Genomic DNA, 134,685 nt, shown 5'->3' on the forward strand with positions numbered 1-134,685 from the left:
CTAAAACACTGCTGGGGCTCTGGGTTTCTGGTGAGCTGCAGTACACGAGTCACACACACATGCCCAGTGTGAGTGAATGAGGTGGAGCCCAGCAGAGATGCATGTGGCAAAGCTGATTGCAGAGCTCCCAGCATTGGCTCTGACAGGAATGTCCCTGCCACCCAGATCTGGCAGTCTGTTCCCAGCAGCTGTGACTGGCACCACAGCCTCAGTAGAGACCCGCTTTCCGTATGTGGGGATTCTTGAAGACTTTGACTGGGATGCCGGTCAAGTGGCATAAGCAGAGGGCAGGGTGCCAGTTGTGAAATTCCAGCCTTCTCGCTTACAGAGCTGTGGCAGGATTACTGTGGCAAGTCTTGGGCCTAAGCAAGTGGGCAGGGCAGTAGCAGAAGTGGGGCTTGCCACCCAGGACAGGAGGCTGGAGGAGTTGCTGCTCTCCTGCACCCTGGTGCTTTTCCGTTCCAGGCCCTGGAGGACTAAGTGTGGCTGTCAGGTTTGCTCTGGGGGCAAGGGGCACTGTCATGGCTGGGATGTATGTTTCCAGCACTGGCAGTGTAGGGAGGAGATATGATGTACCCTCCTCAGGAGGCTGTGATTCAAGGTTGACACGCCTGGATGGTCTTAGGCAGGGGACAGCTGACTTTGCAGCCTTCCCCTGTACTAAATATAAGGGGGACTGGGGGAAAGGAGCAGCAGGCTTCCCTGGGAACTCTAGGGACAGTGTGGTGGTGGATTGCAAAGAGCAAACTGAATCTGAAAGCTCTCCAGTTTAGGGGGAGGAGGTTTTGCTTGGTCTGCTGCTCAGGTAAGCAGTCTTGTCTGGCCTTACTCTGCATTGTCCGGGTTGTGTTTTAAGCCGTGTAAACCTAATGCTGCCTAGGGCTTTCCTGGGCTTCCTCCTCTGAGCTGATTGGAGTGTGTTGGAAGAGGCATCCCAGAACAGCCTGATTGGCATGCAAAATGCAGCAGTGTGGCTACACTTTATCCACTGATGAAAAGCAAAATGTGCTGTGAGAGGCTTCTGCCTCATCTGTAGTGTGTAGCACATGTCTTTCCATGACATAATCTAAAAAACAAATGTTAGGAAGCCTCCATTATGCGTTAATGGAGTTTGTCTCTGCCATTGGTGTCTGTTGGTTGCCTACCCCAGTAAGAGTGCAGGAAATTCTAGATCATAGAGCTGCTTGGGATTACTCTGAGGGAGCTTGAGTGCTTCAGTGCAGAGAACTTTTTGAAATCCCCTGTAAGTCAATGGAGGTAAGAAAGGTGTTGTGTGTTTGCGTTTGCCAAGAGCTGATTGGCAAACTGATTGATGGTCATGATCCACAGTGAGTCTGGTAACAAGGTTTGGGTTATGGAAAAATGGCACAACTAGGATGTTTTAATGTTTGTTGGTATAAATGGGAAAACTGAAGTACTCCTTGTAGCAGTTGACCCTTATCAAAATACTGTGTTTGTTTAATTTATTTTTTTTAATAAAAGATAAAAAACAAAACAAACCTTACTGTGGCCTCCCTCTGTGGTCAGTTTGGGCACCATGGGAGGCAGCTGTGCCGGAAGGGAACGGGAAGTGAGAGGACCAGCTAGGATGACAGAGTACTGGGATATATGTATATTTGGCCACAATGTGACTGAAAGAGAACCCTTTGGCCTGTCAGGCTAAGAATGGAAAGGAGTTGGGTTGCAGAGCAAGGAGGCTGCAGTACCACTCTCCCTCTGGCTCCAGCTGTATCTATGCTTGGGGTGTTTGGGCACAATACATGTAGAAAGATGCTGAACACACAGAGAGACATCAGCTGTGGGAAAGGTGTGCTTGGAAAATGACAGGTGTACAGACTTCAGCTTGAGCAAAATGGAGGCAGATAAGAGATGTCTTCTGTCAGCAAGGGATCTTCAGTCCCCTTGCTGAGAAGGGAGAACAGTATTTTTGAAGCAGAAGTATTTGAGAAGCAGAAGTAATGAAATCTGGAAGCAGAATCAGGAGAAGTGGCATGCTTTTCAAGCCTGCCAAAACCATTTCCCCAGGAAGAGAAGAAAGCTTTCTGGTCTAGGATCATTTATTTAGCTGGTTGCTATGAAGTGTATTGCAAGAACCTATTTGTCATCATTAAAGAAAAATTCTACTTAAACTTCTTGGTCTTTGCTGCCTCTACCCTGAGGCACCCAACTGGGGCTAGCTTGGTAACTGCTGCACATAGTCAGAGTCCAGAGAACGGTCTTGGAAAACATCTGGTGCTTGAAGCAGAGCACAGTACTCAAGTCTGTCCCTTTTTGGGTAAACACTTTAAGTTAGCCATGTACTTATGATGACTTCAATAAAAGTGTTTCAAGATAAGTATGTACTTTGGAGCTTTCCTCATTTCTTTGCATGAAGATCATTGAAGAAATATCTTAACAAGCATTGTCCTGTACAGTTGCCAGAGATTTGCATTAGGAGAAATACTAAGCGGTAATCTCATCTGGGTTATTAATTAGTAATTCATCTCAGTATGCCATAGGCTACTAATCAGGGTTTTTTCCTCCTGCTCTTGTGATGTGTTTGGGAAGGCCAGGCAAACTTCATGCCTATAAAGAAAATCCCTCAGCCACTGCTTTGGATAGTTTCTTTCCATGCAATACATGTGGTCTGTTGTCCCCATTCAGAAATGAAGTATAGAGCAGCATGTTCACCCCTGTGAACCAGCAAAGGACAGGGGTTTTGTCTCTAGTACCTGAATCTTTGGAGTCCACTGGCTCCTTTTTCATTTGGGTGACGGCCCCTCCTGCCCCCCTCTGTGATGCTGTGCTTCACATCAGTCCAGCCAGCCAGATGCCCCTTCCATAGAAGGTGAACAGTTGGGAATGTGATTTCTTGGTAGAAGCCCATGGCATGTTTTAGTGCATCCTGGCAGTGTTGTGCTGTGTGCTGGTAACTGTGCCCAGCAGAGGGTTAGGGTTGTACGGGGTTTGACCATCAAACTTCAAGACTTCACATAAGGATGGAGACACAAAGTCAGAGACAGATGTCACCTGAGGTTTGGGGCACCTGGACCCACCACACTGTTTTCTTTTGACATTAGAAGTCATCTGTGGAAGCACAGAGTTTGAAAGGCTTTAGGAGGGAAAGGTGGTCTCAGGAAATATGGCCAGAATAAGGATTGAGGTGGAAGGGCTTAGCAGGGCAGCAGATGTGGTGGGATGGAAATAGCACAGCTCTTCTGAGCATGTCTCTTTCAGAACTAACTGCTACAGCTCCCATTAGGCTGTTCACCATTGATTTGTGCTGGTTTTAGGCAGTGCTTTCCATGGAAAGTGGCCTCCAGGTGTGCAAGCTGCCTTACAGCAGCTCCAGGTTATGATGCTTAGCCGCTCCTGGGTGTTCTCCAAACCCAAGCCCATGGAATGCACCCATGTCTGTTTTCCTTTCAGCACCACTGCCTGGAGCAGCAGAGCCCAGGAAAGTCTGGCATGCCTGAGGGGGTTGTCAGGTGTCTGGTCATAGTCTTTCTGTGTAATACTGTTCCATCTGGGCTGGAGGGCCATTCCTGCCTTCACCTCCAGCAGAGAGGTGAAGGCAGGAATGCCTTAGTCCAGTGTTTGGTGTGCTTCACATTGTTTTTTGAGGTGAGCTCAAAGCCATTTTCTTCATATCAAGTTAGAATTTTGGTGGTCTTAGTAGATGTGAGCACCCTGGCTTGAGCTGAGGCTGTGGGCAAGAGGAATCCAGTTTACTAAACTGCGGTCTTCAGAGGACTCTGATAGGCTTGATATTTGCTTGTGTGGAGCTGTGTTCCATGGATAAACAGTGACTCAGAGCAGCCTCATCCAGTTAAAGTGCTATTTCTTTGTTTGCCCTAACATTGAGATAGAGCCTGGATGACATGAGGCTCTCACTGCTGTATCTTACCAAAAACTCGGTGCCCTCCTCCGAGCCCAAACAGCCACTTTATCTCGCACGCCTTTATCAGTGGGTCTGGGAGCCAGGCTGCTTACCTTGAAGTACCACTTCAGTGTTCCTTGGTCTCTGCTGGATCTCAGTGCCCAGCGACCAACTGGCGCTTTGTTCCTGTGTTCCCAAGCCAGGCCCAGCTCCTCTTGCCAAGCCCAGTGGGGTGGAGCAAAACCATTGAAAAGAAGAGCCCGATCAGCATCTCTCAAGTGCTAGTGGCTGGCTGTGGGCCCAGCCTGGTGCACGCCACTGACTCCTGCCTGCAGACCCCAGTCCCAGCAGTCAAAAGCAGGCAGAGCCGCCCTGAAAACTCAAGAGGTAGATGTTCAATAACCCTCATTTTTCCCAGCAGGTAAAGGTTATTGGGCACCTGTCTCCAGATTAGATCTCTTTGGCAGCATCAGAGAAAATATCACATACAGGAGGAATTGGGACATCTCTGGGTCCTGATGTGCTGAGTGAGGTCCAATAGATCTCTCAGGCTTTGGAGCAAGGACAGTCTCAATGTTCTGTTTAATGTCCATCTACCTCTGCTGTGACCTTTGCTATTTATTCAGGGCCCAGCAGGAGGTCAAAATTGGTCTCTTATAACATCTGTCTCTCTTACTGGAGTTCAGTAGCTGCTGGGACAGATTGCAAAAGGGGAAATGTGTGCTGTAGGGCCTCAAAGTTTTTTCAGTGGCACAGTTGTCCTATTTCGGACATGTTTGCAGCCAAGGTTGCCCTGCTGCACTTGGTTGTACGGTGGCTGCCACGCCAACCCTGTGTAGTGCCCTGGTGCCATGGGTTGGGCTGTGCTGCTGTTGCTGGAACTCTGACTCTGTTGAGATTTCCCCAGTAGATGCAGAAAGTGAATTCCTAGATGGTCTCCTGTGACTGTCCTGGCTTGCTGGCCACATCCAGACCTCTTGCTGTGAGAGCCCTTTGCTGATATCTGCTGTTGTTGAGGAATAATTGAAGACTTTTCTCCTTCTGCTGTGGCTGCCAAATCTCTTTACAACTCAGCATGAAGTCATAAAGGGATCTCAATTTTGCTTGCTGCAGGGCTGCGATTACCTTGACCTTTGGTGTTCAGCTGTGCTGTGGGTCCTTTGTAGACCAACTCTGCAAGGCAAGCACTATCTTAGGAATGCTTCAAGGAAGGTGGGAAAAGGTGAGAACATCCTCAGCCTGCAAATTGTAAACACTTGAAGCTGCAATCTGCTGAAGGACCTTGGAAAAGAATCAGCCTTTATCTGTTACAGGAAGGGTGCCAGTGCCAGGATTTGAAGTGGATGTTCCTGTTTTAGGAGCAGCACTGAGGCTGCTCCTGCGGAAGCTCATGCAGTATGCTGGCAACTTGTCCCTCAGTGCCCACGAGGGAAGAGAGTTCCCTCTAGGCTTCCTGGTTTGCAGTCTGGGTGTCTGCTGTTGGTTGAGAAAGCCAGGCTGGTGAGCCCTTCCCTGCTAGTGCCAAGCTTCTTCACCAGTATGTGAAGGAAGGGTTCTTCTATGTGCCACTAAGCACCATCTCCAGGGGTGCTGCTCTAAGCACATGGATCTGTTTTGCCACTGTTCATGGTTTCAATTTGCACATGTCCCTGTGGAGCAATTGCTCAAGAAGGGTGTAGATAGGTGACACTGCCTGAATGCCAGGCACCCACCAAAGCCACTCTCTTGCTCACTTCCACAGCTGGACAGGAGAATGTAATGAAGGGCTCCTGAGCTGAGGACTGGGAGAGAGCATTCATCAAAACAGGCTCAAATTAGAGATATTACTTGATTTTCTTGCTAACAAAATCAGAGTAGGGTAATGAGCAGTAAAATAACACCTTAAAAACACATTCTACCCAAATCTACCTCCTATCCCAGTAATGCAGGAAGATGGGAAATAGGAGTTTAGGGTCAGTTCATCACCTGTTGTTTCTCCTACTGCTTAGGGAAAGGAGTCATTCCCATGGTCCACTGTGGGATCCCTCCCACAGGAGACAGTTCTCCATGAACTTCTCCAATGTGGGTCCATCTCATGAGCAACAGCTCTTTGTGAACTGCTGCTGTGTGAGTCCATCCCGCAGGCAATAGTACCCCTCAAACTGCTGCAACACGGGTCACTCTTCACAGGGTGCAGTCCTTCAAGGACAGACTGCTCCAGCATGGTTCCTCTCTCCATGTGTCTCTTGCAGGTTCTCAGGCTCCAGCGTGGGTCACCTCCATGGACTGGAAGGTGGTCTCTGCATGTGGGTCACCCTCCATGGACTGCAGGGGCACAGTTGCTTCACCATGGTCTTTACCACAGGCTACAGAGGAATCCTAGCCCTGGTGTCTGGAGGGCTCCCTCCCTACCTCATTCCCTCCCTGTCCTCCCTCGTTCTCCACTGGCCTTGGTGTCTGCATACTTGTTCCTCTCACATGTTCTCACCTCACTCTTCTGTGCCTGCAATTACAACTGCACAATAACTTTCTCTTTTTACATCTGTTATTGCAAAGGAGTTACCACCATTCCTAATTGGCCCAGCCTTGACCAGCTTTGGAGCTGCCAGGGACTGGCTCTGCTGGACATGGAGGAAGCTTCTGGCAGCTTCTCACAGAAGCCACTCCTGTAGCAGCCCTTCCCTGCCCCCCCCGCCCTCCCCACTCCCCTTCCTACCAAAGCTTGGCCTTGCAAACCCAATAGAAAGGGGCATGAAGCTTTTATGAAGTACCATCCAGGAGAGGTAATGTCTCAATCCTGTGTGATGTTGTCAGCTTAGGGCAGGAGGCCCGGGCAAGAGAGAAGTTTACCCCAATAACTGCTGGCTGCTCAAGCAGCTTTCATGCTGCAGAAAAAGGGATAGGGATGCTCTCAGGGCTGATGCACTAGGGTGTTCTGCCAGCCTCTGGTGAGGAGTCAGCTGTGAAGCCCTGAGAGGTGGCTTGGACTCCTCAGAGAGATGCTCCTTGCCACTGTTTGGTGACTTGCATCACCAAGGAGTTTCCTTGGTGGGAAGTGCTGATCATACTTCATAGACAAATGATTGTAATTGCACCCAGTGAACAGAATTCTTGTGTCTTTGAATACTGTGCTGCAAGGAGGTAAAAACTTTGGTCATGCAGAAGAGAGAAGGAAACAGTCAATGTGACCTTGTGAGACTAGATAAAAACCCAGTTTTATGAGAGACACACACATTTTTCGCTCAAGAGGAAAAGCTGGGTGTAGATGAGAATACCCAGTCTGTGACTGGAAGGAAACAGATATGAGGCCTGAGGAAAGATGAATATGTGTTACTCCCCTCTACACAAGGGGATTGAGATCAGAAGCTTTGGGATGACGTGAGGTTACTAATAAACAAAGGAAAAAAGAATGAGAGCTGCAAGAGTGCAGAGCTCCTGCTAAAAACATGCCCCTGTGCAAAAGGGACAAGATGGTTTTTAGTCACTTGAGAAATGGGAAAGATGTGGAAAAATTCAGAGTAAATATCAAATCACTAGGGAGATTGGTTTGTGTTTATGCCAAACCAGATGCCATGTGCCTGAACAGCTCTCCTTAACAGTGCTTGAAAACCAAAGTGGTATTTGTGCAGTAAAGTTCCTGTATGAATAGTGACTCTCACTTCAAAAATGAAGTATGGGAGAGCTAGCCTGGGGCAGGCCATATGCAGTTAGTGTAAATGATGATAATAGTAATGCAGGAGATAATCAAAATGGCAACCCATGAAGAACAGCAATTGTGCCAGTGGAATCCATGAACTAGAAGCTGAAAACTACTGGTGTTGTGAGGTCATGAAGTCTCCATCCTTGTCTTTGTTAAAAGTCTACTGGGAATTGGTGAAGTTGGTACTGCTGGGGTGTTGAGTGATAAGTGAGGGAGCCCTGTTATCTGGGACTTACTCCCAACCATATGATTTGGTTGCCATGTGGGCAGTGCAGCACCTCATCGGTCTTGCTGCTCTAATGCTTTATTGTGTTTACTGGATCACTATCAGTGCATGCCTACAGGAAACAAGGGACACCAAACAGTAAGTAGTACTCCTTTATAAAGTAAAATCTGGCAGACAAAGTTGATATCTTTTTGAGATTTATAGCCTAGGAACTTGAAGGGAAAGTGACAGGTAGATTTTGATTTGGTAACTAATGAAATACTCAAAATTTACTGTAAATCAGGGTGACTGTGATTCTGCAGTGCAAACAGAGAGCTGATTGATGTGGAGAGCTGTTTGATAGATTGGGCTTTCTCTTGATGGCAGAGGATGAGTCCCTTGCCATGAACTGGGACATGTGGATAGGTTCCTATGAGACACCATTGAGGGTGCCCATGTGGCATTGAGACTCCATAGTGTTTGTCAGTAAGCAGACAAGATGGGACTGGGGACCTCTCCTTCATGGTGCAGGAATTCCAGGTACTGTGGCCATGTTGTTCCTTGTAGCCAGGTGGAGGCAGTCGAGCTGCCTTGGCAGCAGAACTGCATCATGGTGTGGTGTGGGTGTCACTGTTCCACCAAACCTCTTTGGAGGGGAAGGGGCCATCATCAGCCCTTGCCTGATGGCCAGGCAGGAGCAGACACACCTTGCCCAGGAGCACCAAAGGGAGTCCAAAGGGATGTGAAAATTGAGGCAGGAAGACAGCAGTGTGGGACATGCATCATGGGAGCAAAATGCAGAGCCAGAGAGACCAAATTGCCCTTAGGCTGAGGACAGATTAGCCAGCTCTGATGTGAAGAGCATGAGCCACAGCATGCTGGGTTCCAGGCTGTGGTACAGCCCTCCTTGGCATGGTACATTATGTTCAGGGCACCATATGACTCAAAAGCACTACCATCAGATTGGAGGGAGTTCCTGTAAAAAAGAGGCATAAACAAGACCTGGCTGTTTGTAGCTCAGTCCATAGCACTTGGCAAGGTAGAGAGTTTCCAGTGGGTGAATACAGCATGAAGTGTTTTGCTGATGTTCAAAGGCAAGGCTTTTGTGATTATCCTGGGTGATTTTGAAAGGGACTTGGTTGTGAAGTGGACAGGTTCCTGACCTTCATGAAACTCAAACCTAGGTTTTACATGGATCCAAATGCTTCCCACTGTTATAGTGTGCTGCCATCTGTGCCAGGCACTGTCCCAGCTCAGGGTTGCTTTTGTGGTTTGCAGTGCTTACATTTGTGTTGGGAGCAGGACCAGGGGTTCCTGAGCATTGGGGTGAACACAGTCATCAGTGTGCAAGCCACCATAAAATGGTGCTCTGAGCAGTGTGGGGTTGGGGCTGGCTGTGACAGTGACAGAACCTGCCAACACCAGGACTGGGAGCTGATGTGCACTAAAAAAAGGTGTGATGCCCTTTAGTGATAGATGTTTGAGGCCTGGCGCAAAGCCAGTTGGGAGGACTTCGGACCCAGGGCAAAGGTGCACTTAGTTTTTGCTTTGAAGAAGCCAAGCCTGCCAGACCAAAGCTTTGTAGGCCTGGTGTCTAGTTGGCTAGTTCATAGAGGTGAAGTGTGTAGGAGCTTTGTATTGACTGGAGGAGATGAAAAGGAGACAAAGAGTTGTAGGGTTTTGGCAGGCCCTCCTCCTTTCTGCTGATACAGGACCGATCCCTGCTGTATCTTGTCAGTGCTTTGCCCAGGCTTGTTGGAAATGCACCCATAGCACATTTGCTTCTTGATGCTTTCTCCCTTGGCCTGCAAATCACGTTTCTCCTCACTGCACCCAGCATGTCAGCACTTCTCCAGCCCTCAGCTGCCTGAATGCTCTGTGCCAGGTCTGAGGCATGGTGCAGGACAGCTTTCCCACTGCTGTTTCTGCACCAAGAATGGTCTTTTTGCTGTTTAACAGTTGTACTCTGGGAAAGGCTTTGAGCTAACTTGTAAGCCCCTTTCTCCCCATCTGTCCTGAGGCTATTCCCTGCTTGATTAACAGAGTCAGACTCTTCTTCCTGTGGTCTATTTGTGGTTGTAAGCAGTTTGCTCAGAATTCTGCTGGACTTTGCCACTTAGGTGCAGGTAATGTAGGTGGTTGTTTGAGGGGATGAGAAGGCTCCCTCAACATTGGGTGCTAGCTGCTGCATGAGGGTCCCCAGGTGCCCAGTGCAGACAGGTCTGTCCTGCCCTGGCAGGCAGAGGCTCAGGATGGCACATCCTCTGGGCTCAGGTCCCTGGGGTCACAGTGTGGGTTACCTATGGTACCTAGGAGACCAAGAGTACCCCAGAGGAGCATGTCTGAAAGGTACAGGCCATGTCCACATCACCCTTCATGTCTGAGAATCAAAGGACATCTCACCTCCCTGAATGCCATTCCCAAGAGATTTAAGAAGGTTTGGGTTTCTTTTTTTTTAGTCTGGAAATTTGGTATTCTAGCCCCAGACCTGCTGGTTTCCGGTTGCCTGTCTCTGCACCTCCAGCCTGCTGTAAGACTGTCACATTTCCATAAACAAATGTGTCTCTACTAAAGCACAAACTTGATGTTCTAATTACAGATGGAGTTATTAACATTTACTGGTGAGAAAACAAATGAACGTACCTTCTGTGCTTACGTCGTTGAGTCTGTGAGCTCAAGCATCCGCTTTATTGATTTATATTTTTCTGCAGGCATTTCTCAGGTCACCTCCTCATGTCTGGCTGACATCAGTGGTGTGGCTGGAAGAACAGAGACACTTGCCTGTGTCAGTGCATCTGTCTGCTGGTTAGCCAGCTGTCCAGCTCCTGCGTCACTCCTGCCTGAGTCCCAGCACAGTGCTTCCTCTTTCTTTCTTTCCCCTGGTGCCAGGGATTTGGCAGAGGACGTGAATGCTGAGTGTGAGGGGCAGAGACTTCAGGGTGAGCTGGTGAGAATGGGAAATGCTCTATTTGGGAAGACCTGCAGTGCTGTTTCTGTTGTCAGCCCTGGCCCTACAGTGCTGCAGCAGAGTTCAGTGTGGGACAGGCAGCCTCCTCAGCAGGCATCTCCCAGCCTGCAAGTGGGACAACTCCACAGGCTTCCTGATGCACATTTTGCAGCCAGAATCATAGCTGTGAAGGACCAAGGCATGTAATCTTGGCCTTCCCAGCCTTATTCTGTGTTTTCTTCTTTCTCTTTGCAATGGATAGATGGGAGCATAGGGGCTTGCCTGGTTGCTGCCTGGGTCCTCATTTGGGTGCTGACCTGCAGGCCAGGGACAAAGACAAGAAGTAGAAGTCTTACCTCGCCCTGCTGAGGCCAGCAAGCTCTCAAGAACAGCAGTTTTCAGGGCTGTGTTTGCACAGGGCTTAAAAGGCAGAAACTGGAGCTGCAGCACCAGGTGGGATGTGCTTTAGGGACTTCAGGTAGGAAGCTGTATGCCTCTGCTCCTGACATGTGTTGGTGAAAACAGGGGACACTGTGGACATGCTGGTCCTGCTGGGGATGTAGGGGCTATGCTGTGGAGCAGGGAACAGGTTTCTCTGTGGGTGGGAGAAGCCTCTCTTCCTTCCTCCTTCATACTGTTAGTAGAGAAGGGGATGGAGTCCAGTATTGCTGAATAAGAGTGGAAAATGCCTTTTGGCAAGTCTGTCTTTGCTGTTTTGAGGAAGTCAACATTAATTATGCAGAGTGCAGGAGGGGAAGCCTCTGAGGCTTGCATGGAATCTGGTTCGATGTCCTGCTCTTAATGTGCTTTTGGCCCAACTGTATTCTGTGGTGACAAGCCATGCTTGTGATCAGGGAAGAGCTTGCATACCTTGAGCTAGTTCCCACCACTCCAGCCTCACAGCAGCTTCCTACCAACTTGGTGCACCTTGTCTCTTGATGCTCAGGAGCTCGTGCTGATGTTAGCATCTCAGCCCAGGCTGAGCCAGGCTTGCCCTCACCTACAGCCTTTAAGGGGAAGGAGGGATCAGGAAAGGCACCTTTAACCATGTTCTGGTGCAGCACAGCTTGTGTGGTCAGAGATGCTCCTTTACCTCTGGTGGCAACATAAGGTATAAGGAAACATGGTATAAGGGTCCTTCCGTAGAGGGAGACACTGGGATCAAAACAGAAAGCTTTGCAGAACTACCTCTGCCTTCAGTGTGTATTTGAGTTGGGGAGAGCAGCTGTTGCTAGAAAAATCCCCTTATCCCTCCCACACTGCTGGAAGGGATTTCCTTTCATAGTTGGGAGCTGTGCTTCTGTACTATAAGGCTGTGTGTGCTGCAAGCAGCACCTTTCCTCCCCGCCTGTACTTCAAGTGAAACACCATACCAAACATCAGCTGCCTGCAGGGCTGGCCCTGCACCTTGCAGCACAGGACACATTGGAGAGTGCCCTGCCTGGCTGAGAGTGGGGCCAGAGAGTCCCCTGGAGTGAGCATCTGAGACCAAGGTGCAAACCAAATGCAAGGAAAGAGGTATTGCCAGACCCATGGGCTGCACTGCACTGTGCCTGGGAAAACCAGCCAGTCTCCTGATTAGCTGAAAGACTCCTGGGAAGGGCCTTTGGTGAAGGGTACTAGCTAGGCACCATTGATAAAGACTGCAGAACTGGTTGCCAAAGCATTTTTCTTAGTTGCCTAAATGGTGTTGTAACCCCAGAAGAACCCTGCTAAGTCTTATCTAAACTGGTACAGTGGCAGGTCACCTCTAGCCTGCTGCCAGATGTTCTTGCAGCTGGGAAAACTAGAAGGGCACAAGTAGCACTATTGATAAAGACTGCAGAATTGGTTGCCAAAGCATTTTTTTAGTTGCCTAAATGGTGTTGTAACCCCAGAAGAACCCCGGTAAGTCTTATCTAAATTGATACAGTGGCAGGTCACTTCTAGCCTGCTGCCAGATGTTCTTGCAGCTGGGAGAACTAGAAGGGCACAAGTGCTCTGAACATTCCTGTGAGCTTTTCCCAGCTTCCCACACACCTGAAGCACCTCTGTCTCCATGGGGAGTTCCTTGTGCTTACCAGCTGGGTGGGAGGTTGCATAACTAAGGATGATGTGGACTGCTTCTGTGCCTCTTGACTCAGCTCATGAAAAGGCAGTGTAAGCCTTGGGCATATGCCACATCTTTTCCATTGCTGGGTGTTCTGGCTGCGTTACTGAAGAGGCTAGGAAGGTTTATATCCAGTCTGACCTCTAGGCTTCAGGGGAAAAGTGTATCTCTGAGACCTGTCTCTCTAAAATGTGTCTTAGATTACCTATAGGCTTGCAGAATTTGTCTTCAGTATGTAATTGTTTGTATAAATAATGTTTAGATAGGGTTGTGGGCAATCTGAGCATATGAGCCTCATTTCTTTTAAGAAAGACAACTGGAAAGATGGGGCTATAAAACATGCAAGAATGAGGTAAATATTTTGATGTGTGCAGAGGAAAATCATAGTTCCCTGATCTTTTGTGAGTCTTTCAATACTGTGGTAAAATAACAGCATCTGGCAAACTTGTGTAACTTGCTTGGATGTTCAGAAAACCTCTGAAACTTCTCACAGAAAACTTGTTTAGAAAACTGTCTACTGGAGAAGATGTAGAGTTCTGGCTCAAAAATTGGCTGAGGTTCCACAAACAAAGTCAAGGAGTGAACTAGCAATTTTAGTGTGACAAGAGCAGGGTGTCAGGTCCTTTGCTATTAATGACCTGGAAAAGGTAATGTGCAGCAAGGTTCCTAAAATCTGCCAATACCCTGGAGTTGTTCAGATTTGTCAAGAGGAAGTGACTCCAAAGTGACACCATATGTAGTGAAGTGGTGTGAGAAGTTGAGAGGCATGCAGCCAGGTGTATTGGAAGGAGTGATTTGCTCTGGGACATGGCTGGCTTCTAATTTACCTTGGCTGCTCAGGGCAGTGGGATTGCAGGCTGATGACAGAGATGCTTTTCTTCAATATGCAAAGATGCCATCAGAGAAGTAAATCGTGCTCAGCCACATGAGGAGTAGTATAAGGAGAGATGCTGAGAGCATCAGGCTGCTGTTCTGGCCATGTAGGTAATTTCCCTACCCAGGATGGAGTATGTGGTTCTGGTCACCTTTCCATAGGGTCAGAAGAGAGAATGTGTTAGGGATGTGTGGGTGAGTGGCTAGAGCTAGAAGACACCTTGTGTCCTGGGAAGGAGAGAGCACTTAGAAGTGAACTTAGTAGGTCTAGAAAAAGCAAATTATTTTCTCCTTTGTCTTTTTTCACAATAGAAGGAGAACTCAAGGCTGTGGCATTACTGTAGGATTGTAGTCTTTACTCCAAATCTGGAACTCATTGCTAAAAGTTTACAAGGTTCCCGAAAAGAGGGTTGAGAGATATTTCTTTTTTCATTCAGTTCATCTAGATTGCACTTACAGAGGGGTGTAATCATTCATACTCCAAAGTATGTGATAGTCCTTTGAGTCTCATCCCATCATTTTTTCCCATCATTCCCCTAGAGTTTCCAAGTCTCTAGTTAATTCAGCTGGGATGAGTTATTCTGTCTTCCCAATTTATTCCCAACTGTGATCTCATGTCTTGGCTTGTTTTTCTCCCGCTTTTCTGCTCCCTTGTTCTGCTCTAGGCAGCCCTGCTCCACCTCTGTACCTGTGAAATATGTCTTAACAGGCTTCTTTTTGTCTTTTCCAATTTGGCTGACCCCCTCTCAGTGCCTTTACCCAGCTGGGCTTTTGCTTGTCAGGCTGCCCTGTGTCATTGGTGCTTTAGTAGGTTTGTAGCTGTGCTCGATTTGGAGCTGAGCTGGGAGGGATCACTTTGTAGCAGAGCTCTCTGTAGGGCACCACAGAGAATCGTTTTGTGGTGGTTATCCAGCCAGCGTTGTGCTGCGATGCTGATGAATCTCTGCAGCCAGGCAGGAGATGGCCAGGATTATACCTGTGAGCTGGAGGTAAGAGCCCTGCATGCCCTCTGCTAATGTCACCAAACAGGGCAGAGCTTGAAGGGCAGTGCTGGTGGCAGCTTTCTCATCCTTTTGGCAAGCGATGGCTCTTTTGCCCAGCCCCGAGGGATGGCATTTCTATGGGGGGAAAAATCTCCAGGTATTGCCCAGAAGTGATACTGTGCTATCCATCCTTTCTGTGTGGTTCATGGTTGTAGTGAGGGATTTGGGGTGGTTTGTGGATGCTGGATTAAGAGGAGTGGTTTAGGGATCAAAAGCATGTATAGATCTTCCTGTTATCACTGTTTCTTCTGCAGCTGATGGGGTTTTCTCAGCCCTGTTCTGAAAAGTGATTGTGTTTCTGCTGTCAGCATGTCCTCCTCTGAGTTATTCAGTTTGCATTTATCCAGTGCTACCATAATAATCTCTGTTTCTTATGGAGCTGCTCTGCACAGGAGGAAGACCTCCCCATGCCCAAGCAGTGATGCTGACCTGCATGCCACTGCAGGTCTTGTAACAGTTTGGGGAAGGCATTGATATAAATAAAATATTTGACCAGCTAAATAGTAGAGCCTAAGGCTCCTTTCTACCCCGTGTGCTTACGTCTAAATGGCCTCTAAGTCAGAGGAAGGAGAGAAAACAAGCAGGGGGTGTGAGCAGCCCCTGATGGGTGCCCTGGGAGCTGGAGGCTGAGGCCCGCAGTGAAGAGAGAGGGTGATGATTCAGCCTAATAAAGGTAATGGCTTTATGCAGCCAGGCAGAGGAAATTGTGGGATCATGATGCAGCAACTGTCCTGTAGCAGTTTGTTTCTATCATCCAGACGTGACTTCATGCCCCATCCACTCCACCCTTTCGCTTTTTCCTGTACCTAAATGCTTTCCCTGCTGAGGAGGGGGAGCTGAGGCACCGTGTTCTCAGGAAGAAAAGTAGTCTGTGAGACAGCTGCACCTAAATGGTATGAGAGTGGACAAACAAGGAAGGGAGTTCTGGGATTCCATGGTGGGACAATAGCCGCTGAAGCATTCTGGCACCATTGAACTCAGCAGGCTTCTCAGATGACCTTGTCCCTGGACACTGGTCCCAGGAAAATCCTGTAGCACAGAGAAGCCTGAGCTGGCAGGCAAGGTTGGCCCCCAACTCCAGCAGGGCTACGTTGCCATCAAACTGGCGCACATCTAACCAACTCTTTCTCTCTTTTCCCCAGGGAAGACGATGAAGCTGTAGAGATGCTTCCCTACGTCATTGCCACCCTGGGCTCAGTAGGGGTCCCCTGCAAAACTCCCACATGCAACAACAACAACAGCACTACCAAGGACTACTGCTACAGCGCACGCATCCGCAGCACTGTGCTGCAGGGGCTGCCCTTTGGCGGGGTGCCCACTGTCCTAGCCCTTGACTTTATGTGCTTTCTTGTAAGTTACTTATGCTTCGACACCTTCTCCCCTAATTAACCATGAGACAAGGACAGTGGTCACATAATTAGGGTTGAGGGCCCCAAATGCTATCCCTGACTTTGCTGCTGGCTGGCATTCTGGCCCTGATCATGTCTCATAGACACTGTGGGCTTAGCCACTATTGACTTCAATAACACCACACTGAGCCCTTGGAAGGGTGTGGTGGGATGGGGGTGATGTTGGGTGAGTCTTGCATCCCAAAACTCCCACTTATGTTGCCAAGTCCCTGCAGCTTTATCCACCCAATGGCTTTGCATGTTTCTCCTTAGAAGCTGTGGGATCACAAATCATATAGTCATAATTTTGACTTATAGGAACCTCAGGGCCTTTTGATCCTGTGGGGCTACCTTAACTATTGTGTGTTGCATCCTGGACCTCTGCCTCCTACAGCTATCCAGATAGTCTGATTTAACAGTCCTGGGGAACTTGTGCTCTCAGTGGGCTCTTAACTGAGGACTCTGTCCCTTCCTACCCTCCTTGCTCCTGTGTCTCTGCATGCAGAGGACAAGGACAGAGTTGGACAATGCCTTTTCTCACAGCCTTCTCTTTTGGTCTCTTTCAGGCATTGTTATTTGTCTTTTCAATTCTGCGTAAAGTTGCTTGGGACTACGGACGCCTGGCCCTGGTGACTGATGCTGACAGGTAAGCAAAAGAATAAGGTATGAGTAGTGCCCTTCCTTGATGTGAGGCATAAGGGAAGAATCCCATTTTCTGTGCCTGAGCAGCTGCAGAGGAGAGGCAAATGTTGCAGTTGCTTCCTCTGAGCTCGAGGAATAGGAAGAAATCCCAGCTTACTGCCTTTTTTGTTACAGCATCGTTCTCCCAACACACGGAGTGGTCCCTGCTGGCTCCATATCACTTATGGTCCCTTCAGTTACAGAGATATGCAGGGTCCTTTACAGAGGAACAGCACATGGAGGGAGGAGAGGCACAAAAGGTCACAGGAAGGGTGAGGGCTGCCACAGTAAAGGCTTTGTTAAGCCTCTAAGGTGTCTTTGTGACTCTGCTGGATGCAGTTCTTGTTACGAGCACTTGACAGTAGTATGCTGCTTTTCCAGGCGTGGTACTGCTGTGCTGATGTGGATCTGGGTATGAATCCTTCCTGCCCAGTGCATTTGTGGGCTACAGTGTCTGTCAGCAAAAGCTGGGGCTCATTGGGGATGGCAGCTCCACAGTAGAGGGAGCATTCCCTGCACAGCAGTGGAAAGAGTTGTTTTTTCCTAGCATCGAACCAGGAATTCTCCTGGTTTAAATAAGTGGTCCTGGATAGGGTTAGATAAGCAGCTGTGTCCCTGTGGCTCCTCTGCCCATGATTTCCTGGTCTGGCTGGGGAAATCAACTGTACAGAGGTAGTGGAAGAGAAACAAGGAGAAGAAATAATCATAGGAGACCTCAATGGGGAGAGGGCAGCAGGGTCAAGCAGTCTGGATCCATGTGCTGTCAGAAAGCCACAGGAACTGCGCAGCTCTGTCCCTCTGGTGGGGAGGGAGGGCTGGATTTTCTCTGAGGCAGTGCTTGAGCACCTTGGGTGCAAGGGAGTGCCAGCAGTGGCTGTAGGCAGAAATGCAGAGGAGTGCCAGCTGTTTGGAGAGGGAGAGCTGGTGAGCGACAGGGTAGCTGTGGATCAAGCTGTGGATCAGTGGGACTGTGGTCTCAGGGAGGAGCCCGTGCTGCTTGACTCTCCATGGGGTAGGATGAGATTTTCAGGAGGGGGGTGCATGTGTGTTTGTGGCCTGGGTGGGGAAGGGGATATATATGGAAGGGGAGCTCAGATGGCAGCCAGGCAGTCCCTACAGTCTGTCTTACTCCCCGTCACTCAGGAGCTCCCTGCAATGTCCATCGTCTGGAGCCAGGTCACCTTCCCAGTGAAGCCAGCTTCACTTCAGCGGGCAGCAAAGCATTCTGGCCCTGGACCAGTGGGTATTTCAGATTGCTGTAACTTGAGGCATTGCTGGGCTCTGGAAGGAAGGTCTTTTCCAGTCTGACCATTGGCAGGTTTCTCTTCTTCAGGATGATGGGGAGCTGTGTTGGATACTCCCTGCAAAAGAGAACTCAGCACCTATTCCCGTGGTTGTAACCTCTCCTTTCTGTTTCTGTGCCCCCAGGCGCCGACGCTGGGAGACGGAAAGAGAGGAGCGGGAATAGTATGTTGTTTTTTCAGGGTCTCATCTCTTCTCTCTTCCTTGCTCACAACCTCTCTCTCCTTTTTTCTTGCAGCTGTCTTGCTTCTGAACTAATCTAAATGGCTGGGAGTTTGGGCATGAATTTGTGTCTCTCGGTGGATTTGTGCTCTTCTTTCCCTCCCCTTTGTGTCATCCACTACCACAGCTGAATGCACCCTGGTTTTCCCCCAGTAGCCTTTAAATGCTTCTTGAGAGCAGCAGTGCCAGGGAGCTCTCAGTCCTGACCAAGGCAGAGGGTGCTGTATCACATGCCCGGTTCTATCTGCTTGTGTCCAGCTATCCTGCCTTAGGATGGAAGTAAACAAACTTGCTTGCCTGAGCCCACAGTACACTCAGGTCACCCAGGTGCAGGGGAGACTACTTTGCCTGGTCCTTCTTCTGCCAGGTTGCCACAAGAGCTGTCCCTTCACCATCTGCAAAGGTAGGCAGATGCACAAAGAGGATGTGGCAAGAGTACTGTCTTTCCTTTTTACCCCATGAGGCTGCTGGGACCCAGGCAACCTTTGGCCCTTGTCCCTTGCCACCTAAACCCATACCCAGCAAGGCAGCACCCTTGATTTTCTCTCTTCCCCTCTGGAAGAAACCTGTTGCCTCAGTGCTGCTGAAAGCATCCCTGGTCACTGTGGCCTGGTGGTGCCCATTAAGCCCTGCCATGGACTCTCCTCCCTGTTCTTACCTCTTTCTTTCTGCTTTTGTGCTTGAGAAAAGGCCATCGCCTGTGCCTTGCTGACTGGTTGGGTGGTATGTGCTGCAGAGAGGACAATCAGCTGGCAGTGCACAGCCTGCCATGGTCACTCCAGCCACACTGATCTTTGTCTGAGGCCAGGGCAGCAAGCTGCAGCCTCCTTTTCCACTTGCAAAGCAGGGGCCTGCTATTGTCTTAAAGGGGGTGCAAGAATCTGCCTGTTTTTTGCAGCTGATCCTTGTCCTTGGGAGCAGAGTAGTTGAAGTTGTTAAAACAGAACTAGTGGTCACTGTGGTACGTGACACAGAGGGGACCTCTTGCTCATGCTTGACTGCTTCACTAGTGGTTGGCCCTGCTTCAGGTGTGTCTGGCAACTTTTCACTGCTAACATCTTGTGGGGGGAGTAAGGCAGAGGTAGTAGAGCCATCATGCTCTGAGGATTTTTTAGGCGACCACTTCATTTATCCTCACAAGTGCTTGTGTCTCTCCAGGGGGCCACTTCTTCCTCCTCCTGTTTTTCATTTGAGCTTGCTGAAGCCATCTGCTCCACACACACCACACATACCACCCCTAAAACTACTGCATGAGCTGGGACAGCGTTACCAGCCAGAAGCCTCCAAAAACCTGCAGAACTCAGTGAGGAAGTCTCATTCTGTCTGTGCTCCTTCAAGGCTAATGGCATGTTCCTCCCCAGTTCTCTGCTGGGGAGTGCAGTGACACGTGGTGGGTTAGGAACACGTACATGTCACCTGGTGCTCCCAGCCCCTGAATGTACAACACTGTGCTTTGCAAGAGAGGGCATCTTCCTCTGATGTGTTCCCTTTCCCTGAGAACCAGCAAGTGCCCTTGTCCTGCGACTTGTCAGAGCTTGCAGTAGCCATCAGCTGTCTCAGCTGGCAGCTGGGAGGTCACAGCAACCCACATGCACCTCTGCATATGAGGGAAGTGATCACAGAGCCCTGTGGGGCTTGCTACCTGTGCTACCACCTCCAGCTTTCACACCCCAGCAAGCCCTTTCCACAGCATGCCTGGCCTGCCCTCTTGGAGCCTGTGATTTCCTTTAGCCTGAGGCTAGCTGTGCCTCAGATACTGTATTTTTCCTTCCCTGGCAGGGCCTGCACCAAACCTGCATCATGCAGGATCCCACCTTAATCTTAATTTGGGGATATCTTGCTTTCACCCACTTGCACTGTCAGTGCATTGCTTTAAAAAGTCTCCGTCCAGGTGCACCTGCTGTTGGAGTTCCCTATTCAGCTTTCCATCTTTGGCAAGGTTTTGCATCCTCTGTCTTCTAAACACTTCAGGTCGTGTTTTTTGTCACTGCATCCCCCTGCATAGAGCTGAGGTATCCTGGTTATCCAAAAGCTCATGGTGTCATCATGCTGGGCTTTTCTCAGAAACTTCTCTTCAGCAGAAATTCACCCTTGCTTCCTCTGCCCAGCTGCAAGGCCTCTGTGATTATAAAGAGCTGAAGGTTTGGGAGCTGGGTCGAAGCTGCCTCTGTCCCTCCAACAGAGAAGACTGTGGGGCTGCGCAGTGGCAAGGTTGCACACCGCTGTCTAATCTACACTGCTGTAGTTCCCTGACCTTCAGCTAATCTCCTTTCCCCTGTCTCTATTATTTCCAGCTAAGAACTGGAGACTCAGCAGGTGCTACTCTGCTCTGAGAGAGGCCACGTGTCTCACCAACTTTGCTTCCGAATGTTCATGAGAATCTCTGCTTGTTCTCCTTCCCATAGTGTCATCCACATCCTCTCTAGGACTTGTCTCTCAGCAGCTGTTTCTCTGTGTTCTTGCCCATCTTACCCTCCTTGAGCCTGTACTGACTGTAGGGAGACCATATTTTCATTTGTTTTTTTCCCTTTGTTTCTAGCCTTCAGATCAGTCATCTCTGTTCTTGCACCTCCAAGATCCCAGCCTGCTATTGTCACCTTGCAAGTGCTATTTAATTTAGATCTCTGGGCCATTTTCTTGCCTCCTTTTCCAGCTGCCCTCTGCCTCTGTTAGTAGTGGGGGCTGTTGTCAGCTTTGGATGCTTCTGCTGCAGGTTCTTCATCTAGGTCCCTGCCTCTGGCTGGAGTAAAGTGGTTTCATGACATTCACCCCTTTTGCCTTCCTGTCCTTTAGCATGGAGACATTCAGTTCTAGCTGTCTGCCCTGCTCCTGCTCAAGGGATCTCCAGGCTGGAGGCTCAGCTGAGACTGGGAAGCAGGTTGCACTGAGGCTGACTCCAGGCAGCTGCATTTTTCCTCCTGCACTGAAGCACTAAGGGTGAGGAGGACTGGTGTAGCAGGATGCAGCCCACCAGACTCCTTCCTTCCTCTTCCTGAAGATAAGTGAGGTCCTTCAGGACAGGAGCTGTTTCCAGCCTCTCCAGCTATGCCAGAGTCAGAGGGGCTGTGGCAGCCTCCAGTTCTCCCTTCCTTTCTGCTGTCTAAACCCTGTGCTAAACAGACCTCACCTCTCCTCTGTGCCAGCCTCTGCCAACCTCTCCTTGCAGGGACTGCCACATAGTATTGGGTGCCTTTCAGAAGGTGCCTGGCAAGTAGCATCCATGGGCTAAGCCCATGGGCTTTGCCTGGCTCAGCATGCCATCTGAGGAGGGTTCTCTCTTTACTACTACCTCTGATCTTACCTCTCTCCATCTCGCCGGGTGCAAACTGACCTGAATTAACCTCTCGTCTCCTGGGTGCTCTTGGTTCCTGGCCAGGCTGCCTCTTCACATCTTCTAACTTTCTCCCTCACCTCCCACTTGTCATTTTAGCGTAGCCTCCGCCCTGCATTCTGACAACCATGACCGCTACGAGCGCCTCACCTCCGTCTCCAGCTCTGTGGACTTCGACCAGAGGGACAATGTGAGTAGCCACAAGAGTCAAATGCTTTGCCTTTGGGGGACCAGGAACCCACAGCTTGGCTGAACCAAGGGTTCTTCAGAAGAAACACTTTTGCCTGTTCCTGGACCTTAAGTCCCACATCCTGTAGTGTGTGAGTGTGGTATAGAGCTCAGGGAACTATGCAGCTCTTAGACATGTGCTTAAATAAATAGGCTCTATATCACTGTGGCTTAACAGACATCTGTCCAGCCTATAATCTCAGCATTACAAACAATACTTACTTGCCAGCTCTTCCTCACGCTGGGGTCTTCCTCTGCTGGCTTTTGCCTTGGTGAAGGGGAGAATAATGTGTGTGATGGATGGGGGGTGAAGCTCCCCCAGGTGTCCTTTGAGGAGCACTGCCTCGGCCCAGCCTACCTTCCCCATCCTTACAGAGTTTCTCTTGTCCAGCATGATGGCTGAAGTACCTGTATGCTGAATTTTCTGGGTGTGCCATGGCTTTGGAGAGCTTCCATATTAGCCAGGAGCCCATGGGTAGCCTTGAGGGTTGGGATGCCAGTTGGTAGGGGACAGCCACACAGCAGAGTCCAGCCTGTGTTGTGCTCCATGGAGTAGTACTGTCACCTCCTTCACTTTGGCCCATCTGTGGCTGTGCAGATCTGGATGTTTGTGGTCTGCCCTACCCCAAGCCAAGTATGTGGAGGTGCAAGGACACCAGCCTGGTCCTTGGAACCTTTGAAGGAGGGAGCTGGGATAAAGGAACACAGAGTGTTGTGAAACTGTTCCTGTTTTCTTTTTACACAGGGTTTCTGCTCCTGGCTGACAGCCATCTTCAGGATAAAGTGAGTGCCCCAGGACCTATGTGAGGGACCCACATGGGGAAGGAGGGGCAGTGCAGGGTTGTTGGGACACCCAGTGCAGTACAGCTTCATGAAGTCATTGTCCTTTCTGCAGCCCCCTCTCTGAAGAGCACAAGTGAAGTTTGTCCTCTGGAGAGGACAAGCAAAGACAGGATTATATGAGGAATCCTAAAGCCAAAATAAGGTCATAAAGTGAGTCTGTGACACAGGAGAGAACCCAGGGCCATGCCTGCTCCACCTCAGTCCCATCTCAGAAAATGTCCCTTGCTCTGCAAAGATACTCATCTCCCTGGCACTCTTGCTAGGGGCTCTGCTGTCTCAGGGATGGCTATGAGGAGGATGCAGGGAGACGCCCTCAGCTTGGTGAAGCACAGGAGTAATCTCCCAGGCACTTCTATTCAGGGTGCTGTGGGATAGCATCAGCATTTGTATCTTAGCAGGGAAAGCAAGGCCCACCTGGAGGGTATAAGGTATCCAGTTGCCTCTGCTGGGGAACAGAGAGCAGGGCAATGGGGAACAGGGCTGGGTAGTCATTGCACAGGCAGGTTTCTGCCCAGGCTGCTTCAAGGCTGAGTGCTGGGCTCCCAAATCCAGAGTCTGGCTACAGCTCTGTAGGGCAGAACAAGATGCTGTGTGTGCTGAGATCAGGAGGGCAGCTGCAACCCTGTACTTTTCCCCAGCACTTGGAAATGTAGAACATTGCCTGACAGCTTTTCTCTCCTTGGCAGGGATGATGAGATCCGGGACAAATGCGGGGTTGATGCAGTGCACTACCTGTCCTTCCAGAGGCACATCATTGGGCTACTGGTGGTCGTGGGTGTGCTTTCTGTGGGCATCGTGTTACCTGTCAACTTCTCAGGGGACCTGCTAGGTGAGAACAAGGAGCTTTTGGCTGGGCTGGGGCATCTGCTTTCAACACCATATTCCAGACCATTGGGTAGCAGTGGAGGGCAGGACAGCACTAACACAGACAAACCCTAACTGCAGTCTCGCTATGACTGTAGTGCATCCACAGGATCATCCTGTGTAACTTGGGTTTTTAGGTATTCTGCAGGTGATACTCTTGCTGTAGCTCACTCTGGTGATGCTCTGTCCCACTCAGTATAACTCAGCGTGTTTGTGTCTGCCTCTTTCTCTCTAGAAAATAATGCCTACAGTTTTGGGAGGACAACTATCGCTAACCTGAAGTCTGGGTATGTTTGGGCAGGGGTGGGATGGGTAATTGAGGCCCTCAAGGGGTGTTTTGTAAATGTTCACTTGCTGCAGAGCCTAATCTCCTTTAAGGTTGTATTTCTGCTCTTGCTATGAGGCTACTGTCCCTGCTCCAATTTCCAGCCTGAGCTCCTGGAATTTGGTTGTAGGGCATCTGTGTGCTATGCTGAATACACTCATGCCCCCGGTGCCTTCAGGGCCTGATCAGCCATACTTGTAGTGGCAACCTTGCATTGACCTTTGTGGTCTCCCTTGTGACAGGAATAACCTGCTGTGGCTGCACACCACCTTTGCTTTCCTGTACCTGCTGCTGACAGTGTACAGCATGCGCCGGCACACTTCCAAGATGCGCTACAAAGAGGATGACTTGGTGAGCAGGATCTGGCCACTTTCCCAGACATATTTTCCCATGCCCTATGGTCAAGTCAGGTAGCCTTGGAGACAATGCTGAGCACCTCAATTTCCACAGCAATTTTAGTGCTGTCATGTTTTGGCTGTTTTTATTCTGCCTGGCCAAAGGCAGATCTCCTCCAGAGCAGCAGCCATGACTGCCTGTGGGGAAACAGGAGAGGCCTGCACTGGGTAAACATGTGGAAGGACCCTATTCTTCCTTAGGGGTTGTTCCAGCTGCTTTTACCTTCTTCATTTCTGATGGGTAGCTGTGCTTCTGTTCAGGCACCTGCAGTGTAAGTCCCTAGTCTGTCAATCTGCAGTCCACCCAGGTGCAGAATGACTACAACCAGCGGAAGCAGAGCAGAAGGGGAGCCCTGGTAGCTAGAATTGATGGGGTCACCCTCTTTCATCACTGACGCAGGTCTTGGGAGGTGGTCTTGCTGCAATCTGGTCTTTTACACCATCCACACCTACCTGTCCTCTCCTTTCTCTCTTCTTTGCAGGTTAAGCGAACTCTATTCATCAATGGGATCTCAAAATATGCTGAGCCAGAGAAGATCAAAAAGCATTTTGAGTAAGTCTCACTGTATCCCTGAAGACTGCTCTGTAACAGAGATGGTTTTATTAGGGTAGTACTAGTGTTATCTGGAATGGCAGTAGTACATTGAGAGCAGAGAGCTAGCAAAATCAGTGAACACCTTTATTTTGGGTTGCTCACTGTTATTTTTTTCTGCTTCTTATCTGAATTTGAAGTATCCTTTGTTTTGTGCCTTGGTAAAGGCTCAGCCACCTCTTGCTGAGCCACTGGGGGTCAGTGTGGTAAGCAGCGAGCAGGGCATGTCTTGAGTTGTAATTAAGTTCACAGATGAGATACAGGCAGGAGGTGCTCAAGCAGTGACTGTGGGATGTTGTGGTGCTGCCCTGATCAGAGTCTTTAATGTTTAACAAGAAAATTAAATTCCTCTTCTGTCAGAACCTCACTTTCAGGACCATGTTTAGAAGCATTATGGGTAGAAAATAAATGCCTTGTACCCTTTGGGAATCCTTCTGCCTCTTTCTGACCACAAGTCTGTGAAGGCAGAGAGGGGAGTGTGGGGTCAGAGAAGCTCCTAGCTGCTATAGGGCAGAAGTCCAGAAAGGCTCCTTGTTCCAAAGCCTAAGGGATGTAGCATTTGCCTTGTATTTCACATCTGCTCTAAGGGACAGCCTGCAGGCTCCCCTGCAAACTCTTGGTATGCATCACTTGTACTCAGCCCAGGACACTCTTTTCAGGGCAGAGAGAAGTCTTGAACACTTGGAGTTTACTTGAGGGGTACCTTTGGTGCCAGTTGTGATGAACTGATGCTTCTCACCCACAGGGAGGCCTATGCCAATTGCACTGTCCTGGAGGCCCGTCCCTGCTATGATGTTGCCCGGCTGATGTTCCTCGATGCAGAGAGGTAACCTCTATTTTTGGAGAAAAGGCAGAATGGGCTGATGTTCCTGATATCCCCTCAGGTCTGGTGCCACAGAGCTTTTATGAGTCACCCTCTTTCTTTCCTTTCTTCCTTCTCTTCTGCTCTCGTGTTTCAGGAAGAAGGCTGAGCGTGGACGAATCTACTTCACCAACCTGCAGAGCAAGGACAACACCCCATCCATGATCAACCCCAAGCCCTGTGGCCACTTGTGCTGCTGTGTCATCAGGGGCTGTGAGGAGGTAGGGGAGTGCTGGAGGTGTTGGGCAGAAGTTGGGTGTCCCGTGGCTTGGGTCCCCAGACCATCTCACCTCTGTCCTGCTCAGGTGGAAGCCATTGAGTATTATACCAAACTGGAGGAGAAGCTCAAGGATGACTACAAGCGAGAGAAGGAGAAGGTTAATGAAAAGCCTCTGGGGATGGCCTTTGTCACCTTCCACAATGAGACCATCACAGCCATGTGAGTGCAGATGGTCCTGCCCTTCCCAAGAAGATGACTTGTCCCAGCCTTTGCTTTAAATCAGAAGAACAGAAGCACTAAGGCATCCCCTTGGCTTGTGCGTGCCAGCCTTTTGTGTCAGCGTGTGCCTCTTTCTCTTGTATAGAATCCTCAAAGATTTCAACGCTTGTAAGTGCCAGGGCTGTTCATGCCGTGGGGAGCCCAGAGCCTCCTCCTGCAGTGAGTCCCTCCATGTCTCCAACTGGACTGTCAGTTATGCTCCTGACCCACAGAACATCTACTGGTGAGCAGCTCTGTGGGGTTCAGTGGCCCTGCCAGTGGGAAAGGGGTGCATCCTCCCTTTCTCCCTCTCCATCTGCTCCTCCAGTAACTGAGTGAGTTGTTCTTACTGAAGCTCAGCCTGGCTGAGCTAGAGGTCTGATTTGACTAGGTGGGGGAAAGCCTTGGGCTGGCAGCCCAAGTGCTGTTCACCATATGCACACAAAGCACCAGACCTGGTATTGTACCCTCTGCAGCCATCCTGATGCCCTCTTTCTCCCTCCCAGGGAACACCTCTCCATCCGGGGCTTTATATGGTGGATCCGCTGCTTTGTGATTAATGTGGTCCTCTTCATCCTTCTCTTCTTTCTCACCACCCCTGCTATCATCATCACCACTATGGACAAGTTCAATGTCACCAAGCCTGTGGAGTACCTCAATGTAAGGACTTTGGAGACAGGTGCAGGGTGGGTAACACAGGAACCACCCCAAGGCACTATATCCCCTGCAAAGCTGGGGATGGGGAGAGAAATTGTCATTGTTCCCCGGGTCCTGTCAGCCTGACCATGAGGGAGGTGCTGAGCCTGGACAGGGTGCAGTGGCAGTCAGTGCTGGAGCCTTGGCATCGGCAGAGGCAACTGTACCTTTGGCTGGCACAAGAGCTGGTTCACCATGTAACATGTGATTTCTTTTCTGCCTTGTTGCAGAACCCAATCATCACCCAGTTCTTCCCCACCCTGCTGCTGTGGTGCTTCTCTGCTCTTCTGCCCACCATTGTATACTACTCTGCCTTCTTTGAAGCACACTGGACCAGGTAAGGACAGCCAGCACCTGTTCTTACCTTCTTAGTGAGCTGATTGGCTGCTAGACACTTCTCACTACACAAAGCTACGGGCTGGATCTTTCTGCTTGAACTTCTGTCTTCATTTCCAAGCATGGTGTTGTGTTGCACCTCTTGGGCACCTGGGGACTGCTCTGGACAGCTGTTCTGCCAGTCTTTAGCTGCTGTTGTGCGGCATGATTGTCTGAGCAGAGCTTGACAGGTCTACAGGAAGAAAAAAGCTGGGAGGAGTTGGGGCTGGTCACTATGAGAAATGCTAGTAGTGAGGGAAGTCTTGGCTCAGGTGAGCAGGCAGGGGTGGTGTGCCTGTACCATGTGTAAGATGTAGCAAGAGAAAGTTATTTCAGATCCTCTGGCTTCTGGCCACAGGGATGGCACTTGAAGGGCAGAGCACTAGAAGCCTGCTGCTTGTGAGGCACGTTCCCTGCAGGACACGCCATGTAACCTTTGTTTTCTGGTCTGTGTTGCAGGGACTGGTGGGGAGGGTGTCACCAGCTCTTGGGATTACAGGTCAGGAAAGATGATTGCAGAGCCCGTGAGACAAGGGGAAAGGGATGGAGACCCCATAATGAATTTCAGATATGCTGGAGGGAAAGGGGATGTATTTGTATATTAGGAATGGACAGAGTGGGATTTAGATTAGACATTGGGAAGTGCTTACTGATGGAAAGCCATTGGAAGCACAGCTTGTGTGGCTGGTGGGGTGAAAGGTTAACAGCCTCTCTGTCTTCAGGTCTGGAGAGAATAGAACAACCATGCTCAAGTGTTACACCTTCCTCATCTTCATGGTCTTGCTGCTGCCATCACTGGGCTTGAGCAGGTAGGGGTTGTGGGAAGGGAAGGCAAGTACAAACATATGGGGCACAGGAAGGGTTGAGGTACACGCCTGATTGTTCTCTTCTTTTTACAACATTCTTTCCTCACTGCACTGGTGCCCTGGCCACCATCCCCTTGGGAGACTGGTATTTAATTTTAGTTGAGGGAGAGCAGGCCAGACCATACATGACTGGGTCTCTAGGACGTTACTGACTCAATCTGCAGATGCATTGACATGTGCCATGATGTTACAAATAATGCAGCAAAAGTTGACTTGGTAGATGAGTGAAAAGTCTGCTTGATATCTGCTGGTGAAGGAGGCATTCTTCACCTCTGTGCTCAGTGTTCAGTCCAAATTTTGCACAAAACTAGTGAATTCCTCCTTTAAGCCAGACCTTGAATATGTTATGCTGCTTGGCTGGGTGGGATAGTTTGGTACAGAAGTGCTCATCTGTTTGGGTGTATGCCTCAAATCTTCCTGCAGAGTTTATAAATTGCCCTGTAGGAAACACTGATGCATCACCTGCCAGCCATTGGTGTGGGCTCTAGCGATGAACAGGGGCCAAGGAGGGGAACAGTCTGAGGAAGAAAAAACTGGGGAGTGGGTGGGGGACAGGGAACTTTAACTGTGCTAGTTCACTCTTTACACATTGTGGGGTCAGGGATCTTTAAGATCCCACCTAAATTCCGTATTTGAGATACAGTCCCTCAGTGGTGATGTCAGACAAGTCCTGAGAATAAGACAAACCATCTAATGGTAGTAGAAGAATAGTCCTTCATCCCACTGGGTGACTACGTGTTTGCAACATAGATTAATAACATATTGTTGCATACATGCAACATTGTTGCATGTAAACTTGCATCTTGGGCAGATGCTCTCAGAATGTTTGCATTTTGACGACAAAAGAGACCATGCTTCCTTCTGAGGAGTCAGTCCCTCTGCAGTTGCTTGTTGAGCTCTGCACTCCATCAGTGCCAGAGAATTGGATAGTTTTATATAAAAAAATCAAAACTGAGGACAATGGGATTTATTTTTTCTAAGAGATTTTTTAAAATCTCTTGTAGGTAACCAATTTCTTCTGTAGAGTCAGTCATCTGTTCTTTACATGGATGTTGTGCCCAAACAGAGGAGAGTGGAAAAATATTTATAGGATCAGAGTAAAGGGATAAAAACACACATAAATAGGATCCCTTTTTTAGTGTTGCATTGTTTAGTTCCATTTTTTTTTTCCAATGTCCAGTTTACATAATTGCTGGTGACACACTCCACTGGGAACAACACAGTCTATGGTCAGAGCTTTGGATCCTTCTAGAGCAGCTTCTGCATATGTGCATTTCTGTCTGTTGCTGCTTCTGATGGTTCATCTTTTCTCCTTGCCTTCTTCCCCCACAGCTTGGATGTATTTTTCCGCTGGTTGTTCGACAAAAAATTCCTTGCTGAAGCTACCGTACGATTTGAGTAAGTGGATTGGAGCAGAAGGGCTTTGTTTACAATGGGAGGTGGTTCTTGTTGGCACCCAGAGGTCATGGAGACTCCCAGCTGCTGCCCTGCAAGGAGGGAGCACCCCTTGCAGCCTGCTCTTGCTGCATCTCCCCAGGTGTGTGTTCCTGCCAGACAATGGGGCTTTCTTTGTCAACTACGTTATCGCCTCCGCCTTCATCGGGAACGCCATGGACCTGCTGCGCATCCCTGGTTTGCTCATGTACATGATTCGCCTCTGCCTGGCCCGCTCGGCGGCCGAGCGGAGGAACGTCAAACGAGTATGTAGCGGGGCTGAGGGATGGGTTGTGGCCTGTGCCCAGGGAGGGGAGTGCTGCAGTGGGACCCTGATGGGGCTTGCCTGGTGCTGTGCATAGAACTGGGTGTATTGCATTACCCATTCAGCTCTCAGGGTCCTCCTGCTGATGGGTCTCCATTCCCTCCTGCAGCACCAGGCCTACGAGTTCCAGTTTGGGGCTGCTTACGCCTGGATGATGTGTGTCTTCACTGTAGTCATGACATACAGCATCACCTGCCCCATCATCGTCCCTTTTGGTAAGCGATTCCCCTCTGCTTCCCTGTGCCAGAGATGGAGGGGGAGGCAAGAAGGCTGATGTGGGAGAGATATTCCTTCTCAGTCTAGCAAAGAGGCTGATGCCCCACTCGTTTGGCTTTCTTCTCCTTCTCCCAGGGCTCATGTACATGCTGCTAAAGCACCTGGTGGACCGATACAACCTGTATTATGCTTACCTGCCTGCCAAGCTGGACAAGAAGATCCATTCAGGGGCTGTGAATCAGGTAGTGGCAGCCCCCATCCTCTGCCTCTTCTGGCTTCTCTTCTTCTCCACAGTGCGCGCAGGTGAGCACTGGGCTGGGATGCCAGCCCTTAGGGTCCTACTGAGCCACTTCCCTGGTCAGGCTCTGATCCTGGCAGCCTCCAGCCACAGAGCATGGTCACGGTCCTTTTGACACTGACACTTTGGTTTTCCTTTGCCCCAGGGTTCCTGGCCCCCACTTCCATGTTCACTTTTGTGGTCCTCGTGATCACCATTGTGATCTGCCTGTGTCACGTCTGCTTTGGGCACTTCAAATACCTCAGCGCTCACAACTACAAGGTGAGGCAGAATGGCTGGGTGCAGGACCCTTCTCCTTGGTAGCACAGCTCAACCACAAAACAGCAGAGGCTCTGAGGGGTCCCAGCCTGCTCTTCAGCAGAACCTGTCAACCCTGACTTCACAAAGGGGATAGTCCTGAGGCTGTCTCTGCTGCCTGTATATTGCTGAGGTGGAACAGCAGGTATGTTGCCTTGGCAGTCTCAATTTCTCCTTTTCTCTCCAGATTGACCACACAGAAGTGGATGCCAGGGACAACAGGCAGAACGGGAGACCTGCCACCAATCTGCCGGCTCCCAAATCAGCTGTGAGTCACTATGCCCACCTCTGTGCCCTGGCACACTCCTTGCCCGAGTTTGGAAAGGGGGAGGTAACTCCCTGTCTGAGTACCTCACTCCTCACTTCTCATTTTTCTGAGTCAGCACCTGGATCCTCCCAGTGAGAGTGGGAGGCAACTGTTGGGCACTCTGCCCCTCACCTGCTCTCGGTGAAGTGTAACCCCCACACACACACCTCTTTCCCGCTGCTCCTCAGATGCTGTGCATTTACTTTCCATCTCTCTTTCGGCTGGGACAGTGAATCCAGCCGGGTCAGTCTCCCTTCTCATTCTGCCTCTTTGCACGCTTGCACGCCAGCAAAAGCTGTCACCCACCAGGCTTGTCCTAGTGCCAACATAAAGGCATCTCCATGGACATTGCCTTGAAGGCCATGGAAGCGCTCTGGGGACTCTTCTCTCCCCTGTCCAACGTTCTGAGACCCCCAGAGTCGGTTTTTGGAACTTCACCTTGGTTCAACTGGCTCACTCCAACTGCTTCCTTCCACAAGGTTTTTGTAGTGGGGATCTATGCAGGGGATGGGGTAAAGCAGAGCCTTCTGCTTCCTCAGGAGAGCAGGGCTGTGGTGTGCACATGTAATGCAGGCTCCCTCCTAGGTTCCAGACAGCTAAGAGCAGCGACATTTTGCCAAAAGGAGAATCCTTATAAGAAGCAGGCAGAGCTTTAAGACGCATCCTAACAAAAAAGGAAGTGCAGTCTTCCAGTTCATATGGGCTCCAAAGAGCCTGAGAATCCACGTTCTTTCCTAGCCCAGATGCCCTGTCCCAGACTGCTGGGGTTTGAAACACATCCAGTGTTTCAGGGCCAAGCCCCACTCTTAGACCATCCTGGTAAATTCCATGGAGTCTGGATGCTTCCTTGCCCTCCTAACATATCCCCACGCTCAGCCTCATGCATGGTGCTTAGTGTGTTGTGCTCTGCTTCCCGGAGAAGTTCCCTAGACTCACGTGTGTTTCTGCTCTCTCCCTGCCCCTGCCTGCCCTGACAGAAGTACATCGCCCAAGTGCTGCAGGACTCCTCGCCGGAGGGCGAAGCAACAGAGTCGGAGGAGCAGGGATCGCAGGATGAGGAGCTCATCAACGCAGATGGCATGAATGACACAGATTTCCAGTCGTGTGAGGACAGCCTGATAGAGAATGAGATCCACCAGTAGGGACCTCAAAGGGCGGGAGGGGAAGGAGGCCCAGGAGCAGGGCAGGCTGTGCGCACGGAGACCTGGGAAGAGGCACCTGAGGGTGCTGGCTGCTGCCCTCACCCTCCCGCCCCCAGGGCTGCTGCCTTCAGCGAGGGCAGGGGCCCTGCTGCAAGCTCTCCATCTCCCTGCCCCTCCACCCCTGCGCCAGCCCGGCTGCTCGGCAGGCATGCTCTTTACTAGCTACCTTCTTCAACGCATCCCTGGACCCCAGACTCCCAGAGGCTGGGGAGGAGGGGGACCATAACCCCCGTGGTGCTGCCCTGGACCTGCAGGGAGGAGGAACGCTGGGTGCTTTCTGGGAAGGGGCATAGGGGGAACACTTGGGGTCTTCTGAGCAGGCAACTGTATCCCCTGTCTTTCTGGTGAGAAACACTAATAATTTATTAGATTTACAGGAAGGTGATAAATGAAAAACTTCAGTCAGTTTATTGGAAACCCCACCCAGGGTAGGGTTGGCTTTTGTTGCACCTTCTCCCTGTGCCTGCGTGTGCCCTTTCTCAACTGCTTCCAGCATCCAGTTGGTGTGGCATCCCAGGAGCTGGTCCAGGCTCGGGGTGGTGACAGGCTTCCCCCTCACCACAGGATGGTGACGGTGCCCCTGACTTCCTGGTCAAAGGTGGCATCACACCAGGGAAGGGCCACTGGGTTGACATGAGCTAGACTGGCCCTCGCAAGGTGAGGGGTGCTGAGGGCATTTCTCATGAGCAGGAGGAGGCGCAGGCAGCCTCTCCCCCAGGTCCTGTTCCCTCCTCCCTCAGGGGCACAGGCAGGGGTTTGCAGCATCATTTAAAGTGGCATTTTTCTTTGCACATTTTACTCTCCTTTCAAACAAATCAACCTGACCCCCATGTGGTACTGCAGCCCCCCTTTTGCTGCCCTGTGTCTGCACAGCAGGTTCAGGCTTGGGGGTGGGGAGGCTGTGTGGGGGTCTCCTGGGTGCTAGGGAGAGGGGAGAAAGGGTCTCAGGCCACAGGCCCTCAACACCCTGCAAGATCAGCACTGCCTTGTTGCAATTAGGCCCCTGGGCTTCCTTCCCTGAACTGCTGCAGGGTCTTCCCCCAGCTGAGGTGGTGAGAGGGAGGGAGCCCTGGGAGAGCAGACCCTAGGAGCTGTCTCCAACCAAGACCACCATCTTCAGGAGCATGAAAGCCTCATGGGACTGTGCTGGCTTTGTTCACCTGCCCTGACCGGTGTAGGCTCCTCTGCCACCACCCACCCTGAGAGGGGGGTTGTTCCTCTCCTACCTCTTGCTCTTGCCCACTCCCTGTTGATAGCTGTGTCCCAGAGGCAGGCAGGGAACAGGATGGGTGGGAGAGGTGACTGGAGCCCCTGGCACATGGAAGGACTGACCCTGTTTAAAGACGTTTTGTGAGGTTGTTTCTGGTCAGTATCAGTTGCCCTCAATTGCTTCCCCCCTCCCCTTGTGTAAAATGTAAAGGAAAATAATAAATCCCTCTGCTATTTAGCTGTATTTATTTCCCTCAAACCCTGCCACCATCCTCTTTGGTGCTCATTGCAGACACTATCACCCTCCCTTTGCCTGTCATCTGTGGGTGCTGTACCCTGAGGGGCCAGGCGAAAGGGGACAGTCATTTACCTTTTCAATCACCCGTGCTGGCCCAGGAGCTCCAAGCACTTTAATCGACCAGAACAAGTGAATTGTCAGCCCTGCCCACCTCAGCTGCCAGGAATAGTGGTCACATCTTACAGCTTTTCTCCCCTGTGCCTTCCACTAGAGGAAGGGAACCAGACCCACAGAGAGCAGGTGGGGGGCTGCTCCAGGGAGGACGTAGCTGCCTTTCCTGTACAACACCTCTATAGGAATCCCAGGCCTGGAGAAAAGGGTGGATGGAGCAGAGGGTGCCTGGGTCTTCAGTGCACGGGGAGGGCAGGTCATGCCAGCTTCCAGGGCTCAGCTGGGGCTGGAGCACACATGGGTGTGAAGGGGCATGGTGAGAGTCACCCATCCCTTCCAGGTAGCGGCCAGGAATGAAATGAGCATGTGAGCTGAGAGTTCCCGGTCCACTCACAGGCTGGGACAGGGGCGATGTTGATCCTGCTTCCCTTCTTCTCACACCCACCTACTGCCCTTGCTCCTGGTCCAGCAGGTGGGCTGGGATGCTGTGGTCTCTGTAGGTACGGCCGTGCTCCGGGCTGCCTCTGTGGCTGTCGGGGCCCTACCCACAGAGAGCTGTGTGTTCTGAGTGGCACTGTCTGTGTAGAGATGTGTATAATACCCTGTATATATTTGTGTACAAAAGAAAAAAGGAAAAAAAGGAGCTATTGTTTACAGTCTTTTCTTTGTGGAGTGGGTTGGGGGCTGGGACCTGGGAGGAGAGGACCCCAGCTGCTGCAGGGCTGCGGGAGCATGCGTGGTGCAAAAGGTGGGGTGGGGAGTAGTGCGAGCACAAGCCCTGCCCTCCTGCCAGCAACTCAGCCATGGCTCACAGGCTCTCGCAGCATGAATGGCTTTCCCTCTGACTTGCAGAAGTATCAGGGACTTTGTGCCTAAAAACAGGTAGATGGGGAGCTGTGTATGCTGAGGCTGCAGTGGAAGATGGTTTGGAAATGATGTGATAGGGGAGTTTCACTGGTAGCCTCATGCCACATGTCAGCCCACCCATACTGTTCCAATAGCAAGTTACACTGCCACTCATGCAATATCCATTCCAAACCCGGACACCTGGTTTGGTGGACAGCTAAAGCCTTTGGGAACACGTGAGGGATGCTAAACGCCTGGAGCACAGAGCAGCACTTTCCCAAAACACGATGCTGCTCATATGTCAGCCATGCCCTGAGTGCTGGGACAGAGAGCAAGCAGCCAGCCCCCAGGGTGCTCCCTGCTGCTCTCCGTGCAGGCTGGATCTGGCGTGCTTCCCGGGAGCCTGCTGCGCGCTGTGCTCCTTAGGCTGTGTACAGTGGCCGTTGCTTGGGGGATGGCACAATGGAGAGGCGAGGCCTGGCGCGGGCTGCCGAGGGACAGCGAGTGAGCCCAGCTCCATCCCCGCCTCGCTGTGATCACGCTTCCTGTGCCAGCAGTGCCGCAGGGGACAAACGACCCTCCTGCCCACAGCCAAAGGACAAGGGAAGAGGCAATGCCAGAGAACAAAAAACTGAAGATAGAAAGAAGAACCGTGCTTGCTGCCAAGTCCCTGCAGCCATCAGTGCAAAAGAAAACTTGAGGGAAGGAAACAAGGAAATTGCAGAGAGATTTTGCAGGTGTTTTAGGGAAACGGTTTCCAAGCATAGGGGGAAGGACATGGGACAGCCTTTGTGATAGGATTATTCTCCTGTCCCAGGAGAGGCATCTGTGAAAGCAGCTTTGGAGGCCACTGAAGGGTAATAAGGCAGGAGCTGAAAAGGACAACAGTGTCACAAGGACAGGCACAAACCCAAAGCAGGAACAAGCCTTGGCCTCTTTGAAAGCACAGTGCTGCCTGTAGCTCCATGCAGAGCTAAATAATATCCCCCTTATGCAGGGAGCCCCTTATGCTTCCAGCCTGGGGCAAGCCTGCCTGGGAAGAAGATGTAGCAGCCCTTGCAACAACCCAGAGCAGGGCACGCCAAGGCCACCTCTGCACTAGGATGGGAACAAGCAGAACAAGCTGCCTGTAACAGAGTCCCCTGCATAGGGACAGGGCAGCTCCAGTGGGTGCTGGCCAGGACCAGACTGGTCCCTTGTGCCTGCAGCAGCAGGACCACGCTACAGCTGGTTTTAAATGTTTGGGTTGCCCTTCCCTCAGGCAAGGGACTGGCCCCACGTGCAACCTGCTCCCTGCTTTGGAAGGATTTACCCCCTGGGACAAGGTGGGGTGAGGTAGAAAGCAGGAGCCCTGTGAGGCCTGGGCTCCCGCAGGCGCGATGCCAGCTGCGGCGGTGAGTGTATGGGCACAGCCTCCCCAGCTGCAAACAGGCACCAGGGAAGGACAGGGAGCTCCAGGGCTGGTGACACCCATGATGTTCACCCTGTTCAGCCCTGGCACCAAAAGAATGGCAATACAGAGCCTCTTTTCTTTCCTGGGACGGGGCTGGCCTGAGCTGTGCTGCTGATGCCAGGCCAAGCCGTGTCAGATATGCTGGGCTAAGCCACACCAGGCCAAGCTGTGCCAATCCATGCTGAGCCATGCCATGCCAGCCAAAGCCATGTGCCATGCTGAGCCATGCCATGCCAGCCAAAGCCATGTGGAGCCACGCAGGGCTCCACCGTACGGTGCCAAGCCCTGTGTGGCCATGCCCGCTGGTGATGGCACCACCCAGCATAGCTGCACCATGAGTCACAGAGGGCACGCAGGGGCAGCCCGATGCGGCTGTGGAAAACCCCAGGGCAGTGGGAGCTGCCGGGAGAGGGCCCTGCTGGCACCCAGCTGCTGCGGGGAGAGGCCAGCAGGGGCAGGGAGGCCGGGGCAGCTGCTGGTGGCGTTGTTGGCCGTGGCCACCTGGACCACTGATTGAGGTGGTGCGGGCACAGTCCCCGCAGGCATGAGGGAAGGGAGAAGGGACACCACCGTGGGACCACCGTACTCAGCCGTGGCACCAGAAAGTCAATAAGTCCTGGGGACAAAGGTGCAGTACAGAGCTTCACCCGGCTACGCTGGGGTGCCGGCAGTGTGGAGCAGTCACCTGCAAATCCATTCCTAGAGGAAAGTTGCTTCCTCTTTTCCTTCCAGCCCCGGTTTCCGTGCGAACCCAACCCTTCCCTCAGAACAATGGTGGAAGGGGCACGCCCATCCCGGCGGTACCCCGCCATCCCAGGAGCTGGGAGAGGATGACAGCAGACAGAACCTCACCATCAGCCGGGATCAATAATCCCCTCCCAGTGTCTGTAAGCTGTCACTGCTCCTTTAATTCCCCCTCCCACTGCCCTCCCGGTTGTGCTCGTACATCCTGCCCGCCGAAACTCCACCTTCCGCGGGGCTGTACTGAGCCGGGCTGGGCTGTGCCGGGCCGAGCCGGAGCGGGCAGGGCGGTGGCGGCGGCAGCTTCCGTGAGTCCATCCCCCCATCCTCCCCTTGTCCGACCCCCAGCTTGGGTTAAGCACCGGGGGGGAGCCCGCTGCCGGGCGGGCAGGGCTTCGGGTCCCTCCGTCTCCCCCTCCCCGGCTGCTTCCTCTGTTTTCTCAGCTTATCTAGGCATGCCTACCCCTCCCATCCTCTTTCTGTCTGCGAGGATTTTTGTATTAGCTAACGCATCCGCAGAGTACCGCAGCCTCCCGGGATGCGCTGCCGACCCCAAAGCCAATCCCGCATCCCGTCAAAGGAATGCGGTAACATAAAGGGTAGCCTGTGGGATCTTTGTCATCTGGAGGGCTGGAAAGGGCCTGAGAGCTGCTTGAGCACTGTGGGATGCCATGGGCGGCTGTGACGCCTTGCCCGGAGCTGAGTGTGCGGCACGATACCGGGTGTCAGGGCTAGTTTTGAGGAAGGGAACTCCCCACTTCCGTTGATTTGCAAGAGCAGCTGGCAGCCAGAGGTCTGCAAAGATTTCTTGGCTGGACTTCAACAATGATGCTGCCCAAGGGCTTTGCAGTATGCGCTAAAGTGCACAAGGTGTCAGGGACCCTGCAGGAACCAGTGTGTCTTTTTGCTCCCACCTGGGAGGGATCAGAGGTGCCTCGAGTACTGGAAAGCATCATATTGTAGTTGGATATCACCTGTGGTGGAAAACTGCCCTGGGGGCTTGGCTTGTCTCATCACACCCCTTCCTCCTCCGTGAAGGACCTGCAGTGTCCATCAGCATAATCCTGGGAGGTGTCAGTGGCTGACCCCATTGCTTTAAAGACCCATGTGGTCCCTCTCCCATTCTGGGGTCTGAAATGCTTTCCTTTGCTCTGCGCTTGCATGACCTCCGTCTGCCACTGAGCACAGCCTTCCCGAGTATTTTGAGCCACAGAGCTAAGAATAACTCGTACGGTGCCCGTGTCTGCACAGAGCTCCCCGTGTCCGCAGCCATGTCCCGTGCTGGTAGGTAGGGTGGGAAAGGGTGCAGGGAACCTGTCAGGGGCTGTGGGTAGGGGAAGTTCCCTGGCCACTGGCAGGTTGTGGTGTAAGTGCCAGGGAGGTGGTGAGTGGGGTCTGGAGGCAGTGTGGGCAGCTGTAGTTGGGATCCCTCCTCCCTCAGGGCCCCTCTGTTCTGGGAAGTGTCTGGGACTGGAGAAGCCATCCCGCCAGCTCTGCAGGCACCAAGTGCCTTGCCGCTGGGAGAGACTGCCAGGGTGTGGCTGTGGGGCCGGGGCTGTAGGAGGAACTCCATAGATTTGGGACTGTCGTAGAGGAGAGAAGAGCTTGCGCTTCCCCCGAGAAGGGTAGTGGGTTTGGAGCATCCCAGAGCAAGCAGAGTGATGGGGAAGAGTAATTTTTTTCTTCTGAAGAGCTTCTGGCTAGGACAGCCACATGGGTTAGCAGCCAAGTTTATGCCTTACACATGTGCCAGGAGCTTGCACCCTATTCACTGTTGCCTGCCTTCCCTTTAGTTGTTACAGCACTTCAGGACAAGGAAAGCCGCCTCTTTGGAGCCAGGCTGCGCCCTGCTCCCCTGGGATAGGGTACTGGGGAGGGAGTGGGCCAGCACTGGCATTCGAGTTTGCTGCTCTGAGTGGGTTGCTGGCTCCTGGCTTATTTACCCAAGGACTACACCACTTTCTCACTTGGAGAAACCTCTGAAGTATTGGGCACCAGCCCAGCCAAGCAGGAGCTGAGATTGCTGGGGAGTGGGGCAGGATGAGCCGCAGATGCCAGTGGGCTGGGGGCGGTGGCACCTGCCCCTGCTGCTGGTGACACCTCTTGCACGGAGGCTTGGAGCAGACGGTGCCAGAGCCCCTTCCAGCCTGGGCGGTGCGGTGGGTTGAGCGCTGCCTGCCATGGTGCCCGGACAGGGCCGAGGGCAGCTGGACGCCGGGAGCCAGCTGGGACTTGCCGGGCAGGGCTGCGGGACCAGACGTGCCTGGCAACTGTGTCCAGCTGGTTCGAAGCTCCTGGCCGGGAGCTGCTGGTCGAAGCCCCGGGAGGATGGCCAGAGCAGGGAGAGCTGCGGGATGGGGGCTCTGCGGTGTCTGTCCTGCCCCGCCGAACTCCGCAATCCCTTCCCGGTGTCTCCCGGCAGGCTGCTCCACTGGCGCTCGACGAGCCTTGAGTCATCCTCCCCGTGTGTGTGTGTGCCGTCCCGCCTCTTCCTTCCCTGTCCTGCTCTGGCCCCACAGCTAGAACTATCTGCGCTCTGCTGGGCTCCTCCCTGCCCGGCCCTATTGACTCAGTGCTCAGGCAGCCGGGCCGGCTTTCGGGGAAGAGGGAAAAGGAGAGGGGGAGGCCCCTGCGGGTGGGAGAAGCTGCGGGCAGCCGCTGACGCCCTCCCGGCCGAGACGGCTGAGGAGGAGCCGGGACGAGGGAAGAACCCGGAAAGCTGCGCCGGGAGGAGGCTGACGAGGTTGGAAAGCGTCTGAAATTCCTCCGGGCTCAGCTTTTTGGCATATCGGGGACAGGACAGGACCCATGGTCTAGGTGCTGGGGGGCTGTCTTCTCCCAGCCCGCCCTCAGTGCTGCTTTGTCCCCTTGGTGTCTCCTAAAGACAGCAGGGCTGCGAAGGCCAGGCTGGAGGCCAGGGCTCAGAACGGGGCTGCTGCTGGGGATGGGGTCTGGGAGGTTCTCCTGGTGTGTGTGCCCACCCTGGGGTGCTCTGGTGTCACTGGGCTCACTGTGCCATTGCTGCTGGAGAAGGTCTCTGCTGTGGGGGTGGTGGGGAATTGCAGATTCAGCCTCCAAGCCTGGCTCTGTGTGATGGCTGACATCCCCAGGGCAGAGCCAGGTAGCGGGCCCTGCCTCAGCGTGGCCGTGGCTGCTGTGTTGCAGGGAGCGGAGCGCGAGGTAGCGGTGCTGGTGCCGAGCTATGATGCCCTTTGGCGGGATGGCTGCTCGCGTGCAGAGAGACCGCCTGAGAGCCGAGGGGCTCGGCCAGCACAACAACGCCATCAAGTACCTCAACCAGGACTACGAGGCCCTCAAGCAGCAGTGCATTGAGAGTGGCACCCTCTTCAGGGATCCCCAATTCCCAGCTGGCCCGACTGCCCTTGGATTCAAGGAGCTGGGGCCACACTCCAGCAAGACACGGGGAGTGGAGTGGAAGCGTCCGTCGGTAAGTGCTGGCCTTGCTTCTCCTCAGGCTGGGCTGGCCTCCCTGCCCTGCACGTCTGCACTGGCGTGGTGTGCTGAGCTGCAGACTGGCCCTTGCTGGCACCCCTCAGTGCTCCAAGTCCCTGGAGTGCTGCAGAGCCACTTTCCCAAGGGCTCAGGGCCGTTCCCCACGAGTGTCTGCTCAGAAGAGCATCGTGCCTAGCAGGCACTGCTTCCTCTGGGCAGCAGACTGTGGGCTTCCAGACAGGTGGGTTGTGTTCTTGCTCCTGGGTGTCATGGCATGGTGTGTCACCCTCAGTAGCTGGGGCTTTTGAGAGGGCATATCCCCTGGTGTCATGGGGCAAGGGGAATGCCATCCAGCCTTGTCCTCCCACGGATACAGCAGATCTTGCCTTGCCTTACCGTGATGGCCTTGGGGTTGCAGTCAAGCAGCCTTCCCTAGCAGAGGGCAGGTGGGGTACATCTCACAGGGACCATATACCATTTCTCTCGAGTCAGAGCTGCAGTGGGTGCCAGCCCTGCCAAGATGCAGCACCAGGATCTGATTCTGTCCTTCTGCAGGAATTAGTGGATGACCCTCAGTTCATCGTTGGCGGTGCCACCCGGACAGACATCTGCCAGGGGGCTCTGGGTGAGTGTTGAAGCTTTGTCCCTGGGCCTTGGTCCAGGCTTTAGTGACTGGGGAGGGTTGGGTGGCCCTTTCCATTCAGTGAGGTGGAAACTGCAAGTCAGGGGGCATCCTGTGCCTCCTGGTAGTTCTAGGTTAAAGCTCCACAAAAATGTGTGGATGTGTGCACAGCTTGGCCATGCTGAGATCAGTGGAGATTCTGGGTGCATCCATGCCTCACACATGCTGACAACAATGCCAGGAGCTGCTCCAAAGAGCTCCCTGCTTTGGTAAATGGTGAGGGATGGCAGCTGCATGACAATAACAAACTGAGGTGGTGGTGGTGACAAAATGCTGGTGAGCAAATGCAGTGTGGCAGAAGGGTTTTGAGAGGTGTACGAGTAGTGATTTGTCTTTTCTCCAGAGGTGTCTCCCAAGGCGAGGGCACTGAGGCAAGGAGAGATGTATTAACGGGCTGGGTAGGCTAGCAGAGCTGAACCACAACTGGAATTTTGTGGTCATCAGAAACAGATCTTGGTACCACAGACAGTGTTGTCCTGATTGGGAGCAAGTAGGGCACTTGATTGGGAGTACTGTCTACCTTAGCACATTTAGCATGCTGTTTTCAGGGCTGACTGCATTTAATATATCCAGTAATTAGGACTAACTTGAGGTGGCAACTGGAGTGCATAACAGCCCAAAGCACTGTGGTAGAGTTCACTTGGTCATTAAAAACTTGGAAATGGCATTTTGTCAAACCACAGCTCAGTTACAGATTATCCGGGCTCAAGGCTAAGGTGTGAAAGGCTTCAAAGGCAAAAAGAGAATCAAGTCAAAGAATTTAAAGCACAGTTCTGGCCTGGAGCAGCACTTGTGGTTAAGATCACTCGGAAGGAAAAGTGCGGTGGCATTGCTTGCAATTTGAGAAGCTGGGGCAGCAGCATGAAACCACTCACTTGCTAAAGTGGCTTTTATCCTGCAAAGTGTAATTCCAAAAAAAGCTGCAGAACTTGCTGTCTGTGATATGGAGGGCAGTCATATGAATGAGTTCCAGGAGGGTCCAGAAAAATGGCTGCAGGAGGGGGCTGTTGGTGCTGACTGTGTGTGGTGGTCTGGACACAGACTCCAGGTAAGGGAGGAAAGTTCCCTGTTGCCTTGAGCTATTACTTCTCTGTGTGGGCAGGCTGAGCAAGCCTGGATTCCTGAGTGCTGCTTGCTGGACCTTCTCTGGTTTTTCCATGGACTTTATGAGCTGGGTAGCCCCAAATATTTGCAAGGAGAGCACACCATGGGCTCCTAAACATCCATCACCTACCCTCCCAGCTAGGGAGGTGATGGGCACTCAAACCAGGTTCCTCTCCTTCCCCAGGTGACTGCTGGCTGCTGGCTGCCATTGGCTCCCTCACGCTCAACGAGGAGCTCCTGCACCGTGTGGTGCCCCATGGACAGAGCTTCCAGGAGGACTATGCTGGCATCTTTCACTTCCAGGTGGGCCGGGAGCTTTTGGCCCTCCAGAGCTGGTGGGCTGTGGCAGAAGCAAGGGTGGTGGGTGGAGGCCATCCCTCTGGGGTAGGGATGATGCCATGTGATGCTCTGAGCTCACCCCACTCCCTCCTCACCCCCCAGATCTGGCAGTTCGGTGAGTGGGTGGACGTGGTGGTGGACGACCAGCTGCCCACCAAGGATGGGGAACTTCTGTTTGTCCACTCGGCGGAGTGCACCGAGTTCTGGAGTGCTCTGCTGGAGAAGGCCTATGCCAAGTGGGTATCCCCGTGGCGGGCACGTGGGCGGGCACGTATGGGGTAGGGCCTGTGCCAGGTGGAGGGAAGGGAGTCTCCTCTTGTGCTGGGTGGCAGGGCAGCTGCAGCGCCCTACCCTTGTCCCCCCACGCGCCCCTCAGGCTGAACGGCTGCTACGAGTCGCTCTCGGGGGGCAGCACCACCGAGGGCTTCGAGGACTTCACGGGCGGCGTGGCAGAGATGTACGACCTGAAGCGGCCGCCACGCAACATGGCCCACATCATCCGCAAGGCGCTGGAGAGGGGCTCCCTGCTGGGCTGCTCCATCGACGTAAGTGATGTGCTGGGAGGAGCTGATGTAAGTGATGTGCTGGGATGAGCTGATGTAAGTGATGTGCCAGGAGGAGCCGGGGCTCTGCCGCAGCGCTGCCCAAAGCGAGGCCTCACAGAGCCAAGGCTGTATCAGCAGTCCCGTCACTGGCACACAGGGTGGAAGGCTACTTCTGTGCCCTCTTACCACAGCACCCTTTCCAGAGCCAGTGTGGCAGCCCTGCGGCACAACACGTGGCTCCTTTGGATGGAGCAGGATTGTTCATCTCGAGTGCAGGCCTATAACTCTGGCCATGTTTTGCATCAGCAAATTGCCTGGAGCGGGGTTTTTAAATTCTAAAGTTTGGGTGGTTCTTTGATGGATCTTTGGGATCCTCTGCTAAGGAAACTGTCTTTAAATTGTCCACAACCAGCAGTCTTTGAGCACTGGTGGGAGCTGCTGCCTGCTACTTCTCTTGGCTGGAGCAGTGCAAAGCAAGGAGAATTCACACAGTGGAGGGAAGGAGTAGGGATAAGACTACATGAATTTAGTCCTGTTTACTTAAGTATTACACATTCTCCTCAGATCACAAGCGCCTTTGATATGGAAGCAGTGACCTTCAAGAAGCTGGTGAAGGGCCATGCCTATTCTGTCACAGCCTTCAGAGATGTGAGTCACCTAGATTAGACTTTAATAGCAATAGCAGCCTGGCCAGTGGCATGGGCTCCACCTCCTGTGTCTGGTGTCTGGCAGGTGAACTACCGGGGTCAGCAGGAACAACTCATCCGCATCAGGAACCCCTGGGGTCAGGTGGAGTGGACTGGAGCCTGGAGCGATGGGTAAGCAGGACAGAAGGGATGGCAGTCTCGCTCTGTCAGGCCAGCAAGCACTGCACACACAGCAGTCAAGCACGGGGCAGTGCTGAGGGGAAGCTCACAGTGTGCAGAGTCCTTCACATCAGAAAGAGAGTTGAGGGCCAGCTCTAAATTGCTCGCAGGAGTCCTTATCTAATTGTGTCTCTCCTGCTATTCTAGTTCCTCTGAGTGGAACAACATTGACCCTGATGAGAGGGAAGAGCTGCAGCTGAAGATGGAGGATGGAGAGTTCTGGTGAGTGCTGGGGAGAAGTGCTGCTCTGTTTGAGCAGCCGGTCTGGGAAGGAGCAGAGGAGCCGGCGAGAGATCCTGCAGTCATGCTTCACCTGAAGCGTGTGACCTGCCTTTATGAGCTGGCTTCCCAGCACTGGACAGCTTGCCAGCATTTTCTCATCTGATCTAGTTAATAATTTTCCTCCCTTGAAGAAAATTCAGGCCAACTAAATGCAAAATAAACATCTAGGAAGAGTAAACATCCCTTCGTACCCAAACCCCGCACGAGGCTTTAAATAAGTTATAACTGTTTAGGGTAAAAGATTTTACTTTCATTTAATTCTCCTGAAATGTTAGCTGGGTTGTGCTCTCCTCCCTCCCCGCAGCAGTGCCCTGGCCTCAGCCCCTGCTTGCCTCCCACAGGATGTCTTTCCGGGACTTCATGAGGGAGTTCTCCAGGCTGGAGATCTGCAACCTGACCCCTGATGCCCTCACCAAGGACGAGCTCAGCAGATGGCACACACAGGTGTTTGAGGGCACGTGGCGCCGGGGGAGCACTGCCGGGGGCTGCAGGAATCACCCAGGTACCTCTGCCCTCCACACCTCTGCTCCTGGCAGCGTGACGAAAGCAGGTGTCTCATCCATACATCCCCTTGCTCCCAGCCACATTCTGGATCAACCCCCAGTTTAAGATCAAGTTGCTGGAAGAAGATGATGACCCTGGGGACGATGAGGTGGCCTGCAGCTTCCTGGTGGCTCTGATGCAGAAGCACCGGCGGCGGGAGCGGCGGGTGGGAGGTGACATGCACACCATCGGCTTTGCTGTCTACGAGGTAATCCCTGCCTGCCCCAACGCTTCTTCCTCGGTCAGGCTCAGCCCTGCCAGTCCCACCTCAACCCCAGCCCTCAAGAAAATCCTTTCCACCAGCTTTGGCCAGCTGTGGGCTAATGTCCCCCATCCTGTGCTCCCTGCAGCTGTAAGGGATGGGGCAGGTGCTGGGATTCTGATTTTTTTCCCCCTTTTCTCTCCTATCTGCAGGTTCCTGAGGAGGTACGTCCTGAGCTGTCAGAGCCTACTCCACCTTGGAGGAAAGCACAAGACTGGGCAAAAATGGGTTGATGCATCTAGTGGCATGGGAGCTCCCACAGCACTGGCTGTGGCTAGTGTGCCAGTGGGAGCTGGGCATCTCCATGTGGGAGGGAGGGATGGCTCCTACTGGATGGGCAGGGCAGGGCTGTCCTACCTGATGGAGCTGGCGCTGGTCCCACCACTCCCTGTGGATGCTTCCCATTGTGGTCCACAAGCACATTCCTTCCCCCAGGCCCAGGGCATGCAGAACGTGCACTTGAAGAAGGACTTCTTCCTGCGAAACCAGTCGCGGGCACGCTCTGAGACCTTCATCAACCTGCGGGAGGTGAGCAACCAGATCCGGCTGCCCCCCGGCGAGTACATCGTTGTGCCCTCCACCTTCGAGCCACACAAGGAGGCCGACTTCGTCCTGCGCGTCTTCACCGAGAAGCAGTCGGACACGGCGTGAGTCCTGGCCTGGGGGCAGCCCGTGGCTGTGAGCTGTGGGATGTCACCACTGCAGGTCCCGCTCATCACCATGTTTTCCCCTTTCTGCCCCAGGGAGCTGGATGAGGAGATCTCGGCAGATCTGGCAGATGAGGTAGGAGCCGCCACTTTGGATGGGCTAGTGCTGAGGCTCCTTGGGAGGGAGAGCTGCAGGCGGGGGTGGCTGCCCGAGTCTGGGATCAGTATGGCTGGAGAGGGGCTGGCAAGGCTGGGGTGGTGGGGGTGTGGGAATTAACAAAGATGATAAAAACAAAGAAGAGCTTCCTTTCCAGTTGGCGTTTATTGAGCTTGGAAGGCAGGGCAGAGCCTGGGTTTGAACACTAACCTCTTCTTTCTGGTTTGCATCACCCCAGGAGGAAATAACTGAGGATGACATAGAGGACAGCTTCAAGAACATGTTCCAACAGCTGGCAGGGGAGGTGGGTATGGCTGCACCAAGCTCTGGAAAGCCTTCTGGAGAGGGGAGGGGAGGGGACAGGACTGAACCCCTGGCCGTGGCAGTTCCAGCCCACCCCACACTCACTCAGCCCCATCCTGCAGACAAGTCCATCTTTGCTGTGGCTCAGCCCAGCTGCCCGCAGGGATGGTGTGATGACAGAGGCAGATTTGGGGAAGAGCATCCAGCTGTTACCAAAACTCTTCTGAGTGTACAAGAACTGTAATGGCATCCTCATGTTTTGTGACTGTGACTAAGGCAGAGATGTTTAGGCAGAGGGGGACAATGGCCACAAGTGGGTGGAGAGCAGGCAAGGGGTGATCCTAACTCTGCTTCTGCTCCAGGACATGGAAATCAGCGTCTTTGAGCTTCGGACTATTCTGAACAGAGTCATCTCCAGACGTAAGCACTACTCTTCCCACCCCCTGCTCCCTGCAGCCCAGGTTGCTTGGCAGGTTGGGTTTGGATGCATGTGCTAAGCCTCCTCCTTTCTCCTCAGACAAAGATCTGAAGACAGATGGGTTCAGCCTGGACTCCTGCCGCAACATGGTCAACCTGATGGATGTATCCTCTTGGTGCTGTGGGCCAGGGCTGGTTTTCATGGTGCTCAGCCTGCAAGAAACACAACTTACCTCCTGGAGCTGAGGCTTGGCTCTATGGCAATGCTCAAGCTGTTTAACTGGGGGAAGAAAGGAAGGGGTCCTTATGGCTTCAGGGCCACCTGCCCTACACTCTTCAACTAAAGCAGCAGGTTTTTTGGCAAGGGACATCACTTCCCCTGCTTGCTTGGGCCAGGCTCTGCCACCAAAAGCCCAGCACGGTCCCACCCCATGCCTTCTACTTTCACCTCCAGGAGGAAGTTCCTGTGTTTCACTTCCTACAGGCTCCCTAGCCTGATGTGCTGTTGTGCCACCCAGCCTTTGAGGCACTCCTCAAAGGAAACAAGGACTATTGGATTTCTTTCCTCCAAACCATCCTGTGCAGCTGTGGATGAGTCAAGTGACAGGAGCCATGGCCAGTGTCCTGCTTGTACAAGGACATGCATCTGGGGGGGTCAGGCAAGGAGCACCTCTGAGCCCTTCTCCAGCCTGGCCTACAACATTCTTTTATGCTGCAGACCAGCCCAGCTTTGGTCCAAGGACAGCACAGCAGTGTGCTTCCTATGGCAGCAGCACAACTGCTCCCAGGGAGTGGCACAGCTGCTAGTTCAAGTGTTACCCTGTCCTTGCTGGGTTGCAAGCTTTTTGCTGATGCTGCATAGGATAGAGGGGAAGACTGGGGGAAAAACTGGACAGGCCAAACATGTCCAGGCTTTTCACACCTCCTGTGGCTGGGATCTGGTAGCTTTGCCTTTGTACCCTCCCCCTTTTCTGGCTGCTTTGATCTCCTTGACCCTCTGCTCCCCAGAAAGATGGCAGTGCCCGCCTTGGGCTGGTGGAGTTCCAGATCCTGTGGAACAAGATCCGGAGCTGGCTGGTGAGGAGGAGAAGGGGGCGTGCTGCACTGCACAGGGGTAGCACCCCTCCTGAGGCAGCAAAGAGGGGGAACAGCCAGCCTGGAGGCCAGAGGAGAGCCTTCCCTTCATGTCCTCTGTGGTGTTTTTGCAGACAATCTTCCGCCAGTATGACCTGGATAAGTCAGGCACCATGAGCTCCTATGAGATGCGCATGGCGCTAGAGTCAGCCGGTAGGTCTGGAGAAGGATGCGACTGGGCTGGAGGCTGGGGAGGGGGCTCCTGCTGTCACAGTCCTGCCCTAAATAGCAGGAGAAGAGTGTAACCAGCCTATATTGCATGCTTGAAGCCAACCTGTTGTAATGAGATGTGGCCCCTGTACGCACCAGGCTTTCTGCATCACAGCTGTGCTGAGTGTTGGAGCCTCAGAGTCAGAGATGCATGCAGGATGTCCCAGCCTCTGTCCTCCTGTGGCCTGCAGAATCCCATCCTGGCAAAGCAGAGGCCTGGGATGGATCAGTTGCACCAGGATTTCTGCATCACAGCTGTGCCGAGTGTTGGAGCCTCAGAGTTAGAGATGCACGCAGGATGTCCCAGCCTCTGTGGCCTGCAGAATCCCATCCTGGCAAAGCAGAGGCCTGGGATGGATCAGTGAGCTAACTAGTCATATGTGGCTGCAGGGAGAGCATCCCCTCTTCCTACTGAGGCTGGACACAGTGCTCTTCCTTGGGTGGGTTGGTGGACCCTTTGCGTGGGTGCATGGACTTTCACAACTACACCCTGCCCTCCTGCCTCCCTGGGGGCTGACTGCTCTCTGCCTTGCAGGTTTCAAGCTGAACAACAAGCTGCATCAGGTGGTGGTGGCACGCTATGCAGACAGTGACATGGGCGTGGACTTTGACAACTTTGTCTGCTGCCTCCTGAAGCTGGAGACCATGTTCAGTGAGTGATGGCCCTGGGGCAGGGAGAGCAGAAACAGAGAGATGTGTTGCTCACTTTGCTTGTGTCCCTGCAGGGTTCTTCCACAGCATGGACCCTGAAGGCACTGGTACTGCTGTCATGAACCTTTCTGAGGTGAGAGTTCAGCCCAGTGAAGGCTGGGGTGGGAAACAAGGGCACATGGCATAGGGTGAACGGGGTACCTAGGGTGAGTGGTAGAAAGCCCTCCAGCCCCCTGGGTAGGGAAAGAACCCATAAAAGATCAAGGTGAGTAAACAGGACTGCTGCAGGCTCTGTGTTTCATGGAGGGCTGTTAAAATTTACTCATGAGGACATGCCAAAAATGCTCATCCTTTCTCCCTCTCCTTCCCAGTGGCTGCTGCTGACGATGTGTGGCTAGGAATTACAACAGATCTGCTGCAGCTGGGACACCCCAATGGGCCAGGCCCACTCCAAGTGCCTCCCTTGGATCTATGGATACAGGATACTCTTCCCCCCTTGCTCCATCCCATGCTGAGCCACCAGCCTGCCTCCCAGCAAGCCTCACACCATCTTCTCCAGTGGACCAGGGGTCAAGGCAGGCAGGGGATTCCCTTCTCCTCTTCTGGGCTGGGCTTCTTTCCACATCCCCTTGCTCCCTCTCACCCCAGAACAGGAGGAGGGCGAGCAGCATGGGGGACCTGTGAGTCCCTGCATGGTGGCAGGCCGGGGGCCAGCTGCAGAGCAGGGAGGGGCAGCTGCTGGGGCATGAGGGGGAGGACACTGGTATTGCTTGCTCTAGTGCTGGCCCATCCCCTCCAGCACACATTGCCTGTCTCTGCACCACACCTGGGAGCATCAGCACATACTGCCTTGCCCAGGCAGCAGGCTCCTGAGGGAGCCAGAGTGGCCCTCTGGGAGGAGGAATGGCCACACTCGATATCCTGAAGCCCTTGCACCATACTCATTGCCACCAAGCGTGACCAAAGCATGGAGCCTGCTGGCTCTTTCCTGCGTGGCCTTCAACACATGCCTTCCACCCCCATGCCCTGCCTCAGCCCAGCCCTGGGTCAAGCTCTACAACTCAAGCACTGAATGTTTTGGGCCTCCTCCATCACGTGAACACATGCAACCCTGTATTGCAGCACTGAAGCTCCTCTTGTCCACGCAGACACAGCTATGCCATCACTGTCACAGCAGCCTGGCCTCCCCTCCCGTCTCTGGGAGCTCCTGGGACATCTGCTGCCCTTGGCCCACACCAGGGCTAGGGGGTACAGCACCCGAGAGCAATGCCTTCCTCCAGGGAGCAGGGGGTGTTGGTTTATGGGGGTCTTTGGCACAAAGTTGGGGGTTTTCTCCCAATCCCTCATCCTCCCATACTGTAACACTCTCCTCGAATCTTGGGCTCCTTTGCCCAGAGCAGATGAACTCCAGTGCCAACATATTTGCACTTCTCTGTGCTACTCCATTCCCCTCACCTTCTTCTGGGGCAATGGGTGGCTCCAGCCTGGCAGTGGGGGCGGCCCGTGCCCTGCCCTGTAGAGGCAGGCAGGCAGTTTGCTCTCCCAGACCCCTGCTGTCGCTGGAGGATGCACCTGCAGCAATAACCACTGCTGCCTGCCCGGCAGCTCTGCTTCCTCACCCTGCTCACTGTGCTCTCCAGGAATAAACAGATCTGTTAGACCTGTGCTCTGGGAGGTGTCTTGGGGTCTGCGTCCTCCCTCTGCTCGCCGTGGGCTGGTGCAGAGCCAAGGTCAGGCTGCCTGCCCAGCTTGTCCAGCCTGGGGAGCAGCACCATCAGGGCAGGTCTTGCTGTGGGGCTGGAGACATCCACATTCCCTAGGACTTTATGAAACTTGCCTCTTCCTTTGCATGGGTGTCTCAACACTTACACATGGGGCAGCACCACATAAGAGAGAGGGAAGGGAGCACTGCTCCTCAGGAAAGGTGTCTTGTGGAGGCTGGGGAGGGGAAAGAGGATAGGATGGAGTTAACTATGGAGATGATGGAAATGGAGAGCAGCCTGGAACTCCGGACCCTGGAAAGGGACCAAAAGAGTTTTATTTCTTCCCTGGGTACAGGCTGTAGGAAGTGAATATTTTCCCCTGCTTCCTCTAAGGTCATGCCAGTTACAGCTAGAAGCAGAAGCCTTCCACAAAAATGAGAGTGCTGGATGGTTGCACTTTTCACAGCCTGGCTCAGAGCAGGGCTTGCTGTCAGTGCATCCTGCTCCTTGCTCACACTCCAGAAGGACATTGCAGCCTGGATGGCCCAGGGGTGCTCAGCATTTGTAAGAGGAGTGACCTTGTGTACTCTATCCATCCCAGCATCTCAATATCCCTTATGCAGGTGTCCTTTGGACCAGCCCAGCTCTCTGGGACCAGCGTCCCAAGCAGCACCCAGTTCTGGGGCAAGCCAGCCTGGCTCAGAGCACAGACAGGAGCTGAGGTGTGCCAGCAGATGGAAACAGCCCCCAGCTGCCTCACAAGGCTGCCCTCTCCTGCAGAGGCTCCTCAGGGCTGGATGGAGGTGGGCTACTTGTGCTTGTCACTTGACTACCTGTGAGCTGAGCTGCCACCCTGTGGGGTGGGAGTACCCTAGGGCTTGCCAGCCCAGCCTTCCTGCTCCTCCATGCAATCCCAAATCCCCTGCAAAACAAGGCTCAGGTGGGACAGAACAGGGGTGCAGGCAGGCAGAGCTGTCCCAGCTGCAGGGCCTCATCATGCTCACACAGGCCCAATTATAGGGCATGGTGACACCCTGGCTTTGGGATGACAGGTGTCCCTGGCGTGGCCTTACCAGAAGCCCCCTCCCTCCCTCCCTCCCTCCCTCCGGGTGCCAGCTGGCAGATCCTTCCCCTCGCCGGCCCTGGCAGCTGGCAGCCCAGTACCAGCAGGGAGTCGGGGCAGGGGCTTCCCCAGCTGCCAGCTAATGCCACTAAAAGTAGCCTGGCTCATCCCCCTCATTCCAAAGGGAACAAGGAAGGTGCCCAGCAGAGGCCTTAAATCCTGAGGTGAGGGGGGTGGAAAGGGGGCCAGGTGTGACCAAACCTGCTCTTAGCTTTGGGTTTGTCTTGGGACAGGCACTAGCCAGCACAGCCGGCCCAGCCCACGTCTGCCTTCCCCACTCCTGTCCCACAGGTCTGTGCTGGGTGGGCCTGCAGTCCCCATGGATGCACAGCACCACTGCTCCTGCTCCCCAGCATCCCAGAATTCTTGCACCTCTTGCACCCCTGTCTCCCGCAGCCCAGAGCTGCCTGCCCTTCCCGGGGGTTCCCCTCTCCCACCAGCTGCTCATGTCCATCCCCCAGGCACGGGAGGGGGCCAGGACCGCAGCCCATCCCCACCTGGCCCCACCAGCTGCCCCAGCAGCTGGGCTCTGGCATCTCCCCCTTGGCTACGCTTCACTCTGCCCCGGGCCCACGACTGCAGGAATGTCATTCCCGTGGGCACAAGGGGCCTTTGTGTGAGCAGGGACGGCTGTGGGGGCCCAGCATCTCAAGCTGGGGCTGGGGACAGCCACAGCTGAGGGAGGGCTCGTGGGTGGGCAGCAGCTGACTCCAGCATGGCCCCACAGCTCCCAGCCAGGCACGGCGGTCTCCCCACTACCGCAAGGGATATCAAGGAAGAAAGCCCCCTCCTCATCCTCCTTGTCTCTCCGGCACCAGCAGCATCCTGCAGTCACTGCTGGCTCAGGAAGCAGCGCCAACACCAGTACAGAGCCCCAGCACCTGTGCCAAGGGATGCTAAGGTCTCAGCCGCCCCACAAGGGGAGCAGCAGGGCTGGGACTTGGGGCAGGAGCGCCAGCCAGCAGCTGCTGGATTCGGCCTTTTTCAACAGCTGCCGTCTCAGCGCCAGCAGCAGGGAATGAGCATGGGCTGGGGCTTTCCAAGGCCTGGCCACAGTGCATTAAACAACCTATTTATAGCACTTGCGTCCCTCCTCAGTAGGAATGGCCTGTGCTCCTGCTGCACGGGGCTGGGTGCTTGGGTGCCACCACTGTCCCCACCACCAGCACCCTCTGGGATCCCTGCCAGAAGGGTGAGGCTTCCTAAAACAAAATACTCTTGGCCTTCCTGACTCTCATCTTCCTCCCCTGCCACTTCTGAGAGCTCCCAGTGCTGCCCAGAGCAAGACTTGCAGCAACTCTCATCTAAATCTGGTGGAGATGCCCTTCTTCCCATGATCCCTGTTGAATCCTGAATACAACAGCCTGTGCCGATGGTTGCTCTGTCCCCTGCCTCTGAGATGGCAGGAGGGTCTTGCCCTCCCACGGAGCAAAGATGCTGCTCTGGGAGCAGGCTGAGTGCTGGCACGTCACTCCTGGGGTGGCCTGTGCCAGATTTGTCGTGATCCCTGCTGAATCCTTTGGAGATGTTATCATACAACAGCCTGTGCCGATGGTTGCTCTGTCCCCTGCCTCTGAGATGGCAGGAGGGTCTTGCCCTCCCACGGAGCAAAGATGCTGCTCTGGGAGCAGGCTGAGTGCTGGCACGTCACTCCTGGGGTGGCCTGTGCCAGATTTGTCTGTTGTGTGATGGAGCACAGGACTGCTCAGAAGACATTCCCTCCACAGAAGGGCAGCAGCAACCACGGGGATTTGTAGCAGGAGGTAGCATGGCCCTCTCCTGCCCAGATGCTGGTACAGCACACACCCATGACCCTGCAGACCCATGCCTCCTCTGAGGTGGCCTCCCAATGGGTCCATCCTCCCGCAGAGGAGATGGAGGTGCCGGCTGGCTCCAGCCCCCGGATCTGCCCAGAGGATGTGTGGGCTGTGAGCTCACCCGTGCTCAGCAGCAAGAAGGAAGGGGCTGGGCTTTGGGATGGCAGGGAGGAGAAGACAAGAGGACAGCTCTGCACAGTCCTGCCACCAGTCTGAGGACAGAGCCCTGTGTGGGCTGCTTCCAGCCCTGCTATCTCACCAGCACTGCTCCATCCACAGGCTTACCAGAAGCCCACATCATCCTCGTGCTGCCTGGGGGAATCTCCTGCTCCTTGTTCGCTGATGTCCAGATGTTAACTGATTATCTGTGAGAAATAATTACTATGGAGGGGTATACAGTCCCTGGTTAGACTCAGGAAGTGGATCTCAGCCCTTCCCATCAGTTAACAGATGATATAATAAAGAAAACGGATGCCTGAAAGGAAGTGGTCTTGACACATACCCAGCAAAACATAACCGAAATATCTGGTGAGGAACTTTGAGTACCCTGGTGGAGAGGGATGAAACATAGACAAGTAAAAAGTGTTGAGAGACAGAGCAGTGATTGCAGGAGCAGAAAGTCCTTCATGGATCAGAGAAGTTACAGCAAGGCTCTATGTGCCTTGGCCTAGGAAACAGACGGGCAGGACTCTGCTGCCCTAAATCTTTAGTTCTGAAGCAGATACTGCTGCTATTTTGTTTTCTTTCAAGGTTACATTCTCTTCCCAGCTATGGGCAATACTCAACAGAGGAGCAAGTTTACATCCCTTCATCTCCCTGGGCTGTACTTTTGCCCAGTTGGACCCATAGCTTCCAGATGGGGAAAGTAACTCAGCAAGATCTCTGAATTTTTGGCGAGAGACAAAAATCTGCCTTTCTATGAGTCCCAAGGGCTTGGCAATTACGCCCTGCCCCACCTTCTTCTCAGCTGGGATGTTGCAAGCATCTGGCTCTCAAAGCAGGGTGAGAGCCTTCTGCACTCCCTCCCTGGCAAGGAACAGGTTTCTGCAAAGGCCACACACTACAGCCCCTTTGTTCCAAAAGAATTTTCCATCCACTCCCTTGTGTATCTCGGCAACATTACACTCGGATACAACCCAACACTCAGAGGCAATGCTCCCAGGAATGTGCCGCAGCATCTCTGCACCTGGTCAGCACCTCCCTTTCCCCATGGGACTGGAGGACAGGATTCCTCCAGAGTAGGGATGGCAGGAAGACTAGTTCCCTCAGCCCAGGCAGGGCTTTTCCTAGGAAAAGGCTCCCTGGGGAATAAGATGTCCACTCTCCTCCATTACTGTCATCACTAGCACTGACTGGGATGCTGCATTTTCATTCCAGTGGTCCTCAGCCTGCTCAGAGGTAGGATGCTGCAAGTGCCTTTTGCACAAGGAGAGGATATTCCCAGTGGAGCTGTACTGCTGGGGAAATCGAGGCATTAAGCGAGGCTTATCCAGGATTGGCTGCAGCACAGTGAACCCAGGGGTCTCAAGAGCAGGCCAAGCACTGCACCCGCTGCCTCCCTGATCCAAGGGGAGATGCTCCCTCCTGGGAAACACCAACCCTGACATAGCTGCAGCAAAGCTTTGGCTCCTGCTCCATCAGAGCTCTTCCCGCTCCCCTAAAGCAGCCAGCACGGAGCTGGCAGCAGCGTGCAGCAGAGCCCTGAGCCCTGCACTGCGGCCTCTGACCACGGCACACCCGGAGCCTCCAGGAGCCTCCAGGAGGCCAGGCCCAAGGGGCTGACGTCAAGCCCGGTCCTTGAAGCTCTGGGGCCATTGGGGAGCTGCTTCTGCTTTCAGCACATGGTGTCCCTGTGCTGAGGCATGGCCAGCCTGCTTTCCTCATGCATGGCTGGCTCCCTGGGAAGAATCCGTGGGGCTGGGAAAGGTCACCCTGGCTGAACTAACCACCCTTGGATGGGACTTACTGGGCTGGGGACAGCTTACAGCAGGCAGGCAGGGAAATGGAACAGTAGCTTTTGGTCCCTCGTGTCTGTTCATTCTCCTAAATTATTCTTGAGCGAGAGCCAAAAGTAGGGCCTTAGCAGGGTTTTGGAAGGAAACAAGGGGAGGAAATGAAAACACACATCCACCAGGAACAAAACAAAGCTTCAGCACAGGAGGGAAGTGGAAGGGCACAGACACGAACATGGACCTTCCTGCCTGCATGCTCAGTCTGGCTAGCTTGTGCTCCCCTGGCTGCTTGCCTCAAGCTAACTCAGCTTAGGAACACTGGAACTCAGCTGGGAAGTGCAGGACACTTGTTACTATCCTGCTCTTGAGCCACTCATGGAGCCAAATTAAAGCTCTTTCTCAGGGGAGTACCCAACTGCTCCTCAGTATATTATGCCTTGGGCATATGCCTTGCCTAGTCTCCTTGTTGGCTTACCTGGTCTGCATTCCTGGCCCTTATGGGAGCAGGGTGACAATTGCTGGCACTGGCAGGGAATGACAGGCAAGCATATTTAAGACTCAGCTGTCTGCTCAAGGGCTATAGCAAAGCCTTGCAGCGAAACAGAACCCCACCCTGCCAGCCCACATTTCTGTGGTGGGCAGATGTTGATCCTCCCTTGCCCCCCTTATCTCCCCTACACTGCCCCGACAAATGGGGCCTCGGCTGTGATGCAGTATCACTTTCAGGGAGTGTGTGTCGGGCCTGGGAGGAGGGGGCATTTAAATGAACAGCTGGGGGGTTTTTTGTTGTCCCTTGCTCTGGAGCTGTTCTGCCATTTGGGCCGGTGGCAGGTTCACGCTGGGGAAGCTGAGCAGTCCCGGCTGCTCCGGGAGAAAGAGCTGAGTGGTGTCCCGGAGCAGCGAGGATCCCAAAGAGGGTAAGAGTGACCGGGCAGGAGGCGGGAAGGAGCCCCTTCCAGTGCTTCTCCCTCGGGCCTGCCCCAAGCAGCCCCGCTCTCAGGGCCGTGCGGACCTCCAACTTCCCGCTGGGCTCAGACGTTCCCAAGCGCGAGGAGCTGCCGAACAGCCCCGCTGCTGCAGGCGAGCCGGGGCTGTGCCGCTGTGCCCGCAGCTCGGGGGCAGCATGCCCGCCGCTCCGCTGGCCGCCCCGCTGCTGCGCGCCCTGCTCGCCCGCCTGCTGCCGCTGGCCCGCCGGCGCCTGCTGCCGCCGCTCCGCCGCCTGGGGCGCCGGCTGCGCTCCCGGGAGAGCCGCCAGGCCCTGCTCACCTGCCTGCTCTGCCTCCTCAACCTGCGCAAGAAGGCGGACGACTGAAGCCGGCCGGCCCCGGGCAGGGACGGGACGGACCCGGCGGGGCGCGGCCGCTCCTCCCGCCCGTCCGTCCGTCCGCCCGGCCCGCCGCGGGAGGAGGGACCNCGCGGGGCCGCCCCGCCGCTGAGCCCCCGCCCGCCCCGGGCAAGGAGCCGGCGCTGCCCGGGCCGTCTCCATCACCCGCTCTCCCGGGCGGTGGGGGCTCCGCACTGCCGCCTCACCCCACGGTGCCCGGGCCGGGACCCCCACTGCCCGCAGCGGGCAGCGGGGAGGGCGAGGATGTCGGGCAGCACGGCGAGGAAGGTGCAGCCCTTCACCATCAGCACCAGGCTCTCGCTGCCCAAGTGTGCCGCGGACTTCCCCGGAGACGCCTGCCCCGGCATCGCCCTCGCCTCCGCGCTGGACGGCCCCCGCGGCCTCCGCCGCAGCATCAACGAGCGCATCTCGCTGTACCTGGCCCACGCCCGGGCCGCCCCCGCCGGGCAGCCCCGCAGCCCCAGCCCCGGTGAGGACGGGGGCCCCGACGAGGATCGGCTGAACCGCAGCTCCCTAGCCCGCTCCATTAAGAAGATCACGCTGTCCAACTGGTACGGGGATGCTGGCACGGGAGAGGCAGGGGGACCCGGGGACCCTGCCCGCGCCGGCGGCGAGAGGAACCACAACAACAACAACAGCAGGACAGGGAAAGCTCAGTTCAAGGTAAGCGATCCCGGTACCCTGTGCCCTGTTCTCGCTCCGTCTTCCCTGCAGTTCCCCACTCCTCGCTTCCAGTGGATGGATAGGTCCTGGGGAGGCTGCGCCCATCCCTGTTGCCTTATGCCCATGCCGTCCAGGTAGCAGTCGTTGCAGGGCTCCTGGGGTAGTTGTTTTTCCTCCCATGTGCCCCCCACGCACTTCTCTGTCCCATCAGGCTGGAGGGCAGGAAGTCTTCGCGGGTGAGCGGAGATGAGCTTTCCCCGGGGCTGAGATGAGCCAGAAAAGCCCTGCCCCAGAGCCTGGCTATGGAGGGCTCAGCTTTGGAGATGCCTGTGATGATGCAGTTGAGTGCGGGGAGCTGGGAACTTACTCTCTCGTTTACAGAGGGGAAACGGAGGCTGGGAGAAGGGAAGTGACTCATGAACGGCCACACAGCCAGGCAAAGCTGGGACAAGGCTAGGATCAGGACCCAGGGCTCTCAGCACCCCACCCTCCAAGTCTGAGTGCTAGCTGTGCCAGAGCTCAGGAGACCCCCTCTGTGGGTGGGATGGGGAGGAAGGCATCTCGGAGACGTCGCAGTGTCTGGCGAGAGCAGGCAGGAACTCCTTGGGATTTAACCCTGACCTGCAACAGCTGGTTTCCCGGCAGGACAGTGCTAGGGAGAGCCGCGCAGCCCACTGCCAAAGCCCTCATCTTCATTGCCAATAAAGGCCAGGCACAGCCTCGCAAGAGGTGCCGCTTCCTCCGGCACGCCGGAGCCTGCGCAGCCCGAAGGGCATCGGCCTCAGGGCTCCCCTCTTTCGTGCAAGGCAGGGACACGTGCTGGGCACGGCGGTGTGGGACTCTCGGGAGGCTGCCAGGATCGGCCCCTCCTCCCTGTCCAGCATGAGGAGCTGAAAGAGGTGGGCAGGCTGCAAGATGGAGCTTTGGGAGGAAAAGACGGAGCTGGGGGGCAGGGGAAAACGTGGGATGGCAGCTGGAGGAGAGGAGGGACACTGTCTCCCACACAGAGCACGGTAATGCTTTCCCAAGTGCACCCCACAGCCCTTGGATTTGCCCTTCCCTCTTGCCCCGTAGGAGTGAGGGGCTCCTCCGGGATGAGCACAGTGCTACCTAGGAGGGTCTGGCCCTGGCTCCTCCTGTTCGTGGGAAGTCACTGGCACCTATTCTGTGGGAATGTGGCGAGCATATGTGCCATGTTAATTTTGCTTTTAGAGGGGGAAAGAAGTGTTTGCAGAGGCGGCAGCTGAGGCTGCTGCGCTCATTGCACGTGTGGCTTTGCTGCTGACACGAAGCCTGGTGTCCTGCTAGGGAGCGTTTAGCACGGCCCCTCATGGATGCTGAGGCAGGCTCAGCTCCTTCTCCGGACTTCCAGTTGCTGAGAGAGTTTGTTGTTTTGCTGGATCGAGGACCCAGCTCCAGCCGGAGGGACCGAGAAGGGGGGGTAGTCCCGGTGGAGCAGCTCTGCGGGAAGGATGAAGTCATCGTTGTGCTGGCAGCCCTGCTTTCCTGCGGCTGCCGGATCGTGAGACAGGGACTTTAAATAAAGCTCCCGTGTCACCTGCAGGCTTGTCTCCCACAGCTGAGCCCTGGGAGCCAGCCTGAGACATTACTGCATAGAGCTCTCTAGGGTCTTATGCCTCACAGGCACCTCACATTTAGCTCCCTATCACTCCCTAAATATGCATCCAAACCTCTCAGCCCGTGGTCAGGCAAGGAGATGCCTTCTCCTTCTGATACCATCCTGCTGAGTTCTCACTGTGCCTGCTGGGCTGTGATTCAGCCTTGTACCCTGACTGTTCTTCCTACTTGGGATGGGATGCTATGGCACGTGGCAGTGGTCTGTCCTCTGCAGCCATGGGCCAAGCTTTGCAGGCCCTTGGAAAGGTCCAGTGGTGCTGTTCTCCTAGAGGCTGTAGAGCTGTTGGGCTGTTTGTAGGGCTCTGAGACTTTTTGGTGGCAGCAGCTCTATGCTGGGGCTGCCATTCATGTCAGGACTCTTCTGCAGTGCTGGAGAGACGGTGGGAAGCCATGTTCTGTGCAGGAAGGGAGTTCTGATTTGCCTAGGTTCATTTCCCTTGGGCAGTGTGCTCAGTTTGGAGTGGCCTGAGCAGCAGTAGGCTGGCTCTGGCTGATCCAGCACCCTGTTTGCAGTGATCTCAAGGAGGGGTTGTCAGGGCAGCACACATTGTCCACCACCCTGGTTCTGTTGCCCTGTGCCTGCTGGGATGGCTATTACAGAGACAGCAAGATGGCCCCAGGAAGGGAGTGGAAGGAGGTCCCTAAGTTAGCCTGCTATATCCAACAGTCCAAGAAAAGATCCATCTGCAGAGGATGAGGCTTCATGCCCTTGGGCATGGTCCAAACAATCCCACGCACCTCTCCTCCTGGGGCTGTGCTGCATCAAGGATAAGGTAATGTGGAGTTCATCCTGGACATCCTCTCTGTGCCTGGCTGCAGTTCCTGGGCTTCCTTCCTCCTGCCTCTCCTGCTTCCACCCTCACTCCTGTCCTTTGGAAGCCCTTTCCTGCAAGCCAGCTGCCCCCTTAACTCATCTCCCAGCTAGGCTGAGATCAAGGATCAGGAGCTGAGAGGATTCAAGTTCATGATGTTGGAGTTAATGTCGTCCTGTGCCCTCATGCCTCTGCCCTGCTGTTCTGGAGGAGGGCAGGGGAGTCTCACTCTGAACATCCTTAGATAACCAGGAGCCAGTGGTGATCGCTACATGGGTTTCTGCTGCCTTTGGAGTCAATTCAAGGAGAGAAAAGGTTGTTGGGGGTACTCGGAGCTAAACTGGAGAAGGTGATGAGCAAAACAAGCTTAGGAGCTCTTGCCACTTGCTAATCATGTGGTGGGAGCTGTGGGTGCTGTTCAGAGAAGCCTGGCCTAGATGTGTAAGGAGGGATGGGCAAGAGCGCAGCCAAGCAGCGTCTGGGTTCTGCCAGCAGCCCCCCTGGCCCAGGGCAGGGGGAGGTGGGTGAGTGCTCCTCTGTCCCCTTGGCTGCCAGCACAGTTAAGCACTACCAGGCTCACAGCTGTGCCTTCCTGCCTCTAGGTGTTCCTCAGGAAGGATGTGGATGCGGAGGACAAGCAGCAGGAGCTGGGGAGTGTTCAGGCCAGTGTTCTCTGCTCTCCAGTGGACAGATGTTCTCCCCTGTATGCGGTATGTCCCCCTGCCCTCAACAATTAGGGGGGCATGACATGCAGCTTGGAGCTGAGCAATGAGGCTGGTCACTGGTGTGCCCAGGTGTGGATGGAGCCTTGCCTCTTCCAGGGAGTGTGGGAACAAGCTGGGCATGATGGGGCAAGGAATCAGCCCCCCAGGCAGCGCCCAGAGGTTTTATTGCTTCCAAGGGAGCCAGATTATGGGCTCCTCCAGCCATGGCTGAGTCAAGAGACTAAAGGTCACAGAGTCACAGGAGGGCCTGAGAATCTGTGTTGCTATTGGAAAAAAAAAAAAAAAAAAAGAGGATTTCTGTAGTTCTTGTGGTTAAGTAGAACAGCCATTGGAAAGTGAGTCCCATGCTGTCAGCAGGGCAGCACATGCCAGAGTGCTTAGAGAGCCTGAAACAGTTGCCCATACCCCACTGCTCCACAGGCTTCTGGAAAATTGTTCCCTAGTGGGCTCAGGGACAGCTAAGACCCTGTGGGGCAGCTCGCACCCAGCCCTCTCAAGGAGAAAGGGCTGTCCCAGGCTAGCTCTAGTAGCAATTTCTGCCCGCTGAGAGGATGCAGCAAGCCTTCCATCTTTGGGTTCCTCCTGAAAATTCTCCATTTCCTGTTTGCCACCAGTTAGTGTGCAGTCAGATCCCCATCCCTGGGCAGAAGGGTGGGAAGAGTGTGCCCGGGTGATGGTGCTGTCCCCTGGGCAGCGTGCAGCTGGGCCCAGGGCTGAGTCTGGAGAAGGGCCAGCACTTTCATTGGCTGACCTTTGCTGTCACCCCTGGCAGAGCTGGAACCCTGACAGAGGGTTTCGTCAGCGTCGGCTGCCCACGAGGCCAAATCCCAAGGAGATGCTGCACTCTGTGTCCCCTCCACTACTCACCAGGGATGGGGGTCTTGGGTGCCACCAAAGGGGTGGTGGGGCTTACCTGGAACCTGCCTCATGGCCCTCCATCCCATCCCCTGGCAGCATGCCCCTGTGTGACACCAAACAGATGCTACAACCATGAATGCTGCTTGCAGGGATGCACTGCCTGAGGCTGGCGAGGCAGCAAGCACTGCATCCATCTCCAGTGTGGGTGCTGGGACCAGTCCAGGTGCTGGGTGCCATCCCAACAGCCTGGAATGACCTAAGGAGTGACCCACTTGAGGGACAACCCAGCACCCCCTGCTGGGGTTGCAAAAGCCACCAGTGTGGCCTTGGTAGAGGGAAGTGGTACCTTGGTGTGGTGGAGGAAAACGCCAAATATGTCAGTGATGGAGTGGAATTAAGAATAAGGCATGCTGACCTACTTCATTTGGATTTCTGAAATGCTCCTGGGAGGTGACAGGGAGGGCTCCCTGGGGCAGCACACTGACACTCCCCACCCCTTCTCTGCTCCCTGCAGCTGGCAGGATCCCCAGTGTCATCACCCCAGAAAGAGAGCCCTAAGGGCAAGGAGTCTGCTGCAGCACCAAGATGCAGTGGGCGGAGCGGCGTGGGAGCAGCCCCTCTCCTTGACCTGAGTCCTCTGATAGCCCAGTTCAACCGGGAGATGCTGCAGGTGAGGCCAGCTGGGGCCCTCTCCCAAGGGTCCGTGTAGGAAGTGGAATGGAGGGCCACCGGCAGCCTTTCATGTGAGCTGTGGGGTGGGGTGCGCAGCAGGGAGGGTTGAACTCCCAGCCCGAGCGAAGCCATGGTTGTGGCATGAGATCATGTTTGGCTGCCTCTCCCTGGCTGTCAGCCCCAGGGAGAGGGGGTCAGCCCACACCAGGGCCCTGCTTCCTCTCCGCGTGCGCATGCTCCTGCCGTGCCCCGTTCTCCTCCTCCTCCTCCTCGCAGCCCCTGTCCCTCCCCAGCAGCGTGGGAACCGAGATGGTGGGAGGGCTGCTTCCATGCCATGGTGGGAAGAATGCATGGATGTGTGCACGGGGGAGCAGGGTGCAGGGGGGAGAGATGCTTGGTGCAGGGATGTTCTGTGCAGACTGGCCTGCTTGGGCAAGCCCAGCTTCTCCTGCTGGGCTGAGGCAGGCGCTGGAAAGAAGTGAGGTGCTGCACACCCTCACACCCCCATTGCCACGGATGCTGTGCTGAGTGCCTGTGCTGGCCTGGTGATTCCCTGAGCAAATGGGTTGTCAGCTGAATGGGTGCACTCCAGTCCCTGTCACAGCTTTGGGAAGCTTTGGGCTCGGGTCCCCAAAGCCGTGTCCTTGAGGCTCTGGTGGAGGCCCCCAGCCACGTGGCTGTTTGTATGTTGCAGGCAGAGAGCTGGGTGCGAGGCAAGCTGCGGGACCTGAAGGATGGCTGTGACCTCCAGGACTGGGAGGACGTGGCCCAGACCTTGCAGCGGGACATGAAGGACTTTGAGAACACACTGATAAAGCTCAATCAGGTGGGGCCAGGCAGGGCATGGCGTGGCATGGCTCCCGTTACCCACAGCACATGCATCCCTGGGTTCTCTGCAGCAGAGGGTCCCTGGGAACCCCTGATGCTGAGTGGGTCCCTTGGCCCCACAGATGGGTGAGCAGCTGATGTGGAGGGCAAGCCCCAGTGCAGAGGCCGTGCGGAGGCAGCTGCTGGCCCTGCAGGACCAGTGGCAGCTCCTGAAGCAGACGGCTGCCAGCCAGAGCAAAGCCCTGGGGGGGCTGCGGAGTCTGCAGGACTTTAACAGGAAAGCTGAGCGGCTGGAGGCATGGATCAAGCACAAGGTTTGGGGGATGGGAAGCATGGTCTGGGGAAGGGGACAGCCTGGTTGTCCCCCAGCCTTCTCACACCTTTGCCTGGCCCAGGAGGAGAAGCCCTCTCTGGCAGCCCTCCTGCAGGAAAGCCTGGATAAGATCCAGCTCACTCGCCGCATCCTTGACTTGAAGCAGGTGAGAGGCTGCTGGGGGCTGCTGACCTGTCAGGGACCCCAAATACCTTGAGGCTGGGGCATGGCACAGGTCTCTGAGGAGGGATGCTGACATCTTTCCTCTCTGCTCGGGCCAGGAGGAGCAGCAGTTCCAGAGTCTGCACAAGGAGCTGAACAGCCTGGCCCAGAAGCTGGAGAAACAAGGCAAAAATGAGAGCAGAAATGTCTCAGCCCGGCGCAAGCACCTCAACAAAGCGTGAGTGGAGGACTCGTGGGCTGAGTAGGGCTGAGCCGGGCACCAGGAGCTGACCAGCTGGGAAGCAGAACCCCCAAACTTCCTGGTCTAGCTCTGCACAGCTCCCCAGACGGGCACAGGCTGCCATTCACCTTTCCCCTTCCACCTGTTCAGGTGGCTGCGGCTGCAGGGGACCCTGAAGGAGCACCATGAGGCTCTGCAGCTGGCCCTGGAGGTGGCCTCCTTCCTCCAGCAAGCAGATATCCTGCTCGGGGTCATCCATGCCAAGGTATCTGCACTGGAGCCAGGTTCACCCTGGTATGTGGGGCTGTTGTATGGCCTGAATGGAACTTGGTGGGCAGCACCTTGCTCTTGTCCCCTGCATGGAAACTCCTGTGGTCCCAGCAGTCTCAGCCTGGGCTCTGGGGAGAGAACCAGGGGATGGAGGAAGGGAGCCAGGTTGGAAGTGCAGCTTTGGGTTTCTCTCTGCTGGAGCTGGGAGCAGGGTCCTGTCCTCCTCCCACTGCTGACTGTGGCCTCTTCTTACAGCAGAGCAGCATCTGCAGTACAGGGAAGCCAGGGGAGGGCGAGCCATGCCAGGATCGGGATGTCAGGGACATAGCCAGCCAGGTGATGGTGAGTGCAAGACTGTGCCTCGTCCTCTGAGCCCTGGGGAGCATCCTGACATAGGGGACATGTGCACCTGCCCAGGCCAGCTCTGCCACCGGCAGCGCTGTGGGCTCTGTGGGCACCCCACACACCCTGCCCTTGGCCATGGTGGTTCATCACTCATGAACCCTGTCTCCATCACTTCCCAGCTGCTCTCTTTTCTCCAGATGCTGGACGTGACAGTGTCCCAGCTCCTAAACTTGCAGCCCAGCCTGGCAGCCCGAGTCACCTCAAAGCACCGAGATGTAAAGGAGAGCTGGGCACAGCTCCAGCAGGCACTGAGGTAGAGCATAGCTGGGCAGGAGCACCAGGGTCTCAACCCTGACCTCCCAGCACAGGAGCCAGAGGCTTGGGAAGGACCTGGGTCAGCCCCCAGCAGGCTGTCTCTGGGGCACCAGCTCCACTCAGGGTCTCCCGCTGCCCTGGGCTTCCCTTGCCTTCCTTTCCCAGGACAGGGAAGGCTCCAGCACGGGCAGGCAGTTCCCCGGGGGGCAAAGCTGCAGCTCCAAATGTTGAGCCTCGAGGAGACGATAGCAGTCACGGGGCTGTGGGTAAGGAAGCAGCAGCCAAATGGACAAGAGGACTCAGCAGCATGGTAAGCACTGACTTCCTCCAGGTGACTTCAGCTCCCCTGCTTTGAGAAGGCAAGGCAGCCTGTGGGAAAGGGGTTCAGGTGTTGGGCAGAGTCCAAGCTGAACACCCGTGGATCTGGTCCCACCAGTTATGGGAAGTGATAAGTGCCAGGCCTGGGGCAAAGCAGGTGTATGCTTTGTGCTGGCCAAGGAGGAATGGGAACCTTTGTGCCGCAGGTACCAAAAGATGTGCTGGAGAAGATGGCAGAGAGCAAGAAGGGAGAAGAGAGCAGCCCTGGCTCCCCAGCAGTGGGACAGCCCCCTCATGGAGGGGACAGCAAGAGGTACCAGCTTGTGGAGGTGGCTGTGGGAGCAGGACAGAGTCAAAGGGGACAGGGATGGGTTCCCCTATGCAAGGGGGAACCTTGCAGTCCTGACTGTCCCTCTCCTGTCTCTGCTGGAGGAGGAGAGAGGCAGAGGCTGAGTGGGGGATGCGGCAGCTGGAGACCCAAGTGCAGGACGTCTGCCAGGTGGTGAACATGGTAATGTCTCCCCAGTTGTCCCCTTTGCTCCCTGCCCACCCAAGAGGAGACAGTGCTGGGAAGGACTCACTTCCCTAACCTCCTCCTGCTGCCCGTGGGCATGCAGGCTTGTGCCCACACCCTGGTCTGGACACTAACCCAGCACATCTGCTCCTCAGCAGACTCTGTCCCCGTACAAGGAGAGTGTGGGTATGGGAGTCCCCCCATGTCCAGTGGCGAGCCTGGAGGCAGCACGGATGCAGCAAGAGCCCCTGGTCCCCAGCTCCAGTGCCAGGGCTGTGCTCCTGGTGAGCCTGCTTGCATGTGAGGTGGGGGGAGGACACCAGGTGGGGCCCATCCTGACTGCCCTCCCTGCCTCCCAGGAGGGGCCAGCACGAGGGAAGCCTCCTGGGAGCCCTCAGGTGGAGGCCATGCTGCGGGAACTGGGGGAGTTGTGGGAGGACCTGCAGAGGAGGCACCAGGAGAATGGCGTAGTGCTGCAAGAAATCGATAAGGTACGTGGAGTCAGGGCTAAGGTGGGCACACGGCATGCTCCAATTGGAGCAGCTTGCTGGGGATCACCAAGTGAGGCTGGCACCTATGGGGCCTGCAGCTGCAACACTGGCACTGCCATCTCTGGCTGGCCTTACAGATGGCACACTTCTCCCACTGTGCTGCCTGTGCCCCAGGTACCCCCAGCGGGATGCCAGCATGGCTCCTGCCTCCCCTTGGTGGCTCAGAGCCAGGCTGATGGCTTCCCTGCTCTCCCTGAAGGCACTGAGGCTGGTGGGGGAGCTGGACCAGGCTGAGCGGTGGCTGCAAGACGTGGCTGGGTCGCTCTTGGAACCGGCTGCCATGAGAAGCCCGGCAGAGCTGCGCCAGGACCTGGAAGAAATGAGCCGGCTGGAGAAGCAGCTCCTGCTCTGTGGCCTCAAGCTGCAGGCACTGCGGGAAGAAGCAGCAGGCGAGACGCCCACTGAGCACGAGGGAGCAAGGAAGATGCAGAGGAAAGTGGAGATGGTGGAGGAGAAGTGAGTCCTGGAGGAAGGTGCCTCTTCTCTGGTCCCCGTTGGGTGGGAGGAGGATGCTGTCCCTGAGGAGGTGCAGAAGCTGCCAGCACCTCTGATGAGCGCCTCTCCCCACAGGTTGGCACACGTGCAGGCAGCCCTGCGGCACCGGGCAGCAGATCTGCGGGACTCCCTGGTGCTGTCCGAGTTCCTGCAGGACCTGCAAGAGGAGGAGGCACGGAGCCAGCAGGGATCTGCAGCGGTGAGCAGCGTGGCCAGGCATCCCTTGGGATCACACAGCACCTGGGATTGGACCAAGGGTTGATCTGTGGTTGGCAAGGGGTCCCTGTTGGGTGCTCCCCTCCAGCCCAGCTGCCTGGGGTGTCACTCCCCACCTCTTATGTCTGGTGTTTCTGCTGGCTTCAGCCAGGGAGTGGGCGTTGTGGCTCGCAGGGGTCTTTTCCCCTGCTCTCAGCCCAGGCTGAGAAGTCTCCAAGCAGTGAGGACATGAGCCGCCCCTTGGGAGAGCTGCAGGAGGCCGTGGAGATGCTGAATGACGCGGCGAAGGAGCGGGAGAGGGTCATGGAGGTGGCAGCAGAGACGGAGAACCTGGAGCGTCTGGTAGGGAATGGAGGCTGGGGGCCTGGGCATGCAGCTGGGTGGTTCATCTGCAGCTGGACATGCCGGCTGACTGGGACAGGGCACGCACTTCAGCTGTCCTCAGTGGGACACAAGAGCATTGGGATTCATGGGGACCGCTCTGTGCGAGGCTGGCATCCTTGTCTCTCCCATGGCTGGCACCTGCCCTTTTGCAGCTGCATGGCAGGGTGTCCCCAGGCTGGGGTGGGCTGGGGCTATGTGGCAGGCACAGGGGCTTCCACCCCAGGGCTAATCTCCCTCTGTGTCCCCTCCTGCCCATCCAGGTGGCGAAGATATCCCCACAGCTGGAAGCCCTTCAGCGCAGAGCCAAGGCGCTGTCTCAAGACATTGCCTTAGCAGAGAACAGCTTCACCACGGTGAAGAGTGAGAAGGACCTGCAAGGGCTGCAGGGCTTGCTAAGCTGCCAGCAGGAGATGGAGGTGAGTCAGGGGAGCACTGCCAGGGAGGTGTCTCGGTTGGCTGGGGCTGTCCCAGTGAGGCTCTGGCCCCACTCCAGGGGCCCAGGTGTTGTAAGCCTTGGCACACTCTGGTAGGGCGGGCTGGAATTTTCCAGTGGAGCTGAGACCTGCCTGCTCTGCTCCCCTCTGATAGCATGGGCCAGGCAAAGGGACAGAGCTTGCATCAGCTCCCATGTGCCAACACCCAGCCGCCAGCACCTCGCTCCTTCCCTCTGGTGGGGAAGTGACTCATGCACACAGGGCAGGGAAGCCAGGCAGTTCTGTGCTCTTCCCATGCTCCCCGCTGAGGCTAGCTCTGCCCACTCTCTGCAGCCCATGTACCAGCATCCTCTCCTCTGTCCCTGCATCCCAGAATGCAGGCGAGTCCAGCCTGGGTTCAGAGGGGTTGGATGCATCTTGAACCTTTCCTGCCTTGTGATCTTTAGCATGCAGTGTCACAGACCCTGCAAGGGCAGCTGGAGGAGCTGGAGAGGGCAGCTGCCCGCTTGCAAGAGCTGTGCCCCGCTCGGCAGTGCCCCGTCAGCCGGGAGCTGCAGGAGACGCTGTGGGCCTGGGCAGGGCTGCGAGAGCTGCTGCGGGAGACCCGGCTCCGCGTGCAGCAGGCCAGCCAGCTCCGGCACTTCTTCAAGGATTATTTAGCCATGATGTAAGTGGCACTGAGCTGTTGGGGTTGCTTCTGTGGTGGTTGAGGGGGAGCTGGTGAGGGCATGGCATTGGCAACTATGTGGGCAGTGCTGAAGCTGCAGCCAGGCGTCACCATGGGGAGCCTGGAATGCAGGGTTGCACCACAGCTGTCTGTGTGAGGCAGCCCTGCAGCATCTCATCCTGTCCCAAAAGTCTTGCCACAACCGCAGTGAGCCGCTTCCAACTATCCCTGAGCATGGGAATGGCTTCCCTGGGGCCTGCGGGGCTGGAGAAGGGTTGGGTCATTCTTCAGCCTGTCTTTCACGTGCTCACAGCTCCTGGACTGAGGACACACGGGCTCAGATCTTCTCTGAAAGCCCAAGCAGCTCCAGTATCCCGGAGACTCCATGTGAGGAACTGGAGAGGAGAATCGAAGAGAAACTCAAGGAGTTTGAGGCACTAGCAGCAGCAGGGCAGCAGCTGGTGTCTGAGGAGCACTACCTGAGTGCAACAGTAAGGACTGGGGAAATAGGGCTGGGGGGAAATTCTCAGCACTCCCTGAAGTCCTCTGGGGACAGGACCATGATAGAAAGAGCAAGGTGTGGGTGCAGAGCCCAGTAGGTGGGATGGGGACAGCTGTGCATCCCTGGGGCTGCTCAGGGCAGGAAGAAGTTTCACCCGGTGGATTCTGAGATCTGAGTTGATGTGGCTGTGACTGTATTCCACTTGTAAAAACCTCCTAACTGCTCTGTTGTGAGATATCCTGGTAGGACTAGTGTCCCTGGGCCAGGAGTTCTTGCAGGCTGCCCAGCATCTCTCCTCCCATCAGATAAAGGAGCGCTTGGAAGAGCTGCAGAGCATGCTGGGCTGGGTGCTGGTGCGCTGGCGAGCACAGAGGCATCAGCAGCAGGATCTGGGGAGCAGACAGGAGGACAGCAGGGACCCGGAGAACCTCTCAAGCACATCCCCCACTGGTCAAGTGAGTACCCAGCCATTCTGAGACTGTCAGGGAGAATGACCAGCCTTGAGGCTGAGGGTAGCAGAGGCACTGGATGGAGTGGGTAATGCAGAAGATGAGGAGGCATGTGTGCCAATACCTCTGGGAGTCTCTGGGGTTCGGGTGGGGCAAAGGGAAGGCTATCCTGAGAAAATGCCTGGCTTCAGCAGCCCTTCTTTCATGTTCCCTCTCTGGCCTTGGTCCCCAGAAGCAGCATGCCTCATGTGTTCCACCCCACCTGGAAAGCATCCACAGCCCAGTGAAGTTCATGTCCTCCTCCGTCCTCGAGCCTGTGCAAAGATTAGAGCCAAAGCTTCCATCGAAAACCACCATCTCCCCACCTACATCACCCCTCTCAGATGCCCCATCAGGAGTGGAGCAGAGCTGGGGGGAGCCCAGCAGCAAAGCACCCCATGATGCAGAATCCCCCAAGGAGGCTGCCACCTGGGATCCTGCTGAGACCTCCACGCTGCTGCTGCCACCGCGGGGCCCCTGTGGTCTCGGGGGGACGGTCAACCTCATCCTCAGCATTGGCAAGAAGGGCGAGAAGAAGAAGGCACAGCTGCTGGCCAGCAGCGAGCGGCCAGGGGAGGAGGCACTGCCAATGGTACGGGGGAATGCTGGGCGGCTTTGGCAGAACCATGGGCCAGTGGCCACACAGCCTGGGCAGCTCTCTGGAGCTGTGCCCCATGCAGGCTGTGAGGGCTGCGGGTTGACCCCCAAGCTGAGACCCCTCTAGGGCATTTCTAAGTGAGCTGCTGGGTCTGTGTTGGTCTCAGGAGAGGGGCCTTTGGCCATGCTGATGCTGCGTGATGCCTTAGGGCTGAGGCCGGCTTGCGCCACCCACTTTGCCTGTGCTCTCCTGCTGCAGCTCCTTGCCCACTCTGTGCTCTCTGTGTGTCTCTTTCTCTCCCCTTGCTCAGCTCCCCGCCACTAAACACTCAGGCTGTAAAACCTTTTGGAAGCGTTGCCAGGGGCTTTTAGGAAACACTTGGGGTAGCTTAAAGCGAAAAAGAAAGCCACCTCGCCAGCTGGTGGAAGAGGTAACGTCCCGGGGAAGGCTGCATGCTGGGCAGAGTGGCTGCATGGTGTGAACCTGCCTGCCACCATCCCTCCTGGCCATGCCACAGTGCCCTGGTGGCAGTGGTTCATTGGGAGAGCGAAAATCCTTCTGGTGCTGTGGGGTCCAGAGAATGGATGCTGGGACATGTGAGAAGGGGACTCAGGCAGGGCTTGCTGCAGTTTGGCCCCCCATTCAAGTAACTTTGGTGGCCATGGGAGGCATGGCTAGCTGGTGGCCAGTGGGAGAGCCTCCCTGCTCCATTGCTGGGGGCAGCAGCAGTTCCTTGTGTAGCCAGCTGAAGGGGACAAGGGTGGCTGGGACTGTGTGAGGTGCACATTTTGCTGGGGTGGGGATCTCACTCCAGGTTGCTTGGCTTGTAACTCTGAGGCTGGGAGTTTGGAAATTTGTAGAGGCTCAGATGTCTTTGTTGCTCCAGAGCCTGTGCAAAAAGGTCTGTGTGTGAGGAGCCCCAAGGGCAGCCAGGCTCAGTAGCCCAAGGGAGAGGACAGGAGGACAGAGAAGCTGGAGGGTGTTGAGGCAGGGGCAGGGGCTGCTGGGCTGCCAGGAGGGTTTTGCTAATGGGCGCCATCCAGCCTAATGGATACAGAGGAATGCTGCTCCAGCTCCTGCAGACTCTTGCAGCTGTGGAATCCCAGCAGAGGGTCTGCAGAGAATGGGAGGGGAAGGGTCTGCACTCAGTCCCTGCCCTTGCATTCATTGCTTTACTGCTTGGAGCTTACAGGGCTGGCAGGCACGGACTGCAGTGCCTGCTGTCTCAGTAGCCACCCAAAAGTGATGGCTTGGAGGTCAGCAGTGCCAGGGAAAAGCTGTATGGCAGTCAGCCCCAGCTGTACCCACTCCTGGGGGACTCCATCATGGGCAGGTTCCCTTGTCTGCCTCTACCCTGCCTGCACCAGTGTGGGAGCAGCCCTCAGGGTTCTGAGGTGAAGCTCTGTCATTCTCAGCTTTCCCAGATGCAGCATGGAAAGGGGGCAGTTGGCACAGGGTGGTGGAAGCTCCAGCGATGGCGATCACGCCTCTCTCCTTCTCTGTTTCCCCAGGTGCAGCTGGAGGCCAGGAAAACCTGCACGGCGAAGCGGCCGCCGGCTGTTGTCCGCCGCCCTGCGGCATGCAGCGCTGGCATGGCGGCTGTCTCCCACACCCTGCCCAAGGCCGGCGCTGGCTGTCTCTTCAACAGCCTGCAGCGGCGGGAGCAGGCCAGGGCGGAGCAGGCCCGGCTGCTGACTCTCCGGGGCATCATGGGCGACAGCTCCCTGCGGCCCACGCCCGAGGAATGCCACGGGCCCAGCAACACGTGGCCTCAGAAGTGTGGCTGGAGGAAGGGGGGGCCAGGGGCAGCTGCTGCTGGACCTCAGCTGGGGGAGCTGCTCCTCTACGTCAGGAACCCGCTGGTGCAGGACATCGATGCCGAGTGCGGGGCAGCCCCTCAGAACCCCTGCCTCCCTAACCCCAAAATCAAATGCCCCCGTGTTTCCCTGGGCTCTGTGCTCAGTTTGGAGCTGCCAAGGGATGCAGTGGTCCTGGGGTGCCACCGAGGGGCTGAGGCACGGCAGCAGGAGGCAGAGGGGCAGGAGCAGAGGCAGGATCAAGGGGTGAGGCCTTGGAAGCCCACAGGCACGCATGGAGTTGGATGGCAGGAAGATAGGCACAGTCCCCAGGGGCCCAGCAAGAGGCTGGGGATGTCCCCCAAGAGTGAGCAAGAGGTGAGCTTTGACCCCAGCTACAGCCAGCAGAGAGGACACCGTGCTGGGAAGGAGCACTGGACCCCACAGCACCCCAGCAGCACCAGTAAAGACCTTCTGAACTTGAGGCCGAGCCGGCCGTCCCGTGTCCGTATGGGGGATGAGCCAGCCACCCACTTTGGCCAGGATGACAGCCCCACTGCCACTGGCAGGGCCAGGCATCACAGAGCCGCTTGGCTAGAGCTTGGATCATCCCCTGCCAGCCTCCCAGGCAGGGCTGGAGCCATCCCCAGCCCTGCCTGCGCACAGCAGCCAGCCTGCAGCAGCCAGCCCACAGGGTCCCCAGCTTCCCCTGCTGCCCCCACCCAGCTCTCTGTCTTTGAGTGGGCACTGGGGTCTCCACAGCCCCAGAGCCCTGCACTGGGCACTAAGGAAGTTTGCCACCCTGCCCACAGGCAGTTTGAGGAAGAGGAGGAGGAGCTGCAGGCCATCTGGGATGGGGCACACGAGCGACGGGCACAGAGCTCACCGGGAGGCAGCTGTGCCAGCCACAGGGCGAGCAGCAGGGGAGGCAGCTTGCCCAGCCCCAGCGCCACTGCTGGCAGGCCCCTCATCCTCTCATCAGCCAACAATGTACTAGTGGCCAAATTCACCCTTCCCACCGCTGCCCAGCTGCTCCACAGCCCGTCGGGAGAGAAGAGCCCCGGGGTGGTGCACGGTGGCAGTGGCAGTTCCAATGGGCTCAGGGTTTCCCCCCATGTGGAGGAGCTGGTGTCTGCAGCACCCTTGGATGCCTCCAGTGCCTGGGATCAGCAGAGGCATCGGCAAGAGGAGAGAGAGAGCAGCAAGGTGAGATCCACAGGCCAGGGACTCTCCTTCAGGATCAGGTAGGGGGCTGGGGAACAGCCAAGGCAGCAGCTGGGTTATCCACTCCGGCATATATAACCTGTATTTGGGGACTCCCTGACTCCAGTGGCCCCTTTTCTTCAGCTGGTGGGGATGGGCTACGTGTGGTATTTGGGGTCCCTGCAGCATACACAACCCCCAGCAATCCATAGCCTCAGCAAAGTGACACTTCACCCTAAAGCTTAACACAGCCCAGCCCCTGCCCGTGTGAGAAAGTTGTTCCTCATTGTCATCCCACTCCCACTTTGGCATCGCTGACCAGGGATGGGTCATATAGGCCTCATGTGCGTGGAGACTGAGCTGGCACCACCAGCCCCAGAGAAGATTTTGCCCACCCTCTGTGCCCTTGCAGGTCCTGCCTGGTAAAATGGAGTTTCAGATGATGGAGGGGACGCTGGAAAGGAAGCACGTATTGCAGACAGGAGGGAGAAAGGTACAGACATGGCTGTGGGACTCCTTTGGGACAGGGGTGCTGGAACATGTCAGGGGATGGAAGGAAGCCAGGGATGTTCCTGATCTACCACAGCAATGCTGCTGGCCATTCTGGAAGGGCAGAGCCTCAGAGGGGCTGGGCCGTCTTTTGAGCAGCATGAGACCATCTGTCTTCTTCCAAAGCTGTTGGCATCACAGCTGTCCCCTTCTTGTGTCCCACAGGCCAGCTGCCGGGCCTGGGGGCTCTTCCATGCCGTGCTGATGAGGCAGACACTGTGCTTCTACCAGGACCGCAGGGACAGCCTCAAGGTGCGCTGGAGGAGATTGGGGTGACGTGGGAGGGGGCTGGCAGCAGGGTGATGGCTCTGGGCCCCATGGCCAGGGAAGGCAGAGCTGTCCAATCCCACTGTTGCCCTTGCTTTCCCTTGTGCTGCAGAGCTCCGTGGTGGCCCTTCCCCTGAACCTCTCCGGGGCAGTCTGCACCCCAGATGCCGAGTACACCAAGAAGACCAACTGCTTCAGGCTTCAGTGAGTCCCCAGTCCAGAGCAGTAACCACAGCCCTCCCAGAGTGTGTCCCTGCTGGGCCAGACACATACCAACATCCCCAGGCAGGACCAGCTCAGTGCTTAGATGAGGATTTCCTTCCTTCTTTCTCACCTGCTTCTCTTCTTTTCTGGTCTGGTGGGGGCTGTCATGTCTGCACCCTAAAATGTTCTTCCCCTCTCCCTGCAGGCTGCAGGATGGCTCTGAATACCTCCTGAGGGCCCCCACCCAGGCTCTCATGAATGAATGGGTCTCAAAGCTGCAGCAAAACTCAGGTGAGCAGCCCTTGCAGGCAGAGCAGGGGCCCAGCTCTATGTGGTTACCATGTTTGTTCAGTCCCTGCTGAGCCCTTTGATACATGGGGGGTCAGAAGAGAAGCAGCACAACATTTTACTCTGATTTATGCATCTTCCTAGCCTGCCTTGGGAACAGCAGTTCTCTGCCAGGCAGGATTTGGAGGCTTTGTTTTCACACCACATACACAGCTATAAATCAGGAATAGCACAGCTGACGTCACTGGTGCTTCAGCAGCAAAAAGCCCGTGTCAGGAAAATTATAATTACGCCTTGGTCTTCCTCCATATCCGCTGGGCTTGGAAATGCCTTGCTTGCCCTTGAGGCAAGGAGACCTGTAATACTGAGGTCTTCCTGTTGCTCTCCCCATACCTGAGAAGTTCAAGCCCTGCTATGAAGTCCTAGGTTGGTTGTCAAGACCAAGAGCAGGTGGTACAGCAGGAGGTTAGAGGAGCCAGCCATGCAGCATGGCCAGTCTGTCACACATGGTTCTGTGTGACAATCCTGTGCACTGGAGGATGTTTGCTGTGCCCCCAGGTTTCCCCGAAGTGGATTACTTCCAGGCGGCAGCACGGCGTGTCGAGGGCACTGGTGGTACTGGCAGGTGAGTAGCCTGGAGCTGGCCAGCTGGGTTTTGTTATAACTCTATCCCACATTTCCCAGAGCATGCTGCTCCAGCAGGGCATTGGTGGGCCAGTCTGGTTTGCTAAATCTCTGCTGCTTTCAGTTTCAGCAGGGTCTCCAGCCCCGGGACCTCCCACCTGCAGGGACATCATCAGGTCACCACCACCAAGAGCCAGGAGATTGTGGTGTTACCCTGTGCAAGCCCACTACTGCAGCGGCCTCTGGGCGGCCAGGATGGCCCAGTCGATGGGACTGTGACAGCAGCAGGTGACTTTCCTGTCTGGCTGGTTATCACTGTCCCCCAGCTTCTCTCCCCAGCCCAGAGAGATACATGGGAGGCAGCTGAGGGAGGCTGAAGGCTGTCGGTCAGTCTTGAACTTGGTGATATCTGGGCTAGGAGTCCTAGAGCTTGGGACTTGGGGAAAGGAACATTTACTTCACTTCCTGGGATACTGAGATAGTCATACATTTCCCTCTTGTCCTTGGGGCTGACACAGGGGTATCCTGTGATGGCCTTGCCTTATGACATGTCTCCATTCTGCTTCAGAGAATGCTCAGGGGGCTGGGCACAAGGAGCAGCAGTGGTCATCCAGGGCATCCCCCGGGCTGTGGGACAACATCTGCCCAGAAGATGACTATGGGCTGGTGGCCAACAAGAGGAGGTCCTACTCCTTCACCTCAGGTACAGTCCTGATTTCGCTGTCACAGCCAGGAGGTGGCACCACCACCACCTTGGAGGTGCTTCTGTCCCCTCAGACCTCCAAGGACAGATGCGATGCTGCTCCAGCATGCACCTGGTCCTACATACCTGTGCCCTTGGCTGCAGCCCCTGTTTGGGGAGGGCTCTAGAGGGCTGCCAGGGTCTGCTGGCACCCTGCCCCTTCCACTGACCGCTCCTTCTTGCAGCCACCTACCAGAAGATCACGCCGCTGGCGGTGCCCAAGGAGCCGGCGGAGGCCGGGAGCAGTTACTCTGTCACACTGTACATAGGGGAGCAGGTGTCGGCCGTGCCCCGGGCACGCTGCCACTCCTTCGTGGCCCAAACGGGGAGCCCCCGGGACACACGAGAGAAGACCACCAGCCCCCCTCGCACCAAGAACAAATCTGTCTTCAAGAAGTTCTTTGGGAAAAAAGAGTGAGCCCCAGACAAAGGGAGAAAATGCCCTCACCTGCCTCTTATCCTCCTCTTGGGCCACTCTGGCATGGTCTCTACTCCCAGCACCACTTCATGGCTCGCTGTCTCCCCAGGGGCAAGAGGCTGTGCCAAGTGGCTCTGCTTCAGCCAGCCCCGGGGCTGCCCTGTGCCCCAGCCACTGCAGCCCCCAGCCTCAGCCTGGCGCTGAGCACCCCTCCTGCCCAGTGCTCTCCCTGGGTGCTGCTGGCTGCCCAGGCATCCTAATGACACACAGCACAAGCACAGGGGGTGGATGATGGTTTTTATTAAAAGATAAATAGACACTTAGTGTGGGAGCTTTTTTGTCCAGCAGCATCCGTCGGCACAGGAGGAAAGGAGCCTTCTGCAAGGTGGTCCTTGCTAAGGAGTCAGGGGAGCTTCAGATGAGGAGGGCCCTGCAGTGAGGTTCAGTCCTGCTCGGGGGGGAAGCCTGAGCTGTTTGGTGCCTTTCACAAGGATGCTTTGTCCCATGCTTCCTCTCTGCCTGCACTCAGCCCAGCTAATCCCGCAGAATGTCTGGGCCCCTTTTCCCTGCCCTGGGAACTGAGCAGGGAAGTCACTACCTACAGAGTAAATACTCCTGCCTGCACAGCCCTGCCAAGACTGCCCGGCCTTACTCTCTCACAGGATGGCTGCCAGCCTAGGTCACAGCAGGTGAATGCTGCATGACACAGATGAGGGCAGTAGTGTGTGGATAGAGCCCCATTCCTACAGCCCAGATATTTTTGCAGTAATTTCACCAGACCATGCCAGTTTCAGCTGCCCCAATTGCTGCCTGTACTGAGAAGGGGAAAAAACAGCTGGGCCAACGTGCCTTGAGCCTGTACCAGCCCTAGAGGGAGAAGGGGAACAGCCCTAGAGGGAGAAGGGGAAGTTTCCAGGGGCGTAGGTAGCAGGGCCTCTCCCTGTCAGGCTGTGAGGCTCAGCTGTGCACACCACTTGCCTCCTCAAACACATTGTGGGGCTTAAAATAGAAGTGCTGGCTGCAGCCCAGCTCTGCAGTAAGGGCTAGGAGAGCAGAAATGCTCCTGCCACCCCATCTCCCTCCTGCAGTGTTCCTGGGACTGGAGACAGGCAGTGAGGTGGAGGTGAGCACACCAGGGTCAGCAGCAGATGGACTTTCTCCAAGTTCCCAGCAAGGGGTGGGGAATGCCCCGGTGTGGGCTGGGGTGTGCTTTCTGAGCTTCTCCTGTGTCTTACCACCCCCCACTTGGCTCCATCACTCTTGGCTCTGACACCTGTTTTCCTCCAGCACCAAAGCTCAGCTGCCTGCACTTCCTTAATGGGAAAAGACAAGCAGGATGGTAAGGCTGGGAGGGGAGATGCCCTGGGCAGGGGCCAGGCTTGTCCACACCAGTGAGGAGGTCAAGGCACAGCATTCTGGCTCCGGCTGTGCATACCAGGAGAGCAGCTGGTGGGCTGGTGCCAGTTCATTCCTGAGCAGCTGCGGGGCCCGGCAGAGGGGCAGTGGGTGCAGGTTGCTTTACTAAGGGCCCCCCTGCTGGCCCCAGGGATGGATGCTGACCCATGGTGGGGCAGGAGCTCAGCAAGAGTCCCACTATGGCCCAAGTCCAGCACGGAGTGACATGTGCCACTCAAGAGGTAACACCATCCAAGGGACGATGCTGGCACCTGCAGCACCATTTTCAGTACCCCCGTTGTACAGGCTTCATTGTGCCCCCGAGGCAGCTGCCCACCCACAACCTCCCCTCTCTCCTCCCCTCTGCTGGCACTTGGCCCCACGGCAACCCGCTGACGAATCCCGCCTGTAGTTCCTATGGCAGAAGCCAGTTCCTCCCCCCCACTAATCTGCCCGTGCATGCAGCCTCCACCTGCTGAGCCAGCGGAAGCCGTGCTCAGCCAGCCCCAGCCAGCGCCAGGGCTCTAAAACCCACTCCGGCTGCAGAGCCTGTGAGGTGGTGAAGCCTTTGCACCCTGGTCCTGCTGCCGTGGGAAATCCCAACCCTGCTTGGCACCAGGCAGTGAGGAGTCTGCAGGCAGCATCATCTGGCACCAGGAGAGCTGAGCTATAAAGGTAAGGGCAGGGTGCAGGCAGGGAGGTGACCAGAGTAAGCACTGTCCCTGCTGTTCCTTGTTCTGCCAGGCACCAAGGTGAGGGTCTGGTTCCAGCCTCCTCCGCTGAGCCAAGGTCTTGTCCCCCATTTCGGCAGCTCGGCAGTCCTGCTCAAGGTCACCCCGCAGCCGGGAGCCTGTGCTGAGCTCTGGGGCCATCACACACTGAGGGACCCCAACCAGGGTCCGGAGCTTTCTAGTGCCAGAGCGGCAGGGAGGGTTCGGAGCCTGACCCCGGCGCAGGGGGGAGTGAAAGCAGGGAGCAGCAGTGGAGGGGGGCTGCCTGCCGCACCCTGCTCTCCTTGCCCAGGCAAAAGCACGCCTGTGCCCCCTCGCAGGGCAGTAGGGCCAGCCGTCTGTTCCAGGAATAGGGGAGACACTGGCGAAAAGCCCAGAGCCCTGGACATTCCTGTGCCGGAGCTGCGGTAGCGGGGCGGCCCCAGCAGCCTCCCTCCCGCTCCCAGGTGCGGCCGATGCAGCTGGGGGTGTCACCGGGTCAAAGCGAGGGGTGGGGGCACCGGGCTGCAGTCCGGCGGCCGCGGGGCCGAGGGCAGTGCCAGCCCGCCCGCGCCGTGCCCTTGGCGCGGCGGGAAGCGCTAGGACCGGCGCGCCGCGGCCGGCAGCGCTGGCACCGGGACGGGACCGTGCCCTGCAGGCGGCGGCGCCGCGGGAAGGAGCCGGCAGCCCCCGGGGAAACGTGTAAGCGACGCGGCGGTGCCCCGGCTGCCTCGGGAGCGGGTGGGTGCTGGGGCGGAGCGGAGTCCCCGGCAGAAGCAGCGGCGGCGCTGGGGAAGCCCCGGCGGCCGTGCCGCGGCCGTGCCGAGCGGCCGGGGCTGCGGCGGCGGCCCCTGTCCGACCGGACTGTCCGACCGGGCTCCGAACCGGGCGCTCGGCCCCGCTCCTGCCTGGGCTGGGTGCTGCTCCATTCCCTTCCCTTCCCTTCCCTTCCCTTCCCTTCCCTTCCCTTCCCTTCCCTCTACAGCACCGCCGCGGGGCCGGGGAGCCTGTCCCGGGAACGCAGTACCACGGGGCAAGAAACGCTGCCCCTTTCGCCGTGCCCCGAAAGAGCCAGCTGGGGACGGTGTTTGGTTACTCTGCCCACAGGGATGTCACCCGACTTACCGGCCCCGTCAGTCACCTTCCTGTGTCAGTCCCAGCTTTCTCTGAGTGCTGGCTCCCTGTCTGCCCCGCCAGTCGCACATTCCTGCATGGCCTCGGGGGTGCCTGCACCACATGGAACACCTCCAGGGAGCCCTCCCCGTTCTTGGGGTTCCTGGGGCTGTGCCACCGCTCACCTTCCTGCCAGAACAACTTCTACAACCCCATTCGCCTCTTGCAGGCCCTTTGTCCCAGTAGCTGGGCACTCTCCCATGACCCTTTCTATTTGTAGGCTGACCGCTGGGAGCTTGCCCTCCCCCCCTTGCACCATTCCCCATGCAGGTCCTTTCTCCCCAGGCACCATTCCCTGGCTGCCCTCGGTGTGATCTGGCCCAGTGCAGAGGTCCTGGCTGCATTCTGAGTCCAAGGCATGGCCCAAGATTTGTTTGCAGGAGCCTGACCTCGTGTGAAGGCAGAAGAGAGGTGAAGGTACAGACAGAGCAGGGTTTCTAGCACGGCCCTTGACCCAAATCAGTCCAAATCAGTGGTGCCTCACAAGGTCAGGGCACTGCTCTGCTGCACCAGTAAAGGTCTTACTGCAAGAGGTTAGTAAACAGGGTCCCCACTGTTGCTTTTTGTCCTTATCCCTTCAGCGCACTGGTGCTGTCCTGGGAAGAGAGCAAGCAGGTGCTGTAGGGGCTGAAATGGATCAGAAAATGTGGGGAGTGAGGGAAGCTGGCACAGCTGGATGGTAGGAGATAGTGAAATTTATCTGTCATGGTCCTCAGCCTTGTGCAGGGAAGGTGATGGAGGATTTGGTAGAGGAGCACCAGCTGTGCTGCCCTGTTTTCTGCACAGACATATAAGAAATCCTGGCATTCCCTGCCAGGAATGCCCAGAGCATCCCCGAAGGCAAGCTGGATGTCACTGGGACCAGCAGGATGGGAGAGACCAGGCAGCAGTGGAAGAGAAGCCTGTCCTTCACCAGAGCAGGCAGCCCAGCCCTGAGCTACTGCCAGCTACAAGACCCTCCAGTGCTCTCTAGAAAGCTAGGGGTTTGTGGAGCTCCCTTCCTTCTTGAGAAGCCTGCTTTTTTGCAGGGAACCCAGCACCTCCACGACTGCAGATGCAAAGCAGGGCCAGCAGCAGCCCTGCTGGGCACTGCATAGCAGCTCAACTCTGCTGTGAGGCTTCCCAGCTTTAACATCCCAGGACAGAGCACTAGTAAAAGTCAGGTGAGACTTTCCCACCTGCTTGCATGCTCTGGAGATGGCAGATCCTCTGTGGAGAGTGGAGAAAGACAGGGGGTTGGTGATGTCTGCAGCTCCTCCCCAGAAGAGGGGTCTTTGTGGGAAGCCAGACACCACTGCTGTCTTTTGTCATTTGTCTTGCCAGAAAAGAGATTTACTGGGTCTGGGCAGCAGTGTTAGAAGAGCAGGCTGTTTCCCTGGAGACTGAGTCCCTATCAGCTGAGTATGGATGTAGAGAATAAAGCCTGAGGCCCTGAGTCCCTGGGAGGGTAGTGCCAGGAGCCCCTCGTGTCCCTGAGGCACTGGGTCCCTGGCACAAGGGACCCTGGATGTCTCACAGCCCAGGACCAAGGAGAGAAGCAGGCAAGCTGCGTTTTGAGAAGTAACCTATGCCGAGGAGGTGCACTTCAAGCCTTTTCCCATCCCATCCCTGTGGAACACGGGGTTCTCAGGGGACCAGCCAGAACTCCTTCCTCTGTGGCCTGCAGCTGAGCAGCAAGCACAGCCCTGCAGGACAGCTACCGTGCTCAGGGTGACTGTCACAGTCTCATGAGATCCATCCTGACCGTGAAATCTGCTTCCTAACACTATCCCTGCTTTTTTGCACAGTGTGTGTTACCTATAGGCAAACTCTGCTTCTTTAAACCACCTTCAAACAAAAGCTCCTGTTTCTGCCCTCGGACTTCCCTGCTTGCTCCCAGATTTCCCAGCTCCACTCATCCCCAGTCCCCCCATGGGTTAGCACAGTGCGCACAAGCCCACATTTTGGGGTCCCGCTTTGTGCACTTGGCTCCTAGTGCCGTTCATTCCCCCGTCTCCCTGCTGCCCCTCACTGCCTCCTCATCCTCATGGCGGTGGGCCATGAGGGCCGTGCCTGCCGTGCCCCAGGGATGCCTTGGGATGCCTCCCCACCGTGGAATGCCAGACCCTCTCCCACCAGCCACCAGCTGGCCGCTGCTGCGCTCCCCCCACGCTGCTTCCCCAGCCCGGCTCCCGCATTCCGCGGAGCCGCTTAAGCCCGCTCCCGGCTAATTCCTTCCCCGTGCGCCCCCGGAGCTCCCGGGCGCACCCGCGCAGCGCCGCCGCCAGGGGGCAGCGCCGGCCGTGCCTGAGGGGAGCTCCGCTCCGCTCCGCTCCGCGCCGCGCCGGGCCGGGCCGGGCCGGGCCGGGGTCCCCCGAGCCCCTCGGGACGGGGCAGCGAGCGCTGCAAGGGCTGGGAAGCGCCAAGACCCTGCTCCACCCAGGGACCGGCAAGCTCTGCCGCGCTCCCCCGGCAGCACGGCCGCGGGGCGCTGTAGGCTCCCAGCCGCGTACGCAGCCCCTGGTGTGGGGGGTGCAGGACGCCCCGAGGGTTCCCTCCTGCCTGGTCCGTGCTGGAGCAGCCTCTGCCCGCTGCTGGACACTGAGCTGTGCAGAGGGGCTGAGGAAGGGGGGAGAGCAGTCCCAGTGCTGCCCTGGCAGCTGGGCTGCTGGTCATGGCTTTGGCCTGGCCTTCTTTTGATGTCCCGTGTTTGTGCTCCACTGGGTGGCCTGGGGGCCTCGTCTCAGCTTGGGAACCTGCGGAAGCATGACTGGCAAGGGGAAGGAATGATGAACGGCTGGTACTGTTGGAAGCTGTGGGAAAGGGCCCTCCTGGAGACCTCCCTGGGGGATGTTTAGGAGCATTCAGCCACAGATCCGCTGCTGATTCGCCCAAAGGGGAAAGCATGACTGGATGGACTTAGTCTCCAGACAGGATTTAGTCAGCCTTGCCAGACATTTGCACAGAGCGGAATTCCTCCACGCCAGCCAGCAAATGTTGGGCCAGGCACAGACCCGGGCTGGCACGGCGGTGAGAGCTCCTGGACCTGTGTTTGGAGCCCTCATCTCTGCAGGTGGCTGTGTGCCATGGTCCCCCTGGTGCCAGTGACCACAGAGACTGCAGGGAGCAGGCTGGCAGGGAGAACAGGTAGGCACCTGGGCTCTGCTCTGCCATGCAGGGTGGGCAGACTCTGGCTTCAGCAGCATTCCCAGAGAGCTGGAGCATGGCTCTGTCTGCTGCCACCAAGGTGCCTCGGGAAGGCTGATGGGGAGCCATTGCTTCAGGCTATCCTCCAGAGCTGGCATTCACCCATCCTACAGAAAGCCTTGTGCCTTTTAGATGCTTCTCAGAGACCCTGGGAGTCACTGGGTACCTGGCTTCACTGGGCTGTGGATGGACTTTATAAAAGGGGGAACAGGACCACACAGCAGCTGCCACCCCTCTTCCTCTCACCAGGTTCCCAGCAGCTCACAGCTCCCCTGCAGTGTTTTACAAGTGTGGCTGAGTGCCAGCCAACTTCTTTCTTAATGGCTGTGCTCCATCGTGGGAGACTGGTGCTGCCAGTTAAGGAGGAGGATATGCCCCCGGCAGTGCTTCAATGGGCCAGATGACCTTGGCTATAGAGTGGCTCCCTCTGCCAGCACCAGCTCCATCCTCAGCCAAGGAGACCTGGAGTGACACCATGACAGGGTGCTTGGGGTGATCTGTGCCCTGAATGCCGCAGGGTGTTCCTGCCTGCCGCTGAGCCAGGGATTGACCCTGCCTCCTCTGGTACAAGTGGGAGCCTGAACTGTGTGTCTTGAGTTTATCCAAGTCTCAGCTTGGGCCCTGGCAGGTGGAGACTGCCTGCGGTGAGGTAACATTTCACCCTTGGCCCTTGGCGGCACAGCTGTCACTCAGTAACTAGCACCAGCAGCTCAGCTGCTAATTGGTACCATTAGCCAGTATTTACTCCCTTAATGCTTGTAGGAGAAAGCAAATGGGCAGCTGGAGCTCAGGAGAGGGCAGCAGCAATGCAGTGAGGGAGGCAGAGGGATGGGGATGGAGGGGTTGCTTGTGGAAGGATTGTGCCCAGGAGATGGTGAGGATGAGCCACCTTCAGAAGTGGTTTGGGCAGAGGGGCTTTTGTGTCCCCCAGTGTGACAGCAGGGAGATGTCCTGTGTCCCAAAGATGCTGCTGTTCCAATGGGGCAGGCTGAGAGGGGGCTGGAGCTTGACTGGACCCCACTGTCCCTGCCAGGTCCCAGGAGCCCTGTAGCACCACGGGCCCCTTGCTGAGCTGTGACCAATCAGCGGACAATGGGATTTGTTTCTGCTTGCCCAGCTGGAAAACACCCATGGCCCTGTCACTGGGCTGGAGGCGCATGGAGGCCCTTCCTTGTCATGTCTCCAGACCATTTGCTCACGAGGGCTGTGAGTGCCTCGGGGGAAGTGGTGTCACCACATTGCATCTCAGTGCTACCAGCGAAGGGCGATGCCCAGCATGGGGAGGTGGCAGGGGCAGCAAGGGCCTCCATTTCCCCTGCCTTTCCTTGCAGGGTTTCACCCAGGGCTGCTCTGCTGCTGGCAACGAGGTCCTGCTGCCCTCAGCCCACTAGTGAAGAAGTCACAGGCAGCTGCCTGACTTTATCCCTGCAGGTCTGGTTGTGCAAGGAAGCAGAGGGACGACAGGATGCTGGAGGTCTGCGTGGCTCCCTGCAAGCGGTGATGTGCCAGCTGGATCCCTGTGCCACAAGCAGAGCTCAGGAGGGTATCGCAGCCCACTCCTTCCCCACCGTGTCCCAGCAAGGCTCAGGCCAACAGGTGAGCATGACCTCTCTTCTACCACCTCATCCCAAAATACAGGGCAGGGCACCAAGAGCCCCGAGATCACCATCAGGAGTCCTGCAAGCAATGACTGGAGATCTCCCACCCCAAAAAGAGTCTGCCAGCAGCTCTTCAGCCAGGATCCTGCTCCAGGGTCAGCCAGGACCAGCAAGGGAATAGCAAAACTAAAATGATCAGTCCCCGAGCCACTTGCTGACCTCAGCAACAGGCTGAGATGCTTTGTTGGCTATCAAAGCATCCATGATCACTGCAGTCTTGTTATAACTGGGTTCCCAGAAGGTTTTTCTGCCCCCATTAGCTAATAGATTAATAACCTGCTGGCACTTGACAGACGTTCAGCATCTTCTGTGTTTCCCTTCACATGACTGATTAAAATGCCCCTTTTCCCCCTTTCCCTGTACAGCTGCCTTGTCACACATACAGGCAGTTGAATACAGCTGCTGATCTGTTTGCCATTCCACTCCTGCCTGCCTGCTCTGCCTTTCAGACATACTGGCTCTCTGTTTCTCTGCTCTGTGGCACCAAGGGCCAGCATAGAGGTTCTGTGAGCTGATCTGCCCATGCCTTCCTCTGGAATGGGGCAGGCAACATCCAATAGAGGGAAATGCAGTCAGAGTGGGTCATGCTCACAAAGGGAAGGGTGCTTTTGCAATGGAAAAGAGAGCTGGATGGCTAGATGTAGTCCCTGGCCTCAACTGTGCTGCAGGCTGATGGCCGTGCCGTGCCTCAGTTTACCTTGTCCCTAGCACTGGCACATTACAGGGAAAGGGAAACCTCATTGCAGAGGAGGGCTGGTGTATTAATTAATGTATGGTTGCAAAGTGCTTGCAAATCTCCAAGGAAAACGGTGGATGTGGGTGCCAAGTGTAAAGGATTCTGGAAACATGAAGTGCCTGCAAATACTGCCTAGCTCCTCAGGCCCTAAAACACTGATATTGCCCAAGAGGCGCTAAAAATATTCCTTTAGCTCCTATGATGCAATATCCACTGCCTGGAATAAATCTCCCTTTTTGCTCTTGCTTTCCAAACCAGCTGTTTGTTTGTTTTCCCCTTTTAGGATTTCACAGCTTTAGTTAAAGCAGGGAATTGCTACAAGGGAGGAGGGGGGAAAAAAAAAAGCAGCTTTTGTGAAAGGTTTGGCAGCAAGCATCACTGAGGGGAGAGCACTTTGCCTGTTTGTTCTGCCTGTCACAAACTAGCTGTGAGCAGAGCGTACAAATTGGGCTCCAGGTGATGGCATTGCAATGCCTGCAGTGCATGTTCGAGTTTTCAGAAAGAAAACTCAAAGGGCTGGGCAGCTTCAGTCCCACCAGCATGTTCTGGTAAGCTTGTCCATGGGACTCCCAGCCTTATGTAAGGGAGAAGCTTTGCTGGCTGCCTTCCTCCCTTGCTTTCTCCCTTTGCTCTGGGGAGCGCAGCAATCTGCCAACAGCAGCAGCGTGTTCTGGCACTGAGCTGCTGCTTTGGGGATGGAGAGGGTGGGAACACAGCAAACCCCGGGCCCCACTCGAGGCTGCCTTCTCTCCTTGCCCAAATTACACAGGGGAGAAACATCCAGCTCTGGGGGTCATGCAGTGGTAGTCCCAGTGCTGGGAAAAGCACAGCAGTTTCCAGTTTGGAGCAGAGACTGTTTTTGTAGCTGTTTGCTATTTCTAAGAGGTTTGTTATTGTACACACTGAGGTGAAGATGATAACATGAGAGTCACTAGGGAACAGAGGGTTCTTCAAATGCAACACCTTTGCCAAAATGAAGCAAGGCCACTTGGCCCTGCAGCAAGAGCTCATGTTTGTGGGGCAATAAATGAGTTGTTATTGGCTGTGGAATTTGTTACCTTCCCATGCACCGTAGAGGAACTGTGTCACCCCTCTGAAACTGCATGCTGCCATTGCCATTACACAACCCAAGGAGGTGTATCACTCTTGGGAGCAGCCGAGCTCCCTGAGGGGCTAAAGTGCCTCTGCGGAGAAGAGACTTTTGAGCAAAATGTCTCCTGTCCTGCAGCAGTCAGGGCTGGATTTTAAAGGAACTCACTCTCTCCCAGACTTAGCCTGCTTCACCCCACGGTGTCTTGCTCGCTCCAGGTCTTCTGCGTGCACAAGAGAACCATCGTTAGACCCTGTCCTGCAAGCTGGCGATGGGTGGGGGCACAGGTCTGTGCAGGGGAGCAGGCAGCAGCCGGTGCTGTGCTTAGGAGCTGGAAGCCGCCTCTCTCCGTGCCTCTCCTGGGGTCTCTCTGCTGGCCTCCTGTCTGCCTGCGGTCACCAGGGGCTGGGACGCTGCTCAGCGCTAATGGATTTCATCCCCCATCTCCAGTGAGAGGTGTCTCTGTGGAGAGATGTTTGATTCCAGTGATTGGGGAGTGGCCGTGCAGACAGGACCAGAGCTGCAAATTAGAGAACATTTAATCCTGTGCTTTGGTGATGGTAAGTGCTACGTGCCCTGCTGCTGAAAGCCTGGGGTGAGGCAGCGGCTACTCCCGCCCTGTCCTGAAGGAGAAACTTCCTGGAACATCCATTCAAAGGTAAATTTTGTGGTGTTTCTCCTCCCGATGGGGTCTGAGGTTATAATAGTTGAGGCTGAGAGCCTTGTCCTGGCTTCTGGAAGCACATGTGTCAGTTTGGCTGGGCAGCGCCAGTCTGGACCTGGGCTCAAGTTCCTGGGGGAATCAGTTCTCACAGCTTTTAGTCTGTGCTAAAGTTGGAGCTTATATAGAAAAATAAAATTGTAGAGATGCTCAAATTTTCGCTCATGCTGCTGAGCAGCAAGTGTGGATATCACAAGGAGAAACATGGTGCCAAAGCTGCTGTGGCATCCATGTTCCAGGGACTAATAAGGGGGCTTGTGGTGCTCTGTGAGTGACAAAATGGCACATTCAGAGCTAGAGAGGTGACACAAGGCATCTCAAGCAGGTGACCTTGCTTTTCTGTTTTGTTTGGATTCTACAGAGAAGAGAGGAGAGAACAGATGAGGCGAGAGGAGCGGTCTTGTCTGTGTTGCAGCTTACCCAGAAGATCTTCCAGATCAGAATGGCTTACAGAAAAGGGACTGAGGAAAGGCAGGCCCAAGGCCTGGATCTGTCATTGCCTGGGAGATGCAGCCTGGGAGCTTTAATTGGAGATGAGAGCTTTTAAATTTAATTTGATCTGATATGGATCTTAAATTTAAGAAAAGAGCCTCCTGTTGTATTATCTGGCAGCATTGTCTGCCGCTCTGCTCATGTTGTTAGTGTACCCTACTATCTGCCCCCAGAAGCCCATAACCATGACAAATATCCATGGCCAGGGCAGAGGGAGAGGTCCAGCTGTGGAGGCTGCTACTGAGCAGATCAGTGAAGAGGTCTTTTCCACAGGGTAAGACTTGCAGTGTCATTGTTGCAGACCAGAAAGCACCAGTAGCTGTCTCAGCCCTGTTATCACTGCCTTTTTCTTGGGCTTTGAGGACTTTTTGCTTATGTGGCAATGTTTTCTATGTCTGTCTTAAAATACAAGCTTGGTGCTTGGATTCTGCAGGAAGATGTGTGTTAGAGATTATCTTGCTGAGAGAGCGTGAGAACGAAAATCTGCCAGAGCTTTTGGGGGTGTTTTAACTTCTGGTTTTAATTTCTAACCCAAACTGATCACCATCTGCAGAGAATTTTCTGAGGCTGTTTATTAATGGAGCAAATGTTTTAATGGTCAAAGCTGCTTCAGGGACTTTCTGGTGCCACTGCCTGTGCCTGCATAGCACAGACACAGGGCCTGGTTTTCCTTTAAACACCCAGCTACATAAAAAAATATTTCTGTCACTGTTTAACCGCACAGATATAAGGTTAAATTCAGGTGCACTCCCCTCTGCTGGGGGACAAAGTACCTGAGGAATCCTCCACGTTTGCACTTCAGCTGAGCAACATGCTTTGATCACAGCAGAGTAGATATCCATTCTGGAGAGATAGGAACCTAGAGGCAGCAGCCGGAAAAAACTAATCTTAGAGTTTGTGCCTGCCCTTTGGATACTGAATACACACAGTACTTATATCCTCCAAACATAGGGGGATTGCTAAGGTGCACAGGGCTCTGCACATTGACCCATCCTGGGCAGCACCACCAGGAATACACAGTGCAAAAAGCTGTCTTCAATCCTCTCTGTCACTTATAGGATGGCAAATGGTTTGGGTTGAAAGGGGCCTTAAGAATCATTAAGTTCCAATCCCCCTGCCCTGGGCAGGGATGCCACCCACTAGATCGCTAGCTGAAGAAAGTTATTTTTATATATTCAAGAAAGTTATTTATTTTTATATTATATATATAATATATATATTAATTTATATATATAATGAATAAATTTATACACACATATATACATGTGTGCAAAGCATCTTCCGAGGTTGATGTTACAGCTGGTAACATGGTTGGTTTTCCTTGGTGCTGAAAATAAGGCGCCTATGCATATATATATGTGTGTGTGTGTGTATAAACATGCATATGCATATTTGTGTGCACATATATATATACTCAGCCGTATATATGTAAACGTCTATATATCACACCCTTATGTGGTGACTGCCAGCAGAGTGGTTTTGTCTGAATTAGAATGCAGCATGTGGGACAAGTGAGGAACATAGCGAACTAGGGGCCAGTTCCACTCCATTTAGAGCCGTGATTTAATGCATGGCTCCCTTTAGAGCTGCAGTATCCACTAATGCATGGACGTGCAGGGAAGCCCGGCGCTGGGTGCCGCTCCGGAGTCAGAGGGTGCTAGCTTTGCCTTCCTTCCCCCAAGGAGCCGGCGGGCCGGGCAGGTTCCCGCCAGATGCGGGGCGTGGAGAGGGGTGGGCACGGAAATGGGGGGAGCCTGGCGCGGGCGGGCCCGGGGAAGCGGCAGCGGCGGAGCGCGGGGAGCGCGGCGCAGGTGGGTGTAGCCCGGGCTGCTGCCCGCCGAGGAGCCGTGCCTCCTCTCACCCCTCTTCTCCCGGGGCGAGGGGGAACGGGGAGCTGGCGGGAAGCGGGAAAACCCGCCGCCTCTCCCACGCGGGAACCTCGTGGCACTGAGGACGGCGAGAGGCGGGGTTTAGAAGGCGGTTCGGAGGCGGCGGGGTTCCATCCGCGCCGGGGACGGGAGGATACGGCGGGCAGCGGCGGGCGCTCGAGTTCGAGGTATCGGCTCAAAGTCGCCGAGCTTTTGGCCACCCCGGCTCCCTCCGAGGCTCCGCGCGGCTTTCAAAGCTGCCGGGTGCGTGGGGAGCCTTCAGAGGGAGCGGGGCATTCCCCCAGCGCAGGATTCGGCGCCACAGCGTGGGGAGAGGCGGCGTGCGAGTCGCGGCTTGGGGGACCGGGCGGGGGGTGTGTGATGCATAGATGCTGCTTTTCGGGGGGAGCCCTTCCTTGCTACCTTGCACGGCAACTACAAATACCCTTTCATAGTTACTGCTGCGGGGAGAGCATGTCGTTTTTGGGGATGCGAAGCGGAGCGGCCAGCACGTGGCTCTGGGGATGCAAAGCGCAGCGATGCTCTGATGCTTGGGATGCAGGACTTCCCCGAGGGGTCTGTGCCGCGGTCCTCTGGCTGCAGAGGTGCACATCCCTGCCGAGTGGTGCGTGTGCACGGCAGTGTCTGCCAGCCTGCCAGCCGCGGGTGTGGGGGGGACCCGCTGCCAGGTGCGTGGGCAGGGTGCCATGTGCTGCTGTGCGAGAAGTGGGGCAGAGCCCCCTTGACTGGCAGAAAAAACTGCGGGGTCGGGGTTGCCCCAGGTCCTTCTCAAGAAAATGCTCCCAGTTGGCTGTGGGATGTTGTGGATTATTTCAGTGCATGTTTCTCTCCATTCCTGGGTAAGCCGTCAGCATTAATGGAGAGCTGGTCCAGGCAGAAGTGCCAAGAGCTCCTGTGAAGCCCTTTTGTGCTGTCCTCCTCACCTCTGTAGTTAAATCTGAGCCTCACACCCCTGCTAGATGCTAATGCTGCCAGACCAACACAGCCCCTGCCTGTACTCACCAGCGCTCCCATCTGCCTCTCGGGAATGGGCTGTGGAATTGCAGACTGTGTGGGAAGGCAGCAGCATCTAAGCCCTTGAGCTGTGGGATCGCAGACAAGTAAAGCCTGTGTCCTTGATCCCAGGGCTAGGGGCTGCAGGAGGAATTTGTGCAGCTGTTGGCCACAGCTGGATGCACTTCCCGACTGCTCTGAAACAGAAAACAACCCAATGGCCCCTCAGTAGCCTGTTGCGAGCAGACATAGTTGAGGGACTTCTGTGAGTGCTGACGTGGGAAATCCCACTCTCCTTCTGCACTGCATCCTGGCTTGGTGACATTGTTCCCACTCACCAGCACCTGCGAGCTGCTGGACAGCCTCAGGCTCCCTCCAGTCTGCCTTCTCTGCAAAGCTGTCTCAGGATGTGACTGTGCAGGGATGCTTTTCCCTTGGGTTCACTGGTTGTCTTTGTGCAGCTCATGGGCATGATAGTGTCAGTCCAGTGCTGACACCACACATACAGCCCCCAAAGCACTCCTGCTCCTGCCATTGTTTTTTGCTCCTGGCAAAGACAGGTAGGCTTGCTCTTGGCTCACCAAAAAGCTTTTGAAAGAGCAAAGGCACTTTCTTCTCAGCACCAAGGGCTGTTACATCAGCCCCAAAAGATGCTTTTGCAGGATGACTTGTCCACCCACAACTACTGCAGACAAGAGGTAGAGGCTGTACCAGATACCTGAAGAAATTGAATTCAGCTTAAATCAGCAGATGTGGCACCAGCACACAGGACAGTATGGTACCTGCATCCTGCAATTGTCCCTCTTCTCCATTCCTCACCAAGCTGCATAATTAACTACTGGCATCAATCCCTCAGCATGGCATCGCTGCTCTCATTATCTTGGGCTGGGAGGTGTTAATGAGCCTCTTCCTCGTTGAAGATGAGCCATGGGCTTTGTTGTTGCCCTGGCCTGACCTGTCTTATTCCTCGTTGTGGTATGGGGGTAAGCCAGGGTGGGGAGCACAAGGCATGCGCTCACCCACTCCCATGCTGCACCTTCTTCACTGCCCAGCTTCATTCCCAGTTCTCCTGGCAGAGGCAGGGCTTAGGGACCAGCCCACTGGGAAAGAGGGAGCCCACGATCACTTGTGTGCCCAGTCCAAATGGGAAGGCACCAGCCACTGGCTTTAGGAAGCCAGCAAACAGCTTCTGGTGGTTTCCATGGGACACATGTAGATCTTGGTTGGTTTTGTTCAGTGCAACGTCCAGGCCCTTGGCAAGTGTTACAGAAGCTGCAACACCAGCTCTCATCCATGGAATTCTGTTTGCTTGCAGTCCTTGCCAGCTCCGTACTGACCCAACAGCCTAAACCTCGCTTACCTGCCTGTGCCTTCCCAGCACTGAGCTCTGTCCTGAGACCCCTGCCAGCCCAGCACTGCAGGACTGCCAGCTCTCACAGGCTCATCTCCGTGCTAACTTGTACTCAGCTGCCAACAGAGGCCCAAAGCACTACTCAAAATGAGCTACAGGCACTGGCAGCTGGGCAGGAGCCAGGGTTTTGCTAGCCACACAGCTATCTTGATTTGATTAAGCAGTGCTATAAAGACTAATTGCTTCTTAGGTTAAGAGTGTGCAAGATGTGGGAAGGGGAAAGAAGTGTGTAGAGTAGGGGACGAGCTTGGATGGTTTGGTTACATCAGGATGTGTGGTCTGGAGGGACTCAGCTCCCCAACTGCGGCTGCAGCACAGTTCTCCACCCCATCTTCCACTCCAGAGTCTGTGGACCTAGCTGAGGGTTGGGGGGAGGCTGTACAGGGGCTCTGGGGTCCCTGTGTAGGAGAGGAGCTGTGATGAGGAGCTCAGATGCATGAGGAATGCATTTGAGGATTATTGTTCCGGTAAGACAAGGGAAGTTGTTGCATAAGAATAACACTAGTAAGTTCTTTGTAATTTCGTTGTTGGTGGCAGTGGTCTGAAAAATGTCCCTGTTGTGACCTGTTGGTCCTGCTCTGACTTGGAGCAAGCTTTTTCCTGGTCTTGTCACTCCCCAAGAAAGGGAAGCTCAAAGCTGTGTATGTGTGGCTGTCATGCACTAAGTGTGACACAAATTGGTGAGCCTGGCATTCTGGGTGCAATGCTCAAGGCTCTCTTTCAGCCTCTTGGTTAAGCAGTGGGTGAGCACAGTCAGGCTTCATCTCCAGGAGACCAACTTTCCTCAGGGCCAAAAGAGAGCAGAGACCTATTGCTTGCCTGGTGACTCGTGCAAAAGCTGCCAGCAGGAAGTCAGGCAGATTTCCGCAGAGCCTCCTTGCTTCTTCCCATCACACGACTGCCAGTGAGACTTGCTTTAGTTCATTTCCTTTAGAACTAGTCTGATAGGAAGGCACCTTGCTGTGAAATTTCCAGCTGGAAATTCATGGAGTGAGCAGACCAGGTAGCTGCAGAGGGAGGAGGCAGGCAGGGGCTGGAGGTGAAGAGCAGGGCTCGGAGGGCTGTGACTGGGAGGGCAGCAGCAGTGGGACTGGAGGGCTGTGCCATCAACCTCCCACCTGCCGAGCAGCCTGCTCTGTCCTCATCCTGAGGCTCAGTCATGGCAGCAGGACTGTGTCATCAGCTGTGCAGTGCCAGGGACAAGCCATCCACCTGAATGTGTGTCTGTGTCCCCAGACTGACACTGAATGGCTCCAGCTCTTGCAAAGCTGCTGTGGAGAAGGGTGTCCTGCCTGGGTTGCTCTGCTTGGTGTTTCCTTTGCTGCCCAAGCTGTGGTTCCAAACATGGTCCTCATCCCTGCCTGGTTAATTTGGCCCAGCACCTCCAAACATGGATGCAGTTTACACCTGTGGCTGAGGGCCTGTTCACCTGGCTCGAGCCTGTGAGGGCTTTGGAGTTTCCCTAGAGTTTTTGTGCATGGTCCTGGTAAACCCTCAAACTCCCTTGTTTGAAGCTTGGGGATAACTCCTGGACAACAGCCAGGGAGGAAGGAGGGACTGGTGACACATCTGGCTTCTCAGTCCTGCCCAAGGCTCAGGGTTGAAGGAGATGCCAACCTTATCTGCCTTGCCTGCTCCGCCTGTGACAGGTGGTGTAATTTCCTGGCCACAGGACCAAGTTGGAGGCAATTCCATTTTTTTATCCTCCCTTAGTGCTGTACCCTCAACTCCTTGATGGTATTTGCTCTGGACTGGACTTTAGCCCCCACAGGGAGCCCGCTGCTGCAGGATGCACACAGTGCATGGTGCTTTCATCCCATCACAGTTTGTAGGTGTTGGGCTGTGGCTGAGGATGGCAGGGTTGGGTGGATCTTCATGGCATCCCGGCAAGAGCAGGAGTGTTATCCACTAACCACAGGAGGACACAGACCAACGGCAACACAGCCAAGCTATTATGGAGTGATCCACCCTACCCTGCAGCTTCTCCTTCTCATCTTCACACCCACTCCTCGTGGCAACACAAGGCTGGTGTGTCTGTGTGGTGAGCCACATCAAGACACTGATCTGCTAGCATGCTTCTGAATAGGGCTGGAGGCAGCAGCTGTGGGGTGCCCACATGATGTGGGTCAGAATCCATGTCTTGCAGGGGGATGTGGAAGGTGCTGGAGAGCACTGCGCTCCTCCTGCCTGGGCTCTGCAGCTGGGCTCCAAAAGTGGAGCCTTTGACCAGAAACAAAACCCGGCATCAGTAAATAGCCTGGCAATTGATACTCAATGCACAATCTGCTGTGCCTCCCTTCCTTCCCTGTGGCTGTGAAGGGGATGCAGTGTGTCAGAAGAGACTGCTTCAGCAAGGCTCAGGCCCTGGGCTCCCTATCACTAGCATCACTGTGGAGGTACATCAGCATCCACCCAGGCAAGCCCTGACAAGACACCTTGCCAGATGGCCAGCTCACCTCAGTGGAGGCTGCTGCAACCTTGGGTCTCCCAGCAGGGTGTCTAGAGCCTCCTTCATCTCCTCTGCTCCCACGTTAATCTGGGGAGGCTGAGAGGCTTCTGGGCCTGCCAGCCAATGCCAGTGGCTGCAAAGTGCCATTTCCATAAGAGCAGAGCACTTGGTGGCTCTCATCCAGAGTTTTTCATGCTTCCCTGAAACATCCTGAGGATGCTCAGGGTGCCAGACAGGCCACGATACCACGGCTGTGGCACACTGGGCGGTGGCTGTTTGCAGCAATGTAGCAGCACAGGCTGGGATTTGGAGGGGATGTGACTTGCTCTTTCCCAGCTTGTGGCTGGGCTTATTATTGTTGGTTGTGTGTGAGATTCTGTTTTGATGGCATTTGGGCAGACACAGCCGTCCCCACCTCCTGTTTGCTTTCCCCGCCTGATCCTACTTGCATAAAGATTTTCCTGTTTGCCGCTGTTTAGCCACGGCCAGTGCCAAGGGTGGGAGGTTCGGGCTCTGACTTACTTGCTCCGAAGGAGGTGTCTGCCTCAAGTCTTGCTTTGGCTCCTCGTGTGAGACCTCAGTCCTGCCAGGCTGTTAGGGGAAGCTGGGTGCCAGGGATGGTGCTTCTGCCCTGGGTGTTTGCTCCAACTCCTTTGCTTGCACCACATCGCTGACAGCACACTGCCTCCTCGGCTTCCACTCCTCGGTCCACAGATCGTGTGTTGCACTCACAGCTCCTCTGTGTCTGCCACGGAACAGGGATATGGCAAACCCAGCTCTCAGCAGGCAGCATCTTCCCTGCTGGGAAATCCTGCAGGCATATGTGGCTCCTCGAGTCCCTTCAGCTCCTGGCACCCGTGGGGACGGCTTTACCCCACTCTTTGGAAATGGCTGCAGCTTTGGAACTGAGTGGATTTGGCACAAGCAGACCCACACAGGGCATCCACCCCTTCTCTTTCCTTTTGTTTCTGGGGATTGTGGGGTGTCCCTTGGCTGGCACAAAGTGGGTTTTTGATGTGAGGGAGTCATAGACACTCCCTGTCTCTTGGAGCAGAGCCACTGTGAAATAGCTGCATGTAGCATCTGAAGCTAGTTCAGGATTTGTAAGATGCTGTGGTTGTCCAGGCAGTGAGCAGGTTCTTGGCAGGATAGGTGGCTGACAGACAGACTGCACAGGACCCTGACAAGTCCTAAAACCTGCTTCTGTGCTCACCATCCCCTTTCTCAGTAGGGCTGAGACATTTAATGCCAAAAGCAGCGGTCAGCCAGGGCCCCTATTCTGAGCTGGCCTGCAAGCAAAAGGCCCTTTTGGTCTGTGGGGACCCAAAATAGCCTATGTATTTCTGTCCTGGCCACTGGGACATGCAGAGGGCAGAGCCAGCCTCGACTCACCACAGGTCAGTGGTGGTTGGCTCCTGCATGTCTGTCCCATCCTCTGCCAAGGGGGCTGCTGCTCAGTGGGGAGGAATTTCCTCTCTGAATTTTGGAAACTAAGGAGATGGTGACACCAAGGGAAGATTGTGTTGTTCTGGCTTTGGTTTCATTTCTCTGTCCTCCACTAAATTGGAAACAGCTGTGCAGCCCAGACCAGCCTCTAAAAAACTGCTGAGGGGGAGCAAAACGATCTCTGCTCCTGGGCCACTACCCCAAACAGGACTTGCAGTCTTCTGCTGGGCTCTGCAGGTACAACGGCAAGGTTCACTTTGCCCAGCCCTGGGGATGCTCTCCCACCTTCTTGGGGGCAGCAGCTCAGCAGCTCCCACTGGGTTTGGGCAGCTCTTGCCTGTGGAGGGTCCTGCCAGTTCTGCACCTTTGAATTTGGCTCCATAGAGGAAGGAGCCCAAGCTGGAAGGACAGCCTCTCTCCTGGGAGGTCAATGTGCTGTGGGGGTGCAGGAGGTGGCCAGGTGGCAGTGTGCAGGGGCTTGCTGCAGGCAAGCTGCTGGTTGGCTGCTGGCTTTTCCTGCTCTTCTAGAAGGATCCCTCTTTGGGAACAAGTGAGTGAGGGCTCAGACTCTTCGTGGAAAGGAAGTTCCTGTAAAGTGCAGGGTGGCATTTGGGGTGCAAGAGGGGTTGAGCTGAACCCTCCAAGCCCCTTCTGCCTTTCCCCTCACAGCAGGACTGTTTTGAGGACCTCTCAAACAGAATGTAAGCTGTCCCCATCCTTCTCCAGACCCTCTCTGCAGGTCTCTCCATGCTCAGCTCCCTTATGTTGTTCCTGGCCTGACTCCTTCCTGGGTCTGCCAGCTCTGAGCTCAGTCCTGTAGCCAGCAACATGAAGCAATGAAGAGGGAATCATCTTCACTCTACATCTCTACATCGCAGCACCCATGGGGTGCCAGTGGCAGGTGACCTCCTGCAGTCCTGCTCCTCCCCTCTGGTACTGCTCCCCAGGCAGTGACCTTGGGGTAGCCATGTGTTGTTGGTAGACTTGGCCCTACCAAGCCCAGAAGATGGTAGGCTATGGAAAAGTTCTTCTTATCCCTCTTTCATTCCTCAGCTGTGGGATTCTATCCACTGGGTTTCCTCCCACACATTCAGGGAGTCCTTATCTTCAGACATGTCTGGCTAGGAGCTGTTTTGCTCTCAGCCTGTTTTGCTGTGGGCTCCTCTTTCTGTGTCTCACCTTTGCTCCCCTCAGCTGCAGACAGGAGGGGGAAGTGGGACATGGTCCTGTAGGCTCAGCCCATCCCTCTGACCTGCTTTAGCTGCTGTCCAAGGTGTGGCCAACCAAGATATCATGGTGCAGACAGAGACAGGGATTCCTCTTGAGTGAGCATGAATGCAGGGAGCGGGAAAGCTGCTAATGCAAAAGAGGCATGTCTGATCCCAAGGGATCTTACCTAAGTGCTGTCCCAACCCCCCAGGAAGTGCCTCTCCTCCCACCTGACTGGGAGGAAATAAGGAACTGCCTGTGGGCAGGCAAGAGCCATAACTGTGCCTTGTGTTGTGCACAAGGTTGGGATTGCCTTTGTCCTCTGTACGTGGCTGCCTGGCGTGTGGTGGCCTGTGCTACTACTGCATCAAGACACAGGCTCCTCCATGCAAGGAGGACCCATTCCAGCTCAAGGCTTCCTCTGGCTGCTCCTTGTGCTCCCAGATGAATTTTACATTAATGATATCTGGTTGTTCTGCCCAGGTGTCCTGTAAGGTTTTCTCCATTTGGAAGCGGAAATGTGGTTTCCTGCCATTGTGCTTCTTCCTGCTGCAGCCCCCGGATGGGTTAGAGGGAAGTACCCCTTCCTGCAGCACTTTTCCTCCCCTTGGCCCCCAAGCAGCACCTCCATTGGCCAGCCTGGCATCCCTGGGGACTTGGGCCAGCCCTGCAGACATGGGCTCTGAGGGTCTGCTGGCTGCAGAGGATTGCTGGACGAGGATGAAGGTCTGGGGCAAAGCATCCCCAGGCTCTCCCCAAACCCATGGTGGTCCCTCAAGTAGCCACAATCAGGTGTCATGAGCTTGGTGAGCTGTGCATGCCCATAGTGGGTCACTCTGTGCTCCTTCCCATCTCCTTGCTGCTCCTGGAGGTGCTGAAAGATGCCCGGAACCACCATCCAGGTCCTGGAGATGGTTTCCATCTGGGCTTGGAGGCTTCTGCAGCTGAGTGAAGCCCTGAGCAAATCCCTCCTTCTGCCCTTGGGAGAAAGGGTCTTTATTTTTCTAAATTTCCACAAATGGAGACTGAACCTAGCCCTGGAAAAACATGTCTCCTTCCACAGCCTCCCAAGAGGCAGGTTGGGGTTGTGGCTTAGAGGGGATGGTCCTTTCCCTGGGGAGAGCAGTCTAAGTGGGTGCCATCAGAGCACCCACTTCTTGGAAGAATCCTGTCTTGCAAACAGTCTGCTGAGATCAGCTTATCTCTCCTGCTCTGACGCTGGCTCGTAAATGACGTTTTCCCCCTGCTCCTGCCCTTCCCCAGGCACTTGTATCTCCTCCCGCATCCCCAAACCGCTGGCCCTGGAGCAGGCAACAGCTCCAATATTTGTGGGGCTTTTCCTGCCTCTCCCAAGGCTGCATTGTCCCTGCATCGTCCTGTGGCTTGAAGTGACAAGGAGCAAGGGGCTGGGACCGCCCTGCCCTTCAGGTAAGCTTGTTGGGGTGACACTGCAGTGTCCCTCTGTAGCGTTTGATGGGATGTTGGGCAGGAGTGCCCATCTCTGCTCCTGGGGGTTTTCTCTGGCCAGGGACAGATTGCACCTGGGCTTGGGCACTCGCCATGTGCTGAGGAGAGAGGTGTGTGGGTTCATCCTGGGGCTGCCATCCTTGCCATTTGACCAGTATTAGTCAGGGCTGGGAACCCACTCAGCTGCCCTGCTGAGGAGGTGGATATCCAGGGCTTCCTGGGACTCAGTAATGGGTGGGATAGTCCCAGCTGTGCCACCTGGGGTAGTTTTAAGGCTGACTCTTCCCTGTCACTGTCCTCTGTCCTCTGCCTGGTGGGAAGCCCTTCAGGGAGAGTGCTGGAGTTCCTGGGGAATTTGCTGCTCAGCCGGATCACTTTACCTGCCTGGGGCAAGGGCCCCCAGGGAGCCTCTCAGAGCTCCTTGAACTTTCTAGATAAGGAACTTCAGCCTGGTTGGTCTACGCAGTTCAAAACACACCAGGGCTGAGTGCTCCCCCTGCGCCACCCGGCATCTGAGATAACAGCAAGTGCTGGGAGCAGGGTCAGTATCCACAGCTGCTGCTCTGTGAGGAGTTTGTGGTGGCTGCTAGTGCAGCAAGCCCAAAGGCAGAGGAGTTTTAGAGGTGCCTCTTCTTTTGTCCATGGAGCAGCAAGGGAGTGAGCTGAAACAGGTCAGAAACACTGCCCAGGGACCCTCATTCTGTTGGGTGAGGGTGCTGCACAGAGCACCTTGTAAATGCTTTTTTTCTGCTGTCCAAGTCCTGGTGAAGCAGAGGACTTTGTCTGCAGACAGCAAATTAAGGGAGAAAGCAGAAATACCTGCTCCCATCTGCTCCCCTGATAAGCTGTCTCTTCAGGATGCAGGTATGGAGTAGGGCTGGAAGAGCAGATGGCATCACAAGGCTGTTTACTGAGAGGCAGAGAGGACAAGAAGAATAGGAAGTGCTATCAGCTTGCTGATGGAAACAGCCAAAAAGCATTCCAGGACTAGGAAACCTGCTGCAAGATGTTGGATGGATGAGGGATCAGAGGAAGACAGGCCATAGCAGAAACGGCAGATGAAGCTTTTACCTCTGTTAGCTCTACAGGAGCCTGAACAGTTTCTTCCACCTTCCTTTGGGGAGCTCGGAGCAGAGAAAAGGTAGAAAGCAAAGGTAACAGCAACAAGTTTCTTGGGCCAGACAATGTTCGCCAGAAGGAAAGGGAGGGTGAAGTGACTGGTTGTGACTGTGGCCCCTAGTCATTCATTTGCAACTGCTCCAGCCCCCAGTGACTGGGAGGAGGGAAAGATATGACGTTATTTTCTGAGAAGGGCTGAAGGAACTTCAGGGAAAAGCCAACTGCTGAATCTGCTACATGTCCTGGGTGTCTGTGCAGGGACAGGGCATGTGGCATGTGGGGAGGCTCCTGTGGAGAGGCCCTCAGAACTGGAGCAGCACTTCCTAGGGAGTCTGGGCTTAGAGTGCCCACACTGCTTCCTCCAAAAAATTCCAGCTTTCAGCCGAGTTCTTAAGGGACCTTGCTGGTCAAGAGGGAAAGCCTTTACTCAGCTCCATAATTAGTATGAAAACAGGAAGAGGGTGTAGGAGTCAGCAGTCAGTTTTTCCAGAGAAAAGAGATCTTTGCATTGGTCACATGTTTTTTCAACATTCATGAGTGACCTAGAAAAGAGAATGAACAATGAGATGACAGGAGTTTGCTGAGGTGATTGGATTACTCAGGTTCATGGGGACAAGTGCCAGCTAGGAGGAGCACTGACAGCCATTACACCAGGCAACTGAAATTCAGTTTAGATAAATATCAAGTGATAGACAGGGGGGGAAGGGAAGAAGCCCCAAATCCACAAACAAGATTATACACTGAGCCAGCCATAGCTGGCCACTCACAGTAAGGCCTGGGGCTATTTCAGATAGCTCAGTGTGCATGAAAACACACACTGAATCATCTTTCCCAGTTACAAAGCAGAAGCAAAGCAGGAAAGCTTTGTGCCACTCTTCACACTGGTGTCTCACCCCCACACAGTCCCTGTGTGCCCCCAGCACCAGCATCTCTGTAAGGATTGAGAGGAGCCAGGGAAGATTTGGAGAAAAGCAACAAGGAGGACTGAAGGCATGGAGCCATGCCTGAATGACTAAGTGAGCTAGAATTTCTGTTTGAAGAATGTGCTGTTGGGTGGATACAATCCAGGTCTGTAAAGCAGCCACTCCAATGTTCATCCACCCTTTGATGTTGAAGGGACGGGAGCCCTGGTGAGGCCCTGCATGTGGGGAGAGCTGCTGCTCCTCTCAGGAGCTCCTGAGTTGAAGGGGGAAGCAGGATTTCACAGAAGTGAAACCCACCATGGCTACAAAACACATGAACATCGTGTCCCTTCCAGCTCGAAGGCTGGGGAAACAGTTGGACAGTAAGTCCACAACCCATGCCACATTTACTCTTTCCTACCATCTGCTTTTGCATTCTGATGGAGACCAGCCTTTGAGCTGGACCAGCCTCTGCTTTGACTCAAGGCACCTGCTTCCCCTTGTTGTGGGAGGGCTTATTTTTGTCTCAGCCCCACAGCGGTGGTGCGCAACTGTGCACACTCATCTGTCTTGTGCAATACAAGCGTGTGTCCTGAAGGTGGAGGTGGAATTGCCTGCACCCCAGCACAAGGTAGGAGGATCCACAAGCAGAGTGGTCAGAGTTCAGGCACGCATATGAAATCTCATAAAACAGGCAGTCTCATAAGTGTTTCCTATCTTCTAGCTGAGTCATGGCCACCAAGGTTTCATGTGACCTGCATACCTGTGCTGGGCTTGTTCCATGTCTGCAGATAAACCTTGAGGGGCCTCTGGATCAGCCTTCCTGGCAGGAGAACTCTGGTGTCTCCCAGTGGGCAAGCAGACATAGGGGATGGGGTGAAAAGCTGGTGAGGTAACTTGTCCTATCCCATCTTGGCCATGCTTGGAGGAAGTACTGACATTATCCCTGCAAAATGATCCCTTGACAAGTGGTGTCAGGGGGACATGGGGTGTTTGCCAGTCTATCTGCTGGCAACCCCTTGGCTATGGACTGCCAGGACACTTCTACACTTGGTGTGGTGTAAATGGCTTTTCTTTAAAAATTTGGTGTTTCTGGGTATAACTCCATGGTGCCATAGCATGCCTGCATGGTACCAGGGAATTGCTCGACTGGGAAGCTAAGCATGCACTGTGCTCACCCTTGGTGAAGGCAGCAGGAGAAGGTCATGTGGGGAAAGAGAGAGGTAGGGAAGTGTCCAAAGCCAGGTGACAAATGGCTGCCTGCAGGTGTGGCTGTCCTGCAGTGCAGGTTTTTCTGAAGTTAGGCAGTTTTGGTGACAACTAGCCCTAGCTGTCAGCTCCTAGGGCTTGGCTGGCAATGGGGCTGCATATGGCCACTGAGAGTGTCATTCAGCATCTGCCACAGCCTTTGTGTGTCATGAATGGGCAATTAAAATTGTGCCATCTCTTGTTTGTACCTGCTCAAATGTTCTAGTTTATGGTTTGTTAAGTCCACTCTTTGATCTTGCTTCTGCTTACACATCACTGCCATGGGGTTAAGACAGACTGCTCTATGCCCGGGAAAAAAGGGATGTCCTTATGGCAAGGCCCCACATCGCTGCTCCTTCTCTGTGTCCCTCAGGATGTGCAGCCACCAAGCTGACTCCTGCAGGGGGCAGTTGGAGCTCTGCTGTGCCAGCTGGAAAAGTGGCATCTGTCCCATGTCCCATCAGGTAGGACAGCTCTCCCCAAGTGGAAGCAGGGCTGCCACCTGTTGCTGGATGTAACCTTTTCTGTTTGTTGTAGGGTTCTTTGTAACAGCCAGCAGCTGGAAGTGTTTCCTGCTGTAATGACTGCTGCCCTTGGCAGGCACTGTCTCTTTGTGGAAAACATTAGGAGGCATTTAGCGAAGTGAGACAGAAAACAAACAGAGCAGGCAGGAGGCTGCGGGCGGGCAGTGCCTGCCAAGGAGGCTGGGCTCCTGACAGGGATGTGGGCACTCTCCGGACGGAAGCAGGAGGTGGTGGGAAAGCAGCATGGCGGAGCGCCCTGCCCCAGCACCCCCAGAGTCCTACCGAGCCCCCCTGCCTCCTCCCCAACACGCCCGGCTCGTGTCATCTCCTCCTGAGCTCCCTCCTGTTCCTCCCTTCCCTGGATGGTTGGGCAGCAGGACGTGGGCTGTGTGCCAGCTCTGGTACCCGATACCTCTTCTCCTCCTCCGCGGGTGCCGCTAGACCCACGGGGCTCCAGCCCCCGTGACTTGAGCCAGGGCCTGCCACTCACCCCAAGGGCGGGGGTGTGGAAGCAGGGGACACACTGCCTTCAAATACTCCGAACACAGGGCTCACCCTGGCTCTGTCCTCTCTCCCAGGTATGTCTATGGGGTCAGTCCCTGCCTCTATTTCTAGGGACAGCAATGTGAGCCGGTGGGGGCTGGAAGGGGGATCAGCGGCTTGGCTGGCAAGGGGAAGCATGTTGGGGTCTGCTGGGGACCCACGGGGAAAGCTGAGGTTCTCTTGCCTAGTTTGGGTTGAGATCTGTTTGCTTGGAGACAACCAGTGGCCCCGGTGGGATTTCTGTGTGTGAGGGGATGGCAGTTTTGTTTGCAGATCTCTGCTAATCCCGAATGTGGATGTCTCCTCCCCGCAGAGGCACTGGTAGGCTGCCAGGAGGGGATTTGGGGTGTTTTTTTTGGAAGCCCGGATGGCTCACAAGGGCAAGGCAGGAGCTGTCATGCCCCCGAGCTCTCTGTGTGGGAAGGCAGGGGAGCGGTGCTGCAGATGGCTCCGACATCAACAGGGTGGCACCTGCCGGGTTGGCAGAGCCCTCGATCCTTTGCAGGCATACTGTTGTCCTGCTCTGTCCTTCCCAAGTGGCCCAAGGGACTTCCAGAATCCTCCTCCACATCCCACCGGCTGTTTCGGCTCAATCGTAGCTCAAGCTCCCAGCCGGCAGGATCCTACCGGAGGAGGAGGCGAGCTCTGCCCAGAAACCCACGGGCACCTGCGCCAGGGACGGGCTGCGCTGCCTTCAGTGCGTGCCGGGGCTGGCAGGGACTACAGATCCCAGCATGCTGCTGCCTGCCTCTCCCTCCTCCTCCTCCCCTCCTCCTCCTCCGCCCTACCTGGCGGGGCGCAGGGATGCTGCAGGCGGCGTTGGAGCAGGCATCCGTGGGGCATGTCCCGGGGGCGCCGGGGACGCGGCGCCGGCAGCCCCGCTGCAGGTGAAGCCCTGGGAGACAAGGAGCCGGAGCGCCCCATGCTGCGCCGCCCCGACTGGAAAAGGACAAGGCAGGCCTGCGGTTCCTCCTGGCGGCTAATCCCACTCTGCCCCGGGAAGAGGGGGGGACCGGGGAGGGAAAGTCTCTTCTCGGGGCTCTGGGGACCACGTCTGTGGGGCTCTCAGAGCGATACCTGAGCGGTGCAGCCCCTGGGCAGGTGATTGGAAAAAAGGAGCAGTGGGTGTCCGGGAGGCGACAGCAGTGCCAGGGACGCCCTTGGCTTTTCAAGGTGACCCAGGAAAGGGCTGTGAGAGCCTCAGGGAAGTGGAATTGAAAACGGGAGATTTGCTGGTTCTGGCCGGAGAGGCTGCTGAATTAAATGTGTCTTTTGTGCCACCGAGCCCGCCCCGGGCGTTGGAGGGAGCTGGGGTGGGCAGACACAGCCCACTGCGCACATGCTTCACTCACAGCCCCAGGATTGGGGACAGAGAGCTGCAGGCTCACAAATCCCTTAAGAGCCTGCTGCAAGCAGCTGGGCAGCCAGCATGAGCAGCCTGGGAAAGCAGTTTCCTTTCGGAGGGAAGGCTTGCTGTGCCCTGCCAGCAGAATAAGGTTGTGTGCCACAGCCCCTTGGCTTAAGGACTCTGAACAGCAGGTTTCCAAAGCTCCTGCGTTGTCCTCTCACCATTTTCTGGGTTGGTGTTTGACTCGCAGTACTGTGGAACACTTACTGGCAGCATGGGTTGGGGTTCAAACCAGTGCTGCCCCTGCCTGGCATGTGTCTCTCACTTTCCCATAAAATCTTGTTTGTTTTCCAGACGGAGAGCAGCCATAAGACTTGCTGGGACCTGTGCTAACTCTTGCCACACAAGATGACAGCAAGAGACGGGCCCCAAGATAGGTAATGATGGGTTCTGATGTTGCTGAGGGGGCACATCCAGGATACTAGGAGGTGAGACAGGACAGGGGGACCCAGCATCTGGGAGACCCCCTCTCCTGCATGCTAATTGGGCTACCAAGCTGTCCGTTCTTTCTCAGCTTTTCCACAGCAAATGGGCTGTAAACTGTAAACAGTCCCCTGTAAACATGCCTGGGGAGCCTAACTCTCTCCCACACCTTCTGGTGGATGCTGTGTGTCTGGGTGCCACATGCTGAGGAGCAGCCAAGGTCTCCCTGCCTTCGTAGCCTGCTGGGGAGGGCCTCCCACAGCCCCTCTGCAGTGCCTCATCTCTGGCAGCCCAGGCTAGCAAGGGCTGTGGAGCAGGGCAGTAAATATTGTCTGGTGCCTCCTACCACAGGGTCAGGGACAGTCAGAAGCAATACCCAGCTTCCACTCCAAACCCCACTCTGTTCCCTTCACAGGTACAAGGCTGTCTGGCTGATCTTCTTCATCCTCGGCCTGGGAACACTGCTGCCATGGAATTTCTTCATGACTGCCAGAGAGGTGAGGGCTTTCCTCCTGCTGTTGTCCATAACAGTAATTGTCCCCTGTCGTGTCTAGGGACCATGGTCTAGATGTGGCAGCATGGCACAGCACGCAGAGGACCGCAAGTGTGTGTGACCTGGGTGTGACGAGTGGCACTGAGGCAGCAGGAGGGATGGGCATGGGTCTGAACAAAGAATAAGGGTGGCCTTGGAAGGCCTCACAGAATCTCAGCCCCACCAGGCTCCTTCCTTTGCAGTATTTCATCAGTCGCCTTGCGGACCCGGAGGAGATGAGCCACATCGGGAACCAGACTGGCGAGGCCACCTTCACACCCTCCTACCTGCAGTCCGTGTTTGACAACTTCATGACTCTCTGCGCCATGGTGCCCCTCCTTATCTTCACCTGCCTCAACTCCTTCATCCACCAGCGGTGAGCCTTGCTCCGTCCTTGCCCCTGCCAGCCCCCATAGAGCCACCCTGCCCTGGCCTGTTCTCCTGTCCCAGCACTGAGCCAAGCTACAGCCCATTCGGTCATGTCAAAGGCAAAACATCAGTCTCCTGTCTCAGGATTTGGCTGGGATTCCCACAGTTAGAGCTTGGTCCCAGCCCCATGTTTTTAGGGGATTGGGTTTTCCTCACTGAGACCTTCTTTTGTAGGATTCCCCAGCAGATCCGTATCTCAGGCAGCCTGGTGGCCATTGGGCTGGTGTTTCTAGTCACCGCGATCATGGTGAAAGTCCCCATGGATCCTCTTCCCTTCTTCGTCTTTACCATGATCAGCATTGTCTTCATCAACTGTGAGTGAAGCAGTGGGGGAAGGAGAGGGACACAGCCCCATGGCAGGGCTGATCCCTCTGGAGAAAAGCGTGAACCTCACTGTGGGAGAGCCAGGGGAGAGGGGGACTTGCCTTGCCTGGCAGGGCAGGGGCCTTGGTTCCCTGCAGAGGTGCAGTCCGTCCTTGCCTTTGGTTTCTCATATCTGCTCATCTTTCCCCTTTGCAGCCTTCGGCGCCATTCTCCAGAGCAGCCTGTTTGGGCTGGCAGGGCTCCTGCCTGTCAGCTACACAGCTCCCATCATGAGTGGGCAGGGTTTGGCAGGCACCTTCGCTGCTTTGGCAATGATCTTCAGTATTGCCAGTGAGTAATCCCTGCCTTGCAGGTGACAGGGCCTTCCCAGACCACTGCTGTCACAGCATCTGCCGAGGTCATGCTGTGTGGAAGATGGCAGCAGGGCTTTGCTCCTCTCAGCTGTCATCATCTTCCTTTCCTCTCCCTTCCTATGCTCTCAGTTGGTGCCCAGCAACCCGAGAGCTTCATCGGTTACTTCACCACGGCCTGTGTGACAATCGTGCTGGCAATCGTCTCCTACGTAGTTCTGCCTCACATGGTGAGACTGCTGTCCTGGTAGGGAAGGGCTTGGGGACATCGGACCTTTGCGCATCCCAGCACAAGAACCGTGGCCCACTAGCAGCCTCCACTTCTTGTGTCAGGCCAGGTTCTCCTGTGTCCCAAGGGAGCACTCTGGGATACTTCCCACCACAGATACCCCAGTATACTTGGGGTATCTGAGTCCCTGGGTAAGCAGGAAAGCATCAGTATCAGGCAATAATTGGAAGGAATGCTTTGCCCATATTGCCCATATCTCCTGTTGTCACACAGCCCCTGGCAGCCTTCTTTCTGCACGCATGAATGAGTCCTCCCTGCTGTCTCTCTGCAGGATTTCTTCCGATACTACTCCATGAAGGACAAGACAGAGTACCGCGTGTACAATGCAGAGCTGGAGACCAAGAGAGACCTGATTAAGAAAGGTGAGGGGCTGAGAGAAGGAAGAGAAAAGGGAAAGAGAAAGAGCTTAAAGAAAGAATGAGAAGGATTGAATTAGATCATGGCTTTCTGGGGTCTGCTGTGCCCTACTTGTGTCTCTCCCTGCAGATGAGAATGGGATGGAGCAGAATAACTCAAAGGTCATCCCTGTCCACAACCCTGATGAGCAGCCCTCTGTCATTGCTATTTTTAAGAAGGTCTGTGAGTTTCCAGCAAGCCTTGTCCTGCCCTTCCTTTTGGGATGGGCACAGGTGTAGGAGAGCATGGGGAGAGGAGACCAGCCCTGCACTGGTCTCTTGCCCTGTGTTTGGTATCAGCATTTTTCTTTCATCTACCTAGCTCTGGGTCTTGGCTCTGTCTGTCTGCTTCGTCTTCACTGTCACCATCGGCGTCTTTCCTGCCATCACAGCTAACGTGTCCACTGTCCTCGGAGAGGGAAACAAATGGGGTAAGTGTGCCAGGGATGCGGGCGAGGTAGGAAAAAACTGAGAACAAGGTAAATGGGAGAAAAGGAGGTGGGGCTTGAAGGAATGTGTGGTGGGGTAACCCTGTCTGGATGCCAGGTGAGCACCAAAGCCACTCCAGTTGGACAGGGGAGATAAGATATGACAAAAGGCTTTTGGGTCAAGATAAGGACAGTGAGAGATCACTCATCAATTACTGTCACAGGCAAAACAGACTCAACTTGGGGAAAATTAATTTAATTTATTTACCAGTCAAATCACAGTAGTATAATGAGAAGTAAAAACTAAATCTTGAAACACCTTCCACTCATCCCTCCCTTCTTCCCAGGCTTAAGTTTATTTACGATTTCTTTATCTCCTTCCTCTGCAGTAGTGCAGGAGGATGGGGAATGAAGGTTGCAGTCAGTTCTTCACACATTTCCTCTGCCACTGCTTCCTTCTCAGGGGGAGAACACCTCCCACTCTTCCCCTCCTCCACATGGAGACCCTCTCATGGGAGGCAGTCCTCCTTGAAGTCCAGTGTGAGTGCTTCCCATGGGCTGCAGTTTTTCATGAACTGCTTCAGCCTGGGTCCCTTCTATGGGACACAGTCCTTCAGGAACAGACTGTTCCAGCATGGGTCCGCTGCAGGGTCATAAGTTCTGCCAGCAAACCTGCTTCAGAGTAGGGTGGTCTTCACAGGCAGCAGGTGGATATTGACTCACTGTGGACCTCCTTGGGCTGCAGGATGGCAGTCTGCCTCACCATGGTCTTCACCACAGGCTGTAGGGGAATTTTTGCTCTGACATCTGGAGCGCTTTCTCCCCTTCCTTTTCCACTGGTCTTGGTGTCTGCAGAGCTGGTTCTGTCACATATTCTCACTTCTCTCTCTGGGTGCAATTGCACATGTTGAGAATTTTTTTCCCTTTTTAATATGTCATCCCATAGGCCCTACCACTGTCACTGATGACCTTCACCAGTGGTGGGTCTGTCTTGGAGCCATTTGACATTGGCTCTGTCAGACTGAGGGGTGCTTCTAGCAGCTTCTCTCAGAAGCTGCCCCTGTAGTCCACCCTGTTACCAAAACATTGCCACACAAACCCAATACAGAATGCTGGAAGGGAAGAGGGAACCACTGTGCATGATGGTTTGGATGTGGACACCAGCCTGGCTGGGAGACCATTCCAGGCCTTGGTGGAAACTGGGAGGACCTTGACCTGAAAGACAGTCAGTCTCTGTGCAGTGGGTATGAGGGATTGGGGCATACTTGGATTCTCACTGACCATCCCTTTCTTCAGGTCTCTACTTCATTCCTGTCTCCTGCTTCCTGCTCTTTAACGTCTTTGACTGGACAGGACGCAGTCTCACTGCCCTCTTCACATGGGTGAGTATGGGGCAGGGAGCAAATGCCAGGCAGTGTTTATCCCTAGGTCCTTCAGCCACAGCTCTCACTGGGGCTGCCACCCATGGCTTGGAGCAGGAAGGAGGTGCACTTAGACAGATAAGTCCTGCTTTAAATTCTAAGTGCAGATTTATGGGTCAGAGCCGAGAACCACAGTGTTGTTCTGTCCTCCCACCTCTCTTTCAACATGGCTTGGATGAAGCTGCCTCCTCCATTTCAGCCTCTCTGTAAACAAACCTTCACTCCAGCTATGCAAAAGACGAGACAGGATGGCGACAGGGAAAGAGGGTGAAAGACAGGGCAGCCCAAAATAAAACCTCTGGCCTTGGCACAGGACACAGCTGCTTCAAAGACCCTTCTCCTGAGAGCAGGGCAGGGCCATGCCATGTGTGTCACACAACTGTCCCCTGCTACATCCCCTTGCTCTCATCTCCTCAGGATGGACAAGGAAAGGGGCTTTCCTGTCTGGGTCTCTTCCTGCCCTTTCACCCACCCCCCAAGCGCTGTTTCCCCCTGTATTGTTCAGGCTGTTTGTTTAGAGAAGCTTCTCAGGACCACGTCCCACATGGGGTCTGCCTGGGCCTGCCTTCCCCACGGCCTGGAGCTGCTTCTCTGCTGGCCATCACTGCTTGTTGCCTTCGGTCTTGGCCACGAGCCGCCTTGCCTGGTGTCCAGGCCACAGCCTCCATGGTGGGATGACCCAGCAGGAGATGTTTCCAAAACAAGGCTGTGTGGAAAGTCTGACTGTGTGTGGTTTGGGCCACATTTCCCTGGTTGGGGCCCCGCTCACTCTTTGTCTCCTCAAGCAGGAGAGGCAGCTGCTGTCTTCAGTTTGCCCCATAGAGACGGCAGCTGGCCTAACCTCAGTTTCTTCCTGTGTTCATGGAGTTTCCTGTGGCCACGCCAGCCCAGCAGCTCCCAAGGCAGCTGTGGGTCTCTCCTCATCTCAGACCAGTGAACCCTGTCATCTGTGAACCTGGCACACCTCACTGAGGGGACGAGGTCTGTCTCAGTCCAGGGGCTGCCTTAGTCCCAGCTGCAGGGACAACACAGGGGTATGGTACCTCCTTCTTTGTCCCAGCCTTAGTTGCTCAGGAACTCTGGTAGGATCTAAGCAGACTGTAACTCGGTCCACGCCTTTCCCAGCACATTCCAAAACAGCCCCAGCATAATCCCTTTCTCAGATTGCTGGATCTTGCCCTGCTTGCTGGGGGATGGCGTAGCACTCCGGAGAGCTGGCTAAAGCCCAGTCTGCAGGCGCTGAGGTGCCAGAGGGGCTTTACCTCAGCCACCCTTGTTCTGCACGCTGCCTCATGCCCTGAGCATGCACAAAGCTCTCTTGCCTGCCTGTCTATTGCCAGCAGGGGCTTAACAGTTGTGCACAAGCGTGGCTCAGTATTTTGACTCTAGTGCTGCTTCTAGTCACCTGCAACAGGGCTTTCAGACCTAGAACCTACTTATGACTGCAGGTGGTGATGCTGAGATTTGTTGCAGCCAAGAAGGTCTCTCAGCAGCTTTGCCATCTCTGTGGCTCCTCCACAGCCCTGGTGCAGTAGGGACAGCCTCTGTAGAGCCCCTGGCAGCATGCCATGGGATGGGGAAGTCCAGTTCTCAGCTGCTCAGCAATCTGTGTTTTTCTCCCAGCCCGGGATGAACAGCTGCCTCCTGCCAGTGATGGTGGTCCTCCGTGTCATCTTTGTCCCTCTTTTCATGCTGTGCAACGTGAAACCCCGTTCTTACCTGCCTGTTGTGTTCTCTCATGACGCCTGGTACATTGTCTTCATGATCTTCTTCTCCATCTCCAATGGCTACCTGGCAAGCCTTTGCATGTGCTTCGGGCCAAAGTGAGTGTGAGCTGGGGACAAGGGAAGGGTTGGTTATGCCCCCAGATGCCAGCCCTGGAATGATTTGTGGAGTCTAGCTCTGCCCAGCTCTGGCATCTGGAAAAGAGGCCACGGGCACAGAAGGGAATTGTCACTACCCACAGTGTCCCATCTCCCAGGCTTGTGCCTCCATGTCCTAGGGATGAGGAAGCTATCTGGGCTCTCCATTTTCCTCACCTGCCACACAGGGGAAGGGGCTGGATGCAGCGGGGATCTGGAGGGGAGTAGAGCATGGCATGGCACCCACAGCAGGGTGAGCAGCCTTCCCCAGCACAGGGAGCACAAGGAGCCCCACAGGGGTCAGAGAGAAATGTCCCTGGTGCCAGGAGCTTCAGGGTGGCCTGCCTGATGCACTTTATGAACCAACAGTGTGGAGACTTGGAGTTCTTGTGGCTCTAGGAGCCAAGAGGAATTTCTTCTTGCCATTCCTCTGCTGCAGACAAGCCTCCCAGCTCCACTGAACAGAGGGCACTGGACACATCCTGAGGATGAATCTGACACCTGTTTCTCCCCTAGGAAAGTGCTTGTGCACGAAGCAGAGACAGCTGGAGCTGTCATGGCGTTTTTCCTGTCACTGGGTCTGGCCCTAGGAGCTGCTCTCTCCTTTCTGGTCCGAATTCTCATCTAGCAGAGGCACACAGAGGGTGCAGGGACACCAAGAGATGGCTCCGCATCCTCCCCTGAGGCCCTGGACACCTCAGCACTGTGGGGAAATAACAGCTGACACCTGTCCCTGCCAAATCACACTGCCACAGCAGACATTACACCCAGGGACGGTTCCACTCCTGCAGGGCTGGCCTGGTTCCTGCCACGCTCGGCTGCGTGATGCCCTCAGGCCCACGTGCCTTCTCCTTCCCCATGCTGTGTGTGTTGTAAGACCCCCGGGATCTCCAAGAAGTCCAGCTGCCTCCCGTGCTGCGTAACTTCCCTGGCTCAAGGCCAAAAGCCATTTTCAGCCTCTTTCTCTCTGAGAGAGTGAAAGGCTGGTAACTAGTGTTACTCCTCTTGCCCGTGTCTCCAAAGCACCTAGGAGATTCTCTCCTCTCCTCTCCTCCTAGGGGGCCTGGAATTATCCCACACCCCTGCTCCTGCTGATAGACTTGTGAATGGTGAGGAGAGCCCCAGCCAGCCTTGCCATCCCCGCTCTCTGCTATACGCACATCCCCCTGACCAGTGGTATCCCTGAAGTGTAGACATCTGTGTCCCAGCCACAGAAAGAGCCAACACCATGGCCAGGCTGAGGGAGGAGGAGGTCTCCACACCCCACCTTCTCCCCCTCTCCTTGCCTCTCTTCCTTTTTTTTTTTTTTTTTTTTTTGTGATTCTGACATTGGTTTTTTTTTCAGCCTCCTGGTTGTGTGACAGGAGGCTCTACTGTGGGTTACAAGAGGAAAAGCAGCAACTCCCTTCCCAACAAAGCTGCCTTCCCTGCCCATGTGTGCTACAAGGGAAGGCCTCACCTCTCCCTTGGCTTTCATGTCCCTTGTCACGTAAATGTGTCTATACAGTTGCCATTTTCTATAAAAAGAACAAAACGCTCCTTTGGGTATGTGTTTTTGTCTCTGTCGCCACAGGGGAGAGGGGCTGTGGAGGACCAAGGGCTGAAGTGAGAAGGCACTGGCATTTCCTTACCAGGAGCTTCAGGGTGGCCAGCCTGATGCACTTTATGAGCCAACAGTGTGGAGACTTGGACTTCTTGTGGCTCTAGGAGCCAAGAGGGATTTCTTCTTGCCATTCCTCTAGTTCCCTGCAGGCAGCATCAGGAATGGTGCATGCATGCCCTGCACACAGGCCAGTGAGGACACAGCCAGTGTGGGAAGGGGATTGTAGAACCATAAAAGCAGAGTGGTTCAGGTTGCAAGGGGATTTGAAGATCATCCAGTTCCAAACTCCCTGCCATGGGCTGTGTAATTTCCACACACCAGGTTATTGCAGCTCCATCCAGCCTGGCCATGAAGACTTTGAGGGGTGGGGCATCCACAGCTTGTCTGGACAATCTGTTCCAGTGCCTCACCACCCTCAGAGTAATACATTTCTTGCCCAACATCTAAACCTTCCCTCTGTTTGAAACCACTCCCCTTTGTCCTGTAACTACATACTCTTTGTCCCTGTCCATCTTTATTGTAGGGGCCCATCAGGTACTGGAAGGCCACAATTTGGTCACACCAAACCCTTCTCCAGGCTGAACGATCCAAGTTCTCTCAGAGATCCCTTGTAGGAGAGGTGCTCCATCCCTCTGATCATGTTGCTGTTCCTCCTATGGATTATCTCCAGCAGGTGCAAGCCCCTCCTGTGCAGGGGACCCCAGAGCTGGATGCAGCCCAGGACACCACTGTCTTTCTGAGCTGGGAGTGCACATGGTGAACTCATGGCCAGCCTCTCATCCACCAGCACCCCAGGGATGCTGCCCTCGAGGTGTAACAAGGGCACCTCTGATAAAGAGCAAATGCACCTTCACATTTTGAGGTGCAGTGACCTGCAGTACTGCATCTGGGAGCTGTCCTTGTGCCTGGGAACAGCCAGAGTGCCACCTCCTGCTCCTGGGGTGAACTACACCAGCCTCCCAGCGGGAATCCCCTTCCCCTGTCCCACATCATTCACAGCCATCTCTTCTTTGCACCGCCAGGCACCAAAACCCATGTGGGAGCTCGGATCCCCCATCCCACTCCAGCTTCCTTTGCTGGTCAGGGCTTTTGTACCCACAGCTTCAACACAGAATCACAGAGCGGGTCAGGTTGGAAGGCACCACAGTGGATCCCCTGGTCCACCATCTCCTTAAGCAGGGTCATCCTAGAGCACAGGGAACAGGACTGTGTCCAGACAGTTCTTGAGCATCTCCAGTGATGGAGTCTCCACAATCTCTGCAGGCAATCTGTTCCAGTGCTGGGTCACCCACACAGTAAAGTTCTTCCTCATTTTTAGGTATTATTTCCTGTGCATCAGTTTGTGGTTTCTGCCTCTTGTCCCATTAGCTTGGCAGCACCGAGCAGAGTGCACCTCTGTCCTTCACACCCTCCCTTGCGATACCTATGGACATTGATGAGCTCCCCTCTCCATCATGCTGAGGCGGAACAGGCCCAGCTCCCTCATCCTTTCCTCTTAAGAGAGATGCTCCTGTCCCTTAATCATCTTTTTTACGCTCCTCTGGACTGGCTCCAGGGGCTCCACGTCTCTCTCGTACTGGGAAGCTCAGAAGCGGACAGAGTACTGCACATACCGGAATGGTAAGGCTTAAGATTGATTTCTATTATTATTTCCTCGAACACTGAAAAGACAACCTCTCCAAACACCGTTTTGCAGCGGCGACACGGGCCTGCCATACACTCCGGCCCCGACACCTTCTGTCCCCGCCCTTTCAGCTGCGGCTCCACGCAGCCTCAGGCCGGCAGAAGGACGCGGCTCCCGGCCGCGGGGGGAGCTGCAGGATGACGCCGGGGCAGTGCGGCTCCCGGTTCCCTGCCCCAGCCACGGAGCCCGAGAGGCGCCGCCGCGAGCTCTGTGGAATACTCTGGAAGCGGTTTACCACCGCAGCTGTATTCCTCCGCGACGGGGCGCGGAAAAGAGTTCCTCGCCGGGGCTCCCCGCCGCCCCTCGCCGTGGCGCCAGGAGGTCCCGGTCCCGCGGCCCTCCGAGCGTCGCGGCGAAGGGCGGCGGGGAGCCGCGGCTGGCGACTGCAAAGCGGCAGCATGAAGCCGAGCATTCATTGCACGCCCGCCCCCGCCATGGCGGCGCTAAACAGCAACGCCGGTGCCTCCCACACAGCATCGATCTGCGGCTCGCTGACCAAGACCCCTTTAAGGCGGAGGGATACAATGTGCCGTGAGGGTCCCCTCGTTCCGAGCCTATAAAAGGCGGCCGGTGAGGGGCTGTCGCTCTCTCGCCGGTCCCTCACGCCCGAGACGGTAGGGGCCGGACGGGGCTGGGGCTGGGCCTGGCGCCTCCGCCGCCCTCGCTGTGCTTCTCGTGCCCTGAAAACGCACTGAAAATAGGCATGTGTTTGTCTTATAGATGCCCGAGAAAGTGCAGCACGAGGAGGAAGATGCGGAGACCTTCGCCTTCCAGGCGGAGATCGCCCAGCTCATGTCGCTCATTATCAACACCTTCTATTCCAATAAGGAGATCTTCCTGCGGGAGCTCATCTCCAACGCCTCCGACGTGAGCCCGGGCGGGAGTGGGCTCCTTCCTCTGCCGGGGGTCGGGGTCGGGCCTGTGTCCTTCCAGGGGTGCCCGGGGGGAGGCCGATTCCCGGCTCTCCGGAAGGATTGTGCAGGGGAGGGACGGAGGAGGCTGGCGAGCAGGGAGGCCGTGTCCAGCATCCCTTTTTCCCCTAGGCCCTGGATAAGATCCGCTATGAGAGCCTGACTGATCCTTCCAAGCTGGACAGTGGGAAAGACCTGAAAATTGACATCATCCCCAACCCCCGGGACCGCACGCTGACCCTGGTGGACACTGGCATTGGGATGACAAAAGCAGACCTCATCAACAACCTGGGCACCATTGCCAAATCTGGGACCAAAGCCTTCATGGAAGCCCTGCAGGTGGGTTGCCTTTGGCTGCATGGGTTCCCTGGGGCCTGGGTCACAGGCTGGTGTTGAATTTGCAAATAATAAACAATAAAAAGGCCCTGCTGCCTTGTTTGCCGTGGGAAATGTTGGCCTACTCAAGTGTGCTTCCCACATCTTTCCAACACCAGGGAGGAGCTGAGCATAGAGCTGGCTGCCTGTTGGCACTTGCATGCTTTTCTCCATGTGCCTGACCCAGTTCTTTGCTGTTGTGAATCAGTCACAGACGTTTTGTACCTCCACACTTTGCTTAGCAGCTGCTCTCTGCTTTCGCAGGCTGGCGCAGACATCTCCATGATCGGGCAGTTCGGTGTGGGTTTCTATTCCGCCTATCTGGTGGCTGAGAAGGTGGTGGTCATTACCAAGCACAACGATGACGAGCAGTATGCTTGGGAGTCATCAGCTGGGGGCTCGTTCACTGTGCGAACTGACCACGGTGCGTATCGTACAAAAATCCAAGCAGGCTTTCCTGCCAGCAGCACCTTCTGCTGGTGCTCCCTAGGGCCGTGCTGCACTGTCAGTCACGCTGGTTAATGCTGCCTGTCACATAATGGTTAGGCTGGAGGAGCTGGTCACGCTCGCTCTCTGCCCTGGAACGTTGATGTTTCTCTCCCCACGCTGCAGGTGAGCCCATTGGACGTGGCACCAAAGTGATCCTGTACTTGAAGGAGGACCAGACTGAGTACTTGGAGGAGCGTCGTGTGAAAGAGGTGGTGAAGAAGCACTCCCAGTTCATTGGCTACCCCATCACGCTCTATGTACGTAAGGAAAGGACTGTGGGGACCAGGTGGAAGGCTGGAGGCAGGGGTGGTGGTGTTTGAACAGGAGCACAGAATAGGCCCAGAGTATGATCCCTTCTGGTCCCTTGTGTAGTTACTGGGTACTGAGCAGTGGTGCTCTCAGCTTCTGTGGCCAAAGGTGGTTTGAGGCTGGGGGCTTACTGGAGGTGAAGGAGGTGGGATAGCCACACTAAAGGCCTTTGATCTTGCCGCTGAAGATCATCTGAAATCAGCCATGGGAAAAGGAGGGTTCCTGCCACTTTTCTCAGGCACAGCTTTTGGTTGCATGATGAAGGGCTTTTGAGGACTGGTTCCAAGAGCTTTCATTGCAGATGATGCATTTGTTTGGCCTTGGAGGATACCATTTTTCTCATCTAGAGCTAAAGGATTCCTGGTAACTTCAGGCTAAACCTGACTATTGTTTCTTTCTCCGCAGCTGGAGAAAGAACGTGAGAAAGAGATCAGTGATGATGAAGCAGAGGAGGAGAAAGATGAGAAGGAGGAAGAGTCAGTGTCCAAAGATGAAGAGAAACCCAAAATCGAGGATGTGGGCTCTGATGAGGAGGAGGAGGGAGACAAAGGCAAGAAGAAAAAGACCAAGAAAATCAAGGAGAAATATATTGACCAGGAGGAGCTGAACAAGACCAAACCAATTTGGACCCGCAATCCTGATGACATCACCCAGGAGGAGTATGGCGAGTTCTACAAGAGCCTCACCAATGACTGGGAGGACCACTTGGCTGTCAAGGTGGGTCTGGGCTACCCTGCCTTCCAGGGAGAGGCAAAGGGCCCTTTTCCAGCCCTTATCCAGAGTCAGCACATGGTTGTGCCTCTGTGGGACTGGGCACTCTCAGGCCGCTTGGTGATGGAGCAGCCTGCCCTGTGACTCCCATGCAGGTGGAAGGATTGGCAGTGCCAGTCCATAAGCAAGACAGGAGGATGTGGGGTCTCACAGAAGCACTGATTCCTCTGTCCTCTGCTGTATGCCAGAGAACCTTGGCACATAGGGGATAGTGGGCCTGAGCAGGAGGAAATGCAGGTTGCTTGGATGCTGTGCCCCCTTGCCATCCCATGCTGAGGAGTGGCAGTTCAGCTTTCCTGCTGTGGGAACTGGGGAAGGGAGAAGTGAAAACACCCCAGCAGCTGTTTTTTTTTTCCTGGTTCCACAGCACTTCTCTGTGGAAGGGCAGCTGGAGTTCAGGGCCCTGCTTTTCATCCCACGCCGTGCCCCTTTTGACCTCTTTGAGAACAAGAAGAAGAAGAACAACATTAAGCTGTATGTGAGGCGGGTCTTCATCATGGACAGCTGTGACGAGCTCATCCCTGAATACCTGAGTAAGAGCCCCCTGCCTCAGCCTCCCAGTGCAGGGCTGGAATCCCCACAGCCCGTGGTACCACTTCCAGTACAGAGCGACTGGATGAGGCGCTGGCTGGTGTGGGTGCATAGCAGTCAGTGTTTTAGTTCTTTTCCTTCTGTGTTGGAGCTCAGAATCCTTAACCTGACACCTCTTTTCCTTCCCCCTATGCAGACTTCATCCGGGGTGTTGTGGACTCAGAGGACCTTCCTCTGAACATTTCTCGTGAGATGCTCCAGCAGAGCAAGATCCTCAAAGTGATCCGCAAAAACATTGTGAAGAAATGCTTGGAGCTCTTTTCTGAGCTGGCAGAAGACAAAGAGAACTACAAGAAATTTTACGAAGCTTTTTCCAAGAATCTGAAGGTGAGTTGGGCACCCTACAGCTGGAGGAGGGAAGGGCCCGTGACCCATCTGCCTGAGGAGCAGTCTTGTTCCTCTGCTGTGTCTCCTCTGCATGGATGTTAGGATAAAGGGAGTGGGTCTTGCGAATGCCTCGGAGTGCCTTTGTGGGCCTCAGTGCCAGCCAAGTGCATCCAGGTCCTATCCTGGAGACTTCATGCATCTCTTCCACCCCCAGTTGGGCATCCACGAGGACTCCACCAACCGAAAGCGCCTTTCGGAGCTGCTGCGGTACCACACGTCGCAGTCGGGCGATGAGGTGACTTCGCTCTCGGAGTACGTGTCCCGTATGAAGGAGAACCAGAAGAGCATCTACTACATCACAGGTGAGCCAGAGCTCCTCTGAGCCTAGCAAGGCAGAGGCAGGTAACATCCATACGGACCCTAATTTAAAACACTTTAAAACAGCAGGTCATCCCTGATGAATCGCAGCTCATTCCTGGGGGCTGGGGAAAGGGCAGCAGCCCTAGAACCCTGGCTGCTGCCAGTTTTATTTTATGGGTCCCAAGTGCCTGGTGGTGTTTGTCCTGCTGTAACCAGCTCTTACCTCTTGGTGATGTTTCATTTCTACCCTCCACAAACGCAGGGGAGAGTAAGGAGCAGGTCGCTAACTCGGCCTTTGTGGAGCGCGTGCGGAAGCGTGGCTTTGAGGTGGTGTACATGACAGAGCCCATCGATGAGTACTGCGTGCAGCAGCTCAAGGAGTTTGATGGCAAGACCCTGGTATCAGTCACCAAAGAGGGGCTGGAGCTGCCTGAGGATGAGGAAGAGAAAAAAAAGATGGAGGAGAGCAAGGCCAAGTTTGAGAACCTCTGCAAACTTATGAAGGAAATCCTGGACAAGAAGGTGGAGAAGGTGAGATGGGCAGGGAGCTTAGGCCTGTGCTGGAGGGAGGAGGGCTGGGTCCTCCGTGCTGCAGGTGAGGGCCCCCGCTCAATGCATGCCTCTCATCTCCTGCAGAGGAGCCGCTAGAGGAGACTGGAGGTCCCAGCATGCACCATCTTGCTCTAAGCAGCCAGGCTGCAGGCGAGGGGCACTGACCCAAATACGTGCATTGATGGGAGAGGGTAAGTGTGGGAAACATGCAGTGGGTGCTCTAAGTGCTGGCTGAGCTGTCCAAATTAGTCTGTAGCAGTCCTGGAGCTGCTTGGAGCATCTCTGCTTGCTTTGGGGTGTCCCCAAGTGAACCAGGGGCAGGCTTGGGCTGTAGTGTGCTGTGGCTGGGCCCAGTCCAGGGCTGTGGGGGGCCTTGCTCAGCTAACCCTTGGCTGTGTTGGCAGGTCACCGTCTCAAACCGGCTGGTCTCGTCTCCCTGCTGCATCGTCACCAGCACCTACGGCTGGACAGCCAACATGGAGCGCATCATGAAGGCTCAGGCACTGCGGGACAACTCTACCATGGGCTATATGATGGCCAAGAAGCACCTGGAGATCAACCCTGACCACCCAATTGTAGAAACCCTTCGCCAGAAGGCTGATGCTGACAAGAATGACAAAGCTGTTAAAGATCTGGTGGTGCTGCTCTTTGAGACTGCTCTGCTGTCCTCTGGTTTCTCCCTGGAAGATCCCCAGACCCACTCCAACCGCATCTACAGGATGATCAAACTTGGGCTTGGTGAGTATCCATGAACTTCCCATGCTGCAGCAGGCCTGAAAGCACATTACCTGGTCAGGCTAGTGTCTTGGGGCAGGGGAAGCCAGAAGGGAGCCATGCTGCTGTGATGTGCTGAAGTGGCTCTGAAAAGGTGGCCAGGAGAAAGTGTAAGCCTGGAACAAGGTACTTCAGGAGGGCTGAGGGCTCTGGGTGGACTGCCCTGTCCTCCCCAACACCAGGAGCTACCACGATGTTCAGATGACAAGCTGAGGGTTTTTATTCCTTCAGAGTAAATGTGAAAAGTCTGTCATGGGTCATGTGACCCATCTGGAGAAACAGCTTGTGCTTGCACACAGCCTTTTCCTCCAAATTCACCATTTAGCTAAAAATATAAATCAGAAGGTGCTGTGGCTTGGCACAACTAAGTTAGTAACTCCGTGCTGCCTAGTCTCAGTAGGAGTAGGGTATTCTGATAGTCAAGGGGGGACTGTATGGTAATACAATTTTCTGTTCAGAGTACACTGAAACAGAAACCTGCAGGGTTGGAAAATGACGAGCTCTAGAGTCTTGCAACTGCTTTAGTTGTGACTTGACTGGATTTGTTGCATTTTTCTCTAGAGAAATGGCTTAAACCACATTCTCCTGGCCTAAACTCCAGGTTTTGTGGTGCTGGGTAATAAGTCTTTTGTAGTTAATCTTAATTGGTTGAGGAGTGCACTCTAAGAGCATAGGTAGTATCCATACTGGTGTAGATGTTACTGGGAAGATGCTACTGATTCAGGGTTAGTGCTAGAGTTGACAATAATGTGTAACAATGTTGACTTGCAATTACTATTTTTAGCCCGGAGGAAGGGAGACTGAGGTGACCTCACTGCAGTGTACAGCCTCCTCACCAGGGGAAGCAGAGGGGCCTGCATTGCTGTCTTCTCTGTGGTGACCAGTAACAGGACCTGAGGGAACATCATGAAGCTGTCAGGAAAGGTTTAGGTTGGATATTAGTTAAAGGTTTCTTACCCAGAGAGTGGTTGGCCAAGGAACAGACTCCCCAGGGAAGTGGTCACAGCACCAAGCCTGCCAGCATTCAAAAGTGTTTGGATAACAGTCTTGAGGCACATAGTGTGATTGTTGGGGTTGTCCTGTGTAGAGCCAGCAGCTGGACTTCAGTGATCCTTGTGGGTCCCTTCCAAATCAGAATATTCTATGATTCTGTGAGCTATTGGATGCTAATAGCCCCATTCCTCAGGCTGGGGGCAAGAGCCAGGTTTACTCTGGGGCAGGCTGTGGGATTAGATGTCATTTGGAGACTTACCTCTTCCTTTCCTCCCCTCTCCCAGGCATAGATGAAGATGAGGTGGCTGCAGAGGAGCCCAGTGCAGCTGCCCCTGAGGAAATCCCCCCTCTGGAGGGAGATGAAGATACATCCCGCATGGAAGAGGTAGACTAAAGGAGGAAGGCTCTTCCTTCACCTGCCAGACCTCTGCTCTATCTAGATGGTCTGCTCCCACCAGCTGCTACTGACTTCTTGGTGGTGTCTGTTCTTGTGGCTCTGTTTGGTTGGGCTTGTTTCTGGCAGGGCGCAGGAGGGCATGATTCCCTGTTTGTTAGTAGTGATTCAGGTAGCCTGAGCCTGTCTGTTCTGTGTCTTTCTGCTTGTGTAGAAACAGCTGATGGGGAGTGGAGGTGTGAGGAGGCATCAGGCTTCCCCTCTCTCCCCTTCATGGAGTGTCCCATGTTACCAGTAGGCATCAAACACTGTCCTTATTCCACTGGGGTGGGAGAGCCCTTGCTCCAAACTGCTGCCTCCCTGAAGCCCCAGGATAGCATAATGTATTTTGGTTGGGTTTTGTTTGATTATTTTTCTGGAATTTTGTTCTACTGGAATTAAAGAATTGATGATTTACGTGGTGGGGTCCCTTGTGTTTCATACCTACTCTGCTGAGGAAAATGTCTCCCCTGTGCTCTGAATGCTTGTCGAGCCCTGCTTCAGGAGATCTTTATCTCTCCCATGCCCTGGAAAGATGAAGTGGGTGGAAAGAACACATGACCTGCTGTGCAGGTGGGGTGATCTCCAAAGAGCTGTTCTCCACCTGGAGAGCTGCATGCCCCCCAGCCTGGGAGCAAATTTCCAATCTGAGTGGGTCAGCTGGGTGAGCTGTGCCAGGGCCTGAGCCTGGGCTGCTGCTGGCTGGTTTGATCTGGGCACCTTTGGGGCAGGACAGTGGCAGGAGCCATCTGCCCGTTCATTGCAGTGTGGAGCAGGCTGTGGAGTGACAGCTTGGCACTGTAGTCAAGCTGCCTCTCTTCAGCTGTTGGGCCAAAGACTCAGCTCCTTTCCTGCCACCTCCAGCCTGCCCTTTCTGGCCTCCTGCAGCCATTGGGCAGTATGTGGCTTCTTTCCATCTGTGTCCTAGATGGGAAGCCTGGGACAGCACCTCTGAGCTGCCCCTTGCACTGAGCTCACACTCTGAGGTTTGTCACCCCTGGCCACAATGGCCCTTGGTGTTTGTCAGAGAAAAGTGACACCAGCATTAAGTTCTCTTGCTGCCCACATGCCAGCTGCCACAGGCACACAACAGAATGGGCTTTAGCCAGTATCCATCTTCAACAGGGAGGCAGAGCCTGCTGGAATCCTTGCTGCACACCAAGACACTGACTGTGCTGCCAGTGTGGCTGCTGTGTGGGTGCAGCCTGCTAGGGCAGTGGAGCTGAGCTAGCAAATTGTTTAAAAGCAGGACTTCTCTCTCAATAGGCAAGTGCTGCCAAATAATGAATCAATAAAAATTAACTTTTTAAGTTAATCCCCTGGGTTTTCTTTTTCCACTACTGTTTTGTTCAAATCTACATTTAAATTTGAAAGGTTATCCCATTGTATACCATTCCTAACTTGGCAATGTGGATTTTTGTTGTGTTGTTTTTAATCAAAGGAAATCACATTCCATTTTCAGTCTGTCAGCAGATGGTGAGTACAGACATTTGGGTGAATTTGTAGGACAGGATGAAAAGCTGTGAGGTTGCACAGGCACCTCCAAAAGCTCAGAGCTAGAAAAGGAGCACTGGTAAAACTTCTGGAGAGTGAAATGCTCTGAAGCCTGGGCTGTCCTCAGCACCAGCTCTGGTATCCCTCCAGGCTCAGCTACGTCACCACTATCCCTAGTCTCCTCCTGTGTTTCTCTTGTAACCCTCACCTGAGTGTCCCCTTTTCCTAGCTGTGTTAGGCCCCAGTCCTGTCTCTGACCCCATGTTCACCCTTGCCTACAGCTTTTCACCAGGCCTGCCACACGTACCAGGAGGATGGACCATCCCCACATCAAGCCTCTCCTGGCTCTGGCTGCTGCAGTACACCCCACAAAGTGCTACAGCACAGGTGGCCCTGGCTGGCAGGTGCTCAGCAGCCTTCTCTATCACCTCTTGGTAGCTACACCCACTGGGAATTCCTGAAGTTGCACCATGCAGAGAACTTAGGAGCCAAACTAGGCTCAGGCTAATGGCTCCTTCATCTGCCCACCAGCATAAGCAACATTCCAAACCTGGCTGTGCTCCCCAGTTGTGCAAGGATCTCCTGTCAGGCCTTGCAGCTTTGAGTGCAACCCTGGTTGATACCAGCCTTGGCAAAGACAGAGAGAGGCACCTGTATTTGTAAAGACAACTCTGCTGTCCCAGAGAGACTAGGGACACAGGAAGAGTTGGAAATCTCTTCCCTCCTTGCAGGTACATGGAAAAAAAACCCCACATTTACACCCATGGCACTATATGCAGCATATTTTTAATTTAATAAAATAAAAAGAGAAAAAAGTTGCCTTGCAAAAGTACCAAAACCTGCTGGTTTGTCAGTCAGGTTGTGTTGACGAGAAAAGATTGACCAATAAAACCCAGGCTTCTGGGGAAGAACAGCTTTCACTGCTCCATCCCCTGCTGTCTGTGGAGCTGGAACAAGGCACCGCAAGCGGGCTCTGCCCCATGTCCCAACCCTCCAGGCACAGGCTCCGGCCAGCCCTGGGAAAAGCAGGGCCAGTGCCTCCAGGTGGCAGGAAAAAGAGGGCTTGTTGTGCTTGTCTGAATGGGAACTGCAAAGCCCAGAAACCATGGCACTGAGGGACCCCCGAGGCAGTGCTGGGACTTCTGGGCAGTGCAGCCTTTGGCCTGTAACAGCAGCAGATGTAACCAAAATACAGCCTCGAAGGACTCAGCAAGCCTTGGGAACTGTCCAGCTCAGGTACTGCATAAAAATCAGCCTGGGCTGAGGGGGCCAAAGAAAAGTGTCCTGGAGCAGGGGTTAAGAATCGATAAAACCAAAGTGGGAGGTACTGGCTTTCACTGCAGTGCCCTCCCAGAGCAGATCCCAGGCCTGGGGTAGGACAGGCTGGGAGTCCTTCCCTTGGCTGTGCCTGTACTACCCAGAGCCCCTCCTGGAATGGAGGAAGAGCACTCCCCACCCTTCGATGGGCTCAGCCTGGGACCTGCCTCACTCAGAGGTGTTTCAAAAAGAAACCTAGTGTTTTGCTTGCCCTTTCCTCCTGCCAAGCTCTGTAGTACTAACAGAAATGGAGGAACATTAGCCAGAGGCAAGACACTGTCGGGGAAGAGCTCCCTTGTTCATCAGTGACTTTGGGGAGAAGCCACGAGACAGAGGTGAGGCAGGAATACCAGCAGCCCCATGCTGGTGTGTCCCCAGGCTTGTGCCTTGGCTGTAAGTCTTTGACCTCTTAAGGCAAATGGAAAGGTTTGGAGCTGCGTCAGCCCAGAGCGTTTCCTGGGCTTGTTCCAGCCCCTTTCCCAGGAAAAGCAGGTGGAAAACTGAGTCACTGGTCCTGCCTATCCATACCCCACTCTTCTCAGTGGGCTGTGAGAAATCCAGCAAATACCCTTGAGTGGGGGTAGGACAGCAGGCATGGCTTAAATGCCATGGCCTCAGCTTCCTTAGACCTTTTGTACAGGGGTCTCGCCCGGCGGGAGCTTCTTACTGCGCTTCTTCATGCGGCTGCGGGCGTAGACACGGAGAAAGAGGGCCATGAAGACAACGGCTATGCCCAGCCCACCCACCACAGTGACAGTGTGCCCGTAGATGAGGCAGGAGAGGAGGATGGCAAAGGCCTGGCGGAGTGTCATGATGATGGTGAAGACGGCTGCCCCGAACTGGTTGATGGTGTAGAAGATGAAGAGCTGGCCGCAGGCGGAGCACACGGAGAGCAGCACGGCGTGGGCGGTGAACTCCGAGTGGCGGGCCATGAAGCGCAGCGACTCCAGCAAGGCACCCTGCTCCACCAGCGAGCCCACAGTGAAAAGGCAGGAGAAGACGTTGACACCAAACATCATCTGCACCGGAGACATCTTGTAGGTGAAGAGAGCGTCCTGCCAGTTGGAGGTGAAGCTGTCAAAGATTATGTAGCCAGCCAGGAGCACTATGCCAGAGAAAGTGGTGACAGTGGACACCGTCCTGTTAGGAGCGCTGGAGAGCAGGAACATGCTGACCCCCACGGAGATGAGGGCAGCAGTCAGGTACTCCCAGTACTCGTAACTCTTGCGCGACACCAGTTTGCCCATCATCATCACTGGGATCACTTTGGAGGCCTTGGCCAGCACTTGGGTGGGGAAGCTGATGTATTTGAGTGCCTCATACTGACACCAGCTGCTGAGGATGTTGGAGAGGGAGGCAAAGGAGTATTTGTACATGGGAGCCCCATGGCGCGGCTGCTTGGTCAGGGCACAGTACAGACCAGCCACTGTGAAGGCCAGGATGCGGTTCATGAACACGAGGAACTGGGAGTCCTTGAACTTTTCTCCAGGGTCTGTTTCAGTGGCACCATACGTTCTCGTCATCACACGCTCCTGGAGGACACCCCATGTGAGGTAGGAAACCTGCAAAGCAGCAGGAGCACAGGGGGAGTCAGGACCCACAGCAGCAGTTGCCAGCAGTAACAGGAAGAACAGACCCCAGGAGACCCTTGCTTTCCCCAGAGCTGCTCATCCTCTGCATGGCAATGCTTCCCTGAGACACTGGGAGATGGGACCACCCCACTCCACCCATCTGAGGGAACCTGCTGTCCCATGTGGTTATAACCAGGAACATCCTGTTCCAAACCACACCTGCTCAGTGGACAGGGGAGAAAAGCCCACAATGCAAACATCCTGGTGACAGTGAGCAGTTATGCTTTGAGCTACTTTAAGCCTGTGGAACCAGACTGACTGAATCAGGGAGCATTACTGATACAGTGCCAGCTCCCTGCGGCAACTCCTGGCAGTTTTCCCAGTGGCCTCTGCATTGGTTTTCACTTCCAGCTCCCTAGGCCTGGTTTTTACATCCAAATCGATTCTAGTTTCAAAACCAGCAGACAAAATTGTCCATGAGGGATGATCACTGTCTTGGTTGTCATGTCCACTACTTTTGGTGCAGCAACACCAAGCCCCTCACAGAAATAACAGACTTCCTCTTATCACACATCTCCCAAGAAAGTAAGACACAGAGAGATGGAAGAATTTGGTGGCCCACAGCATGTCTGAATGGGCTGGGGAGTAGGCCAGGGAGTGAGTAGTTTCCTGGCTGCAGGACACCTGGGTTTTTCTATCTCAGTGTCCACATTGCTACTTTTTGTCCTTACAGACCAAAAAAGTTGCCCTTCCTAATGATGCTCAGGCTGTAGCTGAGACTTGGGGAATCTAAGATTTTGAATTCCTGTTTATCTGTAGCTGAATTAAGTATTTTCTCTCCAGTACTCAAATTCAATCCATCAAGGCAGAATGCAGCAGCACCAGACAGTGACCCATGGGAGAGCCTGGGATAAAAGAGGAGCTCAAACTATGTGCTGATCTGACATCAGAGCCAGAACAAAAGCAGCCTTAACAACCTGCTGAATCACAGAATTTTCAGAGGCTCTTGAGGACTGTGATCAGACAGCAGGATGCTCCAACCCAAAAGACAAACACTAAATGGACCTCCACAGCTCTTGGAGGTGGACTGTCCTGTCCCAGCCTCCAACCCTGCCTTGATCAAGGACAGCACTGCATGCTTGGTCCTCAAGGAACTGACAGTCACTAACCCACTGGCCACTTCCTCATTCCAGAATGGGACAGCCACACATGCACAGGACCCCTACCTGTAGGCCAACAGCACAGAAGAGCAGCTTGAAGACCTGTCGGGCTGTGGAGGACTCTGTGGGCTCTGCTCGGGGTGGCAGGGAGCCATCGTCCTGATGTACAGACTTCACCTCAGAGCCAAACACGCATGATTTGATGACAGGGAAGCAAATGCCTCGGCCTGCACAGGGGAAGAGAAGATGGAGACACAATTAACCACATCCTGGGCACCACATGCTGCACCAGCTTGAGAGGTGAAGCCTCCCTCCTCACTAGCCTCCAGATCTGCTAGCATGGGGGCCTCAGGGAAATTTGTTTCAGGATAGCAGCTGGACAGCACTGGGACACAGCTCTGTGAGAGGCTCAAGCCTGACAATGCAGGTTGAGGAAGGGGGAAGGGAAGCTCCTGCTCTCACCTGTCTCCAAGTAGTTCCTTCTCTTGAAGTACTGGATGAGGAGGAAGCCTGGTACCACAATACTGGCATAGCCAGCAGCATTAACAAAGAAGCGGAAGAGCCAGAAGTCCCCCCAGGAGTCCTGCAGGGCAGGGGCAATCTCTTCACCTGCAGCCATCGCAGGGAGGGAAGCCAGCAGGAGGGGAATGCAAAATCTGCAGAGAGAGAAAGAGGCAGGTGGGGGTGGGCTGCTGGTGCACGGCAGCTCCACTCCACATGCCTGTAATACCCACATCCAGCCTGATCCTCATCACCTGTAATACGGCCTCCCAGACCCCACTGCAGCAACAACAGTGATGCTGGCAGCTCAAGAGTAGAAAGAGTCCTCTAGAGATGAAAAGCACAGGCCAGGCATCTGTGTTTGCTTCTGCTAAAGGTGGTTGCTCTGGAATATGTGGACTTAGAACCCTGGATTCCTAGGATTAGAGGGAACACTGCTGTAACCATCTGCTTTTGACTACACTCTTACTGCAAATGTAAGGAGCACCTCAGACCTCACCTTTATAAGTTAAACTTTAGCAGTTTTGGGGTGGAAATGGAAAAGGTCACTGAACAAAAGAATTTACTCCTACCTAGAAGCTCATGTTTCAAGCCTGTGGCTATGAGCAACCTTCCTCTGGAAGCAAACAGTTCAGAGCTTTCCTCTCCAGCTACGCCAGGTGAGTGGATGAGAGGCAGGGTTTGGGGCTGTTAGCCTCCCCCACCTCCCCATGCAGCCCTGGAAGTGTGCCAAGGCATTCCTCACAGCTCAGAGGAAATTATCAGGGTTCACCCGCTTGGCAAAACACAGCCAGAAAGAAAGGCTGGAAAGGAACTTTCCTACCAGCTGCCTGGTTGGGATTTTACCAGGACTGTGCAATGAGGTATAGCTGATATTCTTCAGCTGTAGCTGTAGGAAGTGATCTAGCCAGCTTTAAAACAGTTTTAATAGTCCTTGAAGGAGTTCTTCCCTTCACTGTCCTCTCTCTCACAAAGGCAAACCTTCAATATTCAGAGGCACCAGGTACTCAACAGAATGAGCACGCAGGCAAAAACTTCCTACACCCAAGGCCACCTGCATCCTCCCCTCACAAAGCAAACTGCAGATTCCTGCATCAGGGTAGAACATTTCCCTGGTCCCTGCTACATCCCTGCTCCAGTTCCCTCAGTTGAAAAAGCCTCCCAGTTGCCTTGGGGACCAGGTGACAGTGCTGTGGGCTGGCTACATAAACACACACCAGAAAAGCTCCTGTGACTGAAAGGGACAGAGATGTAAATTCCTCCTCTACCTGAAACAAGTGAGTCAGAGAAATTTAGGCCCTATTTAGCCTTGTACCTGGCCCCAATGTTGTATAACTGTGACCTCTAGTAGTCCCCACACAAAACTCAGAAATTTACAAACTTAGGGACTTTACTTAGAAATTCACAAACTCTAAGGACTTTAAAGGCAAGAAAGTCCCCTACCATTTCATGAGCAAGCACTCCCATCAGCCTCTTGGCCCCTTGGAAAAGACCTCAGGGACTTTTCTCATCCTCAGCTACTGTGGCCAGGCCCTTGGAGTTCAATAACCTGACCAAAGCTGAGTCTGTGTTTCACCCAGAAAACTCCCTTCTGTGACTTAAAAGACAGAAATTTCCAGACCAGGGAGAGGTGCACATGGCTGGGGGTGGATTTCTTTGCCTGCTTCCTACTCCTCTGTCTCCCCTCTCCCCTGGAAAAGACAGTCTGACACCTCCCCTCAATCTCTCCTGCTGCAGGGGCATCATCACAGGCTGTACAGATGCTGTGTGATGCAAAATCAGGGCTCAGTGCTCACAGCTGGGGCTGAAGCTGCTCATGTGCTCCTGGGTTTGTCTGTATTAACTGTGGCTGACGGTGGGGTGCAGAAACGCCGTTCACTTTTGCAGAAGTCAGATATAAATGACAGGGTCTGTTGCCACATTTGCAACTTGAGAGGGACTGCAAGCTCCGTTCAGCACGATTGCGCCTGCTGTTACCCTGCCAGCTCCTGCAGCGCTGCCATGGGAGGAGAATCAGCTCCGCTCTCCCACAGCGACCGTGAAGAGGAGGCTATGGAGGCACAATGGCTCTCTATGCCTGCGCTAGCAATTCCCAGGCCCCGAGAGCTGACTCAGTGCAGCAGCCCCTGCCCTCTCTGCCGAGGCTGGGAAGGAACAGGGACGCCAGTGTTACAGGTAGAAAGCGGGGGGGCTGAGCAGGCAACATGCTGAGGCATGAAAGGAGCCTTATTCTGCGGAGCAGCCCAGGAGCCGAGACAAGAGAGCCGGCCGCTGCTCCCCTGGGCACTGCGAGGGCAGCTCTCAAAGGCGGAGAGCTTCTTCAGAGCCGGGCTGGCACCCAGCCCCCTGCCTGGGATGGACAGTTGGGGTCCCGGCTCTGAAAAAGATCCCTGATACTCTTAGGCGCGCCTCCAGCGCCTGGAAGGGCTGAGGTCAAACGCAAGCTTGGAGCTGACAAGCCCATACTAACATCTCGGGATCTCGTGTCTGCTCCCTGTCCCTGTCCCTGTCCCCGCACGCAGCCGGGTCGCAGGGGCTGCCTGCCCCTGTCCCCGCAGGGCGGGCGGCCGCCTCTGCCCAGGGGCCACCGGCAGAGGCACGGGCTGCCCGCCGGCCGTGGGGCACCCTCCGCCCCGGGCACGGGCGGGGCTCCCGGCAGGGGAGAGCCCCACGCTTGCCGCTCCGGGCTTCTCCGCCCGAGGCTCCGGTGCCCCGCGGGGCAGCAGTGTGCGGCCGGGTGCGGGGCGAGCGTGCTCCCGGCGCCGCCTCCCTGCCCGGCGGCCACGTTCGCAGCGGCGGCGCCCGGCGGGCGCGCTGCGCGCCCCACAGCGCCCCTGCCGCTCCGGAGGGAGCGCGGCGGGCCGCGACCGCCTGAGCACAGAATCCATCGGCTTGGAAGAGACCTGAGACCGTCGAGCCCGAGCTACGACCGAACACCACCATCTCAACTAGACCATGGCACTGAGTGCCACAACCTTAAGTCTTTCCTTAAACACCTCCAGCGAAGGTGACTCCAACACCTTCCTTGGCCTGTCTATTCCAATGTCTCATCGCCCTTTCTGTAGAGAAATTCCTCCTACCATCCAACCTAAATTTCCCCTGGCACAACTTGAGGTTATGTCCTCTTGTCCTGGCACTGTCTGCCTGGGAAGAAAGGCCGATCCCCACCTGGCTACACCCACCTTTCACCGGGGTGCAGAGAGTGACATGGTCTCCCCTGAGCCTCCTTTTCTCCAGGCTAAACACTCCTAGCTCCCTGAACAGCTCATCGTAGGGCTTTTGCCCCAAACCCTTCCTTCACCAGCTCTGTTGCCCTTCTCTAGACATGCACCAGCATCCTCTTGAAGTGAGGGACCCAGAGGACACAGGACAGGATGGGAGGCCTCACAAATGCAGAGGGACAATGATTTCCCTAGTCCTGGTGGCCACACTATTCTTGATTCAAGCTAAAAGCCTTCAAAGCTGACCCCCAGCCCCATCCCTGTCTCACGTTAGCCCCTCTGAGCTGCCAGCCCTGCACTGGGCACAGCCACAGCTGGTCCCTGGGGCAGGTGCTGCAGGTCAGTATGGCACCTACCGCAGCCCCAGTCCCAAATCCCCTATCCCAGCCCCAGGCACGGCTGCAGGGCCGCCTGGAGCCAGCATGTGGCCACGCAGTGATGTTTTACAAGACACCTTTTTAAAACAAACAGTTTTATTTTAAAATAACAAAACAAAAAAAGTGCAGATCACTTTTTTCTGCCTTTGCCCTTTGCTCCCAGCTACAGCCCAGGCCACACCATCCCACACTGCCCTGCAACATCTGTCTTTGCTTCTTTGGGCAGCCTGGAAGTGCCTCATGTCCCTTGTGAAAAATGTCCTTGAAAGAGCCCCATGGGTTTGCATCACGGTTGAGGCCCTGCCAGAAGGTGAGAGGCAAAGATTCCAAAGAAACAGAGCAATCCAGCCCAGGAGTCTCCCGGCTGAGGAGACCAGGCAGGGTCCAGAGGCCTGGGGGGTCCTTATGTTGCTTTCCTGGCAGCATTCCCTTACAAGGGAGGAAGAAGACAAGAGCTCACTCCAGAGCATCCTGGTCGATTGCACCATCCAGTATTTGTCCCAAACAATAGCAGCTGCTCCCAAGCAACAAGTGAGGAATCTTCCTGGCTGAGATGGGGTAAGTCATCTTTGCCTCCATTCCCACAGCACCTTTGGCTGATTTCCTAATGCACTGCATGTGCTCCTCTGGCTGGAAAAGTAAGTGGCAGGGAAGGGTGGTGAGCTGAATAACCAAAGGGATGGGAAGATAATGCTGCCACCTCTTCCACTTTCAGCCTGGGAGGATCTAAAACCCAGGGAAGACCCACACCCTAAGCTTTTTAACCCCCTTCCAAGGCAAGAGAGGGGGCAGGATCTTCCTGTCCTCTGTGAAAGAGGAAACAACAGCACAGCAAAGCAGCAAGGTGTCAGGCACAATGGCAGAAGCAGGGATCCACAACCCAGTCTTCAGCATCTCCTATCTCAGCTCTTTCTCCTGTCAGGTGTTCAGCAAGACAGCATGGGAACAGAGCACCTTGCTGGGATGCCCTGAGCACCAGAAAGGCTCTGCAGGTGGGGAAGGCCCTGTGCTCCCACTCACCCTCTGCGGTGTGCAGGACCTGAGGGAGCAGGCTGGGGAAAGCCCCGAAGCCCTCAGGTCCCCAAGCCCCCGCAGTGATGTGCAGTCTCCTGCTGTGGGGTGGGTTAGATCACATGAGGCCTCTGGTGCCCACAGCAACAACATTTATTAGAGTGAGGGTTGACTCTCCTCACCCCACACTGATTCTGATGGGGTGCCAGACGATGCTCTGTCCGACCTACAGTGTGAAAATGAGTCCTCTCCTGCTCCTTCCCTGTGCATGCTGGAGATCCCCACAAGTCATACCCATGGCAGGGAGGGGAAATTCAGTCCTGCTGCAGTGCACAGATTCTAAAAGAAAAGCATCCCCTGTGTAGTGCTCATAATGCCACCTTCTTCCATCTGGGAAGGCAGCCTGAGGCAAACAAAACTCTTCCAAAGAGGGGAGGGGCAGTGGGGCAAGTCCCCCAGAGTGTCTCTGCTCCCACTGAACTGCAGGCAGAGAACATCCTAGTGGGCAGCAGGCAGCAGCACAGAGGAAGGAGGCAGCCCAACGGGCCAAAGGAGTCCATCTGCTCATTCAGAGCACACAACAGGCTTCCCTGAGATCTTCAGGTCATCGAAGGGCAGCAAGGCAAGGAGCTGCAAAGACCAAGGGTATGGACATTCAGATTTGTGTCTTCACCAAGCTGGGGTAGGGGCCCAAATGTTCCTCCCACCCAGTCCTCCAGCCTCCCATGTCCCCAGGGAAGTGCCCTATCTAGGCTTTTCCTAGGGCTCGAGGCAAAAGGCAGTTATCCCACACATCACAGAGCCAATGCTTACAACACACAGGGAAGAATAGGAACAGCTAGAAACTCCTCCTAGGAGGGTCCCTCTAATCATCCAACTCCCGCACCCCCTGACACACTTGCGCAGAGCCACAGGCTTCCCCCACAGACTCACATCATCGTTGCCATCGGCCAGGTCCTGAGCTGTCTCGTTCTCCATGTTCCTCAGCAGGGTGTCAGCCCCAGAGTGTGAGAGGATGGCGGCGATGGCGGCATCCTTGCGGCCCACGGCCAGGTGCAGCGGAGTGCACCCGTTGTACATCTGGGCATCCACGAAGGCCCCCTTGTGCAGCAGGAACTGGACAGCCCTACGGTTGTGGCACTCCACAGCCAGGTGCAGCGGGGTCTTCCCGCTCGTGCCCTCCTGCAACCCACAGATCACAAGGGTGTGGGTGGGGGGTCCCCTCAGCTGGGCCCTGCAGCACCCACCCACACCCCTTTGACTGGGTGCAGAGGGCAGTCCCCACCCTGATTGCTGTCATAGCACCCAACAACCTCTCAAGGACCTTTACTCTCTGCTCCCTCAAAATTCAGTGCTCCCAAGCCTCACTAGAGTCTGCCCCAGGGCTGAAGGGAGTGCCCAAAGGAGAGACCCACCATCCCAGCCTTTACAAAACATCACACCATGCCCAGTCTTACCCGAACATCAATGTTGGCGCCGCTCTCCAGCAGCAGAGACATCATTTGGATGTTCCCTTTCAAGGTACTGATGTGCAGACAGGCCAAGCCTGTGATGGAGAGGCAGAAGAGAGCCACAGTGAGCACAGACCACCCTGAGGCACACCAATCCCAGCAGCATTCCCATTCTGCTGTGCTCCTGGACACGTGCATACACATCTCAGGGTCTCTGCCCTCATCTGGCCACCAGCTCTGCCCCTGCGCTGCCCCAGGTCTCACCTTGCCAGTTCTGGAGCTGCAGGTCCTGCTGGTGCCCACGGGGCTGAGCTGAGCCATCGGGCGTGGCTGGGCCCTCCAGCAGCTGCTGGGCACACTGCAGGTGCTGCTGCTCGCAGGCCAAGTGCAGAGGGGTGTTGCCATTACGGTCCTGCAGCCCGGGGTTCACTCCCTTGTGGATCAGTGCCTGGATCACGCTGGGCTGCTCCAGGTACACAGCGAGGTGGAGCGGGGTCTGGAGAGAAATTGGGAGAGGGGAGAGATGTCACCCAAGGGGTCCCCGGCTGGCTAATAAGTGATATAGACTTTATGATTTATAGAAGGTTGAATATATTTTTTTATTAAGAAACCCATACTTTTACACACAGTTATGATACAGCTGGACCTAATTGGTCCTCTCATTAAAATACTATCACTATTGGTTAATTAAGAAACTACTCTTTGGTAAAGAAATCTCTGTAACACGTTCTACATGTTCACAATACCAGGGTTAGTAAGTTAAGATAAGAATTGTTTCCCATTCTTTTCTCTGATCTTCCCACATCCTTTCCCAGAATGATGCCTGGGAAAGTTGTGTTTCTCTCTGTGGCCAGAGAGCTGTTGCCACAGGGGAGGATGCCCTGCAGGACACCAGGTATGCTGAGCCCACCAGTCTCCAGGAGCCAGCCTGGCAGCAAGAGCTGACAGCCACGCAGGACACAGTGACCCTGTGATGACATTACATGTGGCTGATGCTGGTGTGGTGACACGGCTTGCTGTTCCCTCACCTCAGCTCACGGATCACCCATGGAGACATCTCATTCTCCCAAGTTAATCTACCCTGCCACATTCAAGCCATGCCTCTTCCATGGCTGTCTGCAATGTCCTGGGGCCTTGCAGAGAAACTCTTCACCCCACAGTGCTGGGAGCTGTCACAGTTCTCTCAGGGTATCTCCACCTCCCTTCCTCCACTCCCTGCAAAGAGGCTGCACACACAGGACCTTCACCATGCTCTGGGGGAAGCAGGTCTGGGGTCCTGGGAAGGGGCAGTTGGATTGAGCAGCTATCGAGAGAACAGTCTCTGGCATTTCTCTTCCTCCCACCTTCTGCCTATCACAACAGCATACCTGGAAAAGATCATTTTGGATCTCCAGCACCTCCCTGGGTAGCTGAGCGATGCAGCAGAGTGCTACAGCTGGGACACAGTGGATAATGGCCAGATGAACCAACCTACGGGGGGTTAATGGTGACAAGAGAGAAAAAAAAAAGAAAATTAAGTCCCGAGTGCCATTCTCAGGAGCAGAGATCCTTCCCTGCTGCGTGAAGGATTAATCTCCCTGCTTCCTCCAGTCTCCCTCCCTCCAGCTTGGCGGTCCTCCATCTTGCCCTCTCCCTGGGGAAGCTCAGCAGAAGGCCGAGGCAGGAACACGGTCTGAGGCTCCACAGGGCAGTCATCCACTCTGATCCCCACAGGGAACAGACCCTCCTGTCCCTGCTAAGCAACACAGGGTCCTCCCTCAGACCCCACAGCATGTGTAGGGTTTCAACCTAGCACTGCCCAAAACCAGGCCTCCAAGCCTTTGGTGTAGGTCCAAAGAGCCTGGGATGTCTTTCCCAGAGTCCAGGAGCTGGGTTTGGTGGCTGTGGAGAGAGGTCTGGGTTCTGGCAGCTACCCGGGGAATTCCAGTTCCCTACTGCCAGCTGCACACTGTACTTCTGCTTTCCCCTCCACAAAGGCAAACAGTCAAAGCTGGGCAGGAGCCCAGGGCTGGCCCAAGATCACCTGCATGGCACAGTTCCTATGCCAGGTGATCTGCCGGTCCCACACGGATTTCCTCTTCTCTCCCCACATCCTTCCCTTTCAGCACTGTCGTGGCAGGGTGGCACGCAGCCCGCCAGCACAGAGGGACACCAGAGGTGCAGCTGTCATGGCTGGGTGGCAAGCAGGGAGCTGTGGTCCTCAGGACTGTGGTCCCCACAGCCACGGGGTGACCAGGCACCCGAGTCCCCCAGCCCAAGGACAGGTCTAATTTCCAGACACCCCCTGCACAGTCAGAAGAGAAGTGAGAGCACAACAGAGGCAGTGCTGAGAGGGAATTTCCAGTCCCGCCGCCAACCTCCTGTCTCCCAGGCCCCCTGCACTGAAGGGCCCATCCTCCCACCACAGGCAGACCCCACAGGCCAAACCTGGCCATGGTGGTCAGCAGGCAGCATCTCCCATGCTGCACAGCAGGGCAGGCATGAGCTCAGCCTCCTGACCCTCACCACTGCACTAGAGGCCCTGGGCGGCCTCTGTCTCTGGAAAGAACCAGCTCCAAACTGAAGGCTGGGCTCTGCCACCCATGCTGCTTTGATGGAGACTGACAGGGCCAAGAGATGGAGGGTGAGAGCTGTGCCAGCCCTGGCAAGACAGCCCACAGTCCAGATGGGATG

At 55.2% G+C, this 134,685-nt stretch overlaps 7 protein-coding genes across 29 annotated transcripts in view; 5 read left to right on the plus strand and 2 right to left on the minus strand.

Annotated features, from left to right (window-relative positions):
• The window catches only part of TMEM63B (transmembrane protein 63B), a 48,818-nt gene extending 14,335 nt beyond the window's left edge, over positions 1-34,483 (plus strand). For 2 of the 5 annotated variants that reach the window (XM_039697813.1, XM_039697812.1), the window contains exons 2-24: positions 15,838-16,045; positions 16,650-16,729; positions 18,193-18,231; positions 21,719-21,809; positions 22,593-22,630; positions 23,377-23,519; positions 23,790-23,841; positions 24,122-24,230; positions 24,757-24,827; positions 25,612-25,692; positions 25,826-25,949; positions 26,034-26,167; positions 26,313-26,450; positions 26,713-26,866; positions 27,133-27,239; positions 28,000-28,086; positions 29,476-29,541; positions 29,681-29,843; positions 30,012-30,117; positions 30,254-30,421; positions 30,562-30,677; positions 30,901-30,981; positions 31,998-34,483. In XM_039697813.1, the coding sequence (XP_039553747.1) occupies positions 15,860-16,045; positions 16,650-16,729; positions 18,193-18,231; positions 21,719-21,809; positions 22,593-22,630; positions 23,377-23,519; positions 23,790-23,841; positions 24,122-24,230; positions 24,757-24,827; positions 25,612-25,692; positions 25,826-25,949; positions 26,034-26,167; positions 26,313-26,450; positions 26,713-26,866; positions 27,133-27,239; positions 28,000-28,086; positions 29,476-29,541; positions 29,681-29,843; positions 30,012-30,117; positions 30,254-30,421; positions 30,562-30,677; positions 30,901-30,981; positions 31,998-32,162 (2,499 nt within the window). In that variant the 5' untranslated portion in view covers positions 15,838-15,859 and the 3' untranslated portion in view covers positions 32,163-34,483. Of the gene's footprint in view, positions 1-15,837; positions 16,046-16,649; positions 16,730-18,192; positions 18,232-21,718; positions 21,810-22,592; positions 22,631-23,376; positions 23,520-23,789; positions 23,842-24,121; positions 24,231-24,756; positions 24,828-25,611; positions 25,693-25,825; positions 25,950-26,033; positions 26,168-26,312; positions 26,451-26,712; positions 26,867-27,132; positions 27,240-27,999; positions 28,087-29,475; positions 29,542-29,680; positions 29,844-30,011; positions 30,118-30,253; positions 30,422-30,561; positions 30,678-30,900; positions 30,982-31,096; positions 31,264-31,997 lie in introns of all 5 variants that reach the window. The other 3 variants (XR_005626377.1, XM_039697815.1, XM_039697814.1) reach the window with 3 other exon arrangements.
• A 2,576-nt stretch (positions 34,484-37,059) lies between these two features.
• On the plus strand, positions 37,060-50,141 carry CAPN11 (calpain 11). Of its 2 annotated transcripts, none has more exons than XM_039697720.1 (22): positions 37,060-37,188; positions 40,046-40,328; positions 40,889-40,958; positions 42,304-42,422; positions 42,561-42,694; positions 42,835-43,003; positions 43,568-43,651; positions 43,736-43,821; positions 44,017-44,091; positions 44,493-44,653; positions 44,733-44,902; positions 45,109-45,120; positions 45,392-45,603; positions 45,700-45,739; positions 45,999-46,064; positions 46,426-46,483; positions 46,581-46,645; positions 47,489-47,557; positions 47,689-47,767; positions 48,360-48,476; positions 48,550-48,608; positions 48,847-50,141. In XM_039697720.1, the coding sequence occupies exons 2-22, from the start codon at positions 40,083-40,085 to the stop codon at positions 48,871-48,873; spliced, it is 2,118 nt and encodes a 705-aa protein (XP_039553654.1). In that variant the 5' UTR covers positions 37,060-37,188; positions 40,046-40,082; the 3' UTR covers positions 48,874-50,141. The 2 variants fall into 2 exon arrangements, with proteins under 2 accessions (XP_039553654.1, XP_039553653.1); XM_039697719.1 differs by lacking the exon at positions 37,060-37,188 and adding an exon at positions 38,010-38,164 and having other exon boundaries at positions 48,847-49,341.
• A 6,349-nt stretch (positions 50,142-56,490) lies between these two features.
• LOC120496884 (spectrin beta chain, non-erythrocytic 2-like) lies at positions 56,491-75,838 on the plus strand. Of its 8 annotated transcripts, none has more exons than XM_039697710.1 (32): positions 56,491-57,078; positions 60,131-60,238; positions 61,626-61,781; positions 62,478-62,609; positions 62,734-62,925; positions 63,007-63,090; positions 63,206-63,324; positions 63,478-63,592; positions 63,853-63,939; positions 64,140-64,255; positions 64,423-64,567; positions 64,782-64,888; positions 65,005-65,086; positions 65,245-65,373; positions 65,449-65,580; positions 65,840-66,096; positions 66,211-66,334; positions 66,499-66,693; positions 66,996-67,151; positions 67,616-67,836; positions 68,150-68,327; positions 68,644-68,793; positions 69,020-69,418; positions 70,936-72,426; positions 72,836-72,916; positions 73,138-73,224; positions 73,352-73,443; positions 73,649-73,734; positions 74,290-74,356; positions 74,480-74,643; positions 74,924-75,058; positions 75,283-75,838. In XM_039697710.1, exons 1-32 carry the CDS (start codon positions 56,659-56,661, stop codon positions 75,513-75,515), a joined length of 6,240 nt encoding a protein of 2,079 aa, XP_039553644.1. In that variant the 5' UTR covers positions 56,491-56,658; the 3' UTR covers positions 75,516-75,838. The 8 variants fall into 8 exon arrangements, with proteins under 8 accessions (XP_039553644.1, XP_039553645.1, XP_039553646.1 ...); XM_039697711.1 differs by having other exon boundaries at positions 65,248-65,373; XM_039697712.1 differs by having other exon boundaries at positions 65,008-65,086.
• Positions 75,839-78,108: 2,270 nt separating this feature from the next.
• Positions 78,109-111,275, plus strand: SLC29A1 (solute carrier family 29 member 1 (Augustine blood group)). Of its 8 annotated transcripts, XM_039697722.1 has the most exons (14): positions 78,112-78,322; positions 83,411-83,575; positions 103,579-103,661; positions 104,123-104,204; positions 104,443-104,615; positions 104,843-104,982; positions 105,188-105,322; positions 105,475-105,572; positions 105,903-105,993; positions 106,118-106,206; positions 106,349-106,457; positions 107,751-107,836; positions 109,499-109,698; positions 110,254-111,275. In XM_039697722.1, the coding sequence occupies exons 3-14, from the start codon at positions 103,633-103,635 to the stop codon at positions 110,363-110,365; spliced, it is 1,344 nt and encodes a 447-aa protein (XP_039553656.1). In that variant the 5' UTR covers positions 78,112-78,322; positions 83,411-83,575; positions 103,579-103,632; the 3' UTR covers positions 110,366-111,275. The 8 variants fall into 8 exon arrangements, with proteins under 8 accessions (XP_039553663.1, XP_039553656.1, XP_039553658.1 ...); XM_039697729.1 differs by lacking the exon at positions 109,499-109,698 and having other exon boundaries at positions 78,109-78,322; XM_039697724.1 differs by lacking the exons at positions 78,112-78,322; positions 83,411-83,575 and adding an exon at positions 88,433-88,487.
• Positions 111,276-111,416: 141 nt separating this feature from the next.
• On the plus strand, positions 111,417-120,330 carry HSP90AB1 (heat shock protein 90 alpha family class B member 1). Of its 2 annotated transcripts, XR_005626371.1 has the most exons (13): positions 111,417-113,638; positions 113,745-113,891; positions 114,068-114,274; positions 114,575-114,734; positions 114,923-115,056; positions 115,514-115,825; positions 116,247-116,412; positions 116,607-116,797; positions 117,012-117,159; positions 117,420-117,688; positions 117,794-117,900; positions 118,114-118,447; positions 119,761-120,330. XR_005626371.1 is itself a non-coding variant. In XM_039697718.1 (12 exons), exons 2-12 carry the CDS (start codon positions 113,745-113,747, stop codon positions 119,868-119,870), a joined length of 2,178 nt encoding a protein of 725 aa, XP_039553652.1. In that variant the 5' UTR covers positions 111,417-113,638; the 3' UTR covers positions 119,871-120,330. The 2 variants fall into 2 exon arrangements, 1 of the variants encoding a protein (XP_039553652.1); XM_039697718.1 differs by lacking the exon at positions 117,794-117,900.
• Positions 120,331-122,162: 1,832 nt separating this feature from the next.
• SLC35B2 (solute carrier family 35 member B2) lies at positions 122,163-128,722 on the minus strand. Of its 2 annotated transcripts, XM_039697858.1 has the most exons (3): positions 125,914-128,722; positions 125,518-125,678; positions 122,163-124,282 (listed from the first exon to the last, which is right to left on the minus strand). In XM_039697858.1, exons 1-3 carry the CDS (start codon positions 126,185-126,187, stop codon positions 123,344-123,346), a joined length of 1,374 nt encoding a protein of 457 aa, XP_039553792.1. In that variant the 5' UTR covers positions 126,188-128,722; the 3' UTR covers positions 122,163-123,343. The 2 variants fall into 2 exon arrangements, with proteins under 2 accessions (XP_039553792.1, XP_039553793.1); XM_039697859.1 differs by lacking the exon at positions 125,518-125,678 and having other exon boundaries at positions 125,914-125,994.
• A 906-nt stretch (positions 128,723-129,628) lies between these two features.
• The window catches only part of NFKBIE (NFKB inhibitor epsilon), a 14,860-nt gene continuing 9,803 nt past the window's right edge, over positions 129,629-134,685 (minus strand). The window contains exons 2-6 of one of the 2 annotated variants that reach the window (XM_039697860.1): positions 133,380-133,482; positions 132,277-132,508; positions 132,019-132,107; positions 131,495-131,743; positions 129,629-131,191 (exon numbers count right to left, since the gene is read on the minus strand). In XM_039697860.1, coding sequence (XP_039553794.1) covers positions 131,126-131,191; positions 131,495-131,743; positions 132,019-132,107; positions 132,277-132,508; positions 133,380-133,482 — 739 coding nt within the window. In that variant the 3' untranslated portion in view covers positions 129,629-131,125. The remainder of the gene's footprint in view (positions 131,192-131,494; positions 131,744-132,018; positions 132,108-132,276; positions 132,509-133,379; positions 133,483-134,685) is intronic. The other variant, XM_039697861.1, reaches the window with a different exon arrangement.

The sequence above is a fragment of the Passer montanus genome, unplaced genomic scaffold, assembly GCF_014805655.1.
Source record: "Passer montanus isolate IOZ18808 unplaced genomic scaffold, ASM1480565v1 scaffold12, whole genome shotgun sequence".
NCBI classification, from domain to species: Eukaryota; Metazoa; Chordata; class Aves; order Passeriformes; family Passeridae; genus Passer; species Passer montanus.

Coding starts and splice junctions, on each gene's coding strand:
- CAPN11 (XM_039697720.1), top strand. CDS start 40,083: ATGATGCCCTTTGGCGGGATGGCTGCTCGCGTGCAGAGAGACCGCCTG. Junction 44,654..44,732: donor GGGCTGCAGGAATCACCCAG/GTACCTCTGCCC, acceptor CCTTGCTCCCAG/CCACATTCTGGATCAACCCC. Junction 46,065..46,425: donor TCCAACAGCTGGCAGGGGAG/GTGGGTATGGCT, acceptor CTTCTGCTCCAG/GACATGGAAATCAGCGTCTT.
- LOC120496884 (XM_039697710.1), top strand. CDS start 56,659: ATGTCGGGCAGCACGGCGAGGAAGGTGCAGCCCTTCACCATCAGCACC. Junction 60,239..61,625: donor GATGTTCTCCCCTGTATGCG/GTATGTCCCCCT, acceptor TGCTCCCTGCAG/CTGGCAGGATCCCCAGTGTC. Junction 74,644..74,923: donor TGGGACTGTGACAGCAGCAG/GTGACTTTCCTG, acceptor ATTCTGCTTCAG/AGAATGCTCAGGGGGCTGGG.
- SLC35B2 (XM_039697858.1), bottom strand. CDS start 126,187: ATGTGGGTATTACAGGCATGTGGAGTGGAGCTGCCGTGCACCAGCAGC. Junction 125,679..125,913: donor AAGGAACTACTTGGAGACAG/GTGAGAGCAGGA, acceptor TCCCCTGTGCAG/GCCGAGGCATTTGCTTCCCT. Junction 124,283..125,517: donor TCTGTGCTGTTGGCCTACAG/GTAGGGGTCCTG, acceptor GCTGCTTTGCAG/GTTTCCTACCTCACATGGGG.
- HSP90AB1 (XM_039697718.1), top strand. CDS start 113,745: ATGCCCGAGAAAGTGCAGCACGAGGAGGAAGATGCGGAGACCTTCGCC. Junction 114,275..114,574: donor CCTTCATGGAAGCCCTGCAG/GTGGGTTGCCTT, acceptor CTGCTTTCGCAG/GCTGGCGCAGACATCTCCAT. Junction 117,160..117,419: donor GAGCATCTACTACATCACAG/GTGAGCCAGAGC, acceptor CCACAAACGCAG/GGGAGAGTAAGGAGCAGGTC.
- SLC29A1 (XM_039697722.1), top strand. CDS start 103,633: ATGACAGCAAGAGACGGGCCCCAAGATAG. Junction 103,662..104,122: donor AGAGACGGGCCCCAAGATAG/GTAATGATGGGT, acceptor TTCCCTTCACAG/GTACAAGGCTGTCTGGCTGA. Junction 104,205..104,442: donor TCTTCATGACTGCCAGAGAG/GTGAGGGCTTTC, acceptor CTTCCTTTGCAG/TATTTCATCAGTCGCCTTGC.